This window comes from Camelus ferus, chromosome 12 (assembly GCF_009834535.1).
Source record: "Camelus ferus isolate YT-003-E chromosome 12, BCGSAC_Cfer_1.0, whole genome shotgun sequence".
NCBI classification, from domain to species: domain Eukaryota; kingdom Metazoa; phylum Chordata; class Mammalia; order Artiodactyla; family Camelidae; genus Camelus; species Camelus ferus.
The window spans coordinates 53,408,843-53,529,815 of record NC_045707.1 but is presented as its reverse complement, the minus strand read 5'-3'; the positions used below and the strand labels follow the sequence as shown (position 1 = coordinate 53,529,815).

General features: G+C 44.3%; 2 protein-coding genes, 1 long non-coding RNA gene and 3 pseudogenes across 8 annotated transcripts; 3 read left to right on the top strand and 3 right to left on the bottom strand.

The window, feature by feature from the left end:
• Window positions 1–1,853: 1,853 nt before the first annotated feature.
• LOC102517170 lies at window positions 1,854–12,493 on the top strand (annotated as a pseudogene).
• Window positions 12,494–21,384: 8,891 nt separating this feature from the next.
• LOC106728656 lies at window positions 21,385–34,835 on the top strand. The gene is made up of 4 exons (XR_004324780.1): window positions 21,385–21,527; window positions 23,227–23,395; window positions 29,304–29,448; window positions 33,957–34,835. It is a non-coding gene; the product is annotated as an uncharacterized LOC106728656 (long non-coding RNA).
• A 20,423-nt stretch (window positions 34,836–55,258) lies between these two features.
• On the bottom strand, window positions 55,259–59,652 carry SOWAHC (sosondowah ankyrin repeat domain family member C). Its single transcript, XM_032493690.1, has one exon. The coding sequence runs from the start codon at window positions 59,257–59,259 to the stop codon at window positions 58,075–58,077; it is 1,185 nt and encodes a 394-aa protein (XP_032349581.1). The 5' UTR covers window positions 59,260–59,652; the 3' UTR covers window positions 55,259–58,074.
• On the top strand, window positions 59,652–112,935 carry SEPTIN10 (septin 10). Of its 6 annotated transcripts, XM_032493684.1 has the most exons (12): window positions 59,652–60,061; window positions 78,239–78,307; window positions 82,310–82,430; window positions 82,793–82,988; window positions 88,997–89,183; window positions 91,807–91,968; window positions 93,525–93,621; window positions 94,680–94,848; window positions 98,229–98,361; window positions 105,358–105,545; window positions 105,970–106,124; window positions 107,383–107,520. In XM_032493684.1, the coding sequence occupies exons 1-11, from the start codon at window positions 60,035–60,037 to the stop codon at window positions 106,115–106,117; spliced, it is 1,497 nt and encodes a 498-aa protein (XP_032349575.1). In that variant the 5' UTR covers window positions 59,652–60,034; the 3' UTR covers window positions 106,118–106,124; window positions 107,383–107,520. The 6 variants fall into 6 exon arrangements, with proteins under 6 accessions (XP_032349575.1, XP_032349578.1, XP_032349576.1 ...); XM_032493687.1 differs by lacking the exons at window positions 105,970–106,124; window positions 107,383–107,520 and adding an exon at window positions 112,557–112,935; XM_032493685.1 differs by lacking the exons at window positions 105,970–106,124; window positions 107,383–107,520 and adding an exon at window positions 108,662–108,896.
• Window positions 80,687–81,930, bottom strand: LOC102516669 (annotated as a pseudogene).
• On the bottom strand, window positions 101,133–101,778 carry LOC116667817 (annotated as a pseudogene).
• Window positions 112,936–120,973: the final 8,038 nt, after the last annotated feature.

Here is a 120,973-nt window from a genome sequence, read left to right as displayed (position 1 = left end):
TTCAGTGAGGCATTGAAAGATACTTCTAGGCTGCTTGATATTTGCTCATTTTATTCTTTTAAAAGATTTAGAGGGCATTCTCACAGGAATGCAGAAACTTGCATGTGTAATTTTATTACAAGTTATTAGAAAGGCTGGAACAAAATCTATATGTTTATGGAGTTAGTAAACTCATTGAGGCATTTTCAGTGCCTTGCTTTAATTATTAAGCTACATCAGCAGGTTGAGTAGGATTTTCTACATATAAGATTTATGTATTTAACTGATATCTTGGTATTTGGTATAGTAGTCCACATTGTGTGAAAATTAGTATTAAAATATATAATATTGTTTTTGGAGGCTATTACAATGTACTGTATTTTTTATTTTGCTCAAAGTAAATAGCAGATCTAGGGGTATGCCTATCGATATAAGCCTTATATATCTAAACAGTTGACTGACAGAGTTAAAAGGCTACTTTGTAGTCATACTAACTGGATTGATGAAGTAAGGGCAGTATGTTTGTTAGATGAGTTAGTTGAATCTTACATAGTTATATCCTTTACCTTTTTTGGGGGTGTTGGCAAGGTAATAAGGACAAAGTATGAGATTAAGCAGTAGGTAGGGGGTTGATAAAGCAAGCTATTTACTGATTTTCATGTGGACATGTATGTATAATTTTTCAATGTCCTGTGACCACTGACTCAATTACACATTATGATGGTCAATGATGTTGGTAAATAGTATTCAATTTAAACAGCTACAGGTTACTTGACTGTGTTAAGGTCTCTGATGACCATAACTGAATCACAGCATTCCCCCAACAACTATCACTTGGTTCAGCAACTTCCCTCATATATATGCATATATGACAAAAAATTTAGAACAGGTGTTCAAATAAAAAAAAATGGTACACTACACTAATAGTAATGGCAGCATTATTTGAAATAGCCCAAAGGTAGAAACTATTCAAATGTCCATCAGTGGATGAATGGATATGCAAAATACTGTGGATCCATAAACTTTCATATAATTCTGCCAATGAAAGAAATACTGTAAAATGGTGCAGCCACTGTGGAAAACAGTATGGCGGTTCCTCAAAAACTTAAACATAGAGCTAACGTATCATCTGTTAATTCAACTTCAGGGTATAAACCCAAAAGGTTTGAAAGCAGGGACTGAAAAACATACTTCTACAGTCATGTTCATACCAGCACTACTCACACTGGCCAAAAGATGTAAGCAACCCAAGTGTCCACAGATGGATGATTCCATATACAAAATGTAGTATATACACAATTAAGTAGGATTCAGCCTTTAAAACAAAGGTAATTCTGACACATACTACAATGTGGATGAAACTTGATGTCATTCAAGGGAAACAAACCAAACCAAAAAAGGACAAACACTCTATGATTCTACTAAGATGAGGTTTCTGTATAAGTCTAATTCAATAACAAAAACTACAATGTACTTGCCAGGGAGTTAGGAGTTAGTGTCTAATGGATAAAGTTTCACTTGGGGAAACTGAAAAAGTAATGGAGATGAATGCTGAGAATATTTCTACAACAATGCAAATGTAGTTAATATCCCAAAACTATATGACATAAATGTTATGAGACTATATACTTAAAGCAGTTTAAATGGTAAATGTTATAGGAATAGATTTAATCACAATGAAAAATATTATGTACTGATATTTGTTACAACATGGATGAACAATGAAAACATCCTAAGAAAAAGAAGCCATACAGAAAAGGCCACCTATATCATACACATCTTGTGCCCTTTAATTTGATCAAAGTTGTGAAAATAAGGGAAAGTCTCAAGAACAGTTCCAGGGGAAAAAAAACAAAACAAAACACTGTATCGGAATGGGAAAACCCATTGCCATACAGCTGGAGCAGGTGCTGACAGTGGAACTGAGTCTGTGGTCTGCATTATGAAGTGAAAACCATAATGAATCCTCATTTGGATGTGACATGGTGACTCACTGAGATTGTCTCTACTTGAGGTAAAAACACACATGAGAAGTGGCATATGTGCTACATCAATGATGAGAGAGAAACCTGAGCACACTGCAATGCTACTGCACATTTTCTGTAAGTTTAAAATTATTGGAAAGTAAGTAATTTTAAATCAACCATGTCAAAATCATTACAGAAAAGCAGAGAAAACATCAAACTTCACTATAGAGCCCAAGCCTTCTCCAGTTCCAGTTGATCCAAAATGGTTAAGCTAATCACTCTTGCAGAAATCTACAAATTATTAAGAGGCACCATAAGATAACATCATAAGCCACTGTGTCTTGGGTGTTGTAAATGACTTGGATATGATAAAAAAAAAAAACAGTGGCAATTTTGAATTCTACTTTTCCACATCAAAATACCAACAAAAAAAACCTTTTAAAAAGTAATAAATAACTTCAGTAAAGCTGCATGATACAATATCAATACACAAAAGTCAACTTACTTTCTGTACACTAATAAAGACGTTTCAGAAAGAGAAATTAATAAAGCAATCCCATTTAACAATTGCTCCAAAATTTTTTAAAAAATACCTAGGAATAAAATCAACCAAAGATGTGAAAGGCCTGCACATGGAAAGTTATAAAACACTGAAAAGAAATTGAAGAGGACACACACAAAATAAAAGTTGTGCTCATGCACTAGAAGAACACTACTATAACATTCATGAAGCCTAAGCAGTGTACACATTAATTGCAAACTGTACAAAATTCAAATGGCTTTTTTTCCCACAGAAACAAAAAACAAGAAATACTACCATTTGTATGGAACAAAAAAGAACCTGGAATAGCCTAAGCAATCTTGAGAAGGGAGAACACAGTTGGAGGTGTCTCCCTCCCTGACTTCATACTACGTTAGGAAACTACAGTCTCCAGTAGAGATACAGCAAGATATTGGCACAAAAATAGGTATACGGACCAGAGGAACAGAATAGGGAGCACAGAAATAAACCCATCTTTATGTTGTCAGTTAATTCATGGCAAAAGAGCCAAGAACACAAAATGGGAAAAGGACAGTCTCCTCAATAAATGGTGCCAATAACATTGGGCACCATACCCCCAAAAATGACACTAGACACTCTCAATACTAAACACAAAATTAAGTAAATTCCAAATTTTTCCACATCAAGCCCCTCCTCTGCTGGGTCCTCTGAAAATGGAAACCCTTAGCTGTAATCCTCACACAGGAAGCCTCTGCCCACTTTCCTCACCTTTTATTCCCACAGTGATGCCTCCTGGTGATTCCTGAAGACATCTGCCTCCTGTCTGTGTGGACTTGGTTGGTCAAGTGTTGTCCTGAAGCTGAAACCACGGTGGGTCCTGAAGAGACCCAGCCTCCACCAGCCCAGCAAGGAGCCAAGTTCCCACAGGAGCCAAGTCCCTCAGCGAGACACATGCACCCTGAGGGTCACAGAACAGGTGTGGTGCCACCTGCTGGCCAGCTGGGAGCTGCAGGCCACAACAACTCAGTTTTTACCACTTACACCAAAATGTACTCTAAATTGTCCATAGATAATTATGAAATGCACATCTGTAAATATTCTAAAAGAAACATGTAAGAAAATCTACATAACCTTGTCTAGGTGATGAACTTTTACAAAAATCCCCAAGTCTATCCACAGAAGTAAAATATATATCATGGAATTTAAAAAATTAAAAATTTAACTCGTTTATGACCTTATTCAGAAAATCTAAAGACAAGACACATACTGAGAACAATAAATTTACAAAACACATAACTGATTGAGGGTTTAGACTCAAATTACACCAAGAACTTTACAACAAACAACCCCAATAAAAATAGGTAAAGATCTTAACAAACATCTCTCCAAAGAAAATACACAGATAGTAAATAAGCATATAAAAATATTCTAAAAATCATATACCATTCGGGAGTTGCAAATTAAAACAATGATGATATAACACTGCACGCTTATTAGAACCACTAAACTCAAAAAAAAAAAAAAAAGACATTACTTGTGATTGATGGAAGATGAAAAACAAAACAAAACAGGAACTCACCCTCACTGCAGGTGGAATGCATGTGTGGCTACTTTGAAAGAAAGTTTGGCAGTTTTTTCCAAAGCTAGCCAAAGTTCACCTGAGAACCCAACAGTGTGCCTCTAGTATTTAGACAACTGCTTTGAAAGTGTCCAAACAAAACCTAGCCTGCAATTATGCACAACAACTCTACTCATAATGCCTAAAATCTTTAAAATATGAGGATATCCTTCCATGCATGAATACATAAGAAAATTGGGGTATACCCATGTGAAGCAAGGCAAATGATACCCTGAAATACATCTTTGGCATGAAGATTACAATGGGCAGGTTTCTTAAAAAGTAAGACAAATGAGACTCTATGAAACCCAAGTCAAGATTGCCTTTTGTGAGGCAAACTTACATTTATAAGGAAAATCTTCCATTTGAAAAGTAATCTTCCCTTCTGTACCAGGAATAAAAGGAAGACTAAATAAACCTCAAAAAACTTATCAATAGAGAAGGCTAAGATTTAACTCTACATAATAAACATAACCTTCCTTTCTTCTGGTATTAGATAAAGATCGTATTGCAGGTGCTGTCTTGTCTTGGGCTTCAGGGAATTACTCAATTTCCTGGGCACCTCCCAGGCTTAAAGTAGGTACACAAGTTATTGAACTTGTTTGTACAATTATGTAAAAGCAGCTAATACAACAAAAATGTGTACTTGAAATGATTTCAATTAAAAGTGTCATATTACATATTTTTAATCACAATGAAAATAATGTTGGAATGTAGGACTGATACAATTTACAACATTAATAAGCACTGAAAAGATCCCTAGTGAAAAAAGCCATAAAGAAAAGTTCTCCCAGATCACATGGTCATCATGTATCCTTTAAATCCATCAAGGTTGTCAAAATCAGAGAATCTCAGTAACAAATCCAGAAAAAGAAAGCAAGCAGCTAGACAAAGTGGTGACAGTTGAAGTGGGCAAGTGGATTACGTAATAATGTGGAAGCCATACGACTTCTTCATCTGTGGGCTCCTCAGGAGACTATCCCTGTTTTGGGTAAAACACCCTACAGTATTTTGTATAAAGTGGCAACTATGAGTAGTTTCTATCATCATAGAAATTACTGGAAAGTTCATTACTTTTCAAAACAACATATCAGTACCGCAGCAGAGAAGTCGATAACTCAGACATTAAACCTTGTTATAGAGGCCAAAACTTACCCAGACCGAGGCCAACCAAAGTTGTGATGCTCATCGCCCTCGTAGGAGTCCACTTGTTATTAAGAGGCACCGTGGGATGAGTATACCAGTAGCCACCAAGTCTTGGATCCTCTGCATGACCTGGGATGCAGGAGAAATGGTGAGATTTTAAAATTACAATTTTCCACAACACTTAACAAACAGTTGTTAAAATAAATAAATTCAGTAAAGTTCAATATGAAATTAATGTACAAAAATCAATTGCATTTCTATACACTAATAATAACCCATTAGAAGGAAAATTTAAGGAAACAATCACATTTATAACTGTATCAAAAAGAACAAAATATCTAGGAACAATTTAACCAAGGATGTGAAAGACCTGTGCTCAAAAAACTATAAACCATTGAAAAAGAAGTTAAAGAAGACAAAAATAAACAGAAAAATATTCTGTACTCCTGAATTGGGAGAATTACTATTACTAAATTAATGATTCTACCCAAAGATATCAACAAATTCACTGCAACATCAATATAATACTCAATTCATTGAAATAGAAATAACAATCTTATTATTAATATAGAACAACTAAGGACCCTGAATAGCCAAAGAAGTGCTGAGAAAGAAGGACACAACTGGAGACATCTCCCTACCTAGCATCAAACTGTATCACGGAGCTGTAGTAACCACAACAGTGAGGAACTGGCACAAACACAGACACACGGACGAGGGTAACAGCATAAAGAGCCCAGAAATAAATCCACATGGCTGTGGTCAGTTAATTCATGAAAATGGGACCAAGAACATACAAAAAGGGAAGGACACTCCCCAAATAAACATTGCCAGGAAAATGGGACACCATGCACCAAAGAACATCAATAGTCGCCACCTGCATTGCACACAAAACTACCTAAAACCCACAGTTTTCCACATCAACTCTTTCTGAGGTTCCTCTGAAGACAGAACTCCCCTGAGCAGTCAGCTGCACACAGGAAGCTTCTCCCCACTTTGTCTTTTTTTCCTTACGGTGCCTTTTCACAGCAATGCCCAAGAAAACTCAGCTCATGACAGCATGGATACAGTCCCTCTGTCTAGAAGATGAAGCCCTGACAGTCCTGAAGAGTCCAAGCCCCTGCTGGCTGTACAAGGGGCCAAGTCCATGGGCAGAATGCACCTGTGCCCTGTGGGTCAGAGGTGGATTTGGCACCCCACTGTGGACCATCAGAAAAGTTCAGGGAACGCTGAGCTCACAAAGCCCAGAGACCTCATCCTGAATGCAGTTCTGCTCTACATAGTGCCTTTGGAAATTCAAACTGAAACACAGCCAAATAACTCACTATGTTGTCTCAAAAGCTGGTTAAGGAGCAATTAATTTAAAAAAAAAACATATAGAATGAAAAGAACATAGACACAAACTACAACTCATAGCAAAATTCACTCATGATTGCCCATAGACAAATTTAAATGGCAAAACTATAAAAGTCTTAAAAGGAAAAGGGAGAAAATCTGTAAGACCTTGAGTCTGGTGATGAGTTTTAACTCACAACAACAAATGCCTATCAACAAATCAACACAAAATTAATAACATGGACTTTATAGAACTATAAACTTCTACTCTTTGAAAGGTCTTACTCATAAAGGCAAAAGAGAAACCACAAACTAGGAGAAAGTATTTGCAAAATGCATATCTGATAAAGGATTTGTACTCAAATTATACCAATAAAATCTAGAACAAACAACTCCATTAAAAATGGGTAAAGATAGAAACAAACATCAAGCTAAAGAAGGTATACAGATAGTAAATAATCATACAAAAATATATTCAAGATCCTAGTGGAATACAAGTATAGCCAACTTTGAAAGACAGTTTGGCAGTTTCTTCCAAAGTTAACATTCTCAACTTCGAATCAAAAAAAAAAAAAAGCTCTTAAATTTAGACATCTGCTTTGAAGAACTGTTCAAACAAAAACTAACATCAAGTAATGCACAGGAGGTCTATTCATAATGGCTTAGACATTCATGTGATCAGTGTGTCCGCCTGTAGATGAACTCCTAAGTGAAGCAGTGTGCATTCATGTCATGGGGAGCGGAATGTGCCACCCCCCAAATAGGTCTCTAGCCTAATGACTACTACAATCTGAGTAATTTAAAAAAAAAAAAAAAGACTCTCAGAAAACTGAGTAGAGGTTGCCATTTTGAGGGACATTTTCATTTCTTACAGAAATATTACAGAAACAAGTCAATTAAGTGATCAAGTAAGCAGAAGTGTCACAGGATGGAATACAGGCTGTAACAAAGAATCTGTATTAGAAATAAATGAAAACACTCACTGATGCTGGTGGAGCAAAAGATGCTGGCCTCAGCAACTGCAGGAATGAACGGAATGTGTAGGCTAAAGGGAAAACATACTGCACATAAACAGTGGAATCTATGAGATCCATCCACCCCACAGAGGTAGGAGCTAAGACTGCTGAAACCGCTCCTCTGGAGTACAACGAGAAATGAACTGAATGAATGGAAGAGGGTGGGAACCAGGATTCTACTGTCTGACTGGGAGTTACAGATAAGCAGGAGGGGAGATGTACACTGTCCATATGATAATGGATCAAGTTGGAGGCATCACTATAAACCCGTCTTCTGCTTAATATGAATACAGACAGTTCCACATAGAAATCTTTATAATTAGGAGTGTATACTATTAGGAAGGGGGAAATTTCAATCTCTCTCCCTCTTGACTTCTTGTGGCTGGACTAATAATAAAACTAACACAAGACAGAGCCACAGGAGAAAAAGAAATTTTAATTCCTACACACAAAAGTCTCATAGAAATGCAAAGTAAGAGGTAGTGAAAACAGGCAGATTTTATACATCTAGAAAACTAAAAATTTGTTAGGACTTGACAGCCCAAAGAAATGTAGCTTTTGGGTACTCAATTAATGAGGAGTCTAAACAGAGTTAGGGCTTGGGGTGGTAAATTGCAGAAGTCACAAGTTGTGTTTATATGTGCTTCTAAACCTTTCATGTGACAGACTTATTTCCTGCTTTTAGGGAGATGGGGGGGGTCAGAGTGTCCCTCTTGCTTTGGCCATTTCTAAGTAACTTCAATTTAAAACACTATGTGGTTGTGGCAGATTGGGGGGGGGGGGGACAGTGTTCCCTGAGCAACAATACACTAAGGTGGGAACACATGCACACACTTCCTTGCATTGTCAGCTGAGAGCATTTTCCTCCCATATGTAAGTTCTTAATGCCATTCTCTAATAAAAGGAATCAGGACTCTGAAGAAATGGCTTATACTAGGACTGAGACAGTCAGTAAATGAGCCAGGATAATGTTGAATATTGTATCAGAAAGTAAGGAAGAACCAGGGGGGAAGAAAACCCAAAATATGGAATAATCTCAAAGGAAACAGGAGCCAATGAAAAGAGGTCACTCTCAATAGCCAAAGCAGGAATAAACTGAGCAACCAAAATCTGCAGTGCTGGATTATAACCAAAAGATTAAAATAACTGTCCAGATGTCCACAATGGTGAAGTTAAATGATGATATAGGGGTTTTTTTAATAAATGAGATTGAATAGAAAATTCCTATGCAGAAGAATTCCTAATAATCCATGACATCCATCAAGGAGGTGGAGTTAAGCCCCCTCTCCTGAAGTGTAGGTTCTATACAGTGACCTCCAGTTTAGATCAGAAGCAAGAAAAGTCTGAGATCCCACTGCTGGGCATGTATCCAGAGCAACGCTCTAAAGTGAAAAAACACATGTACTAACTGATTTTTTTTTTTTTTACAACAGTGAGCAACACTAAATTGGGGAAAAAATTGTTTTCAACAAATGCTGCCAGGCAATTGTCTATCCAGTGAAAATTTTTCATTTCCAAGAGAAATGAAATTGGATCCTTGCTTCATACCACAAGCAAAATTAACTCAAGATACATTAAAAACCTTTAATTTAAAGAGTGGTAAAGTGACAATCAGCCCTTTTCTGCTGATACCACATTTGCAGAATCAGCCAGCTTCAGATAAAAAATAATAATAATTTGAGAAAGTTCCATAAAGAAAAACTTGAATTTGTGGCATGCCAGAAGCTATTGAAATAACATTATATTTTCTTCACAATTATTTACATATCATTTACATTGTATTAGGTATTATAAGTGATCTAGAGATGATTTCAAGTATACAGGAAGATTTGCGTAGATTATTTGCCAATACTACACCATTTTATATGATGGATTTGATCACCGACAGATATTTAGTATCCACAGGGTGTCCTGGAACTAATACCTCACAAACAGGGAGGGAAGCTGTATAAACTCTCAAAGAAACAATGGGGATAAGTCTTCATGACCTTGGATTTAATCATTTTCTTAGATCTGATAGCAAACACAAGCAAGGAAAGAAAAAAGCTCACAGCAAAAAAAAAAAAAAAAAATGTGACAATGAATATACGTATGTTCATGTATAACTGAAAAACTGTGCTCTACACTGGAATTTGACACAACATTGTAAAATGACTATAACTCAATATAAAAATGTTTAAAAAAATAAATTGTCTTTCCTCAACATTAAAGGCCTTTGTACATCAAAGATGCATCCAGAAACTGAAAACACAGCACACAAAATCAAAGAAAATATTTGCACATTATATACTTGAAAAAAATTTTGTCAAGAACATATCAAGAACTTTCACAGCTCATAAATAGACAAAACAACTCAATTTTTAACATGGTAAAAGGTCTTAAATAGACCCTTCTCTATATGTAAACTAAAAAAATAAAAAATACTGTATATATGTATTTACATGCAATATTATGTATATGTGCAGTCAAACAGTAATATTTCTACCTAATAAAAATGAAAAAGGAAAAAACACCAATAAATAAAATTAGATAAAAAAAGTTTTTAAATAGGCCCTTCTCCAGACAACACAAATGGTCAACAAGCACATGAAAAGATGTTAAAAATCAGTCGTGATGGAAATGCAAATTAATATGAAATGCCGTATCCTTTCAAGTACACTAGAATCCCTACAATCAAGAAAACTAAAAGCAACAAATACTGACAAAAATGTAGAGAAATTGAAACCTTTAAACATTACTTGAAAAACTGGAAAATGGTACAGCCCATGTGTCCAGTTTGTCATTTCCTCAAAAAGAAAAAAATACAGTTACCTTATGGTTCAACAACTTCACTCCTAGATATAGACCCTGACGTATTAAAAACAGGTTTTTGAATGAAAGTAATTATATACAAATATTCATAGCAGCACTATTTACAATGGCCCAAAAGGTAGAACAATTGAAATGTCCATCAAAGACTCTGGGGAATGCCTGGAGCCACACACTGTGAGCACACGCAAGCAAACTCATGCAGGAAACCAGGAGGAACTGCCCTCCACCAGCAATAATGTACCAGGCAAAGAAGTAACACTCATCTTGGAGGCAGATCCTCCAGCACTAGATGATAATGATGATGACTTAGCTGCAACCTCATGAGAGGCTGTGAGTCAGAACCACCCTAGATAACCCCCTCCTGGACACCGAACCCATGGAAACTGTGGGAGAACATACGTATTTGCTAAGTTGATAAACCGATGGTAATTTGTTAAGCAACATTACATAATTCATACAAATTTTGGTACCTATAGCAGTGGGTTGTTATAACAAAAACCTAAAATGTGGGAGTGGCTTTGAAATCAGGCAGCGGGAGAAAGGAAAAAGGATTTCAGAAGTGTTAGTGAAAGCTTGACTTGGTGTGAACATACTGTTAATAGAAGCCCATATTTTGAAGAGGCTGTTGGTGAGGATAATATCAAAAAATCTGACTACAAACTAGAGGAAAGAGGATCTTTGTAACACCGTTCCTACAGTAACGTGGAAAGTTCAAAATGAGGCCAAGCATTGGGTGAACTAGCTAAGATTTCCAGAAAGTACCAAGTGTCTCCTAGCTGCTTCTTCCTTGCTGCTTAAACTGAATGGCAAAAAGGAGAGAGAGCTAAAGCAAGGACTATTGAACAAAAAGGGGCCAGGGGATGCTTTGGGGAATTCCCTGTCTCTCCAGATAACATAAAATGCTAAAACTTAGAAACAGACTATAAGCACTTCTCTCTGAGAACCACCTGTAAGGGAGCCCTCCTGGGAGCAAGATGAGTTCACAGATTGACACCTCATTGTAGAACTCAGGGGTCAGCACTGGCTAAGCCCTGGGTGGTTGTGGCTCCTTATTCACATCAAAGCTGTCTGTGAATGCCCTAAATTTTACCCTCCAATTTGTTCCTCTAATTATACAGAATCCTATGAGGATGGTTGTAAGGATTATCCCACTCTATACGAATATGTCCAGGAATTTTTGAATCATCTTACAAACCATTTCATAGGTTTGGAAAATGAAACTGAGTGGTTTGCAGAGACAGTGAATGGCTGTGTTACAATAGATGATGTTTTGCAAGAACACGGAGAAGTCATGTATCAACAGGCCATGTCTATCTCAAATCCTCTTATATGAGAGCTAGCAATTGGCAACTTCCAGAGAGTGGAAGTTTCCACCAATTGCTACTTTAAAGATACCAGAATTAATATGAAGTTAAGGAACAAGCTGCAAAAAGAATGAAGTGACTTGAAAATGATTCCATGCATTTGTACTCTTCCTGGAAGAACTTTATTTTAACCTGGAGATCAAGGAAACAAATGGGCAAGGTTATGAGAGCAGGTCTTCTTCAGGAGTTGTTGGATGTCCTTTTTTCTAACCCTCTGGCCAACAACTTAATGTGTGTAGTACTGATACTGAAGTTGACAGGGTCAGTTTGGAAGATGCTGGAAAGAAAAAGGAAAGACTGGTATCCAAGAAATTATTCAGAGAATTGAAAATGTCATCCTAGATGCAAATGGCCAGAGATATAAATCAGATGCTCATGAAACTTGTAGAACTCCGGTCAAGTAACTGGTTTAGAATCCATACAACCTCAACAGAGAAGCGGCACCTGAACGTGAGACTATTTTATGAATGAACCAATATTCTACATCTGATGGCACTCCTTTCCTGGCAGTTCATCCAGATTATCAAAAGAAATACTGAGAATTGCTTCAAAGAGATGGCTTTTTTCCAGATTATGAAGAAAATGGAACAGATTTATCAGAGGCTGGTGATCCACAATTGGATGATATTGATGATGAGATGGACTCAGAGATCAAAGAAACTTATGAAAAGTTGGCTTGGCATCAGAGCATAAGCAAAAATAGTAAAGCTAAATATCAGCGTATCAGTTTTATAAAGCTATTTAGCTTATGGTGATTTAACAGAACACAGGAAAGCAAGAAAATGTGTTACTCTTATACCAAGTTAAGGATGTTGAGTTATGTTGCTAATGTACACAACTTTAATTTTGTTTAACAGTATCTCCCCAAATAACCTTTATTACCTCCCCCTGAAAAAAGAATTCTGAACAAAGATTAAAATGCAGGGCATAGGAAAACACATTTGAATGGAAAATCCTTTGTTAAGACAGCAGAAATATCAAAGTGGTGCCTCTGAGGACATTACACAATGCAATCAGACAAAAACCTCATTAAAAAGACCCACTCATATCAAATAAGGAGTCCTAAGTAGCTAGTGAATATTTGTAAAGACTGTAGACTGTCAACTTTCATTTTAAAAACACAAGCAATTCTGATTCTTTCCACAATTATACACCTTCAGAATTTTTCATACAACAGAAAAGATGCAAGATACATCCTCTGTTGCCCCAGGTTCATACCCCTGCCCCTCCCTTGAGTGGAACCCAATTACTGTTTTCTAAGTTTCAGGAGGAAGCTGCATTGAGAAAAATACAAAAACTGATTAGAACCAACTAGGCCCAAGACTGCAGAGGATCTGACTTCCAGTCAACCTTGAGCCTTATTATACATTCATTGTAATATATCAGCATGCTAAATGACACACCCACCAGCACCATGACAGTTGACAATTGCCATGACAACAACCAAAAACTCCCACACAAGGATTGAAAAGGAGTTGCATCAGTGTCGGGTCCAACCACATCCCTGTTAAGTCATTAATATTCCTACCACTCTTTCCAATCTCCAGCCACACAACACTGACCTGACACTCAACCATGCCCCTTCACTTTGACCCTTCTATATATTTGGTGTCTGCAACTGAGTTGGGTTGAGAAGCTGATCTGTGAGCTAGGTTACCACTTTGCCAGTCTTTGGCCACTGAGTAAAGCTTGTGATGCTCCAGTCTCAGCATCTGTCTCATTATTGGCACCATGAATCTCATCAGAAGAAGAACCTCCCTGGCTGAGGCAAGGGGTCCTGTCCCCAGCTAAGACCCAGGCACAGGTCTAGTCTACCAATTCAGTGACAAACTGGAGAGAGAAGCAAGAAGGTGCCAGGCTGGACAGGCCTTCCCACCAGGTGGAATGGTTCTCAAGCCCTGGGGCTGGCAGGAGAAGTCACAGAGGTGCAAAGATTGGGCTGGGCAGAAACTTGGGGTTGAGGCACAGATGCCTCTGGAGCCAAGCTGACCATCACTGACATGAGAATCCAGATGCCAGGGAAAAGGACTCAGGGCCCCACAGGAGCACACAGAGATGTAGTCTAGCAGGCAACTGGGGGAGTCCCCCGGCCTCAGTCCACCCTGTGAAAACTGAGGACGGGCCCGTGGCTCCCAGTTTGCCCAGGTCACTGCAGGCCCACGCTCAAGGGTCCTGACTGCCCACCTTTGAGGGGGAAAATGAGAGCAGGAAAGGGTGGCACCAGAGTGGCCACCAACCAGGTAACAAACGGCAGGCTCGGGAAAGACGCCTCTGTCGCCAGTGAACCAGGTTGGATTCCTGTGGTTCCTGGCATTGCAGTCCAGGGCTGCCTGGAGGATTCTGGGTGCTGACGTCCCACTGTGGTGGCACGCTGAGGATTCTGGGTGCTGTAGTCCCAGGATGGGGTGGCGAGAGTGGGAACATACCAAAGGTTCTAGGTGCTGTAGTCCCAGAATGGGCCGAGGTGGGGAGTGGATAACATACCGAGACCAATGGGTACTGTAGCCCCAGGATGGGCGCACACCAAGGATTCTGGGTACTGCAATCCCAGGCCACACAGGGGATTCTGGGTGCTATGGTCTGGGCCCCTCCAGGCGCTTTGGTCGCTGTCCCCTGTCTTCCATCTGTCGTGCTGACAAGCAGGACTCCCCACTCCTCTCTCCTGCATGCTTTTCCCGCGGAGAACGAGGGCTGTGCAAGGCTGACCCTGTGGGAGGCCTGGTGGGGTGGAGCACTTGCAGGCCTCAGGCCCAGTAGTTCTGCTGCGGGGAGGGGAGGAGACTCCAAAAGCACAGGGAAAGGCGATGGGGTGTGGCGCTGCCAAGGACCCGAGGTCAGGGTGCTACCTGGTTTATTATCTCTCTTGGCAAGCTAAAAGCTTTCAAGGCTGAAGGCCCTTTTGTCAACCCTATGGTTGTAGAGAATTTAAACTTCCCAAAGTGCTCTCTACACTGCCCAGGGGGCTGTTGAATTGCCCAGCAGCATGGTCAGCTTAGTAACTGGCAACAGGGGCTTGACAGGCCCAAGCTGGCCTGAGCTGGAGGACCATGAATGCCTGTCCAGATGGTCAGAAGTCAAGGGCTGCCCTGCCTGACTTGACTATCCCTTGATGCCCGCTCAGGTGGGACAAAAGATCCAGCCAGTTTCAGGAGGGGCCCATCAGCACTCATGAAGGGAGCACCTGGGGGCTGGCAGGTCCCTCCACCCGGTCCTGTGTACATCCACACTTGTTTACTGAGTGTTCTGGGTGCCACTACTGTGCTAGAACCCGGGGCTGTGCAGGCAGAGTTGGGACAGCAATGCCTTGCCCAGGTGAGAGGGCAGAGGAAAACACTGTGTGACTTCTGAGGCCCCACAAGCCTTGACTGATGTTGAGTTGGATTTAAAACAGTCAGTGACAAGAACAAACATTTCACTCTTCTCTCAGAGCCCAGGACTAGGGGGCAGGAAAACAGTGGTAGAGTCAACTCCCTGACTCATGTGTGCCCCTGGGCTAATCCTGCCCATCCTGGAGACCTCAAAGAGATGGAGAGGAAAAAGGAGGAAGTGGGCCAGTGATGCTTAAATCTAACTTTTCTAACCCTAATGCTCTAAACCTAACACACTCATCTATACTCTAATCACCTAACCTATAACCCTATACCCTAACCCCAGGCCCCTAGACCCTTGGCCCTGACCCATAAACTCAAAACACTGACCCTTACCCTCAATCTGACCCTCCAACCCTGACTCTACAACCCCTACAATAACTCTAAATGCTGACACTGACCCTGACCCAGGACTACACACTAGCCTTAGTCTAGCCCTGCCTCTCACCCATGCCTTACCTTAAACCAATTACTTAACCCTAACTTTAACCCACAGCCCTTAACCATAACAAGTGGGAAAAAAAAAAAAAAGATTATGTACTACAAGCAAGTTTCTCTACACCAGAAATCCAGGTTTTCAACATATTAAAACCAAGCAATGTAATATACCACAGTCACTATGTGACACAAAAACACATGGTTATCTCAATTGATACAGAAAAAAAACTTTACACAAAATCCAGTGCTGTTTCATATTCATAAACACTCAAGAAAGTAAAAGGAAATTTGTTCAACATGATAAAATGTGTTATGCAAGACCCAAAGCAAACTTCATGCTCAATGCTGAAGAACAACAAGGTTTACTCCTGAAATCAAGATTAAGGCCATGATGCTGGCTTTCCCCACTGTTACTCAGTATTGTACTGGAATCTCTACACTGAGCAATGAGGAAAGAAGGAAAATGCACACATGAAAGGGAAAAGTAAAATTGCTTTTATTCAAAGACACAATTCACATCATCCTATATATAGACTCTCCTAAAGAATTAACTAAAGATTATTTGAGCTGCTAAACTAATTCAGCAAAAGAGTAGAACAAAACGTCGATCAACAAAAATCAACTTTATTTGTAGACACTAGCAATGAATGATCTGTAAAAGATTTTAAGAAAACAATTTCCTTTTTAAATAACTTCAACATTAATAAATACTTTGGAGCAGGTTTAATAAGGATGCAAAACTGGTACACTGAAAGTTATAAAGCATTGGAGAAAGAAATGCTAAGTAAATATGCAGACATCCCATGATGACGGAAATACTTAATTTTGTTAAGATGGCAAAAATGACAACAGTACATAATGCAATCTACAGATTCAATGTGATTCCTGTGAAAAATCCCAAGGCCTAAGGGAAGAAATACACAAGCCTACCCTACCTTACACATGGAATCACAAGGGACTCCAAAGTGCCAAAACAATCTAGAAAAAGAAAATCAAAGTTGGAGGCTCACATTTCCCAATTTCAAATCTTAGTACAAAGCAACAGTAAATAAAACAATGTGATACTGGCATAAATATATGTTTATAGATCTATAGAATTGAATGGTGAGCCCAGAAATAAATCCATCCATCTAGGATCAACTGATTTTTGACAACAATGGGCAACATTAAACTGGGAAAAAATCATATTTTCAACAAATGGTGCTGGGCAATTGGCTACCCAAGTGTAGAGGAATAAAATTGGGTCCTTACTTCACACCACACATAAAACTAACTCAAGATAGATTTAAAAGCTTAAATTTAAAAAGAAATAAAATTACAGTCAACCCTCCTTATCTGCAGGTTCCACATCCACAGAATCAACCAACTTCAGATGGGAAAAAAAAAACATATTTTTGAGAAAGTTCATACAGAAAAACTTGAATTTGCTGCATGTCAGCAGCTATTTCACATACTGTTTTTCAGAACTATTTCCACATCATTTACATTGTATTAGGTATTATAACTGATCTAGAAATGATTTACAACAAACAGGAAGTTGTGTTTAGATTATTTGCAAATACTACACCATTTTATATAACGGACTTGAGCACTGGAACCAATACCTCACAGACAGGGAAGGACAGCTATATAAACTGTCAAAAAAAATGGGGATAAATCATCTTACCTTGGATTTAGCAATCTTCTTAAATCTGACACCAAAATACAAGCAAAGAAAGAAAAAAGATAAATTGTATTTCCTCAAAATTAAAATGTGTGCATGAAAGATGCTATCCAGGAAGTGAAGAGACAGCCCAAAAAATCAAAGAAAATATCTGCACATTATATATCGGAAAAGAATCTTTATCAAGAATATACCAAGAACTTTTACAACTCATAAACAGAAAGGCAAACAAGCCAATTTTTAAAACAGTAAAAGAACTTGAACTGACCCTTCTCCAGACAAGACAGTCAACAAGCACATGACAATATCATCAGTCATAATGGAAATGCAAATTAGCATAATGCCATTCCCCTTCAAACACAGTAGAATGCTTACAATTAAAAAACTAAATAAAAATAACACATATTGGCAAACCTGTAGAGAAACTGAAACTCTTAATCATTACTTGTGGAGTTGGAAAATGGCACAGACTATGTGGACAACAGTTTGCCATTTCCTCAAAAAGATTAAAATACCGTTACCTTATGGTTCAACAACTTCACTTCTAGTTATACACATCAAAGCATTAAAAAGAGGTGTTCAAAAAAACTGTACATGAATGTTCATAGCAGCAATATTCACAATGGCCAAAAAGGTAGAACAATTGAAACATTCATCATAGGCTGAATAGATAAACAAATGAGTTCTGTCCATAAACTGCCCTCTGAGCCTGCCAGATAAAGGAATAAAGTAAAACGGTGCAATCACTCTGGAAAATGACATGGCAGTTCCTCAAAATCTTACACACGGGGTTAACATGTGATCCCATCAATTCCACTCCAGGGTATATGTTCAAAATACTTGAAAGCAGGGACTGGAACAGACATGGGTACACCCATGGTCATAGTAGCATTAATCACAATAGCAAAAGATGGAAGCAACTCGTGTCCATCAACAGATGAATGGATAAACTAAATGTGGTGTATACACAATGGAACACTACACAGCCTTAACAACTAAGGAATTATGACACATGCTACGACATGGATAAATCTTCAAGTCACTGTGCTACATGAAATAAGCGAGACACAGAAGGACAAATGCTACATGATTCCACTTATACAAGGTATCCAGAGAAGCTAAATTCAGAGAGAGAAAGCGGATCATTGCCAGGGGCTGAGGGGAGTCAGCATTTAATGGATACAGAGTGTCACTTGGGAAAAATGAGTGAATTCTGGAAATGGATGTTGAGAATATTTGTATAACCATGTAAATGTAGTTCATGTGATAGTACTGTGTATTTTATTTTATTTTTTTTAACATTTTTATTGATTTATAATCATTTTACAATGTTGTGTACTGTGTATTTTAAATGGTTTAAACAGTAAATGTTATGTTATGAATCTCTAATCACAATGGGGAAAAATGAATGATGCACTGATGACTCATGTTACAACTTGGATGAACACTGAGAACACTCTAAGTGTAAGAAGTCAGAGGCCCAGATTGTACTATCTCGTGTGCTTTAAATCCATTAAGATTTTGAAAATGAGGGAAATTGCCATAATGGTTTCAGAAAAAGAAAACTGGATCAGAATGGAAAAACACATTTCCATAACTTGGGGTAACAGTGAAGGCTTAAGTGGGCTTGTGGATGGGATTGCCAGGTGGAACCATAAAATTTCTTCATTTGGGGTTTATCTGCTGGTTCCTTGAGAGAGTATCCCAGTTTTAGTAAAACCCACTGGAATATTTTATGTCAGGTAGCAAATGTGAGTACTGTTAAATGCTATTTAAAGTATTTTTTACGTTTGAAATTACTAGAAACTAAATCACTTTTCAACACAATCATGTCAACACCACATGAAAAAAGCAGAGGAGACATCCGATTTCCTTATAGGAGGCCCACCCTTAACCAGATCCAGTTCACCCAAAGTGCTGATGCTAATCGCCCTTGTAGAAGTCCACAGGTAATTTAGAGGCACTGTGGGAAGATTAGGAGCCACTGTGTTTTAGGTGCTGTGGATGACCTGGATGGAGTCCAAACAGGGCGATTTCTGATTTCTAGTTTTCAAACCATCAAAAAACTGTCAGAACTAATGAATCATCTCAGTGAAGTGACAAGGTTCAAAAATCAATACACAAAAACCAGTTGTCTCTCTATACATTAATAATGAAATATCAGAAAAAGGAAAATTTTTTAAATCCCATTTACCATTGCATCCCAAAAAAATACCTAGGAATAAATTTAATCAAGGGTGTGAAAGACCTGCACACTGAAAATTCTAAGGCACTGAGGAAAGAAACAACAGACACAGATAAATAGGAAGATACCCTGTGCTCACAGATAGAAAGAATTAATATTATTAAAATGTCCATTCTACCCAAAGTAATGTTCAAATTACTGGGCAACCCTGGTCAAATCACTGTGCCCTACACCAGAAAGTAACGGAACATTGTAAAGTGACTATACTTCAATAAAATAAGATAAGCTTCAGTGGCATTTTTCACAGGAACAGAACAAAGAATCCTAACATTCATGTGGAAACACAAAGGACCCTGAACCGCCAAAGGGATTCTGTGAAAGGGACAGGCTGGAGGCATCTGCTTCTCTGACTTCACACTGCATTACAAAACTACAGTCACCAAAAAAGTGTGGAATTGGCACAAAAGCAGGGACACGGACCAGAGGAACAGATAGCCCAGAAATCACCTATGGGTATGTGGTCAGTTAATTCACATGAAAGGAGCCCGGAACCTACACCAGGGAAAGGACATTCCCCTCAATGAATGGCACTGGGAAAACTGGACACCACAAACCAAAGAAGGACATGGCACTGTCTGCACACACACAAAAACTGACTAAAACAGGCATTCAGCTGGCAATGACAGGTAGGCAACATAATGGGTCTACAGCTGGAGCAGCTTGGAAGGGTCTGGTTGCAGCTGTAAAACTGAGAGCCCAGGCACAGACACAATAGGATGGTCAAACTGTGTCACAAGGCAACAATGGCAGAGCTTTGTGGAGTCCCAGTCAGAAGCCCAATATTCTAAGTCCTAAACTAGCTAGATTTAGAATCTAATTTATCTTATTCTACATGTTGACTGTAATAGTGTTAGCAATGTCTACCTTAAGCTAATACTTTTCTCTCTCTTTTTTTAACCATTCAAGGACTTCTCACTTTATACTAAGCATTTGTGGCTTTAGGCATCAGAACTCAAACACAAGATGATGAAAAAATAGGGACTAGGGAGGAAAGACTGAAAATAGGTACACTGCAAAACAACGTATTCTTACAGAGGCACAAATATGTGCTTTTGGAGCATAAGACCAAACTCCACTTCTGCTATAGCTGTCAGGTTAAAAATGGGAATCCTTTCCACCTATCCAGGCTGACATTTTTCAGTTCGCTCAAATCACTATTTTAGTTCTCTCTGCAACCTTTATTTGAGAATACTCCTACCTAGTGACTTGGTAACCTAATTCCGTTTCTACTCAGTCCGGGCACCTTCCCACTGTATTCCGTTTTAAATCTATTCTCCAAGAGCAGGGATACTTAATCGAGCTCCCTTATGGGGTCTAAAGGAGGGCGCTGCCTCCGGTTCTCAAAGTGAGGCGGAAAGGGGCAAGATTACCTGGCAACTTGTAGGAAATGCAAGCTCTCTGGACCCACTCCGGACCCTCGGAGTCCGAAACTCAGTCACCGGCCATAGCAAGTCCCACGGGGATTCCGATGTCTCTGAACTTGAAAATTCTTGCTCTGGATACTGACCCTCAGCTCTCAGGAGATGGGGAAGTAACACCCCTGCCTCCGGTTATCCAGGCTGCAACCATTCCCTAAGTTCCGACTGTTAAATTCATAGCCCACTTCGGCTAACATTTATTTTTATTAAGGCTGGACCTGCTTGACAGACCCCACGCGGGGCGCTCGCCCAGCAGCTCCCCGACCAGGAGGCGACGGCGGCGCTGTTGCCCGTCCAGGGAGCACTCTGCCGACCTTGGGCCCGGTCACAGGCAGGCGGAGCAGCGCAGCACGACTCGCCCCACAGCTGGTGCCGGCGCCCGGCTCCCACCCCCGCACTGTGGGACAGTCCCAGATAGCGCGGAAAGCGGGAGAGCCACGCCCACCCCTGAGCGCCGGCCAATCGCAGCACGCGGCGCGGCGTCCTGGGGGGGCGGTGCGCCCGAAGAATCCCCGCCCCCCGCCCCAGCACCCGCCAATCGCGGCGCGCGGTGCTGCACGGCACGCCGAGTTGGTTCGGCAGCGCACAGCTTTCGGGCGCCCTGAGGAGGCGGCGCACCCGGAGATGCCTCGCGGGGGCCGCTGTGGCAGCGGGAAGGTAGGCTGTGGGCGCTGCCTCCTCGGTCTCTCCCTGTCGTTCCGGCCCGCGGGGCGCAGGGGGCGGGTGGCTGGCCCCGGGCAGGCAGCCGGGGCTCTGCGGCGTCTGTGGCGCGGACGCAGCTCGCGTCGGAGGCGGGGCGGGAGAAGCCGTCCCCTGGAGGGCGGGGGCGGCGGGGGGCGGCGGCCGCCGGTCAGTCAGGCCGTGGGGTCCGCGCCTCGCGGGTGTTCGGCGGTGTCTGCGCCGCGTCGGGCGCGGGGTCCGAGTGGGGCGGCCGGGTGACGCGAGGGGGTGAGGGCATTTGCGTTCTGAGTCGCTGCGTGTGCCCTGCGTGTGTCCTTTACCTTTCACAGGTTATTTTTGAGCTTCTTGCCTACAAATGTACTCGTCTCATCATGCTAAAAGCGTGAACTCGTCGTCCTTTTACCAAAAAACTTCCGCAGAAAATAAATGGTGTCTGCTAGGTTTCTCCGATGTAAAGTTACTGTTTTCCCTTTTGGAATTAATAAGTAATTTGTGGGGCGGTGCTTTGTGACCGTGTGTGTATCCTCTTCAAACGTTCATCCACTAGTTTTAGCATTCACTGATGATTTTCTGAATCCATCATTTACTTACTTGTTTGTATCAATTTAGGCTCATTTTTATTTCATTCAGTAGGTTTTAATCCTTCAGTGTCATTATTTATTTGATGCTGAAATGCCCACATTTGGCCACAGTGAGAGCTCCTTCTTGCAGGTTCATGGGTCCTTCTGACATGTTTTCATTATTCCTTGAGCAGTTTTTGACTCTCTGACTTAAGAGGTTTCAGGCTCCTCTTGTCCTTTCCTGTCCCATCGCCGGTGTCACCTACGTCTTTAAAGACCTGCGCTGATTTAATGTGTTAAAGAGGTATTCTGGAGTGTTTTCTCTCTCTCTCTCTCTCTCTCTCTCTCTCTCTCTCTCTCTCTCTCTCTCTCTCTCTCCTCTCTCTCTCTCTCTCTCTCTCTCTCTCTCTCTCTCTCTCTCTCTCTCTCTCTCTCCTTCTCATGATATTTCCACGTTCTTTACTGTTCAGATAACTAAGGGAGCGTCTTCAGAGCTGTCAGATAACTGCACCCTGGTGGAGACAGCGCCTTCCTGGGGGTAGATGCTCTTCCTCTTGCAATCCTGCCCAACTGTAGGAATTTCTACTTATGAAGGAACATGCTTAGACCTATTAAGTACCATCTGTGTTATGGCTGAATTTATGAATTTGTTCCCTTCCTCCTAATTAAGGAAGTTTTCATGGTATATTTTAATCATTATTTTTTTTTTCAAACTACAGTGGCATTGATGAAGGGTTTTATTTCTGATGAGGTGATTAGCTCGTAGTAGTTGACCTTAACTTGGTTCCTAATGTAAATCTAAAATTTTCCTTAAAATGCAAATTAAAAAACTTATGAAGTGAATACATGTCTGTTGTAGAGACTTTATACAAAACAAAAGATGTAATACTGTGCAGGACTTTGGAGGGTCCTTGTTTGTCCTCACACGTGTGCATTTTGGACTGTGTCTAGTTGTAAGTGTTGTCCAAACGTTTTTGGTTTTGCTGTCTAACGACTCTGTGGATTCAGACACATTTAAAAACTATGCCTTCACTGCTGCCATTCCTGGGTTTCCATGTTGTTAATTGTTAATGTGTATTTAATGAAGTTGATTTCATTTTTTTTTTCCTTTACAGACTATCTCTACAGAGAAAAAGAAATTGGGGTATAGACTACCCATCCTTTCCAGGAGAGACTCCACTACAGTGCAGAAGAGTGGGTCTCAGGACCGTAGGGGCAGCTGCTTCCCTCTCTGAAGCATGGCTCAGGTGTGGAGAAGGATTTCAGGAGACTGCTGGGACTCCGGTAAGATAGCTGTAATACTGTTTGCCCTGAATGCTGAAGGATAATCCTAGTTACTGAGTGTTCAGGCCACTGTAATGTATTTCTTTGGCATTCCCTTCTTTATTTCCTTTCAGAACACTGTAGTTGGTGGATTACTTTTTTTCACTCATCCTTGAATTCCTTAAAAATTGTGGCATATTAGTATCCACCCCTTTCTGTCATGCAGAGCCTCTATACTTCTTTATAAGTAGAGGATACATACTGAAAATGTTCTCAGAGATGAAGCGGTTGAGCATTTACTCTATAAAAAGTACATTTATGAAATGCTGATATATTCAGAATCTTTTGGCATTGAGATATTCAGGTTAATTTTTGTTTATGTGGTAACTTTGAAGTATTCACCATAAAGAGGAGTACTGACCACTGTTAGAAACTTTAAAGGTGGGGTTGCTCTCTCTCTATTTAGATTGAGGAAAAATGTAAAAATACATTTATTAGGTATATGAGGAGTATGTGCTTTGGGAATACTTTTTGGTAAATATAAATAAAGGAAAACAGAAATATGTAAAGGTGATATAATCTAAGTTCTTGAATATTTTACATAATATTGTTGGGTTTTGGCCCCTGTCCCCTAAATTACTACATCATTATTAGTTATTATTGTTGTTATCATTATCTGCCTGCTGTCATTAACAGCTGAAAAGAAGACTACTGCAGAAAAGCACTTTGAGTTATCCTCTAGACCCAAGAAAGGTAATATATTCATGGTTTAAAAAACACCCAAACAATGTAAAAAGATACTTTTTTTGAAAAATCTCTTCCTCACCTTTGTCATCATCTACCCCATTTTTCCTGCCTCCTCTAGGTAATCATTAACAAATTCTATGTGTCCTTTCTGGGATCACTGTTATCAGCAGAGCCCAGTAGGAAAGCTCAAGCTCATAGCTCCAGGGTTTTTAAAAAATCTGATTTGGGAAATACAGTTATGGCCTATGGTATAAGGACTATACTGCTTGTTAATGAAATTCTTATTTGGCGAATTAGTTGGGAAAAGCTTTCAGCTACAAATGATAGGAAGCCCTATTGAGGTGTTTGAAGAAATGGGGTTGAATTTATCTCCTGAAGCAAGAAGTCCAGGGACCCAGACTTGTTCTGAGTTCTGCAGCCCTAATGTGGGGTTTGTTTTTGTGGTTGTTAGGTAGAAGCTGGATTCTCCAGACCCAGTTCTCAGGAAGAGTGTAGGGTTGGAGGATTTTCTCCAAATGAACTTTTCTTCTGGGAATAAGTACTCGCCCCAGGACCTCTACCTTTGGTCAGAATCTGTTACATAGGGTCACCTCCACTAAACAGATGTCAGAAATCAAGGATTTTTAAACATATATGTTGCTGATCAAATAAAATTAGGATTTTGTTGATGAGGAAGACGAGAATCGGTGGGTATCAAGGAGGCTGCTGGTTCTGCTGCCACACTCAGTTACCCTGTGGGAGGGGCAGGAGAAGTCAGGGCCTGAGACTTCAGAGATCTCATCTGACCCCACGGTGTTCTGACTGTGTCCTCCTGCCTGTGGGGTCTTGAGAAAGCAAGCTAAGCACGCTGAGCCTCAGTTTCTGCACTGGAAAATAGGCATAAGAATTGTGTGTCTCATTGGGTTATTGTGAGCTTTAAAAAAATTAATAAAAGTGCTTAGTTCAAAGGTTTACACTTAGTAGGTGCTTAATGGTACCAGTTACTGTTATGTTTGATGGCAAAAAGAGCTGTATGAGAGCCTACTCAGAGTCCGGGAGAGTGAGAAAACTTTCTGTGGATAAGACACTAAACATTTCTTTATGCTATATTATTATTTCGCTAACATTTAAGGGGGTTCTTTTTATGCGAATGAAAAATAAAATTCCCCTATTTTTTTTTAAATTCATGAAACACTGTATTAAATAAACTGGCACATGGTGTTTGTAATATCATAGTCTTCTAATGGTACTGCAGAATTTATTTATTATTATTAGTGCCAAATGCTGTGATTTGCAAAGATAATTTAATTCTGGTTTCGTAATTCACTATATAATGTGTGGAGAAAATAGTACAGTTGACCTTTGAACAGTGTGGGGGGGCTAGAGATGCTGGCCCTCTGTGCAGTATAAAATCTGCCTATAATAAACTTTACAAGTCAGCCCTCTTGCACCCATGGATTCACCTACTGCAGACTGTGCAGTAGTAGTACCTAGTTTTGAAAAAAATCCACGTGTAGGTGAACCCACACAGCTCGGACTTGTGTTGTTCAAGGGTAAACTAACTGTGTTTTCTTTTACAGACATAGCTTATATCTTTTCCTGGAGATTTAAAGTTGGTATAGTCAAGTTCAACTTGGAGAGAGAAAGAAATATTAAATAAGCTGCTACCTTGTATTTATTATTTGATTGATTGATTGATTGTCCTGGGGTTTGAATCCAGGACCTTGTGGATGCCAAGCATGTGCTCTACTACTGAGCCATACCCGCATCCCCTGCTACCTTGTATTTAATTTCAAGAGGATTTGGGGGGATCATTTCCCCATCCCAATATATAGTCAACCCATTCTTCTGTACTTTCTGTTCTGTAGAATGATCAATACATGCTGATAGGCTGTAAGAGCTTATGTCTGTGTATAATTTATTTACAGCATAAGTAGCTTGTTAAGGCAAGAAAGAATGGTTAATAATTTAACAAAAGCTTACAAATAGACATTGAAAGAAAAGGGGCCCCAAGGCACGTCCTGTAACTGGCTCCTTTGTAAAATCGCAACGTCTAAAGTTTTAGTTCAGGACAGGCTATTAAATTTTTAGGACTTGGAAGTAATATTTTTTTGACAACCGGGAATCAGAAGTAGGGAAACATACTTCTGCAGAGTGTGTGAAAAGGGGGGAGACTCCATTTCCTTGTCTCTATGTCTCTGTTTCCTTACCTGTAAGGCACTGAAGAACAGAGGAGAAAGGGGAAGGAAATGGAGGAAGTGGGATGGGGTGAGAGAAGTGAGCAAATGCATGTTCCTCAGAAGGTGCGAGGGACAAGGAAGAAGGTAAAAACCTGAAAAGAGCCTGGAACCTTTGTAGATAGTGATTTTCTTTAAAAGGTGGAACTTTTAAAAAATGTATCAAAATGAAACTATGCAATGAAAAGGAAATAGTGTTTAATATTTTTCTTAAAATGCCCTGCAAAATATGTTCTCAAAATCTTTGTTATTGAGGTCTGAAATCTGCTTGAGAGGCATTAGTAAACTTCTAAATTATTATTTGTTGGCATGTTTTTCTCCCCATTCGAACGTAGGCTTCTTAAGGGCAGACTCTCTTCTGTTGCTCTTCTTTGTATCCTGGGTGGCTAAGGCCAGGCTGTGGCTAGGGCTGCCATGATGCCGTGCTACAGACTGGGTGGTTGGACCAACAGAAACTTAACAGCCTCACAGTTCTGGACGCTGGAAGTCCAAAGTGAAGGTATTGGCAGAGTTGGCTCCTAGGATGTGCTTCAGGCTTCTTTCCTTGACTTGCAGGTTGCTGTCTTCTCTGCATGTGTCTTTCTATTGTCTTCCCTCTGCATGTCTGGTTCTGTGTCCAGATTTCTTCTCTTATAAGAATATCTGTCATGTTGGATTAGGGCCCACCCTAATTATCTCAGTTTAATTCAGTTACTTCTGTAAAAACCCTAGCTCCAAATAAGGTTACATTCTGAGATGCTAGTGGTTAGAACTTTAACATATGAATGAATTCTGGGGGGCACACAATTCAAACTGTAACAACAGATGCCAGCACAATGCCTGGCACACATTGGGCACCCAGAAATGTTTGTAAATGCAAACTGTTCTCCCAGTCTGGCTGATGTCCTTCCTGGAATTTCATTGGAATGGGCCTTGATTTCAAGGGTACCTCTTTTCAGCAAATAAAATGGGTTACTAAGTGATAAATTCCTGGTAAAGGTTTTATCTGTATAAACTATATAGTTAAGTGCCTGTAATTTATGGGTTTATGAATCCATTATACAACCTGAAAATAGTGATAATTGTATTTCCTGTCCTAGTCTGTTCAGGCTGCTGTAACAAAAATACCATAGACTGGGTGGCTTGTAAACAGAAATTTATTTCTCACAGTTCTGGAGGTTGGAAGTCCATACACTTATTTGGTGTCTGGCGAGGACTTCTGGTTCATAGAACCTTCCTGCTGCATCCTCACATGATGGAAGGGGCCAGGGATCTCTCTGGGGCATCTTCTACAGGGCACTGGTTCCATTCATGAGAACTCCACCCGCATAGCCTAATCGCCTCCTAAAGACCCACCTCTTAGCACCATCACATTGAGGATTAGGCTTCAATATGTGAGTTTTAGAGGAACACAGATACTCTGTAGCATTCCATTTCTTTCATTCTGATTTACTTTTCTAGATGCATAATAATGAAAAAAGATCAGTAATGGTTTTTGCAAGTAAGTACACACCTTAGTTTTATTAGCTTTTTAAATGAATATGGGTTCTTAGGTTATTCTGAATGGCTTATATTTAATTTTATATTTTGAAGGATAGACAACTTTAGCAACACTAGATGTTCAGGGCACGAAGTGTTTAGTAAATGTTTACTGTTATTTCGTGTTTTTGTGCATGTTGATTCTCCAGACATTTTGTCAGTGAGTCTTTCTTTCCTGATCAATTCAAAGCGGAGCATCTGTGTGTGTCTGTGTGTGTCTGTGTGTGTGTGTGTGTGTGTGTGTGTGTGTGCGCCATCAGTATACCATGACATACTTCTAATCTAGTGTTTAATTTTTCTTTTCATTATTAATTAATGTTGCCTTTCAGAGCACGCATTCCTTGAAAGCAGGAGTTTTCTTTTTGTTGTTGTTTGTTTCCTCAGGGTTTACTATATCAGAGGTGTTATATTAATATGTATTTAATGAAGCCATATAACTTCTTTTTTTAAATTTTATTTATTTTTAAATTTTGGGAGGTAATTAGGTTATTTATTTATTTATTTGTTTTTTAATGGAGGTACTGCTGATTTAACCCAGGACCTTGTGCATGCTAGGCATGAACTCTACCACTGAGCTATACCCATTCCCCACCATTTAACTTCTGAGCCTGTTTCCTCTTCTGGAAAACTTGAGTTGTAATGTCTAATCTCTTAATCTGTTAGTATATTGAAATGTAGCTGAGAGAGCTTTTTTTGGTTTTAGCATTATAAGTCAATTATCTACTCAATATGAGGAGAAAAATTGATTTTTATTAGCTATCTATTACTTTTCTGATCAGTGTCAGTAAAGTTTCCTGTTGGGACTTCTGGTTCCACCAAGGTGGAGTCACTCCATTCCTTCTAAGTTTCCTGTGTATCAGAATGGCTAAAATAAAAAATAGTGACCACACCAAATCATGTAGAGAAACTGGACCACTCACACATTGCTGGTGGGACTGTAAAATGGCACAGCTACCCTGGAAAACAGTTTGGCAGTTTCTTATAAGACTAAACATGCAGTTACCATACAGCTTAGCAGTTGCACCCTTAGACATTTATCCTAGAGAATGAAAATTACATTCACGTAAGATCATGTGCACAGCGTTCATAGCGGCTTCTTTCTTAGTAGCCCCAGACTGAGAACAATGCAGATGTCCTTCAAGGGGTGACTGGTTAAACAAGCTGTGGTCTGTCCACAAAAATAAAAAGAACGTAACTGTTGATACACACCTGGTAAATGTCCAGGGAATTTAGCTGAGCACAAAAAGCCAGTCCTAAAAGGTGACATAGGTGATTACGTGTATATATTATTCTTTAATTGACAAGGTTGTAGAAGTGCAAAACTGATTAGTGGTTGCCAGGGATCAGGAAATGAGGCGGGGCAGCGGCTGTGTTTTGCTTTAAAAAGGCAACATGGGATATACTCTCTGTGATGGAGTTCTTTCTCTCTCTCTCTTTCTCTCTGACAGTACCGGTATCAACATTCTGGCTGTGATGCTGTACTGTAGTTCTGCAGAATGTTACCATTGGAGGAACTGGGTGAGGCATACAGGGCTGCTTCTGTTTCTGACAAATGTATACGAGGCAACTGTTACATCAAAATAACAAGCTTAAGTAAGTAAAAAGTTTTCTTAAGTGTTTTAAACAAATTGCTGCTAGCAGGGCTCCTAATGTGGCAGAGGAAGCACACAGTAGCATTCCTATCATAGATAAGTAGTGGCTTTGCAGTTTGTTTTATGCTTTTTTTTCCTATGGCTTGGTCAAATAGTCTACAAGTTAGAGCTTTATAATTATTTCAGGGTCATTTTTTGAGTTTTCATTTGTGCTCCAGTCATTTTCCTTGTCTTTTTTAACTTAATCAGTTCTAATTACTTCTTTTGCTTCTTGTCATTTGGCTTTAATTCAGAGAATCTTAGCAAGGTTGTGCATAGGCCTTTAGTCAGGAAGATTTGAAATAACGACATTTCTTTTATTATCTGAATTTTGTGTTATTTGTGACTTTGGAAAAGTAACATGCATAAAACCTCATTTTGATAAATAACCACATAAAGTGACCATTTTTATATGTTTTTCTTTAACTGAACCTACTACATCTAAGAGTACCAATGGGATTACAGCTGTAACACGGAGTTCCAGTGGAAGTGATCTGTCAGATGAAGATAAAAATTTTAAACCACAGAGAGATAGCAGACATGGTTCTAGAATAGACAGATTTTATAACAGGAATATTTCATGTCCACAGGATGGGACCAGTAAAGGTAAATTGATAATTTTGTAAGAAATTTAGTTTCTGTTATAGATTGGATTTCAATATTGGGAAAAGCTTATACTCCTTTTCTAATACTTAGCATTGATTATGATCGTACTAGGTCCCAGCATCCCAGCCCTTTAGAAGTATTTTCTTATAATAATTCTCACAGTAACTCTAAGAGAGAGGTATTACCAGTATTATTTTTACAGTTAGTAGTTTAAGCTTGAACATGTTAGAACTGGTTGGATTCCACTTTGGGTCTCTTAGGTGACAAAGCCAGTTCTCTAAAGTACAGGCACACCTCTGAGATATTGTGGGTTTTGTTCAGACCACTGTAGTAAAGTGAATGTTGCAGTAAAAGAAGTTACATGAATTTCTTGGTGTTCCAGTGCACATTAATGTTGTTTATACACAACTGTAGTCTATTAAGTGTGCAATAGCATTATGTCTACAAAAGTCAAAGTACCATATCTTAATTAAAAAATGGCTTATTGCTGAAAAATGCTAACCATCATCTGAGCCTTCAGTGAGTTGTAGCTTTTTGTTGGTGGAGGGTCTTCCCTCAATGTTGATGGATGCTCACTGATCAAGGGGGTGGTTGCTGAAGTTTGGGGTTGGTGTGGCAGTTTCTTAAAATAAGGCAGCAGTGAAGTTTGCTGCATTGATTGACTCTTTGACAAATGGTTTCTCTGGACCGTGCAATGCTGTGTGATAGCATTTTACCAACAGTAGAACTTCTTTCAAAGTTGGAGTCAATCCTCTCAAACCCTGCTGCTGCTTTACCAACTAACTCTATGTAATATTCTAAATCCTTTATTATCATTTCAACAGTCCTCAGAGCGTCTTCACCAGGAGTAGATTCCATGTTAAGAAACCACTTTCTGGGAGAAGGGGCATTATAGCTCAGTGTGGAGTGTGTGCTTAGAATGCACAAGGCCCTGGGTTCAACCCCCAGTACCTCATTTAAAGGGAAAAAAAAAAGCAAAATTAAAAAAAAAAAAAAAAGAAAACACTTCCCTAACCCTACCCCAACCTAGCCCTCACCCTAGCCCTAAACTTAACCCTAACCCTCACCATAGCTTTATCCTAGCCTTCACCCTAACCTTAACCCTAACCCTAAACCTAGCCCTAGCCCTAACCCTAACCCTCACTATAGCCTCATCCTAGCCTTCACCCTAACACTAACCATAGCCCTAAGCCTTGCCCTAACGCAGGCCCTAACCCTGGCCCTATACTAGCCCTACCCTAGATCCAACCCAAGCCCTCACGTTATCCCTCAGCCTAGCCCTCATCATAGCTCTAACCCTAACCCTAGCCCTAAACTTAGCCCTAGCAATAACCCTAACCCTCAACTTAGCCCTCAACCTAGCCCTCAAACAAGCCCTCATCATAGCTCTAACGCTAACCCAAATGCTAACCCTAACCCTAGCCCAAACCTTGGCCCTAAAATTAGCCCTAACAATAATCCTAACCTTAGCCCTCAACCTAGCCCTCATCATAGCTCTAACTCTGACCCTAACCATAGTCTTAACCTTACCCCTAACCCTAGCCCAAACCTAGCTTTAACCCTAAACCTAACCCAGGCTATCACATTATCCCTCAGCCAAGCCCTCAGCCAAGCCCTCATCATAGCTCCAACTCAAACGCTAACCCTAAACCAAGCCCTAACCCAACCCTAACCCTACCCATAACACTAGCCCTCACCTTAGCCCTCAACCTAACCTCAACCAAACCCTAAACTTAGCCCTAACAATAACCCTAGCCCTAAATTTAGCCCTCAACTTAGCCATCATCGTAGCTCTAACCCTAAACTTAGCCCTAACCCTAACAATAACCCTAGCCCTAAATTTAGCCTTCAACTTAGCCATCATCGTAGCTCTAGCCCTAACCCTAACCCTAGACCTAACCCAAGCCCTCGCCTTATCCCTCAACCTAGCCCTCAGACGAGCCCTCGTCATAGCACTAACCCTAACCCAATTGCTAACCCTAACCCGAGCCCTTAAGCTAGCCCTAACTAGCCCTACCCATATCCCTCACCCTAGCCGTAACCATAGCCCTCAGTGTAGGCCTCTACCTAGCTCTCATCCAAGCCCTCATTGTAGCTCTAACCCTAACCCAGTCAACTAACCCTAACCCTAACCCTAGCCCTCACCGTAGCCCAAACCCTAGTTCCTGCACACAGAGGTCTCACAGAAATGGGACCAAGAAGTAGCCCAGGCAGGCAGCTTTCATAATTTTTTTTAATGGAGATATTGGGGATCGAACCCAGGACCTTGTGCTTGGTAAGCACATAGTGTACCACTAGGGGTGTACCCCACCCCTAGTTTTTATTCTTTTAAACAAACTATAAATTTATGAGGAATTGACAGACCAAAGAAATGTAGGTTTCGGTGCTCAATTAGTGAAAAATCAAAATAGAGTTTGAGCTTGGGGTAGTAAATTAAAGAAGTAACAAGGTTTGTTTATATAGGCTTCTGCACCTTTCATATAGTTTTATTTCCTGCTTTCAGGGAGATAGAGAGGAGGGTGAGAGTGTTCCTCTTGCATCAACCATTCATTAAGTAATTTTAATTCACAACAAACACCATGTCATTGTGGCATATTTTGGCGGGGCCCACGCTGAGTGACAATAATACAAGTGGGAAGGTTAGACCCCAAAATTGGGAGGTACACTAAAGTGTACCTTGCCACCAGCTGTGAAAGAATTCACGCAACAGAGGCAGAAGGACGAAGTGAACAGCCACTTTATCACTCAGAAGGGGAGATGGAAGGAAAGTACTCGAGCAGAGAGAAGGAAAGAAAAGCACTCAAGTGAGGAAGGGTTGCTCAAGTGAGGCAGGAAGGAAGGGGCAGAGCACAGCCATTCAAGGGATGACAGCAATTAACACCAAAATGGTGGATGATTCAACTCCCAGCAGGTCTTAAGGCTCAAGATGGCGAGAGAGTTGACTTCTGGTAGATCTTGAGCTTCATTGTATGCTCATTGCAATATGTTAACATGGTGAATGACACTCCCACAGGTGCCAGGACAGTTCTGAGGCTGACCATAAAAGGTCAGAGAGTGGGCAGTGGCTCAGTTCCTGAGAATCCCAGCCCCTTCCCCAGGGTAGTTGGAATGGCCCTCCCACTTGTTGGCATGTGAAGCTGTTGAGCCCATAAAAACTGGCAACACCGTGCCTCGTGGCCTCTCTTGTTCCCTCATCTTTGGAGATGGCCCACACTCTGTCTATGGAGTGTGTATCTACTTTTACTTTAACCTGAGCACTCAACCCCCACACCTCGTGGTCTGTCTCTCACCTTCTGAAACAGCCTACACTCAATGTAGTATGTACTCTCTCTAAATAAATCTATCTTTACTCAACTGTGGCTCGCTCTTAAATTATTTCCTGCACAAAGCCAAGGACCCGCCCTTGGTGGGGCACATCTCAGGGACTCAACTGAGACCTGGGACGTGGCCCTCTTGCCCCATATTCGTTTTTCCTGTGTCAGGGCCATAAGTTGGACAGAGGCCGATGGATGCAGACCTGGACCAGCAATGGCCCCTGGCCAGCATGTGGGTGGGGCTGGTGTTTGCTCTCACCTCCACTTTTCCATCTTTGGCTTTAGTACCCTTAAACTCTTGAGTCTTCACGGCCTCCACGCTTGTCCCCTCTAGAGAACACTTCTCGTCCCAACGGTCACTCCTTTTTTCCTCCTACCCAGCGGATATTTCTCTGCCACCTGGTCAGAGGCACTTGTCAGGGGGAAAGCAAGCAGACATTACGTCTAATAGAGTGTGACCGCTGGGCCCTCTGGGAAGTCACCTTTCAGGCAGGTGATCCCTCAGGACCCTCAGATCAAACCCTTTCTGTGACTGTTTCCTTTGCTCCAGGAAGCCACTCAGGTGCATCATGAAGCAGCACAGAGCACAGCCTTTCGTGAAATGGAAGAATCAGAAGACACTCAGGGAACGACTGGCCTCGTGACTTGCACGCGTCTTGGTCAACTTGAGTAGAGGCGTAGAGTTAAAGCCCTTTTTCTACACTAAAGGCAAACTCCCTGTGAGAGAGTCATTTTCTTTACTAATTTACTTTAAACAGGAAGGTCCCCTGGGGTCGGGCTCATTTTGCTGTATCTCAGTTGCAGAAGGGACTGACTTCCCAGCCTAGCTGCCTCTGGTGATGTGAGCAGCCATGCACGCTGGGCCCCAGCTCCTGCAGGCTCGCATCCTGCGCTGAGCTCCACTGCTGCCCCTCCACCACAAAGGCTGGAGGCCAGTCCCACCTCCCTGATGGGCTTTGAAGTTTCTGAAGGAGGTTCACAAAATCTCTTCTGCCCTTGCCTTTCCCTAGACTCCCAGCTTTCCTCCCACGTCACCTTCTGATCGGATCTGTGCTCTGCCACTTCCTTAAAGGAACGTCCTCAAGCACCTGCCCTCCGCGCCCACTCCCCTGTAGCTCTGATGGGCCTTTCCTTATCTTTCCTACTTACCATGTCCTTATTAGTCACAGCAACATTTCAATACGGGAGTGTTTTGTTTTCACAGGCTGTACAAACAACGCTTAATCTTTCCAACATTCCCTGTAGATTTCCAAGTACAACCCCTACAGGTTGCAAGTATGATAATTACTGTTTTCATTTTGACCTTGAATTTATTACAAAATATTCTGGACAACAAATGCTGTTAAACTTTACAGGTACTTGGTATTTCATTTTGGTGAAGGCTTTTTAAAACAATATAATAGCAACAATAAAATAAAATTATCCAGACCATCTGCCTCCACCCATGAAAGAAATTCCTACTCTGGAAATTATCTTCCTGCCATAAAACCTAGATAACAAAGAAAATAAATGAAAGGCTATTTTTAGAGACTGAACAACAGGCAGTGTGTGAAAGGAATCCCTGAGAGAAGAGAGACAAGATAAGTTCTACGATTGCTCAGCTTACCTCCTGGAGGTGCATCCAGGCTGCAGCACAGGGAAGGGAGCCTGCGCGAACAAGAGGCCTGGCTGAGCAGGAAGAGATTACAGTCTAGGGAGGCCGAGGCAGCTGGGCTCTGGGCAGAGAACCTAGATGACAGGGCCTGCAGAGAAGGAGTGATTCTGAGATCTGCAGGAGCCCCGCTGTGTCTGGCAGACCTAAGTGCTGTGTGTATAGAATGAAATTCCATATGGCATATGAGGAACCACCAGAAGGTAGTAGATGGGCACAACTGCCAGAATTCACTCAGGCAGATGGAGGGACCTCATAGGACCCAGGACACGGGACCAAGTCCTAACACCTTAGTAATGGGGTTAAAGTAATCCTACAATAAAGGCTGCATTATACCCACCTAAATAAACCTTTAAAACCAATCCAAAAAACAAACAACCCAGTCCAAAAATGGGCAGATCTAAACAAGCAATTCTCCAGTGCAGCAGGTAGATTTGAGTTTGATAGGCAGAAGCTGAAAACTGATCACAGACTATCCAGGATGCTTAAAGTTGGGGGTGGATCTCTAACTGAGCAAGGACTCGTGTGCCTTCGGTGCAGAAAGCCAAACACACAGCAGATGTTGGCAGCAAAATAAGGGTATATTTGCAGGCGCCAAGGAGGGAGTGGGACACGAGCCTCAGAGTCATTCCAGCCTGGTCTTTGATTTGGGGGTGTTTTAAAGAGGAGAACAAAGAGGCTGGAATTAATCATTGTCCTGTGACATTTCTACATTTCTTAATCATGGTTTTGGGACGACTCTGGTGGCTCATGGCCCAGGGCCTGTTAGCTCATCATGCTCTACAGAAACCTGACCTTGTCTGTTAAGGACGGATCGACTGCTGAGTTGTCAGATTCTGGTTGGTTTGTGTTCAATTAGCACAAGATTGAGGTCAGAGGGGACAAGTAAGGAAACAAAAGTATAGGTAGAGAGGTTAATCATAAATGCAGTAAGGAAACTAGGTTTTAGGGGGACTCAGTTTCAAAAATAAAGCTGTTACCTAGGACCCCGCAAATCCTGAATTTCACTGGACAGACTTCCTCTCTGGCTGTTGTGGCCCCATCTCCACCCTGCCCCAGAGGGCAAGGAGGCTGCAGAGGAGCCAGAACTGGGCCCCAGGGAAGCTCTTCTGGAGTCCCACCTCTGGGGCTGGCAGAACCCGCCAAGTGCTCTGAGAGGCCTGTTCCTGACGAGACTGGGCCTGGCTCAGCAGCCCTGCCAGGCGTTAGGTCACATGGAGCCTCCCCGCTTGGGTCAGGCTCAGAGCAGAGCTGGGACTGGCCCCTCCAGGCCCGGGTCTCACAGGAGCAGCTCTGCTGTCGGCTGTGGCTGATGAACCAGAGGACTCCGTCTCCGGCTGGGTCTCCATCAGGTCCCCATGTTTACACTGAAACCACCATCATTATGTGTCGTTCAAGGGACATTTTTCTTCCAATCAAGCGCTGAGTCTGGCTGGGTCGGTTGCTGGAAAGTCGGTCTGTTTTTCTTTAAACACATCTGCTGGGCTTCTGGCAGAGCTGTTGTAAACACTTCCCGTCACTCCTGCCTAGTTTTAGCCCCGAGTTTTGCTGGGAAGGACCCCAGGCCTTTGCTTTGCCCTCTCAGCAGGGCATGAACATTGTAAAACCTCCAAAACCAGGTGCTGCCTGCCCTGGATGTGACGCCTCTGGTATGAGAGGAGACTGAAGCCAAGGCTGGCCTGGGATGGGGACGAGAAGGCACTGCTCAGGGCTGCTCAGGGCTGTTGTGTGTGCAAGAAGGAAGGAGGTGGCTGAGGGAGGAGCAGGGCAGGAGCCTGGCAAAGCTCCCACACAGCGACCGACCGTGCGGCCTTGCTGATGGTGAGCAGCAGAGGGCGGGAGGCGGGCCTGGCTTCACAGGGGCTTAGCCTCTCGCTCGCTGTGGGACCCTGAGCAGGTCGCTCGGCCTCCAGTGACCCTGAGGCTCCTCTGTCACGGAGCTGGGATCATACTCAGACTCAGTGAGTGTCACCGGCAGCATGTTTCCTTTCCGTTTATTAGACTAGTAACTCCTGCAGGATGGGAACCAGATGGCCTTTATCTTTGAACCCTGACATGAACCCAGTACATATTAGGAAATGTTATAAATGCTGGCTAAATTGAATGAAAGTCTGGGTAAGGGACAGAAAGTACAGATACTAATTTTGGGAGTTCAGCTATCACTTTTTCTTGGAAAAACATTCTATTGTTGTTCAGAGACACTTGGCTGTGGAAAAGCTCTTACAAAGAGCAGTTTTTGTGAGTTAAGTGTAGATGATCCAACCCACATGGATCAGATTTCCCTGTAAGTCCTTGAATGTACTTTAGAAACAGAGCAGAGATGGGGGAGGGGGGAAGACAGCACTTTTGGAAGGAAGGAATTTGAATTTACTGAGCCAGAGTGTAGGAGAGGAAAAAGGCAATTTCGCCTGGTCCAAGGTGTAGCTGGATTTTGCGACTACTAATGAGAAGCAGGTACTGAAAATACACTACAGCTCGTTAAAAATCTCTCCAAGAATGACCTCCTGCAGACCTTTTCCCCTTCCGTGCCTACTGACCCCAGATGCTAGCACTGCAAGATAAAGATGTACAAGTTCAATTTAAGTTCTAACCTGTTGTTTTGTCCTAAATGGATTTGAAAAGAAACGTTAGAGACATCTGGACAAAGGCACCTGGGCAGGGACACCTGGACAGATGTCTGTGGAAGGCGGAGCTGCACCACGTGGCAGGCCTGCCCTCCCTCGGGCTCCATGGCGTCTCTCACTATCAATGCTGTTCCCAACTTCCCACCAGATTGTGGGTGGGGTGGTAGCAGATTCCTACAAAATGTTGGTCAGGAAAGGAAGCTGTGGACACAGCGTGGAGTAAGAGGAAGCCATTTCATGTTCACTGTAAAGGAGGAATGGGGACCCACCAAGATGTCTTCAGCTCAGAGGAGCCTGGCCCAGGGAACTGTAGGTTGTGCTGCTGACGGGTACAGGGTTCCCAGGGCCCACGGGAGCCCATCCTCCAGAGTCTGCTCAGAGCAGGATGGGAGGCCACCTGAGGGCCAGGGCGGCCTACAAGGAACTGGGCAGACTCCACGTGGCAGCTGGGCCCCGAACTGGCTACCCCTGTTCACCCGACCCCAGGGCTCCACGGGGTTTCAGGAGAAACTTTCCTGCAACTCCACCTCTGCACTGCAGTCCCAGCAGGGGTGGCCTGGCTGCCAGTTCGGAGCAGCTTCCCCGGCACCATCTCCTTCTGCGCACCATTACCTCCCACCGAGGCTCCAGACAGTGTGTTCTGGTCACCTGTCATCTGTAAAAACAAACATCCCCTGACCTAAGTGACTTGGGCAGACAGTGTTGTGATGGATGCTGTGAGGTACAGACTTTGTGATGTAGGCGGTCAGTCCGGAGTTGAACAATCAAAGAATGCGTCACAGACAGTGGGAGCCAGGTTTCTCGTTGTTGGGAAAAGAAGTGACAGATGAGGCTGGAAGGAACCATGCGCCGACCCCAGAGGCATTAGCGTGACCTCGTGATGTTTGAAAAACATGTATAAGGTGGACAGTTGCAGAAGTAAGCACAGACATGTGTTCACGGGCGCTTCCCAGTCCTGCTGACTGAGAAGGTCGCCATCCTCCCGACACCGACTGCCCTACCCCCAGACACCGTTCTCCAAGGAAAGGAGCCAAGGCTCTTGGGGAAGGGAGTGACTCCTGGGATGGGGGGAGGAAAATACAGGATAAGCCTAAATATCTTGTGCCGCTGGCATGTGTGGCTGCTGCTCTTGGGGCGGTCCTGCCAGCCCGTGACCCCAGGACAGCCCCCCAGGGTCAGCCAGTCCCTCAGCTGCCCCCCTGCCCGCCCCCCATTGCAGCCTGAGCAGAGCGCGCTGCACCCACGAGGGCTCTGTGAGACTCAAACGCACGCTCTTTTCTGAGGGCGTGGGAAACACACATTGTGGATCGCTTGTGGGCAGGTAGCCGGTGTGTGTGTGTGGCCCTCAGAGGCAATTTGGCAACAACCGCGGACATTTGAAATACACACATCCTAAGACCCAGGTACTCTGTTCAGTAATGAGTCTAGTTTTACTGGTACCAGGACAAAATTGTGTTTTAAAGCCCATCCGTGGTAACACTGTCTGTCCCACAAGCTCACCAGTGGTTACCTGGTTAAGTGAGTGGTGTGTCCCCTGCACAAAGGGATACCACGCAGCTGTTAAACAGACACGGCAGGACTACTGTCCTGACACAGAAATGCCGCAGGGCGTCACAGGTGACAGAGCAACATGCAGAGTCGTGAGAACAGCGCAGGGCCATTTGTGGAAGAATCTCTGTTCAGCAAAGCTCATAAACATCGTCTGTTTCTCGAGGGCTCCCAAGAAGCCCAGTAGTGCTTGCCTTGAGCTGATTAGATGGAAGGACAAGCCGAGGAGACAGGAAAACGTGCTTTTCCCTTTTGTAACTTTACAGTTCTGTTCAGGTGCATATTTACCTATTATGGAAGATACAATATTAAAATTATGTATAATTTTGCCTCTAATAAACTTGGGGAAGTCAAAGTGTTATTGAATTTTAACCCACTGTGGGCTTGTCACTTCTCAAGAGACACAAGAGAAGAACATGAAGTGGTCTCTACTCAGAGTGAAAATGGAAAATGTGACCCCCAGCAATGGTCCCCCAGGGGTCAGGCATGCGGAAAGGAGCCAGAGGGCCCTGGGGGTGCCTGGCCGTATCAGCAGGACGCCGGCCAGCTGGGAGTTCTGCCCGGGAAGCCATGCGTCTATTGCTCAATACGCCAGCATTTTGGGAGGATGGTCACTGACCAAAGGGCTGGAGGCCAGCAGCTTAACAGGAATACAGAAGTGACCAGGTCCACTGTCTGGAAGCAATGTTTATTCTGTCAGGTCACGCTGGGCCACTCCCAGCTCACTGCACAGCAGCTGGGACACAGCAGAGGGAGGGGCGGCCTTGACTCAGGGTGCGTGAGTCAGCGTCTGCCCCCTGCTTCCAGGCCTTGAGGTCTCCCTCATCCCGGCCACGCCCCCGTGCCCACCTCACTGCCCGTGGCCCTTCAGGCTGTCTGCCCGCTGTCCTCTCCTCAACTCCAGCTCACCCTCCCCACACCCCCGCCCCTGCCCCCGCCCCTGCCAAATCCCTGCACCTGCCGGCCTGCCTTGTTTAGGAAGGTGGTTCCCTCTCCAGCTCCCCCAGCTCAGGGGGTTTTGTTATGAGGTCACACAGTTTGACCTTTAATCACGTCTCATTTCCTTCCCATTTTAGTCTTCTTTCCCTAATAAGCTCTCTGAGGGCTGGGACTACTCTGTCCCACGCTGGTCTCTTCTCCAGCACCTACCAGATGCCCACTCAGTACTTTCTGAACAACTTTCTTAACCTCCACTCCCTGATCATCACCTTTCAAAAGTCAGAGTCGGCTGTCCTCACTGAGGCCATGCACTGAGGATTTTCAGGCATGTGAGTGCTGGGTAACCCTTAAAGGGAGGTTTAAAGGGAAAGCATTGTTTTCTTCTTATTTAACTAGGAGAATAAATGAAAGGGTGCTTTGTCGGCAGTCACATCCTTGGAGGGAACTCAGCCGAGGAAAATGAGATGGTGCAGACTCTCCCATGAGCACCGGGGCCCCGACCTCACAGGTCGGCCTCCGCCTGACAGTGGTGGCTGTTGTCTAGACTGACAGTGGGACCCCACTTGCACCACTCAGGCCGGGGTCCTCTGCCAAGAGCTGTGCTTCCGGGACTTTGATTTTCCTGTCCCTGAGGTCCCTTTGCGTGTCTCCATCCTCCTGCCAGCCTCCAGGAGTCTCAGGGTCAGCAGCAGAGCCCACCTCACTCCCAAGTTGGGAGACCACAGTGCACACACTACATACGTGCAACCCACACCCGCCATGCTGGGGTTCCCCTCAGGGCAGGCTCACCCCACAGTCAGGCCTTCAGTCCCCGCTCGATTTTCTTCCTGGAAAGCCTGTGCTTCCCCAGACCCAAATAAAATGCAAGCTCCATTGCCCCACCACCAGCACACACACACGCACACAGGCGTGCGTGCAGCACACACACCGGCTCTTCTGCTGCAGGAGGAAACGAGGCCCCATCTACCAAGGGCCCTGGGTCCATGCCTGTCCCAGGTAGCTCTCTGGCAGTGCCCTGTAGACTGCCCACCACAGGGCAAGAGCTGGCTGTGCTCGGCCCTGACGGGAGCCCAGAACAAGAGGCACGTGTCCAGCTCCTGCTTTGCCTCACCCTTGCTCAGCTTTCAGCTTGAGCTCTGAGGCAGCTTCTGTAGCCAGGCCACAGGAGTCTCCTAACGTTGGTGCCAGGGGTCTCAGCCTTGTCCCAGTGCCTTTACTTACTGAAGACGAAATAAATCAGGACCTCTGCATGTGGAACCCAGAAATCAGTGAGATTTCGTCCCGTTTTTTCGCACTACCAGGCAGGTGTCATCTTCAGCTGCTGTAATTGAGAACCGCTGCCTGGCAGGAATTCGCTGTGTCAGTTTTGTCCTGTCATCAGTTTAAACAGAAGAAATTTCCTGTGTTCTCTCGCAGCAAGTGCAGAGGTGGAGCAGGCCCTGGCGGCTGGTTTAGCTCCCTGACGTGCTGGCAGCACCATCTCTAGTCTCCCCTCGCCAGCCTCGTCCCTGGCAGGTCCACGGCAGAAATCCGGGCTCCGGAGCAATCTGGCTGGGTGGGGCTCCCTCACCTCCCTTCCGGGCCTTCTTGCCTGACTTGTCACTGGCCCAAGCTCTTTTCAGTGATAGCATTAGTTTATCTGAAACTCATTTATATTTTGATCACTCTGGCCTCAGGGAATTCAATCTGGTTACTCTGATTAAGAGCAAGCTTCACAGAGCTCCTCAAAGACAGAATTCCAAACTGGGAGGAGATGAAAAATGGGCTTAAAGTCGTCGTGAGGGGGTAGGTCATGGCTGTGGCCCCTCGACTCGGAGGCCACACCAAGCAGCGCCACCCAGGCTCTGACGGCTCCCTCGTGCTGGTGGCGAGGTGAGGTCGGCCACCGGCCTCTGGAGTCCCTTTCCTGCACCTCGTCACCCTGTCCACCTGCAGTCCTCAGCCTCAGATGAAAAACATTCATGTCGACCCTCAAAGATTCTGACTGAATTGCCCTAAAGTGGAGCTTGGACAGTGTTTGGGGCTGAATTGTGTCCCCTCAAAATTAATATGTCACAGTCCTAACTGCCGGAACCTTGGGACGGAGCCTTTGAAGAGGTGACTGAGTTAGATGAGGTCATTAGGGTGGACTGTGCGCCACTGAAACTGGCGTCCTTACAGGAGGAGATAGGCCACGGGCACACAGAGGAAAGACGACTTGAAGACGCAGGGAGAGGGTGGCCATCTCCAAGCCAAGGAGACAGGCCTCAGAAGGAACCCCCTAACCCAAAATACACCCTGACCTTCGACTTCCAGCCTCCAGAATTACGAGAAAATGGATTTCTGTTTTTAAGCCACCCAGTCTGTGGTATTTTGTTACAGTTATCGGAGCAGACTGACACAGACGTTAATATTCACTCCCTCAGTAATTCTAACTTGCAGTCGGTTGAGAACCACTGTAGAGAGTCAAGAGTTCAAAACAGTGACAACTGGGCCCCGCCCCCATGGCCTGGATTTACCTGATCAGGTGTGGCAACAGGTCATCAGTATTTCTGAAGGTCCCCAGGTAACCCCACCCTGCAGCCGGTGAGAACGTTTGGAGGCTCAGTGGGCACAGCCAGGTGACACCTGCACCCCAGGGCGGGGAGGGACACCCACATTCCTGAATTCCACCCCTTGTGATTCAGCACAGTTTAAGAGGGGGCTGGGGGCTATTAAAACTTTGCCTTTTATCTTGGATTCCTTGGATTCCTTTCGTTAGAATTGCTTTCCTCTTCATACTTGGATGACATCAAACACCCTGAAAATTAGGAATTCAGGCTGAGGGAGGAAGGAGAGTGCTGACGTGTAACATAAGACAAATCACACGTCCCTTCCACCCACCAGCTCCCGCAGAGACAACAATAGTTACCACTATTAATAACCCTCGTGTCCTTCCAGAACACACTTTATGCATATAAATCATCTTATGAACAGTCTCCAAACTTCCACACAAATGAGGTTATACTGTGCACACTGTATCATGCTACATCGATATGCGTGTTGACACACACTTGTGGCTATAGTTTTGAACTTAATAGCGCATTGCATCTGAATTCTTCCCTTTGGCTTTTACATATTCAAGTTTCCCCCTTTCACAAATGGACCTCCTGGTCCCCTCACCCAGCTCCATCTGCCACCTCACTTCTGTTTTCCCGCAGTTCCCACCACAGGGCCACGACGCGGGGACCTCTCCTGACCTCCCCTGTTCTGCGGGCTCCCACTGCCCCATCTGCACCGAGGCTCTGGCGCTGGACTGCTTCTTCCCCAGCACCGTGACCAGCACGTTGTAATCATGGTGACTGAATTATTCAATGATAGATGAAGAGAAGAAGAAAGGTATCTTGGGTATCTTTCTAGCTCACTCTTTTCAATAGTTACGTGGAATTCAATCTTGCAGAGAAACTACAGACTATTTAATCATTTCTCCATTGAAGGACATTGAGGCTCATTGTTCCTGGGCTTTTTCACTGCTACGTCTAGTGCTGCAGTAAACATCCTTCTGCAAGTATTTGGGGGTACGCTGCATGGTGAATTCCTCCAGGGGACCTGGGTCAAAGGGTGTGTGCACTTTTAATTTTCATAGTTATTACCAAAGTGCACTCCAAAAAGAAATGTGTCCCAATATACTCTCTCCCAAAGGTGTATGAGAACACCTGTCTCCCCACCCCCGCACCAACACTGAGATGCAACTCAGCACCCTCTGGTCGTCCATCTGACACGTGAAAAACAGTCTCACAGTTTTGATTTACGTTTCCTTCATGATGATCCTGGTAATAGTGCTGTTTTAGGTGCTGTCATAAAAAGAACAGCAGCCTTCAATTGCTGTGGTGGGTAGGGGTGGGGGGCAGAGCGGGGGAGAGCAAAGAAAGACCAGTTTCTGTAAAGGCAGAGGGACAGCAGGTGGCCCACCAGCTCTGACACTCAGCCGTCCTTTGGATGGAAATGGGAAGACCACTGCCACTGGAAGGATGTCTTGGGTTACCAAAAAAGGTGGGAAATCTACCCAGGGATGGGCAGTCTCCTGGCTGGGCACCAAGTCCTCCCAGACACACCCGGTTCCCCCTCAGGTTCTATCTTGGACTGATGCCTACTCTGAGGTCTTCAGTGGATTCCAGGGACCCTCCTCAGTCCTCAGACTATGCGGGGGCAGCTGGCCGATGCCTCTTACTTCCTGGACAAAGTGCTGCTTTGAGTCCTCAGGTCAGTGGCAAGAGCACAAGCGGCTGGAATGCAAATCGATAAGACACAGTGGGAGCCACGGTGGGAGCGGCCAGCCCTGGGCAAGGCAGCTACAGGTTTGAGAAGAGAGAGGCGCCAGACCAGTGGGTCCTCACCTTCCCCGGAGGAGGGGACTTAAGGGCTCATCGGAACCTCTGACGGGAGTTCTGGAAACAATCCCGCTCCTCCTGCCACTGTGAGCTCCACACTGCAGGGCCTGGGCTGTTCTGTTCACATCCCACAAGCCCTGGTTCATATTTGCTGAACACATTACTGAGTGGGGCTAGGGGCAGGGACCACGCATAGTGGGTAAGAGCCCTGTTTCCAAGAACCCTGACCTATGCTGGTGGTGGCCAGGCTGAGAGGTGGTCCAGGGACAGGGATCACACTGCCTGGGAGGAACCTGATCCTCCAGGTCCTCACTGCTGCGATTTTGGGCAAGTTACAGCTCTCTGCCCCATTTCCAATCTGTGAAGGGGGAATAAGGGTGTTGCCCACCTCACTGTGTGAGGTGCTTACAGCAGTACCTGGCCTTCCTAATAGTCAACCAGTGTTCCCACCATCATGCAACTGCCCCTATGACCGCCCAACCTGCCCGTTCCCATCTGCAGTCAGCCCCAGCCAGCGCCTGTGTCCTCACCCCTCCTGGACGGTGGTCAGATTCAGCTAATGACAATACAGAGCGCCCAGCTAAATGTGAGTCTTAGATAAACAGTCTAAGGACATCTCACGCAAAATATTTTTTGTTGTTTATCTGAACTTTAGTTTTACCTGAGCATCCTGTATTTTTATGTAGCAACTTTACTGCTGGATGCATTGTAAAATTTTTTGAAGATTTTGGACTATTTTCAAATCATCTCACTTTTACAGTAATGCATTTATTCTTTTCCAAAGACTGTCCTGTGCATTAGAGCACTGCTTCATAAACTTGTCTGACTGGAAGAAGAGTCTGGGGTCCCAGATCCCACCCCAGCCCAACCAAATCAGAATCCCCAGGAAACTGCCCTGGAGAATGTGTTTCTGGCAAGCACTTGGGGTGATTCTGACAGACAGGCAGGTCTGGGAAAGACTGGGAGAGAAGCTCTTTCTGCTCAGAGAACGGAATAGACCCTTCCCTCTGCCTGGGGATGTTACTGTCTCCACTGGGCTTGGGGTGGATGGAAAACATGCGGAAGAGGAAGAGCTGGAGAGCCTCTGACAAAACAGACGGGGAGACTGGACACCTCCCTCGTGAAGCGGAACACGGCCCCGTGAGCACAAGGCAGGGACGGGTCCCTGCGAAGTGCCCCGCCCGGGCCCAGCTCTGCAGCCGGCCTCTGCGAATTCCAGGGTTTCCACTCTCAGTCTTTCTTTAATGCCACCCAGTTGTTCTCCATCTTTAACATCAGGCCTCACCTCTGTCGACTGAAATAAACGCACAGCCTAAAAGTTGAGAGTTATGTTTCACTGGGGGGAGGACTCGAGCCCGGGTGACAGCCTCTCAAATCCCTCTGAGGGACTGCTCCCAAGAGGCAGGAGAGGGGCTGGGTTATACAGGAGCTTCACGGCAAAGACCAGGTAGTTGGAACAATAAAAGATTACGTGTTATCTAAAGAAAATCCGGCATCTCCAGTTAAAGAATTTAGCGCTTTTCTCTGTATGGGAGGAAGCAAGCATTTGGGCTCATTAAATTCATTCCTTTGACGAGCACCTAGCTATCTAGGGCCAGTATCCTGTCCTTTCTTATTCTGAGTCCCTTCAGGGTGCACCATTGTGAGTGGCTGCAGAGGCTGGGCTGCAGGCTTGTCCTCACTGGGGGGCGGCAGGCAGCCGCTGATGACTTGGTGCTTCAGCATTCTTTGTTTACTGATACGATTTGCAATATTTTTCGTTCACACCTCCAACCACAGAATACTCAACCCTGCCTTTGATTTTTGAGTTAACTTTCACTAAAATGTAAGAAATTCAGTAAGGTGCCTAAGTAGGCACACAACCAAGGCAAGTCCTTACGGGTCCAGACACACGCCCAGCTGCACGAACACGACAGAATCCTGGACACCCTGCGGCCTCTCCGTTCGCGTCTCCTGTGCCCACGATCCAACACCATGCGTGTCTGCACCGGGCACAGGTGGATGCGCAGTGTGTCATCTCCCCGCCCCTGGGGGAGGTCGCAGTCCTCCAGCGAGGGGCCGAGTCTCCCCGCTGTGCAAGTACCTGGTTCCTGCGCCCAGGCTGCTGCTGGACAGAAGGCAGGTCACCCCGGCTGGGTCATTACTGACATTTCCTCGCACATGTGATGTCTTTTGGTGAATGAGCTGCAGGGTGAGGCGCAGGACTGGCGGCTTCTGCATAATGACTTTTTGGCCCTGAGGACCTTGAGAAACAGCAGATGCAGGAAAGTCTCTGACCTCCCCCTTTCCAGCTAGAAACGTAAAACTTTCCCATGAAAAAGACGCCTTCCCTGAACCAGGAAGAGAAACACATTCTTATCATCAGAAACCGGGAATCTATTCCCTACAGCACCCTCCTAAACCATCCTCTTTCTGCCTGCCCCTGTGTATTTCCAGTCACTGTCCTGCAATTTACCACCAGGAAGCCTACACTTTTTCTTCTGTCTTGTCACTGCTCCACAAATTTATTTTTTGTTAAAAATGGTATATAAGTCTCAGGCCTACCCGCTTTTTGGGTCTTATTTTTCCTATGAAGGCTTCCACAGGCACATAAAAATACGATATAAAATTTGCAAACTTTTCTCCTGTTAATATGTCTATGACAGTTTAATTCTCAGGTCCAGTGACAGGACCTAAGAGGGTGGAGGAAAGGCTTTTCCTTCCCTCAGTCCCTGTGCTTTTAGAAGTGGGACTGTTGGGCGCCTTTGTGTCTCGGTGCTAACTCTGAAGGATGGTGTCAAAGAGGGGGTACCAGTTTACACTCCCAACAGCAAGGTTTGGAAAGCTCACTTTCTCCGTACTTTTACCAGAACTGGGTGTTGTCTTTTTCATTTTGGCTCAGATGGATGTGAATGTCTACTTCTCTTTGAAATACAGTTTTAAAAAAGTAACCATCTAAAACAGAAACACCCAATCAACTATACTTCAGTTACAGAAAATTACCAACTAAATGAGAACAAACAAAGAAACAAACATACAGTCTGGAATCGGGAAGGTTTGGGATTCAGTGGCTGAAAAGTGAACTGAGGAGTGGGGTGGGATCTGGCTGTGGTCCAGGCGACGAGTTAATAACAATAAGAGTAATAACAGGTGGTGGTTGGGTAGTTCCACCTGTTCTCTGCGCGTTAAAACCTATAGTTCTATGGCAGCCATCAGCGAGAACTGCTGTTGTCACCCTCACCTCCCAGATAAGATGGAGAAAGTGATAACCTCCCCAGGTCACCCAGCTTCAGACGGATCTGCCGCTGTGTCCCTGTCTTCCGACCTTCTCTCCTGGAGTCAGGTTCAGTCTGGCTTCATCTGCTCCCAGGTTAGGGGGTAGCGGAAAGGGCTGTGGTTTGCCTCTTGCCCTGGTCAAAATCTCAAGGCTGTGTCTCTAACCGTCTGGAAACCTCTTCATGGTGATTCTCAAACTTGAGCTGTGAGTTTTGTAAACTGTGTAAAACACGCCTTTACAGTCCCACCCTGGGCTCCAGCCCTCTGTCCCCGATTCTGCTGCCTTGAGTCAGGAGTGGGTGTGGTCCCTGGAACTTTACAAGCTGGGTTAGTCTGACTGGGATGGTGCCGGGTGGTTAGAGTCAGAAATTTCTACTCTGAAGAGTTGTAAACCAAGTAACCAGAAGATTGCTCCAGGAAACTGAGGGAGGTGAGCTTTAGGGTCACGGAGTGGCGGGTGTGATGAGTGTAAGTTTTACTTTTCAAGCATGGGAAACGTATGCGTGTGGGTGTCACATGTACGCACATGTGTGTGGGTGTCCCACTTTGACAGGTAACACCCCCCCACACACAGGGACACAGAGTAGATCCTCGGTAGTCAGGATTTGTGATCCACCCACTCTCTGAAACATAAAATTTATAACCCAGAGTCAATGCTTAGCCTGCTTCCACAGTCATGTGTGGAGATACTCAGAGCGAAGGGACATCTGCTGCCCATCCGTGCGGTCCCAGCTGAGGTCAAGCGAGCAAGGCCCCGCTTGCTATCTCATCTCACACTGTAAAACAAGTGTCCTTCCTGGTCTGTTTAGTTCTCACATTTCATGCTTTCTGTGGGTGACTATGCTGTTAAAATCAGCCCCAATGCTAAGAGTTCAATGCTAACGAATCAACGATTTATATTAAATAAAGTGTCTTTGTACAGAAGCACACAAACACAAGGCTCTGTGCTGATTTGCCGATGACAGTGCTGTGCTCACGACCCACTCTTGTGTTTCCCTCGGGGCATGGATCCAGTGCTCACCCAACTCTAGAAACCTCTGGGAGGCCATGGGGCCAGGCAGTCGAGACTCTGGGTGTGGCCGCATGTCTGTCTAGCTCTGGGGTGAGTGTGCAGTGGGCCAAGAGCTGAGTGACAGGTTTGTCCGCTGATGGATTTGTCTTAATAAGGCCTGGTTTCCCTCACTAATGGCTTTACACAGAGAACAAAATCTCTGGTCAAAAGGTGAATTGCAGGCATCACCCACCAGGGATCTGGCCAGAAGGGGCTGGGTGCTCACTCTGCAAATTCACAGACGACCTGCTGCTCCAAAAGGAACTGAAACTGCTGTCTGAACTGGTGAGGATTTGCAGTGCAAGCCCCACCTCCTTCCTCCAATCCTTCTCTATGTCCTTTTCCTTGGAAGGTTGACCCTACATTCTCGGCAGTCAAGGGCCTGAGACAGCGGTCAAGGCCAAGCAGCCGCAACTGGAGCTCTGAGGGAAGACTGAAGAGGAACCTGCTGCTGGCATTTGCTCTGACATTTAGGCCCCACTGGCTGGTAAATGCGGCTTTGTCCTTGGGCCACACAGTTGGACTCAAACAAAAGCTGCTTAGTTAGCACTGCCTCGCTCTGCAGGGGTGGGACCGGCAGGAACAAACAACTAGGGAAAAGTTCCCAAAGTTGACAGTTCGATCAGGGTGGTTTCTGCTGACTTCCACTTCTGTCTCAAGTGATGGGCTTGGGGTTTGGCAACGCAGGGGGTCCTGTGATCTGGGAATCAAATACTGACAAGCAGCCGAGAAGCAGGCAGGAGACAAGGCCGAGTTTGAATGACAGCTTCGCTTCTTTGGAAGGTGGAGTGCTGGCTGCAGGCCTACATTCCAGTCCAAGGCTGCGTCTTCCCAGCAACAGTTCCCAATGCCCTTGGGGATAAAGAGACAAACGGACAATTCACAGCTCCTGTGGCTTGAACGCTGTTACCACAAAAACCTAATTTCTTTTTTTGCCTCAGATTTCTTAGTGCTCATCTTAGATTTGGGAAAATTCTAGCTCTAATACAAACTACTTCTCTTCAACTACTCTCTCTCCTAGTGAACCAATTTGATCCCCTAGTTTTAATGCCATCCACTGGCTGGCGACTCCTAAATGTGTACCTTCCCTGAGCTCCAGGCTGCACATCCACCTGGGGCCTGAGACTGCTTGTCCTGTCTCAGACTCAGTGTGGCCCCGACTGAGGTCCTGCCCTCTGGCTGCTTCCTCCATCTCCCAGTGTTCTTCTCAGCAAGTTCATGGCCATCACTCACAGCTCTACATCTGGGATGGTAATTGATTCTCCCTGTCAACTGAAGAAAATGCACAATCTAACAGTTGAGAGTTATGTTCTGTTTGGCGGACTTCTGAGGACTCAATCCTGGGAGGCAGGCTCTCAGACTCTAAGGTGTGGCTCCAAAGAGGTGAGGGAGGAGCCAGAACATACGAGTTTCCGCAACAAAAAACGAGGTAGTCAGACCATCAAAAGATTACTGTTAATTAAAGAAAACCAGACACCTCATGTTAATGAATTTAGCACTTTTCTATGTGTGGGAAGGTGCAAGAGTCTAGGCTCACTGAGATCATTTCTTTGGTGTGCACCTTACTATCCATGGCCGTAAGCGAGCAGGACCCTGTGGGGCCTTCCAGGGTCAGACCCCTCCCCCACACCCGCTGCTGCAGCTCCTCTCAGAAGGACCCAGGTAATAGTATCTTGCATATATTTCCTGAGTTTTTAGATGCTAAAAACCACCACCAAAGGGAAGAAATTAACTACTTGTTAAGAGACTTAAGAGACATAATAACCTATTGAAATGCATGAACTTAATTTTTTTTAACAAATTATTTAGAAATATGAGAAAATTGGGCAAATTTGAGAACTCTGAGTATTTGATGACACTAAGGAGTTACTGCCAGTATTTTAGGTGTGATAACAATTTGTGATTGCGTGTGTGTGTGCACGTGCACACTTACCTTTCAGAGACAAAAACACATCTTTTTAATCTTGGTTTTAGTAGGAATTTAAAAATCCAAACATTTCATAGAGGACTGGGAACTTCCAAATTACACATATCAGCACATGCTGGTGACATGCAACTTGGTAGCACAGTGAGCTCTTTTAGTCTTACTATTTGTAGAAAACTGGCATTTAGATTTCAAACTTTATATTACAAAATCACCAGGAGCAATTTTAGACATTTCAACAATGCTTGAACTCCACTTTTTTTGATGTCTAGGTCTGCTTCACAATAACATGAGCCGGAGAAGATGGACAGTGAAACAGGGGATCAGACAACACAGCAACCGAGGACAAACTGGTTAGAACCAAGACTGCGGAAGATCCAGTAGACGTTGAGCCTCATGACATACCCACAGGCGCCGTGACAGTTCCTAGGCTGACCATAAGAGGACAAAAAGTGCGCAGGGGGTGTGCGTTTCCTGGAAATCCTTGCCTCTTCCCCAAAGTAGTTGGAATAACCCTCCTACCCATTAACATATGAAATTACCAAGCCCATAAAACCTAGCAGCTCCCCACCTCGTGGTCGCTCTCTCTCTTACCTTCAGAGATGGCCTGTGTTCTGTCTATGGAGTGTGTATCTGCTTTTACTTTAAACTAAACACCCCGCACCTCTCAGCTTCTCTCCCTCTCACCTTTCTGAGACGGCCCACATTCTGCCTAAGGAGTGTATAACCCCATCACAGGCTCTCCCAAGTCCTCACTTTCTCCCTTCTCCTTTCCTACCCCAACCCCGCACTTACCAAACTTGTTATGGAGTGTTTTTAGGAGATTGATTTGGCTTTGAAGGTGGTATTAAGCTTTTTGATAATGGAATCCATGGTTTTCTAGTGGTGATTAAGGTTGAAAGCATTACTTCTCCTGGAAGGAACTTTCCCAGAACATGCAAACTGGATAAATGATTTTAAATCCAGGAGAGAATCCAGCCTGAATGAAAGAAACGTCAAATACCCAAAAGCATAGGAGGAACCACTAGCTGAAATTATGCTGGGGATGCAAATAGGAGGAGAAACTAGTAAGTTTTACTTTTCACCCTGTCTACTTCCAACTATCCATGAGCATACTTTTTTTTTTACTTTTTAAAGTATAGTCAGTTTACAATGTTGTGTGTGTTTTTTCTTACTTTTTTAAGTTGAAGTATCATGAGCATACATTTTTATATAAAAATGGTTAATAAATTAAAGCAAGGCGCTTTTATTCATTTGAAGTTCATGCGTAGTTAACTGAGTATCAAAGTTGTAGCAAGTGAGCAGTTTGCAAACAATGAGCAAATATTCTTAAAGATTCTGTTCTTAAAAGCCTTCAAATATCACCTTTTGTGTTAGAGCAAAGGTGAGCTTCTGCCTATTCCAAAATGAGTTTCCAAAATTCAGAATCAGTGAGTCACAAATTTATAATTTTAGGGTAAGTAAAATGGAGGCTGTGTGGCCGGTTTTCATCCGGGGCCAACTATAATCCAGGATTATGCGGGAGGGGCCCTTTCATTTATGCTCAAATGCTCAGATAGGTGGGTAGAGACCGGGGAGAGGGAAGAAGAGCCTAAAAAGAGAAACATAACTGCACCCACCTGGTAGCACCTCCACCATTCTAAGCTAAGGAGATGCTCTTCCCCAACCCAGATGAATTTTATCCCAGGTGAGACAGAAAAAGCCAAACACCAAAAAATCCAGTTCTCTTACTCATGTGCAGAAGCAACACCAGCGTGTACAAGTCATATCTGTCTCACCCATTACTGCCTGTCTGTGGTTTGTCTGGTCTCTTACAGGGACAGCACACTCTCTGCAGCATGTACGTGTCGCTGGTGGTAGCCCTTCTCTGTGTTCCCGGAGAAGTGGCTTGGTTAGTGGTTCCCACGGGACCTGGGGACCAGCTGCCAGAGTTCAAGGCCAGGCTCTGCTGCCAACTGGCTTTGTGAACTGAGGCAAGCAGCCAGTTTCTGCCATAGACTTCTCATCCACACCATGGGCTGAGTAGGGAGGGAGGGGGGAGAATTAAACTGCTTGCTTTTTATAAAGTGCTTAAGATCTTGCCTGGCGCATGCAGGAAGCTTCCTGGGAGTATTAAGAGTTTTCACGCAGCTGAAGGACACCCTCAGGCGAGTGTAAAGCCCCTCAGTGTAGACCCAGTGAGCAGCAGTGGCACTGAGGTGCTGACTGCACCCAAGGAACTGCTTCTGGAATGCAAACTTGCTATGGACAAAGTGTTTGTGTCCCCAGAATTACGTTGAAAGCCAAACCCCAAGATGATGGTCTGAGGAGCTGGGGCCTTTTGGAGGGCTCCACCCTCATAATGGGATTAGTGCCCTCATCAGGGACTCCACAGAGACCCTCTGCCCCGACACCTTGTGCGGACTGACAGACGTCTGTGAACCAGGAAGCAAGACCTTGTTGGACACCAAATGTGCCAGCATCCTGATCTTGCACCACCCCCCCCCAGCCTCCATCACTGTGAGAAATACATTTCTGTTGTTTGCAAGCCACCCAGTCCATGGTATTGTTACAGTAGCCAGAGAGGACTAAGACAAAACTCACATTCATCAATGTTGGAAGCTTCTGGACAAATCTCAAGGATGTAGAATTATATTTCTAGAGTGTTTAACTCAAAGTCTCTTAGAGACCCAAAGGAATATTCTAAAAGGCACTTCAAGGTTCTTTGATCAGAACAGAATAAAGTTTGGTTTGGGGAAAAAAAAAAACTTACATGATCCTACTTCACTTACTTGATTCTAAGTCAGCTAAATTTGGGCTGAAATTTTGTCAGAATGGATGGCCGACAGCAACGTTTCTCAAAACAGAATCAGTCACAAGAGTACTTGAAGAATACCTGTTTTACTTTCTCAGGTGCTCATATAACCCCTGAGAAACTATTTCCAAAGGATGAGTGTTCTACCTTACGTGACAGATGCAGCACGCTTAAAGTGATTATTAGAAAGTTCTCAAAGCTGAACTAAACTTCTCCCTATTCTTTTGCTCTGTGGGGTTTCACAGAATAAGTAGTCATTTGTATGCATAATACTTAGAATATTTAAAACCAGTTCAAATAGATTCTCCTAGGGATTATGTACTTGAATAAACTTGTAATACGTTCTTATAATCAAATTTCCTGTTGAAAATCTCTTAAATTGCTCACAAAGGAAAATCCTAATAAAGCCGATTTTACCTCCAGAATTGAAAGGTCGTTCTTTGGGCTGGGCGGCAGATGAAGTGGTTGGCTGGCAGGGCAGCCACGATGTAGGAAAAATTCTTACCTTCATTCAGTTGGAATGAATGCATGTTGTTGAAATTACTCATATAACACAACATTATGGAATATTTCTTCAGTGTTTTCCATTAAAGCAACACTCACTGCATACCTTCAACACGCTGGGCAACACACAAGTGGGGCCACTTGTCACACGTTCCCCAATAAATATGGAAAAATACACAATTTATTGACTGAATGGGGAAAATACCTTCTGAGACATAACTGACATTTAAAGAGATTAAGAAGAAAAACGTTTGGTAACATGAAAGCAATATTCTTTGGAGGAAAAAAACCGGGTAGTGAGGCAAACAACTCTACTGCCCTATCTTGAAAAACAAGTTCAGTGTCCTCTCCCAGCCTTCTAATAGTATTTCAGGAAAATTTGACTGGTTGAGAAACAATGGTTTGCAGCAAATTCGGAGAACTTACTTTTAGGATTAACTTACAAGAAACTCTAAATAATGCCAGTTATTTGGCAAAATAAAAAATACTCTTCCAGTAGGGAAAATTAATTATCTTTAAGTGAACTCCTCAATGAATCCTTTTAAGTTACATGCCTCTAAGGAAATAAGTCATTCTAGACTTAGCTCTCTAAGTTGTCATAAATCAACAGCAACAAGAAACCCCAGCAGCCATCACAGCAGGATCTTCCCAAGAGGGAGGAATGACGAACAGCTACAAGGGTTCCCATGTCCTTTGCTGTCTGCTGAGTTTTATTCAAAGGTCAAAGGCAGCTTTGATGGGGAAACTAATTCATTAATGCCCAATGTTTGATAGATATTGGAAAAGGCATTCCCACATCTTTCTGAAGCTCCAGTCTGGGTAGGGAGAGTTTATGGCAGCTGGTGTGTACAAGGGCCATAAGGTTGTTTTTTTTCAAAAGGTAGTGGTAGAGGTACCCTCTCCCCAAGTTGTTCCTCCACTGCTGGTGCCCAACTATAGCAGCTTGCCCCAAATCTGGCGATTCAAGTGCAGAAGCGTTAATGTTGTAGAAAAGCACTGAGTCGTGAGTCCTTACTGCCATTTGCTTCATGACCCTGAACAGCACCAACCTTCATTTCTTCATCTGTAAATTTGGGATAGATGGCCAGTGATGTTAAGGGTTAGATAAGGGATCAAATAGATGGAACCTTCAAAAAGCATCGTCTGAAATGCAAAATACCACCCAGATGAAAATATACAGGACTGTAGAGACTTACACAATTCAGAGGAAAAGTCTAGTATCACCCTTTTATTTTGACAAAATAAACTACAAATTTTACATTCTAAACTCCCAAAGCTTTGCTTATTTGGAAAATAAGAGACTAGGCACTCTGGACTCTTAAGATTTCAGGCATGAATAAAATAGTACCAGATTTTCAAGTTTTATAAGCTAGCTGCACTTTATACGCCATGAAAGTGAAGAGAAGTGTGACACATTCACTAGTTTTCCAGTGCAACCGTAAGAAGCACAGACACACTTGGATTTTCTAACTGCAGTTTCAAGTCAACAGACAGCTGAGTAACTGATGTATATACTTCCACTAATGGTAGGCAGAACTCCACAAATATCAAATTACACAAATCACTTGCTTTTTGTAATCTCAATTTGGAAATGGAAAAATAAGAGGAATGGAGAATTAAGTAGCTGAAAATGCTACACTTGCTGCACACAATCACATAATGACAAGGAATGCTGGTATCTTCCCTCAGGAACGATTTTTGAAATTTTAAAGTATATTTCATCAAAAAAGTTAAAAATCTTTAGTGTGAAAAGCCAAGTTAAATGGAGTACTGACTCAATCTCTAAAGATCTAGCAAATTATTGATTTTGTGCAATTTATTACTGATACACATCGAAGAGATTAACACTGACCCTTCAGGAGAACATGGAGGTGGTTCTGAAGTGTTTTTATGGTTCGCTTCAGCTTCACCAGTCCATGAAACATGGGATTCCTCCGTGAGAAGCTACAGCTTATTCTGCACTAGATACAGGTAATACGTAACTGATTCAGAACAAACGACTGCTTTTCACCTTCAAGGAACCTATTCTAAATTTATAGAAAACTAGATTGTTTTTCACCCACATGTATGGATAAAAGTGCTTCTCAAATGTACAGAGCCCACTTCCATAACAGAGCCCACTTCCGTAATCCTAAAACAAAAGTAAAGGCACACAAATGGACAAGAGTTTATGTATTTTATGTGAATACTTTTCATTAATTGTTAAACAAATTCAATTGCTATCTAGACAGGTGTGACAAACTAGTTACAAACTGCTACCATTTGAGTAATTAAAGACCTAAGAACTTTCTAAACACTTCAGTCCTGTGCAGTTCACGTATTGGTTCATTCACTCCATAAGCTGTTAAATCAATCCCTATAGGGCTGCAGGGCTTCTGTTTCAGCAACTAGAAAGCCAAAAAGACCAAGGGAGAAAGGATTTTTTGGAATTTGTCTCCTACAAGTTGTTTTGAATCTTGTTACAAGTAAATCTAATACGGTTGTGAGTTAAATTTGGCAATGAAGACATTCACCCTAACATATATGAATGTATAGAATTAAGAACCACACTTTAACAAGTCTTTAATTTTAATGACTGACACTTTTTCATTTACATAAAAGGGATTCAACAGCCAGCAGCTTTTAAATATAGAAATAGTCCCACTTTTCTTTTCTCTGTTATAAAGTGCTATTTTTAAGTGGACAGATTTCTATTCAGCTTTTCAATATTTTCACTCTATGTCTTTAATAGATCCAAGGAACTTGGAAAATTGAAAGGATTTAGTATTTTCAACATTCACAAAACATTGCTACAAAGTATAGAGACTATGAATGTATTTTATTCATAAAATAAAAAGCGTACCTTATGTGAGAATCATTAAGTTGATTTAATAATTACTTCACAGAAGCATAGGCTAATACTAATGCCGATTTTTGCTAATCATCTCAAACAGAAACAGTTTCTGTAGGCAATTCCACTCTAAGCACCATCAAATAGGGTCATGTCAAGTGGAACCAGTGGTTATATGGTCCCTAGAATAAAAACTCTGACAAATTTAGACGTTCAGAATAGCAAAACAAGTTAGTGAGAATCTGAGCTACAGGCATTATTTGCTTAAAGGGACCCTAGGCTGTTAAAAGGGTTTTCTTTATTTTTTGTTTTGTGGGGAGGTAATTAGGTTTATTTACTTATTTATTTTAATGGAAGTACTGGGGATTGAACCCAGGACCTTGTGCATGCTAAGCACGTGCTCTACCACTGAGCTATACCCTCCCCCTAATAGAGTTTTCTTTAGATAAAAAATTGTGCAGTTATTTATAATGTACCTTAATACCGAGTGCAGTGGTATTAGAGATAGTTAAGAAGGAAACTTCCCAACAGATTAACTCAGAAGTGAATGTTGCCCATTTCTTTAGTTCAATGATTAAAGCTGAAATTGCTTTTGAAAAAGAGTTGAACACTATTTACAAAACAAGTGGAGTACCAACAGGAGTCCCAACTGTATTCACATTATTCTCTAATTAGTGTTTGTGCATTTCAACTCTGACCTGACCTTCAGTAGTATCTTAAAAAGCAAATGCAGTTAGTAAAAAACAAAAACAAAAACAGGGCAGTATGTACTTTCATTCACACAAAAACTACCAGTTTCATAACATTTTGCATTTCTTGTTGCTCTTGAAAGAGTAACCACTTTTTAAAAACAGATACATAAAAGTGCAACACCCTTTACTTTGCATGGCATCCAGCAATGTTTAAATCAAAGGAGCCATCATTTCTGTAACCTCGATTTAGATACATTTCTAGTTCTTAGAAACAGGGAATCCAGGGCAGAGAGCTGGCATGGGGAAAAAAGGTCTAGGTCAAGGTTTAAGGAATCACTTGGAAATCCATTGCAGGCAAACTGCGAGTATTTCTCGCCACCAGATCTAACCCCGCAAGTAAGAATGCAGCATTTACCTAAGACTTTTCTAGTCTCACTTCCTTGTCTACACCTAGTATCCTATTCCTGACGACAAACAAGCCTTAGGATTTTCTAAAAGAAATTATTTTTACCCAAATACATTGGACTTGGGTCTCAGTTTGAATGAGGATGAGTGGCCTTTAAGAGATCGATCCTCCTCTTCGTCCTCCCCTTCCTCCAGGGGCTGCTCTGGGTCTCTGAAAGACGGTGTGGTGTGGATGATCTGGGTTCGGAATCGGATTTTGTTGAGTCTGGGTTTCATCCGCCCACTAGAGCTGCCCGAGGCTTTGCGACCTGGCTCCTTTGCTTTCCCCGCAGCCGATCCCTCGGCCAGGTGATGATGGTGGTGATGGTGGTGATGGTGGTGGTGGTCCCCGCCGTCCTCCAGGGCGTGGGAGAGCCTGCCAGAGATGAGGTGCGCAGGCAGCACCCTAGAGAGCCTCCAGCGCCCGCCCCCGCTGCCCGCGGCGCTCTCGCCGTCGTCCTCGTCCAGGGCACCCACCAGGGTCCGGATCTCCTCGGCGGTGCTCGGGCTCAGGTACTGCGAGGCCTTCCTGCCGCTATAGTCGCGCACGTCCACGTCCGCGTCGTAGGCCCCGACCAGCAGCTTCACCACCTCCACGTGCCCATGCATGGCCGCCAGGTGCAGCGCGGTGTAGCCGCCGCTAGTGCGCGCGTTGATGTTCACCGGCAGCCGGTGCTGGCCCGCGAAGCGCACCAGCAGGGCCAGCAGCTCCTGCCGGCCGTGCTTGGCCGCCCAGTGCAGGCAGGTGAAGCCGGTGATGAAGTCGCGCTTGGCCAGCAGGCCGGGCTCGCAGGCCAGCAGCCCCTCCAGGCTGTCCCAGCGGCCGTCGGCGGCCGACAGCATCCACGCGTGCTCCAGTGGGTCCAGCGTGAGAGCTCCCGCGCCCTCCTCCTCGGCCGCCGCGCCGTCCGCGCCCGCCGGGCCGCGCCGCAGCTGGGGGGAGCCGCCCGCCGCCGGGTCCCGGGGCGCTGGGCGGCCAGACCGCGGCGCGGGGGGCGCATCTCTCGGCGCTTCGGGCCGCGCGCCTTCCTCCGCGGCGCCGCCGAGGGGCCGCCTCCCGAGGGGCGCGCTCGGGGCGCTGTCCGCAGGGTCTGAGGGGTCTGCGGAGTCGGCGGCCGCGTCCCCAGGCTCCCTGAGGGGGCCATGATCGCCTGCACGCTGGCCCGGCGACCCGCCCAGGGTGCCCCCGACGGGCCACTCCAGCTCAGCCTGCCGGGCCTGAACCTCGCGCTCCGCCAGACCCTCCATCCGCGCCCGCGCACCGTAGCGGATCCCAAACAACTCTGCCCGCCACCTCAGCCCCTCCGCGCGCGGCAGTCGCAGGACTAGCCGCCACCGCCCCCTAGCCGCACCCGCGGACACGCCCCCGCCGACAGGCCCCGCCCACTTCCGTCCTTCGCGCAGCCAGCTACCCTGCTCTCGCTGGCCCCGCCCCACCCCGCCCCCTTTCCGTCCGCAATCACTGCTTTCCTCGGAGGACACGCCCTGGCCCACCCACTTCCGGTCCCCGCCTGAGCCGCAATGGCCGCTCCCGCCAGAGGACACGCCCCGCCCCGCCCACTTCCGGCCCCCGCGCGGGCCGCAGTCTGTGCTCCTGCCCCGCCTCCGTAGTCTGAGGAGTCGTGGCCGCGTTTCCGCGCTTTTTCCTCAAATCCCGACTGCATTCCGTCCCCTCCCCTGCATTGACTGCCGTCCTCTGAAACGTCCGGCGCGTCTGTGACAGGCCCGCTTCACGCGCGCGGCTTCCGGGCTCAGAGGAGACGCGAGGCCCACCCTAGCCCCCAGTTCACTGAGGCCGCCGGACCGCTCCCCTCAGCTCGCCTCCCGGACCCCGCCCCGCGTTCCCCGCGCCGTCCCGCCGGGTCCTTACGTCACTGAGGCCTCTGGACCCCTCCCCTCCGCTCCTCCCTCCCTCCCTCCCGGACCCCCGCCGACCCGCCCCCTGCGCCCCTCCGCCGCCAGACGCGCCGCTCCGCCGGCTGTTGCCTCGCGGGCTCTCCGCCCGCCCAGCCCCGCCCGGACCATGGCCTCCGAGGTGGCGCGGCACCTGGTGAGTCCGCCGACCCCCTACCCACCCTAGACCCCCGCCCTCCCGCTCTGGCTCGCGGTCCCGGCCCCCTCGGCGCGCAGACCGCCCCTTCCGGGCGCCCCTCCCGGCTCCCGGAGGCCGGAGCTTCGCGGGGCCTCACGTCTTCCCCGAAGTTGAGTCTGAAACCAGGACGGGTCTGTAACGGTCCCGAGCGCACGAGCCGGGCGGTTCCCGGGTGGCCTCCCAGTTACCCAGCGTTGACCTCCTCGGGGTTGCAGCCTTTCTTCCCGCCTTGGCGTTCGTGCGGCCCCGTGCCTTTATACAGGGATACAGTCACCTCGGGGGAGGCCGGGGGCTGATCGGTTTCGCGCGTGGCGGTGCCGCGCGCGTTCTCCCGTGTGCGCGGAGCTTCCAGGCGCCCCGCCACGGGGAAGGACTCTCCGCGGTGCCGCAGGTGTTTTAACTTGTGAGACTGTGTCGGTGGTTGTAGCCGCGGGAGCCAAAGCTCTCGGAGGGCCTGAGACCAAAAGTTTGAGAGCGGCTGGCCTTAGCAGCCTCCTGGAGTGGAAGTGTAGCGGTGGGGGCCGGAGAGGGCGGGCGCCGCGTCCAGTGTCTCTGCCGGAGCCCGGACCAGCATTTTCCGCCGCGCTGAGCCGGTCTTTTTCCTCTCTGTCCGGCATTTAGAGAAGCCTCAGCTTCTCTGTCTGCACTGCCTCCTCCCCTGGCTGAGTTTGTGTGCACGTGTTGGCAAGGAGAATGTGTTTTATAAACTCTGGTTCAGAATGAAGTTTAATCTTCAGAATTAAATTTGGGCTGAAGAGAGTTTAATCATTTAATTGATGTTGGATTTCTTGTCAGTTGCTGTGCTTATCTGGCAGTGAGGTTACCTTTAATTAAACTTTTTATTTTGAGATAATTGTAGATTCACGTGTAATTATGAGAAATAATAGAATTCCCCTGTATCCTTTACCCAGTTTTCGTCAATGTAACATACTGCAAAACTGCAGTAAAGACCGCAGCCAGGACATTGACACTAATTCCAGAACTTTCCTTCACCATAGGAAGCCCTCCCTTGTCCTTTCGTAGCCACACCCACTTCATTTCCCCTCCACCTCTTCCTTGACCCCTGACAACCACCAATCTGTTTTTATTCCTATGATTTTGTCATTTCAAGACTGTTATAGAATGAAATCACCCTGTATGTAACCTTTTGAGATTGGGTATCTTTCATTCAGCAGCATTCTCTGGAGATTGATCCAGGTTGTTGCAAATGTCATTAGTTGGTTCCTTTTAATTGCTGAGTAGTATTACATGGTGTGGATATACCACACTTTGTTTGAAGGACATCCAAGCTGTTTCCACTGTTGGCCTATTATGAATAAAGCTTCTATAAACATTCTTGTATGGTAACACGGAAGAACGAAGAAAATGTTAAGTCTTTAGTGCTGGGATTCACATGGCAGTGCCATGTTTAGTTTCATAAGAAACTGCTATATTTTCCCAGAGTTTCTGCACCATTTTCCATTCTCACGGCAATGTATGAGAGGTCGGTTTTCTCTACATCCTCACCAGTACTTGGCGATCCTGTTTTTTTATTTAGGCATTTTTTATTTTAGGCATTCTGATGTGTATGTGATATATTGCTGTTTTAATTAGCACTTTTCTAATGGCCAACGATGTTAAACATCTTTTTATTGCTTACTTGCTGTCTGCATATTCCCCTCAGTAAAATGTCTCTTCATTTCTTTTGCCCATTTTCTAATTGGATTTTTTTTTTTTTACTGTTGATTTCAGAGTTTTGTGTGTGTGGATTTATGTGTGTGTACATTTGAGGGGAGAGGTAATTATGTCCATTTATTTATTTTTTTTTTAATGGAGGTACAAGGGATTGAACCCAGGACCTTGTGCATGCTAAGCATGCACTGTACCACTGAGCTGCACCCTCATCTACCCCAGAGTTTTAAAAATACATTTCTAAATACTAGTCCTTGATCATGTGGTTTACAAATGTTTTCTCTCAGTCTTTTTTTTTAAATCCTCTTGAAGAGTCTTTTGCAGAGCAAACATTTTTAGTTTTGATAAAATCCATTTTATCGATTTTTCCTTCTATGAATTGTACTTTGGATGTCAAGAATACTTTGCCTAACCCAGAATACCAAAGATTTTCTCATTTTTTTCCTAAAAGTTTTATAGTTTGTTTTACATCTAAGCCGATGACCCATTCTGAGTTAATTTTGTATGAGGTGTGAGACTTAGGTCAAGGGTCATTTTTAGTCTGTGGATGCTCCAGCATTTGTTGGAAAGTCTATCTGTACTCTATTGAATTGCTTTTGTACTTCGGTCAAAAATCAGCCGAGCATATTTGTGTGGATCGCTATCTGGGTTCTCTGTTAGCTTCCAGTAGCTATATAATAAGTTTTGAAATAGAGTGGACTGATTCTTCTCACTTTATTCTTATATTTCAAGAATATTTTGGCTATTCTGGTTTCTTTGCTTTTCATTAGAAATTTGAGTAGTCTTGTCTATATCTACAAGAAATTTTGCTGGAATTTTGATAGGTATTACATTAAGTCTGTTTATTAAGTTAGGAAGAATTGATCTCTCTACTGTGTAGAGTCTTCCAACTAATGGACACAGTATTTCTCACTATGTCTTTATATTTTCTTAAATTTCTTTTACCAGCATACTATGGTTTTCAGCACGTAAGTCCTGCATATATTTTGTTAGATTTACACCTGTTTTCTTTTTCTTAGCAATTGTAAATGGTATTCTATTTTAATTTTATTGTCCACATGTTCTTTGTTAACATACAGAAATACAGTTGAGTTTTGTTATATTTATCCTGTGTACTTTGACCTTGCTGAATTCATTTATTCTAGGATTTGGGATTCCTAGTATATTCCTTAGGTTTTTCTACATAGAAAATTATGGGACAGTTTTGTTTCTTCCTTTCCAATCTGTATGCCTTTTCTTTCCTGACATATTGTGCTGGCTAGGACTTCTAGCATTGTTTGAGTAAGAGTGGTGGGAGCAGACATCCTTGCCTTGTTTGTGTTGTTGAGGGGAAAGAATTCAGTCTGTCATCGAAGTAGTAGGTTATGCTTTTTGTTTTTGTTTTTGTTTTTGTTTTTGTTTGGTAGATGCTCTTTATCAGGTTCAAGAGGGATATTGGTCCGTGGGTTTTTTGTACTATCTTTATCTGGTTTGGTATCAGGGTAGTATTAGCTTCATAAAACAAATTTGTAAGTGTCCCCTCCTCTTCTGTTTTCTGGAAAAGATTGTGTAAAATTGGCATTAATTCTTCTTCAGATGTTTGATAGGATTCTTCTGTGAAACCGTCTGGGGCTGGAGATTTCTCTTTTGGGATTTTAAACTTACACATTTAAATTCCTTAATAGTTACCCAGCTGCTCATGTTATTTCATGTTGGGTGAGTTGTGATGGTGTGTAGTTTTGTGATCCATTCCTTCCAGATTGTCAAATTTACGTGCACAGTGTTGTTCATAGTATTCTCTTATTATCATTTTGACATCTTCAGGGTCGGTAGTGATATTCCCTGTTTCATTCCTGATGTTGGTAATTTGCATCCTCTGCCTTTCTTTGTCAGTCTTGCTGAAGTCTGGCAATTTCATTGATCTTTTCAAAGAACCATTTCTCTGTTTCATTGGTTTTTCACTATTATTTTTTTTACTTTCAGTATAACTGATTACTGACCTTATCTTTATTTCATTTGTTTTGCTTGCTTTTGGTTTATTTTGCTCTTCTTTTTCTAAGTTCTTGAGGGGAGACCTTAGATCGTTGATTTGAGACTTTCCTTCCTTTCTGATGTGTGCACATTGTGGTATGGATTTTCCTCTCAGCATGACTTTATAGCTGTGTCCCACAAATTTTGGTATGTTGTATTTTCATTTTCATTCTACCTTTATTTTTTAAAGAGTTCTATGTTAAATCTCACTTAACAGATTTTCAAACTTTTCCACAGAAGAAGATGTTAAGACTCAGGGAGGGTCAGTGTATTGCTCAAGGAATCATAGCTAGTTATGGTGAGATCTGCTTTTGGTGATACTGTGTCTGCCATTATCTCCTGCATGTCACCTATTAACAATTGCAATAAGTTTTATGATTCAGGAGATCTTGACTGTATAGTTATTTATTGCTCACTGTGATAGTGGATCCTGAGATAACGTTCACTACCTTTTCTTGTCTCCTGAGAAACAGACTCATGATGTTCCGCTTCTTCAGACTATCCTGACCAAAACTCTAATGGTGTCCAAATCTTTCCAATTCCTAACTCCTTTTGTCATTTCTTGTTTCAGCAGCAATACTTCTGAATTCTTCTGTTTCTTTTTGAGTTTTTGTTCAGTGAGGATAATTTTTGTATCTTAGAAGCTTCCTTCATTTGTTTTACTTTCTACCTTGAGTTGTGACTTTTAATTCTTCTTTTTCATGTCCTGAAGTTAATTACCACCTCAGTGCCTTGTTGCTTCTCATCTGGAGAGACATCCCTTCACACTGGTCCAGGTCCTATAATCATAAGATGATGAAAGACCAGGTTCCTGTCCTACCTCCTCTGAAACTTTCCCAGAGCACTTTAACCCTTGGCCGTCAGTCATACTGCTCGTTTGCCACTTAGTCATGTGTGACCATGCACTACCTCCTAATTTATGTTTTGTATTGTTTCTTAACTTTTTGTATCATTTGAATTTTAGTGAACCTTTCATTCTTACCCCTCTCCCCATTAAATGACCTGTCTTCAGGAAAAGCAGCCTGTAATATTCTTTGTATCCTCCATAGTCATGATTATAAATCTTTGCGGACAGGTGTTGATTATTTTTTATATGGAAACCATTTTCACCTTGAATTATTTTATTCTTATGGAACGTTACACACATAAGTGGTAGATTCTTACAGGCAGCCAGGGGCTGTTAGTCAGCATTTATGTTCTGATGAAGCTCCGCCTTTCACCAACCAAGCCTTTTAGGTTTTCTGAGGCTGATTTTGATCCTAACAGTTCCAGGCTGTAACTGCTTATATTGATTTTTATTTATTTATCTGACTTGGTGTGTGGGAAAGGAGGAAGAGGGTGTTCGAAATGTTTATATTTTCCTACAGAATAAGTTTTCTCTTTTCAAGAATGTTGGCCCTTCATTTTTAACCATACTAAATCTATTTTTTTCTGCTTAAGATATTAAGTATTTCTCATACAAAATACCAGACTCTCAAAGCTTTTTCACTGAAAACTTTAATTTTCACACTTTCTTTTGATCATATCTGGGAGGAAGTTTGATTTAGATGATGCTTTATTTTAAAAATGTATTTAACACCTTTTACAATTTGTATCTGCTACTGATTTGAAGATCATAGAAATAAGAAGCTCACAGTCTCAATGACATAACCAGAAGATTAAAAACTCTCATCTTAAATACCTTTAAAGCAAATATCATGATTTAGTACACTTACATTTTGTTAGTATCAGTTTTAGTAGATATGCATATTTTGCTAGAGTATTCTGTCTTTGAAATTTTTTATTTGGCAGTTACACTTGAAATTAAGTACTTTTTTTGTATTTCTCAAAAAGTCTGGAAATTTCTTCATTGAGGATTTAGTTGAAGCAGCTTAGATACAATAGAACTCAAAGTTCGTTACGTTATGATTCTTTCTGGAACCTTTTATTGTAAAGGTGAACTTTTGTTTGCCTATCTTAAAGTTGTCCAGGACCTTTTCCCTTGTTTGTTTGATTAATTTAAATAATGTCACACAAATGTACAGGTCCCCTTTTGGCTACCTACAGACTTTCCTGTCATAGACGAATGGAAGTATGTGATCAGAGTTTTACCTGGTAGACAAGCTCCTAGCCCTGGATTTTCTGGAGGAGTGCCAGGTGACTCTCCACCTGTTTGGAGCATCTGTTTGAGAAGCATGGTGACTATATTCTCACAAGAACCGTGATTGACTGTATTGGGAATTCTAGAATTTTCAGATTTCTTTCAGTCTGTTTTTTCTGACACTAGAAAAATTTTAATTATGGAATAAATGAATTGTTGGGGTAAATTTTTTAAAAAATGAACTAATTGGGTATTGAGACTACAAAAGGAAGACAGAGTCAACAGCATGTGAAAGATTTTTGAAATGCAGCCTTGGTCAGAAATGAAGCTGATGAAATGAACCCAGGTGTGAGAATTTCTCTCTCACTTCGTTGTGTTACAGGGAAGGTGCTTGGAGACTCACTGAGAGGAAGTGGCAACCGTGTGCACGAACATGGGAGCTGAGGCTGTAGCACCTCTGTGGGGAAAGGGATAGAGATACACCCTCTCAACCACGTCTTGAATCTTTCTCCATTTAATGAACCCTAAATACTCTGACCTCTTGGCCTGAGACACCTGACAGATGTAAACTTACGCAGATGGCAGTTTACCAGAGGTTGCATAGTAATCGTCTGGTTCTTAAGGGATGTGTTTCAGAAATGCTTATTACCAGAAGTAGGAATTATGTAGGAGGCATAGGGTTGTTTTCTGGGATGTCTGACCTGAGTAATACAATTGCAGTAGGAATTAAAATAATGCCATATGTTGGAAAAGTAAAATATGCACCGTGAGGAGTAAGAAGGGGTTAAGATTGGGGGAAAGGAGGAGAGGCAATTTCTGTTTGCCATGTGGGTGTAGGGAGGGAAGGGCTGGCCCTGCAGGCCCTTGCCAAGTATGATGAGTTCCTGGCCCCTCCAAGCTAGTTTCCGGCAGCCTAGTGTCACACAACCAAGACTGTGGGACGTCTTCTCTGTCTCCTTTTCCTCTCCTCTTAAGAACCAGATTGGGTTTATCCTACTGTGTTTGGGCTATGTTTATGGAGACAGCGAGGAGTCCTTTTGTTCTCGCTAGTGTGACATGTGTAGACAGAAGTCATAACTAGTGAAATACCAGGGAGCATATTGATGGATACCATAACTATTTTGTGAGTGATCTGTCCTCCAGTTTATTCAGGGACAAGTATAGTTGTGCAGTGTTATTTTCACTTAGTTGAGTGTGTACTCTTGAGCCGGGACATTATTCTGAGTTATTAATTAAGCCAGAATTTCTTGAATGATTTTCAAAAATTAAAAGATGTCTTTGTTCCAAAGGAGCTTTGTTTTAAGATAAGTAGTTAACTAGGGCTGTACTGTACGTGTGGGTGGGAAATTGGTAGGTAGTACGCCCAGTCTGTAGAGCAGTGATTCAGGGCATTAGAAATAAGGGCATTGAGTTGTCCCCACCACGTCTCCTCTTGTGAAAGTAGAGCTGGCTCAGGGAGAGTGGTCAGAGGTCACTTTCCTAGCAGCTGGAGAGATCTCGGAGTGGAGAGACGAGGAGTTTGATTAGGAGTGAAACAGGTGGGCAGCTGATTTAGGACCAACCTGGGTTAAGAGACTGGAGTGCAGGACAGAGTGGAGAGGCGGGTGGGAAAGTGCCACATGCAGACATGGCCTATTTCAGGGTTTATCCAGAGCAGTGTCTCCACCTTTTGTTCATGATTGCCCTTTATGGAGAAAAATTTAAATCAAATTTAGTTAATAGTAGATTTAATTCGCCTTATTAAATTAGTTGATCCAAATAATTAAGTTCTTCATAATGAGAGAAATTTAATACTAAAGAATACATTTTTTTCACTTAGGGTTGATTGAGCTTTGGAGGGCCACAAACCATTGATGTTTTTTGTCCTCCAAGAACCAATTTCTACCCCCTTTGTGGTGGGGGCGGGTCATAATCCCCATTGAGAATATGTGATCTAGACTTAGTCTTTCTAGGGTTAGGGCAACAGATGTCTTTTTTCTTAGTCTGCTGCTGGGTTTGGAAACTTAGTCTAAGACTCAGTAGTTGGTACATTATGGGTTAACTAAGGCATTTGTGAACCTACTTGGACCTTAACTGTAGTATTGTTTCTATGGAAACTGTATTCTAAATCCAAGAAACTTACTTAAATGAACTTCTGGAAAATACAACCTATATGTGAATTTGTGATTTGTACTACCTATAAAGTATATGAAGAGTGAATACTTTTTGCGAAAGCTCAATATTGGGCTGAGTATTAAAGGAAGAGGTGGCCATAGGTTAGCAGAGAAGAAATATTTCAGGCAGGAAGAAGACTCACCTCAGGCTCAGTCTGCATACTCAATCTTAAAATATTGTGAGATGCTTTCAATTGTATTTCCCAGTCATGAAGAAAAATAGCCTTAAAATTTAATGTATATTTTTTGAAAACTAAAGGGAACTTTGTATTTTCAACTTCTGTAGATGTATCTGTATTTTTTTAGTGCTCTAGTAATCTCTGAAGATCTTTGCAAACATTAACGTATTCAAGGTACCCTTTTGTATGGGGCACCACTGGGATAACTGAATGTTTCCATTGCTGACGATCATTCATACACTGTGGCACGTGCTTGACTTGCATTAGCACATTTACCTTCCCGACCCCGTGAGCCAAGTACTGTTATCTCTGCTTTTTTGGAGGAGGGTTAACTTTCTCAAAATTTGTTGAACAGACTCTATTTTTGCTCATGTCATGATGGTACCTCCTTGCCCTGGGCCCCCAATGTGGCTTGGGCAGTTCCATAGTGCTCCAGATGTTTCTGTCTCTTGCCACCGTAAGCAGTTAATTCCAGCACCCCTCTTAAGCCATACATTTATGCTGATGTCATGTTAACTCTTCTCTCTTGTAACATGGGTCATTGAGACAATTTCTGGGGACTCTCTGTTTTGGGGAAAGATAAGGCTGCTTGTCATAGAGTAACAGAGATTCTGTTGTGTGGGAAAGGATTATAGTTTACAGTTTCCCCATAGCTCTGAGAGCAAAAAAGAACCTAATACTGAATAGTAACTTGAACAGTAGGAGAAAATATTTTAATTGCATTTTTTATTTGCACATTTGCTTTATATTTTCTTTTTTATTGCTGCTGACAAATAATCATACATTTATTGTCTCAATCATTTAGTTTGTCTTCAGATAGTGTAAGTTTTTGTTAGCTACTGCTTTTTATATGTACAGTGAAATTTACTCCTTTTTAGTGTAAAATTCCATGAGTTTTGCATACAATTGTGTAACCACAACCACGGGGAAACATTTAGAACGGTTCCATCGCCCTCTACCGCACTTTCCCTGGTACTTCTTTGCAGTCCTGCTTCTGGTCTTTGACAGTCACTGATCAGTTTTCTGTCCCATCTCTGCCTTTACCAGAGATCGTATATACAGAGTTAGCGTAGCCTTTGAGCTGGCTTCTTTAGCTGAGAGCAGTGCCTATGAGATTCATCCAAGTTGTTGCATTTTCCTCTTTATTGCCAAGTAGTATTGCATTGTGTGGATGTGCCACAATTTAGTTTGTTCGTCATTTTCCCAGCTGAACATTTGGGTGGTTTCCAGTTTTTAACAGTTTTAAATAAAGTTATTATATGTATACATGCACATACAGGCTTTTATTTGAATATTAATTTTCATTTCACTTGGGTAGATAGCTGGAGTAGGTTTGCTAAGTGGTGTAGTAAGTGGGTTTTAACTTAAGAAACTGCTGAACTGTTTTCCAAAATGTTTGTACTGATGTGCATTCCCACTAACAGTTACTCTGTATCCTTGCCAGTATAGTCTTTTTTTTTAAGTCATTTTGATAGGTATGTATGATATCTTATGTTTTAATTTGCACTTATGTAATGGCTAATGATGTTGAGCATTTTGTCATGTGCTTATTTGCTATCTCTGTATCCTTGGTGAAGTATCTGTTCTAGTCTTTTCCCATTTTTTAAATTGAGCCATTGTCTTTTGAGTTGTACAAGTTTTAAAAAATACAGATATTTCTTACATAAGTCCCTTATAAGATAAATGATTTACAAATCTTTTATCCAAGTTATGTCTTGTTTTTTCATTCTCTTAACCATATGTTTTGAAGGGCAGAAGTTTTTTAGTTTATTAGGTCAATTTATCATTTTTTCTCCATGGATCATCTTCTGGTGTTGTAGCTAAGAAATCTTTGCCTAAGGCCACAAAGATTTTATACCTTTTCTTCTACGATCCATTTTGAATTAATTTTTGTATGTGGTACAAAGTTCATTTTTTTGCATGTGGGAGTCCAGTTCTTCTGGAAAAGACTGTCCTCTCTCCGTTGAGGGGCATTTGCACCTTGTTGAAAATCTGTTCCGCCTCCCCTCACCTGACTGCTCTGGACCACGTCCCTCTCCTGCCCTCAGAGCATTTCCCACACTTTGCTCCTTGACTTGGAGGAGGAGCCTCATGTGGGACTGAGGGTGAAGGGGCCAGTGGGGCTGTTCGCGAGCCTCCTGTCACTCATGGATGCCTGCAGCGCAGTCCCGGGTGGCAGTTACTCTGGCTACTCCTCTCTGCCACTCCCCATCCTTCACCTCCTCTTACCTGACCATCTCACTCAGCTGTCCCCTGCATGCTCACTACCTCTCTCTGTTGAGTCGTTGCTTAAATGCCTCTTGCTGTGGGGCTCCGTGGATCTCTAACGTCAGATCTGTGCAACTGCGGGCATCTCAGTGTCTTGTTCTCTGCCCCACTTTAGCCTCTCCTCTGGTAGTGAATCCCTGGACCTTGTCCTGGTAAGTAACGGCACCCCTCGTAATCGCATCTGCAGATTTCTGCTCTGACCACCCCTCCTCCCTTGCCTGTTCACTCCCTCAGCTTCTCCCGCTCCTGCAGTCCTCTGATCCCGCCGCCTTTTCCCTTCCCTCCCACCCTCTGCGCCCTCTTGTCCCTTTGCGCCCGGCTCTAAGCCCATCCTGGTTGCGTGCAGTCTCAGCCGCCTGGCTTGCTGGCTTCATCACTCTCCCTGGCAAACACCAGCCACCTAAGTCAAGCTGTGCCTGGACTCCGCTCTTGCGCCCTCACAGCTGAGTGTGGTGGAGGGACATCCCTTCATGTCACAACCACGAAGCTCAGGAGGCCTTGATGCTGTCAAAAAAATTGTACCACCTGTTCCTCATTCATTCAGCCTCTCATCCTTCTGGGGCAAGGGTTGGCGAGCATTTTCTTTGAAGGGTCAAGTAGTAAACGTGTTTGGCTTTGTGAGCCATGTGGCCTCTGTCACAACTGTGCAGCTGTACACTATTGCCTGAAAGCAGCCACACACTGTAGGTCAAGGATGAGGAGTGACACCCCCTCTCTCCCGAATGCTTTCTTCACCTGCCTTCCAGGATGCCACACTCTTCTGGATTTCCTTTACTCTCTTTGGCTGTGCCTTCTCAGTCACTTGGACTGGTTGCTCATCAGTGCCCCAGACTTTAAATGCTGGTGTCCCCCCAGGGCTCAGATCTGGGTTCCCTTCTCTATTCTAAGTGCCATCTCCCCCTTGGTAATTCGTCTGGTCCCTGAGTACTTGCTGTATGTGAATGACTTCAGAGTTGTTACCTCCAGTCTGGGTACCTCTGCACTCTCGGCTTGTTTATCCAGTACCTACTCGGGACCTTCACTTGAGTATCCAATAGGCGTCTTCAATTTAACGTGTTCCAAAGAGAACTTCTATCTTCCCTAATCCCCCTCCTCCTACCGTCTTCCCACTTCCAGTAAATGGAAGCTCCTCCTCTCTGTTGCTCAAGCCGAAAACGTTAGAGCAAATCATTGTCTGTATTGCCCCACACTCCACACTGAGCCTTCAGCAAGTTCTCTTGGCCCTGCCTTTGAGGTGGGTCCAGAGTGTGACCACACCCGACCTCTCCCGCCTGCTCAGTACTGCTGGGATCTCTCTCCTGGATTAACGTCTTAGCCTCGTAGCTCGTCTCCTTGCTCTACCTAGCCTTTCTACAGTCTGCTCTCGACACAGTAGCTGGAGCGAACCTTTGAGTACAAAGATAACTTGTGCCCCTTTATGCTGAAAACCTTCAGAGCCAAGACTTAGACAAGCATCCTGCTTGGCCTGGCCCTGCTCTGCGCCCCCCACCCCCACCCTCCGCTCCTTAGCCTGCTCGCTGTTCCTCCAATACGAGAGCACATCCCTGGCTCAGGATCCTGCAGTTGTCATCCCTGCACCCGGAGTGCTCTTCCCCCAGCTGCCGCTTCACCGGCTCTGCTCCCTGTGCTCCTTCTGGTCTTGGCTGCACTGCACCTTCCCTGACCACCCTGTTCACAACAGTTCCCTGACCACCCTGTTCACAAAGGTCCCCTCACCATGCTTCCTCCTCATTTCTGACCCCACCCTCCTTTCCTATTGCATTTATTATTCTCTACTACACATCCCAGCATTTGCTCTACTGGATTTCTGCCTGCCTCCGCCAACTGGAATGGAAGCCCCATGGTGGCTGTTTTTTAATTTTGTTGTTATTCAGCCCCAGTGCTTTGGACAGTCCCTGGAATATAGTAGGCACTTAGTACATATCTGTAGATTATGTGCATTTTTATAGAACTTAAGGAAGACGTTCTTTTTTCTACTTTAGTCTTTGTTAAATTCACATAGGTGATAATAATGGATATCAAGAAGAAAAGGAAATATTTATTTTCTTCCTTCCAGAATCAGACTGTATATGCTTGTTCATATGCATAATTTTTACTTGTAACCAGGGTTCAATAAAGTCTTCAATTTTTTTTTGCCATCATATAATTTCCCATTTTATTAATTAATATCCCATCATATAATTTCTCTCATTGTTCATAATTATTGATTCTAATCTTTGTAAAAATATTCCCCATGGCCAGTATTTCAGTATAGACTCTTAGTATATGAAACTTTTATCATTCCTTTTGAATATTTATCTTTTTCTGACTTTCAAAAATGGGACAATAACTTCTACACTGCAGCCTGTGACTAGGAGTATGGTATTAACTGTGTTCAGTTTGAAAAGTAAGCAGACTTGCTCAGTGAGTTGGGCTGCACTTTCATGGCTCCCAGTGTGAAAGGAGACAAGTCTTACGGAGTCAGTGGACACCTGAGAAGAAATGGGAATTAACACTGCATTTGTTTTTAATAACCGTGTAAAGATTACCCTAGATTAACTGTACACTTGACTAAGATTTGAGCAGCTAGGTGGAAGCCTCTTGAGGGATCCGGGGGCGCCTAGGAGCCTTAAACTCAAATTTTCTTTCCTGTTAGGCAGTGATATCTGTTGAGTTACTTTAAGTCTGGGATGCTTGACAGGGCTCCTGGCCTCATGCCGAGGCACAGGGGGTGCCCTGCCCCGTTGCCTTCTGCAGCCTCACCTCTCTCCTCTGCCATCCTCCTTGCTCATAAACCTCGGCCTCCTCGGCGTAAATGATACTGAAATGGCTGCAGCTTCCAACCACGCCAAGAGTGCTCACATGCTTTTGCACACACTGAATCCTCTACCTACTTTTCTTGTTTGCTAGGAGAATCCCTACGTCTCCTCCAAGTCTCACCTCAAGCCTCATCTTGGCAGTGCCTCTGCCCGGGCAGGGTCATTACGCTACGAGCCGCTGCTGTGTCCTGTCCATAGCCGTGTGCATGTCTCCCACCCGTGCGCAAATCAGCTTGCGAAGACAGGACTTACTCACCTTCGAGCTTCAATGCCTGAGTTCCCGAAAATGCAGGCTGTTAGTAAATTTGTGGAATAAATGAAGAGCAATGTGTATTGATAGGCTTTACACTTATCCCTCAGTATTCTTTTCTCCCCTAAATGTTCCTTGTCAATTTTAAGTCTTTTTAACAAGTTCTTCTGTTTTCCCCTCACCTGGCCTGCATGTAACATGCTCCCTCTCACAGGAATTCATCCACTTTTCATTTATAGAACCTTTCCATGTCCGCGAGGTGCGGCTGTGTGTCTCCTTCCTCAGCCCGCCTTGTCTGCACTTGCAGTTTCCATGACTCACTCTTCATTGTCTGTCACGTCACAGACTTGGCCGCACTGCTTGCTCAGGGCATTCAGTCATGTTGTCTGGGCTGGAGGTGCTCTTAGAAGAACGTTGTTTTTGCTTCCTGCTTAGTGCGGAAATTGCTTCCACAGTTTGCCCTGTTGACAGTTACTGTGTGACTGCTTCACCTCCAGGACCAACAGCTGAGCCCCAGTCTTGAGACCCCAGTCAGCGCATCCCACTCTTGTTAGACAGCTCTAGACCGTCAGGAATCTCTCTTTCCTGTGTCAGGTCTGCCTCCACAGTAGGATCATGGGTCCTGGTTTTTCCCGTGGGAGATTCATCTCCATAAGACAGACTACAGATGTTTGAATATACTTTGCTATCCCTTGATGGTGCCGTAGGCCAACAACATTGAGGAAAAGCAAGCTTTCTGTAACTCACACAGTACTAGAAAGTAAATTTTAGAAGGCTTAAAACTTCTGTGTAACACATGAAGGAAGAAGCCATAACAGGAAATATCAATAGATTGGACTCTGAAAATCGAAAAGATCAGTGACAAATCAGGAAAAGACATTTGTTCTTCATATGACAAGCATGGAGTTATTTCCAACAGGTCTTGTTAATAAGACAGACAAAAAAGAAATACCCTGATAGGTAAATGTGGGGGAAACATGAACTGGTGATGTATGAAAATATACTATATACTTTTTAGGCCAGTAACCTGAAAAAAAATGTTCAAAATACCAGAAGTCAAATTAAGATTTCAGTGTTTGCCTAACAAATTGATGCTTAAAAATTGTTAACACCCTGTGTTGATGACTATGTAGTGAAATGGACACTGTTTTTATGATTTTGGAAACGTAAGCAGTTTGGCAGTATGTTTGCACCTCTGATGGGTGATTACATTCTAGGGATCTATCGTGAGGGAACTATCAGATGCACACAATGATTGATGTATGCTTGTACAGGTGTGTGTGGGGGTCCTCCCCGAAGCAGATGCTGAAGAGATTGAGTTGGGGTGGGAGGAGGGCAGGGGAGGTCATGCCCTGAAGGAGAAGGGAGGATTAGGACTGGAGAGTAGAGGCTGCAGCCCAGATGCAGATCCTGGCAGCCCTGGACGTAGAGAGGTTAGGAAGCAGAGTCCTCAGGGAGGGCCTGAGGCCCAGGCCCTAACACCCCGCCGCCATGCCCCGCCCTTGGCTGGGACTGCCTGGGGAGGGAGTGGTCTGGGCTCCCGTCTCTGCAGGGAGGCTGCTGCTGACTGCAGTCTGTGTGACCAGAGGGGCCTTCTTGCTGAAGGGACATCCCAGGGCATACCTCTGGCTGCTGCAGAGGGATGTTCACTGCAGTGTTACTAAAGTGACACAGTTAGAAATGGTATTTTGTCCGATAATAAAATATGCCTTTTCTAATTAAGGAGGGGAAAGTAATTTCAAAACACGATTGCATTTGTACTTCAAGCAGCTACATATACATTACTGTAAGGTCTTTGTGGTTTTTGGTATTTTGTGGGTTTTTTTGAGCTTAAAACCCCTCTTGAACCCTGACCTCTTAAAACCCATAAAATAGGCCCAGATCACTATTTTGACCACTCTTTGCTTTTTCAATCTCTCTTTTTTTTTGTCTTAAAGAGCTCTAAGAAACTCTAGAGGACAGTTTGAAAACTTTGGTTCTATTTCTTGGATTAGTTTTACAAAGATAAAAACTGGTAAAGTGAAGTTAAAATGAAAACCAAGTATTCAGGATTGTTTCCAAGAGGGTCAGGAAAGTTGTCAGGAAATCTAGGGTCCTGTTGTGGAAGAATCACTGAATGTTTTCCCGTAATTGACCAATAGGAGAAAGGTCACGTACCACCTGTCTCCTGGGGACCCCAGCACAGACTGTTGCCCATACTACCCACATTGAAGTTTTGAAGGAGGTGGAGAACCTGACCTTTCCCAAAATGTCCTGGCACTTTTCTGTGATTCGTCATGTATGACAACTTTAAAAAAATGTGTTAGACTTCCCAGAAGTTAAAAGGTATTCTATCAGTCTTTTCTTTCCAGGATGTAGGTGTGTAGATTTAAATACGTGTGTGTTTACAGATGATGTATGCATGTGTTTACAGATGATGTATGCATGTATTTACAATAAGAGCTGCTGACTGTTGTCAAGTGTAGGCAGTGATTTTCTTAGTCTCCCTTGTGCCCTGGAGTGAGATCTGATTGCCTGTTTTGACCTTGTGTTTCTCTAAGTTCTTAAGATCAAGGACTGTGTCTTTTCCGCCTGAGACCCATTCCCCAGCACAGTATTCGCACTAGGTAGTCAGTGGTAGAGCAGACTGGAATTCCACTGTCAGATTTTTTTTAATTTAGGGTTTGCCGCTAGAAGGACTGGGTCAACTCCTGTCCCCTTGTTATTTTACGTTTGATAATGTCATGTTAATTTATTAAAAACTGTTTTCATTCTAGAACCCGTTTTAGAAATTTGCCTAGTCAGGTAATACCAGTGGACAATATTAAAAACAACTATAATACTTTTATGTGACTCATTTGTACTTCCTGATCAAAACGCTTATCCATGGATATTTTAAGTAGGCTTTTTGGCAGGTGTTCAGAAACACAGGAAATGAATAAACAAAAGTAGATATTTGCTGTGAAGGTACATAAATGACAGAAGTGTAACCTTGGTTTTATTAGTCAAAGTTTAATGATAGAGTCCAAATCTATCATTTTTTTTTCTAAACAAATTTTACTTATCAATGAAACTGCTTCCTAAGCAGCATTTTACAAAAATCTAGCAATGTTACCCATTATATAAAAACCTGAAAACTACTTTGCTACTGTACTTTTTTAAAGATTAATTTTCATTAAAGCTCTGTGGTAGGTGAAGTTCAGTTAGACGAGTGGCACCTGATGTCCATCCCTGCCTTGGCAGACCCCGCGTGGAGGTCCTGCTCTCACTCAGTTGGTTCCGTCTGGGCGGCCTGTGCGGGGCCTCAGCTGTGGCCCTGATGCAGGGGCCTCTTCTAACTGGCCGGAGCCGTTTCATGCCGGAACGGTGTGCTCGGTTGGCTGCTCAGGGTTTGGACTCACTGTGCGTCCTGTTCAGTCCCAGGGCCCACCTTCCAAAGCTTGTGTTACCCAGAGATACCAGAGGAAGGTGGTGTAGAAAGCAGCCCTGAGGTGTCCCTGTGTCTGTGGGGTTGTGCTTGCAGCCCCAGGGGGTGTGCTGGGGCGGTTTGAGGTGTTGCTGCAGCACAGGGTTTCCCCTCACCCTCTGCATGGGCAGAGCTGCTCACTGCAGCGCGTTCGCTGTGGTTAAAGGCCAGGGGCTGCCTCGGCGCAGACAGTGCAACCACGTATCGCGTCGTGACAGGACAGGAGAGCGCCCTGCGGGTGGACTGAGGCAGCTTCCACGGTGGGACAGCCTTCACCATGAGGTAAGTGGGAAGGAAACCCACCGCAGAGGTGGGCGTGTGCCGTGTGCATAAACCAGAGGGAGTGCACGCTCACCAGTGCTGACACTGGCATCGTTCCCTCCAGGAGGTGCCTGCGCGTCTGGTGGCCTCTGAGGGCGAGAGCTGTGGGGGTTCTCAGGGCTCAAGGGAGGAAGGGAACTTACTCTGCTCTGTGTTCTCATTGGCGCTCTTTGCATTTTTCCTGACTACATCCATATTGATACCACTTTTTGGAAATGCTGCGTGTCCTCAGTGCCTTGTGCTGTGCTCTGAAGCAGGGTGGCAGTGCCTTTGAGGCAGCTCTGAAATCCCCACAACTCTGCCTTCCCTGCTCCTTGCGAACTCACTGACTGTGCGCTCTGTCTGCGCTCGGTTCCGTAGAGGGAACCCAGCTTTGCAGTCAGGTTAGACCTGTGTCTACAACTCTTTGGCTGGTAGGATTTAGGGTGAGTTACTTAACCTTCAGAATCCTAATTATATTTTAATTAGATAACTGAGAGACTTGTTCAGACTGAAATCCCTGCTGTCCCAGCTATACTGAAATTGGAACATTAATATTTCTGTTTCCCCTGGCACGCTGTAGTGAATATACCTAATTTTGAGGGCCTTCTTGGCTTCTAGAGTATTTTAAGTGAAATAGCTTATTCTCCCTTTTTAATCCCATAAAATCTAAGTAAAAGTAATGTTCTTTGTCTTCCTGGATGTGAATGGGAGTTTACTATTTTTTTACTTTTTTTTTTGGTGTGTGTGTGTGGGTAAGTGCAATAATGTGTATCACGTGTGGGATATTCTGTGTTACTGACCGGCGCCAGTCTCCTTCCACAGGAAAACCAGCTTTAAACGTGTCATTTGTGTAGATTACAAGTCAAAACTTGGTGATAATGACAATATTGGAATTCCTTTTTGATGTAAAAATATTACTTAGATATTGGTGTTTTTTGAGTAAAAATCTATGTCTTCTATTTTTTTTTTCTTTTTCAGCTCTTTCAGTCTCATATGGCAGCAAAAACAGCTGGTATGCCCTCCCAACTGCCTGACAGTGAACAGAATGTGAGTATATCTTCTCAGTGGGTCTGCCTTGTACTCTGGATGCCTCTTTGGTTTCTGGGTAACTACGGAGAGACCCGACGGGCTCTTGTTGGTACTTACCTTGAATATGAATTAACTTTTATATTGATTCAAGTTAAAAAATCAATGATGAATTGAATAATCGTTGAGTGTCTGCAGTGTCTCTGCCCCTCAACCCCCACCCCCCACATTAAGCAGATTCGAACCCCAGCTGCTGCCACAGCGTCCGTGGGGACTGGCGCGACTCTTGTCGGGGTGCTGGCAGCCCCTGGTAGTGACAGCGCAGGAGGCCACTGTCCGGCCTGTCAGACGCCTTCCTGAGTGCAAGGTCAGATCCTAGTGCTTCCAAGGGCTCCCAAGTGTGTCTGTACAGGAGGGGTGTGTTTTGGTAATTCATATTAAAAGTTACATTTAAAAAGGGGGATAAATTTAAATTGGTGAACGAGGTGAGTTGTCAGTTTTTAAAAATCAAATTGAAGATACACGTGTGGATAATCAGTCAGATTAAATGGTTCCCTTCAGTCCTGGGTTCCAGTTTCTCCCTGTGTTTTCCTCCTCCACACGTGCTCAGGTCCCCACAGTTTTGATAAATGGTAATCTGGCCACCAAACTGCTATCCTTTTTATCTTTTTTCTCTCATTCCATCTTTGTTTGACCTCACAGACTTTGAAATCTTTTTGGATCTCTTTTTGAATCACAGACTTAATCTGCCTTCTGACATGTTGCTTTGCTGACACTACTGTAACCTCTCAGTGACTAGCGCGGAGTGCTCACTGCTTAGTCCTCATTTTCTCCAGCCCCTCTTCTTCATTAAATTATAGTGGCTACTCCCACATTTTTGAAAAGCCTCTTCTTTTTAAATCACAAAGATGGCACGCTTACCTCACTGAAAGGGGCTTGAGGGGCACAACTTGCTTGTGCACTGGTTTTCTGTTGCTCTGTGACAGACGGCAGCGAGAGCTGCTTAAAGCCCCTTGTTTTATTAACTCAGAGCCTGTGGTCGGAAAGCTGGGCACGCTCCACTGGCTCTTCCTCCGCTCAGGTCTCCCGCCAGGTGTTCGCTGCTAGTTCCCATCCGGAGGCTCCCCTCCCAGAAGGTTGTTGGCAGAATTCAGTTCTTCGCTGGCTGGTTGCTGTCGGCTCCTGGAGGTCATTCTTAGGTCCTTGCCACCCATCAGCAGGGGAACTGGAAAGGCGAGTCCCTTACATTACATCTGCAAAACGCTTCACAGCAGCACCCGGATTTGTGTTTGATTGAACGGGTTGAAGGTGTGGGTACACTGGGGGCCATCGTCTTAGACTCTCCTGCCATATACAGTCAAAAGCACATCTTTCTCACCTCCATCTCCAAGTCCACTCCCCAGAGGTCACCGGTCTCCATAGTCTGTCACTGCCCTTTGAGACATTTTTATTCATATTCATATATGAGAATATATGAAAAAAATGTACCTTTTGAAACTCAAATCATAGTAACTAAGTCACTGTTTATACACTTAGCTTAGGAAATTTACCCATGTGTGGAATGTGTCTGTGGTTCAGGATTCCACTGTGTGGCTACACTAATTTGTGCGCTCACCAGTTGTCGGACATTTGGTTGTTTCTAGTCTTTGCCTGTTTGCAGTAAAGCTGCTGTGAACATTGGTGTGTGAGTCCTTGTGTGGATGGATGTTAGTTACCTCTGGTGCCTGGTTGCACAGTCTTTACCTTCGTAGGAAACCACCACCTGTCTTTCAGAGTGGCTGGGCTGGCTCATGTTTGCACCAGTAAATGCACTGGAGTTCCCATGTGCTTCGTCATCTCCACCACGTGACATTATCAGCCTTCTTACTTTTAGCCAGTCTAGTGGCTGTTCAGTGGTATCTGAGTGTAGTTTTAGTCCACATTTCCCTGATAACTAATAATGTTGAGCACTCTTTCATTTGCTTACTGCCTATTTATTTTGTTATCTTCTTTGTGAAGTGTCTATTCTAGGGTTTCACCCATTTTTTTTTAATAAAGTAGGTTGTCTTGTTACTGAATCTTACACATTCTTTATGTATTCTGAATACGAGTGCTTTGTCAGAAATGTTATGTTTTCTCCCAGTCTGACTTGCATATTCCTTGATGATTATAAGGTTTTAATTTTGATGAAGTAGGCAAATAGACAAATAACAGATTATCACAATACCACACTTAGTAATTATAGCTTTATTTTTATTTTAAAAAATTTTATTTTTTATAGTTGCTTTTTGGTTATTTTTTTTTTAAGTGATGGCTGAATTTGCAAGGAAAGTGGGGCCAGTAAGTCATTGGAGAGACAAATTCCATAACTCTTTATTTTAGCAACAGTGACAGCCACATGAGAGGGTTCAAGGATCCGCCTCAGGCACCAGCAACCTCTTTATCAGCGTTTCTCTCCACCAGCGTCCTCTGCTTCTGTTTGCCAGGCACTTCCTGGCAGAGTGATGGGGCCCCAGGTTGTGACAGTGGTCCTGGTAGGCCTTGGCCACCTGGCTAAACTGCTCCAGCTCCTTGGCACAGTTCTGCCTGTAGCTCTCACCTTCCAGCCTTCAGCCTTTCCTGGATAATGCTGACAATTTCTTGGTCAGCTTTGCAGCCTCCATTGCATTTCTGCTTCAGACATGCACAAGACGTCCTTTTCCTTGCACTCTGTGATGTCCGGCACCGACGCAACTCACGGTGGTAGTAGCAATACCTGCTCTTGGCGTGCTGCGCTCTGTAAACCTCCCCGGGGTCACAGGCTGGTGCATGAGGAGGTCGAACGCCTTCGTAAAGTGGGTGATGGGCTTGGGCGGTGAGGACACTGGTGCAGGGGCTCGGGGTGCTCGTCCTTGTCCCAGCTGTCCAGTGTGGTCGCTGTGCCGGGGGCTCCCCTCCTGGACTTGGTGCCCAGCCTCTGCCTCAGCCCCCAGCCTCGTGCACCCGCATAGAGGACACCTGAGGGTGGCCGCGCCTGCTGGTTGTAGCTTTACGGCAGTGAGTGTAAGTCCTTCAGCTTGTTCTTCTGTACAGTTATTTTAGCTATTCTAAACCTTCTGCCTTTCCACATGGATTTTATAATCAGCTTGTCAGTTGCTGCATTGACAGCATATAGTTGAGTTTTGCTCTTTTGTCCAGTTCTGACAGTTTCCTTCTTTTAACTGAAAAGTTTAGACCTGCCCTGTCCAGTATGGTGGCCACTAGTCACATGTGGTTATTTAAATTTAAATTAGTTAAAATTAAATAAAATTTGGAAGTTCCTTCCTCAGGTGCATGTGTCACGTCCAGGTGCTCAGTGTCTGCAGGTGGCTAGTAGCACCTGCTGCTGGCTCAGCTCTGGACACCCCGTCATCTCAGGAGGTTCTGCTGGAAAGCACTGGCTCAGGCCCCTTCTGTTTAGTTATGGACACGGCTGGTCTGAATCCACCAACTGGCTGTTAGTTTTCTGTTTGTCTCATTTGTTCTTTCATTTTTAGTCTTTTCCTGCCTTCTCTTGATTTAATATTTTTATCATGCATTTTATCTCTACCATTGGCTTACTAGCTAAAACTCTTTGGTGTTTTATTTTGTAAAATAGTAATTAATGTGGGCTTTAACTTACCCTCACTGCCTTCAAACAGTATCATAGCACTTGGTGTGTAATGTGGAACCCTTACAGCGGGGTGACTCCACCCCTCCCGTCTTCTGTGCTCTCACTGTCATACGTTCTACTTCTCCGTGTATTATAATCCTGTAATACATGGTGGTTATTGCTTTAAACAGTCAATTTATATTTTCAAGAAATTGAAACAAGCAAAAAATTCTCTTATGTTTGCCAATACTTTTACTTTTCTGATAGTCTTCATCCCTTCTCATAAACTTAATCAGTTGTATCTTGAGGGAGGTATAATGATCAAAGTCTTGAGTTTCTTTGGTAAATTATGTTTATCCTTTCTCATATGCCGACACCCTGTTTCAGTAAACCTTTTTTTTTTTCGTTGTTGCTGTTGTTTTGTTTTCTTTCAGCAAAAAAAAGATAATACTCGTTCTTTAACCATGTCTGGCCATGTGGGTTTTGAGAGTTTGCCTGATCAGCTGGTCAACAGGTCGATTCAGCAAGGCTTCTGCTTTAATATCCTCTGCGTGGGTAAGTGCCAGCCTCCCTCCAGACTATCCCTTCCTGCCCCTTGTGCTCCCCACCTTGTCATGAGCAGTGAGCTGCCGTGCTAGCAGCTTGAGATCATGGTCCCAGATTGTTTTCAGTAAAGCCTATCAGGTTTTCTCCTTAGCTGTCCTGCTTCAAGCTTCGTTTGTTCTTTAAACATTTCAGCTCTTTCTTCACAGTTCTGAGTGACTTAGCACACATGACTCATTTTTATGCTCTGCTGGTGACTCAGTGGACCAGCCTTTGAAATATTTGGGATCCTGGAAACCACTGTAAGAGTTTACTGTGCTGTTTTTCCTCATCCATCTTGTGCACCTGTGAAGATGTGCCTGCACTTCTTTCAGGGGAGACTGGAATTGGAAAATCAACGTTGATTGACACATTGTTTAATACTAACTTTGAAGACCATGAGTCCTCACATTTTTACCCACATGTTAGACTTAAAGCTCAGACATATGAACTCCAGGAAAGTAATGTTCGCCTGAAATTGACCATCGTGAATACAGTGGGCTTTGGTGACCAGATAAACAAAGAAGAGAGGTACGTGTTTTCCTCTTGTAATAAAACCGAGTTTTCTTATTTCAAGACCTCTGCCTTCTTGCCCCACGTGCTATGAATTGCTTTTCTGCTGATTTTCTGCTCATGCCTTTCCTCCCAGACTTTTAATTTTTCAGTACTTTAGCAGTATTTTGTTCTTGTTATCAAATTGACATTTTTCTATTCAGTTACCTAATTCCTTTATAATAATTTGAATCACATTATTAAAAGTGTGTATTTCAGCAAAAGTAGTTTTAATTATTTCCTGATATGAGAATTCAGTGAATATTAAATGATTTGTACTAATTTTCAGGTAGGATTTGTCTTGGTGAGGAGAAAATTTTTAAAAAAACAAGGCATTCATGGCAAATATATAATGGCCAAATCCATGGTGCATGGATTTTTTGGTGTAATTCTAACCAAATTAGCCAGGTACATTATTAAGCATTGCAGGAAAGGTTTGACAGTGAAATTTTAATTTATATTTTATCTTATGTTTATATTTTCTATTTCTTCATTTCTACCATGGTATTATAAAGATTGATTATAGATTCTATTTGAAATTTAAACTATGAGAAGAGAAAATAGACTGGGGTAAAGCAATGACTTTTTGTTCTTTTTCCTTTCTGAAATACATGTTTTCATTATAGGAGGTAGTTTCCTGGTTGCCTAAGGTTTGTTTTAGAGGGAAACACTGCACTCTCTTCATGTGCCAGCCTCTCTCTGTGTGTCAGCCTTTTCAGCACATGTGTGTGTCCTGCTTTAGATTTCAGAACACGATTTCTGTGGGCTTTCTGGAAGAAGCAGCTTGGTACAGGAGGCAAAGGCCTGTGACATGTTGCTTTTTAAATAGTCTTCTATAGAGAAGTTGGATATAGCTTTACTTAAATTTATTCTTAGATCTTTGGCATTTTTGATGGTCTCGTAAATGATATCTTAAAAATATTTCATTTGTTATTTGGTGTATGGAAATATAATTGATCTTGCATATAGCAACTTCTGTGAATTCTCTGATTAATTCCAATAATTCATCTCAAAATTTGTTTAGGTTTTCTATGTATGTAATAGTATAATTTGCAAATAAGGGCATATTCTTCCTTTCTAGTTTTTTGTTTCTTTTTAAATACATTTTATTGATGTGTAATTTACATAGAATAAATAAAATGCATTGGTTTTCTCAGTGTTCAGTTCATTTTGACAGTTGTGTAGTTTCTAACCACCGCCATGACTGTCATGTAGGAAACATCCACCTCTGGGCCTGTCCCCTTGTGCCCCGCAGGTGGGTGCTTCCTCCCGGCACGGCTGCAGCTCCAGCTCCCCAGCTCTCTCCCATGGGGTGCAGCGCCCTGGCCCCTGAGCCCCCGTCTCTGTGCTGCGCCTGGAGACTCGTCTATGGGCAGGAGGCTTCCCTGTTCGTTTCACTCCCCGTGATGACAGTTTTTATGTCGGTTGTCCTGTGTCTGAAACCCATTTCACGTGTTTTGTCCAGGTGTGTGTAGGGTAGATCCAGTCCCCTGCCTCTGTCATGGCTGAAGGCAGTGGTCTGTTTTTCCTTACTTCAGTTTAATACCTGACTGCACTGGTGGGACTGACAGGATTCCCTTGGGGTCAGTGGAGATTGTGGGCATTTTTTTCTTTCATTCTGTGGAGAAAATGTCATTTCTTTTCTTTAATCTTTAATAAAATGAATTACAGTAACTAATTTTTTGTTGGTAAATTAACCTTGCAATCTTTGATACCATTTTATATCTTTTTATATTGTGCTGTATTAATTTTTTTCCTTTTAGTATTTTTGCATCTTATGTCTATAAGTGAGGTTTTCAACCGATATTTTCTCTTACACTCTTTTTTTTTTTTTTTTAATCAAGATATGTCAGCCTTCTAAAATGAGTTTGGGGAGTTTTTCACTCTTTTCTGGAAAATTTTGTGTAAGATTGCAGTTATTTTTCCCTAGCATAATTGGTGGAACTTGCCAATAAAACCTGTCTGGGCCTGGAGTTTCCTGAAAGATTCTGAGTTACTAATTAATTTTCTTTAATGATTATAGGAAAATTTAGAGGGTTTTTTTTTTGAGATAGTTGTGATAATTCACATTTTTCCAGGAATCTGTGTATTTGATCCAAATTCCCAAATATTGTTACTAAAGATGTGACTGTTACAGTGTCTTTTTATTGTCTTCATTGTCTGTACGGTGTCTGCTACTCTTCCCTGGGGCTGGTTATCTGTGCTTATTTCTCTTCTCCTTGGTCAGTCTCGACAAAGTGTGGTCAGTTTACTTGGTCTTTTCAAATTTTGGCTTTATTGATCCTCAATTTTATACTTCTTGTTTTTCCTGTTTTATTAATTTCTGCTTTTATAATTTACCTTTCTTTCAGTTCTGACCTAATTTGCTTGAATTTCTCATTGATTCTCAGCCTAATGCATTTAAGGTTATAAATGACCTTCTAAGCATGGCTTTAGCTGCATCTCACAAATTTTGATATATAGTATGTCCACCCTCAATTAATTTTTAATTTCTACCTTTATTTCATCCTGAAAAAGAGACACTTTTATCATATGCAGTGACCTTTTCCTGTTGAGAGACTTCTCACCTTGTCTGACCTCCCTTGTGGAGGTGTGTTCTGCTCCGCCCCGGCTTTGGGCACACGTGTGCCTTAGATGTGCTTCTGATCAGTCACATGGTTTTCTCTTTAAAATCCCCCCGACAGTGCTTGTCTTTTAATTGTGCACTGAGTCTATCCAAAGGTAATGAGGTTCCTGATGGATTTAGGCTTTAAATTTACCGTTTTATTTTGTGTTTTCTATTTGTATTGCTAGTTCCATGTTTCTTTTTCCTTTCTTGCTTGATATCTATTCTTAAAGTTGTTACTCTAGAAATTATAAAACATAATCTCTAACCTAATCAAAGTTTAAGATTATTATTTGTACTTGTCCTTGATGATACAAATAGACAATAAAATGGAATTTTGAACAGTTAAACTCCATTAACCTCCCCTGCCCCCAACTTATGTTTTCTCTCCTTTTCTTAATTGCACAAGACGTTATCATTTCATGTGGCCACTATTTACTACTCTTTTAATCAAAATTTCCTGTTTGACTCTCATACTTGTAGTTGGGTATACAGTTCTGGGTGGACGGTTATTTTCTTTACCTCCGTTGAAGAGACCATTTCACTATCTCCTGGCTTCTGCTTTTACTACTGAGAAGGCAGCTGTCAGTCTGTTTCCCCCTTAAGAAAATACCCTCCTGTTTTTCCTTCAGTGCTTTTTAAGATCTTTGTTTTTGTTGTTCTCGGTTTTACCATGATACATCTGGGTTTTTATTTATTTATAATTTATCCTGCTTGAGTCTGAGTCATCGTTCTTTTGAAAAATCTGAGACTTCATGTCTTCAGATACGATTCCTGCCCCTTTGCTCTGAAGTTGGTGACGTGTTAGCCCCTCTCGTTATATCTTCCGTGTCTCTTACTCTTAATCTCTCTTCCGTAGTTTTATCTGTTTTTTCTTTCTTTCATTTGCTTTCTAGATAATTAGTTTTGATTTATCCTCCAGTATACTAATTCTCTTTTTAGCTGTGTCTAACATACTGTTAAACTAATCCATGAATTTTTCATTCTGGTTATTGTAGTTTTCAAATCTGTGCATCCTGTGTGGTTCGTATTCATATCTGTAGGATCGCTTTTTATTACTTTACTATTCCCAGCACATACATTCAAGTTTGCCTTTTATTTTTATTTCTTTTGTCTCTTTTTGTAACTATTTTTTATAATTCAGGTACATTGAAATTTTGCAGTTATTGTACTAATACTTGTTTTTTCCTTTGGTTCTCATTCTGTATGCTTTTTTTCCTATGTGCTTGGTTATTTTTTAATTGTAGTTCTCACAGTCTTTGAAAAATTATTTGCAAGGATACAAATTTGCAGATTTGGATTTGCTTACGTTGGGTCCCTCTGGGCATTAATACTTAGGATCCTGTTTCATGGCTTGAGGTTCCCAGAATCAGAGGCCACGTGAACCTGGGCCGCAGATGTGTGTGAGGGTTGACCCTGTGTCCACAAGTTCTCGAGGCTGGTTTTCCCTTTCCGTGTATTTTGCCGACTTCCTTTAGTGCCAGGGCAACCTTGCTCAGATCCTTGGGGAGAGGGGAGGAACCACAGGTTACCCAGTGGCTCATCCCACACTGAGGGTGTGGACTCTTAGCCCCTCAGTGCAGCGTGGGGAGGCAGTCTCTCGACAGAGGCCCACCCGTGCGGGCCTGGACTTTGCTTTCCTCCCTCTGTCCCATGAATCCTTTGGAAGCAAAGCCCAAGATGCACACTGACAAATTGGCCTCAGGATGAAACCAGCACAGGTGCTTGTAGAGCAGGGGCTGGTACAGTCTTTCTGTAAAGGCCAGAGTGAGACTGTCTCAAGCTTTGCAGCACATGGCCTCTGTCCAAACTGCTCTGCTTGTAACACAAAAGCAGCCACCGACAACGAATAAGAAAGGAGCACGGCTGTGCTTCACAGAGTTCAGCTCTTTACCCACCAGAACAGCGCGCGGCTGCCTTTGGCCTGTTTGCCGAGCCGGCTCTGGTCCTCTGCTCACCTCCCTGCTTCTGCTCTCCTCACTGTCAACCTGGTTACCTCCTTTCCCTTCACGAGTACTTTGAAAAAGGAGGTGATTTTTATGTTTTAAGCCAGTGTCTTTCACTTCATTGAAGAGAGTCTGCAGTGTACCGGACACGGCAGCTGGGGTTTCTGGTGCAGAGTGCCTAGTGGTGCAGCGCTTACTTAACAAACAAGGGTTTTCATTTATGACAAGCGTTAAGCAAAGCATTTAGACAGAGGAACATTTATGGCTGTTTATTAATGATCTATTTTAAGTCAATAATAAAATCTTCTTTGGAAATTTTACGACAAATATGTACTTACTTACAGATTAGTTTTTACTGTTTCATTGTTCTGTGGAGGGAGCCGTGTTGGGTCACATTTAGGCCAGTTTCCCTAGGACGGTGTTCCTGATCGTGCATCTGGTGTGCTGGCGGTACGCTGGTTGCTGTGGAGGGCATGGAAGTGTGAGACAGTGTGTCCTCACATGCGTGCCGTCTGTGTGGGGACAGCAGGGACTGTGAATGTGGAGGAAGGAGGTGACAGCCCTTGAGGACCAGGAGGCTGGCGTGCCCCCAGCACCACTTTGTTAGCACCCCAGCTGCACAGGTGCTTCTTCTTTTGGGGCTTGCACGTACGAAAGTGTACACGGTCCAGGGATTTGACAGAGGATCTCTGCTGCTTTTCTCGCTTGGAAACCCAGATGTGCCTGATGAGGATGGTTAAGCGTAGCAAGTTGAGGTGAAGTGCACGGCTCACAGACTCTATGCGGCCCTGTGTGCACTGTGAGGTGAGTGCATCTTAGAGGATGAGTGTGGAGCAGCCGTGGGGCAGGCGAGCCAGGCAGGATGGAGCCGGGCAAGGGCTCTGCGTGCCAGGCGTGGTGTGCCATGTGCTTCCTGCGCTTGTCAGTGAGCGAGGAGAGTCGCCTGCCTCACCAGCTGTGTGTGCCTTCTCTCCTCACGACCTTAGGGCTGTCCGTGCCCCACACACCTGATTGAAGAAGCAGGCTGTCATGGAATTTGACCTTAATGTCTTGTGAGTTGTTGATTCTCATGCCTTTTCTCTCTCCAGTTTGGCTGCAGCTGGACACCTGCCTATCCTCCTTCAGAGTGTGAGGGAGGTGGGGACCCCTGCCGGCAGGGACCCAGTGTGAGGATGAGTGTGAGGGGCAGTCAGTGTACGTTCAGTGTTGTTTCTGTAACGTGATTTAAAGCTCGTTTGTCTTGATGGTTTCAGAGTAACTGCCTTTGTACCTGTGCATTCTGCACAGTATGTTTTGTTACTGAAGTTACCTGTTTAGCGTAGATATCAATGGTTTGTTCATTGCTGAAAATAGAGATCTCAGACTTAGATTTGAGCAAATACTTTATTAAGGAGTCATGAATACATTGTATCAAATATTTAATAATTTTTTTCCAGCTACCAACCGATAGTTGACTACATAGATGCTCAGTTTGAGGCCTATCTCCAAGAAGAACTGAAGATTAAGCGCTCTCTGTTTAACTACCATGACTCCCGCATCCACGTGTGCCTGTACTTCATCTCGCCGACGGGCCACTCCCTCAAGACCCTGGATCTACTGACCATGAAGAGCCTTGACAGCAAGGTAGGCTTGGGAAGGGGCGGCTCCTCATGCTCAGCGTTTACTCTCAACTATTAAGTGCCTTTCTGGTCTATACGTGTATCATAGCTGGTTTATTCTGTGCACTTTTGAAACATTTGGTTATGTTCCAGAGAAACTGAGTTTGAGAGATGAGATGCAAAGAAAAATCATTAACATAAAATTTCAGTCCTTTTTTAGTGATTAAATTGCATGCCAGAGTATGGGTATTCATGTTCATTTTCTTAGATACAGAATTTATTTGATAAAAATTTTACTTTATGATACTATTGAGAAGAAGTTCACTGATGAAGATCAAGGTCTAATGTGTCATCATATATTATAGTAAATTATGTTTTAATTTGAACCTTATCCAGAAAACCTGTTTTTGAATTTCTGAGCCAACAAGCTATATATAAATTCGGGGAGCTATTTAAAAAAATAGTATCCACAAATTAACTCACTTTAGATTTTTTTATTTGTATGAAAGATAAAGACTACTGTCTTATACTAAAAAAATCTTGAGGGTTGCCCTGTGACCGCCAGAATCCTGGCTGAGCGTCCTGTGAGACAGGATTCTGTGCAGAAGTCATGTGGAGGCAGACGGCCAGCTGGGGTGGCCTTGGCGCAGAGGCTGATTCCCTGAAACCTTGATGAAGCTTGTGTGAGAGTCTATTCACCTGATGGTCTGGCCATTTAGCCAGTTACTGTCATAGTTGAGTCTAATTACACGGAAATCCGAACTCACTAGGGGAACGTAAACACAGGAGTGTGCAGCTTTGTCTCAGGGAGACAGAGGCAACACGGTGCAGTCTATCTGGTGTTGCTGGAGGCCATCTCTGTTCCTTAAGCGCCCTGTGTTCTTGGCAAGTTTCCTTACCCTTCCAAGCCTCTTTCCTCACCTCTAAAATAAAAACCAGGAGAGTACCTACCCAAGGGCAGGTGTGAGGATATATTAAAATGATAGTTTGTCTTCTTCTTGAACACTCCTACTGCTCCATGTGGAGGTCACCCATCAGCGGGGACACCAGAAACGTCCCCGCCCCCATGCTTAAATGACCCTCACACTCAGCATTCAGTCTGTGATATCCTCCCGCCCACTGATGGTAACATGCTTGGCTGGGGACGCGAGGTGGTCCGTGCCTGTGTTTACTCACCACAAGCCCCACACGCCCTCCCCGACCACCAGGGCCACGGTCGCAGCTGAGCCAGCCTCCCTGGTCCTTAAGATCCCGGGACGCATCCAGCAACAAGCATCAGGGGGCTTTGAGAAGCAAAGATTGTTCCTCACGGGTCCTGGAGGGTACACAGCATACTTGGGGCCACACAGCGGGTGGAGGGGAGAAAGGAGGGAGGAGGGGTGTTCGAAACTGAGCTCTGCCTGGATCAGGGTTGGAGGGGGCCCTCTGGGGTTTCAGTCTTTGTTGGCAAATGTAAAGCACCAACCAGAGTGGGAACTGGGGCATGGGAAGGGAGAAGCGTACACTGCCGGCTCGGTCATGTACGCTCTCTGCAAGGGGGGCCCCCGGGGTGGGGGTGGGGCCTGGTTCCCTGCCTGACTGAGCTGGCAGCCGTGTACTCCAGCTGCGGTGCGCTCGTGCAGGAGGGATGTCATGGAAGCAGATGCCTCTGCAGGTGAAACTCAGTCTCCAGTGCTTACACCGCCTGCTGCTGCTGCTGACTTGGAATCAGTTATGAGCTGTTACTGAACTTTCTGAACGTCTGCGTGTAGGATACAGAAATCAAGAACTTGGCAGCAAGTTTTTATGTACTTTGACTAATTTAATGTGAAAGCTGTTTACCCACAGTTGCTGAAAAGTGCTTTTCATGGATAGTTGGAAAAACCTTTATCTCCTTTGGAACATACTTAAGACTAATAAATCCAAATAAACACAGCAAATCAGTGTGAATTTGGAGAAAAAAAGATATTTAAGAATAGAGTTGGAATTCTGATTTCTAGTTTTCACTTTCATTCTGGAAATTACATTGATAGCTCACTTTCTTGACATGACTACTTAGCCTGAAGCTTTTTACTAAAAATAAGCTAATAAATAACCAAAAAACAAAAACCCTACAGATGAGTTTGTGGAGACACCAATCTTTGGTTGGGACATTAATCTCATAGAACTAGCTTTGCAGGTTAGTTGTTCTTCATGACCCAGATCCCTTCTTCTCTGGCCAGTGATAGAACTTTCAAATAATGCTAAGAAAGTTACTCTTTTGAGCCATGAACACTCTCCCTTGGTATCTGTAAAATTTCCTCCTTTTGACGCCATGTTGGTAAGAATGAAGCCAAGTGATTCTACCTCAGGAGTCGGCAAGCTCTTCCTGTGAAGGGCCAGGTAGTGAATGCTGCAGGCCTCACAGGCCATGGGCCTCTGATGTAACCGCTGATTCTGCTGTTATGGAGTGAAAGTGGCCATGGGCAGTATGTGACATGTGTGAGTGAGCCTGTGTTCCAGTAAATCTTGGTTTATATAAATACGCAGTGAGCGGACCATGGTTTGCCCGTCCCCTGATCCAGGTCAGGGAGATCTGTCAGAGACTGAGTGGCTTTGAATGAAAAAACTACAGGATTAAAAAATAAGTCCTCAATCGTGAGATTTTTGTTTTTCTTTATTCTTAATAGGTGAACATTATACCAGTGATTGCCAAAGCAGATGCAATTTCTAAAACTGAATTACAGAAGTTTAAGATCAAGCTCATGAGTGAACTGGTCAGCAACGGTGTTCAGATATACCAGTTCCCAACAGATGATGAAACTATTGCCAAAATCAATGCTTCAATGAATGTAAGCTCCTAAGTGAATGTTCATTGTTTTACATTTGAAAAAAGTAACGTGTAAGTAACATCGCTACTAATATGTTTTCACTTGTGTCTTCCAAAACAAGGTGAACTCTGCAAAAGCGCAGTATAGGAAAATGTTTTATTTTCTAGAGTTGGAAAAGTATAATGAGAATACGTTTTTGAGCATTTTTTCTTTCCTCCTACTTTCACCTAAATAAAGTGGTGTACTTGTGAGACTGCGGTTCACCTTTTATGGAACTGTACTCAGCTGCCTTAGAGCGGTGCCTTTCTGTCCTGTCTGTGAGAACACGAGAAGACTTACAGCCTCCCTTGGGGTGCTTCAGGGTCTTAAAATCTTTGAGAGCTTTCTAATCGAGTATTTAAGCCTTACAGAGTCACACATAAATATGAATCATTCACATAACATTTTAATGTGACATATGCTTTAGTGTAGTTTATAATTACACAAAAGTTAATATGATCGAAGATGACTGAGTCCTTTGGGTCACTTTCTCCAGACTACTAGATTTCTTAAATACTAGGTTATTTTGAAGGATCATGGGTTTTGGAGTCAGATAGACTTAACCATACATTCTTGTGGGAGTTATTAGCCTCCCTAGACTGTTAACTTATCTATAAAATTGGGTTAATAACACCTGTCTTCAGGGTTGTTGTCAGGATACAACTTTGTTCACTGCCTGACATGGTGACAATCAGCACCTGCTCGTTCCAATTCTCCTCTTTTGCTTCTCTGATTTTTTTCATACTTTGTTTACATTAGAAACTTAAACTAAATACATAAAAAGTTGACTAATGTAAGTGTAGTGATATTAATTCCCGTGTGTTAAATTGACTTTAGAACTAATTTTATTTTTTATGCTGACCTGGAATAAGCTTTCAGAAGGACACAATGAAGAGACTAAATATTGTGAATTATTATATATTAAACATAATACTTAAGACTTTTTCAAAAATGACATTAGACTTTTCCCTGACGTTAATCCTCAGCTTCAGGCAGGACGGTCTTCTCACTGCCGGCCAGTCGAGCTGCTGTGTCTCTTCAGAGTCGTCTCCTTACTGTTGCTGCTTCCTCCTCTGCTTGACGCATGCAGTTTGGGTTGTGTCTTCCCGCCCACAGGGATTGCTCACTCCTCTTAATTTCTGCATTTACTTTGCTTAGCATATATGTGTGCATACACAGAATACAGACACGTACTTGAGTCATAGAGTGTGTGTGCGATTGCCTCAACATTTTCTCTGTCTTTCAGGGCAGAGGTGACACGGAGGGAAATGACACCTGTGCTGGAATTCTTTCTGTTCTGTACTCTTGTGGCTAATAAGGGATCATGCAGGGCAGGCTCAGTAAAGATTTTCTCTGTAGGAGAGATGACTGAAAATGACTCTGTAGAACAGCTGGCATATATTCACAGGGCGAGTGTTAAAACCTGAGGCACAGCAGATCATTTGACTTTAGTAAATTTGTTATTTAATAAATTTTCTCTTCTCCGTTTTCATAAAACGTTGGGATGAGGTGTGATTGACATCCTGGCTCCTTTCCAGGGACATCTGCCATTTGCTGTGGTAGGAAGCATGGATGAGGTGAAAGTTGGAAATAAGATGGTCAAAGCCCGCCAGTACCCTTGGGGCATCGTACAAGGTAAAGGAGGCGAGCAGCAGCCCGCAGGTCATAGCTGCACTTCATGCCTTCCTGGAGGTGATGCTCATCTTGGGATCTGATTGGCTGTCAGAAGAGTTGGCTGTGTTCTGTTTTAGCCACGTGTATAAAGGCTAGGCAGAGCCTCCCCACTTCCTGTGTGACACCATGTTACCTGCCCAGGCGCGCCAAGACTTTCAGAAGATGGGAAGGGCTGGTTGGGTACTTTGAACAAAATCTGAGTGTAAATAGTATTGTTTAAACATAGTACATAAACTAATTACCAGATAATTCTGGGGCACAATAAACCACCCTGTAAATTTATATATTTTTACTCATCAAAGTATTGCCAACTATTTCCCAAACGAGTCCACCAGCTAAAAATGTTAGAATTTATCTAGCTTTATAATGAGTAGATAACCAGCACTGCCTGGCTCATCCACTCACACTGCCAGCTAACGGGGAGTGGGCCACCCTGCTGGGGCTGGTCTCACAGTGCTGCTGCTTTTAAAATTGACAAATTTTGTAATTTAAAAATTGACAAAACTTAAGATTTTTAATGTAAAGTAATGATTGTGCTTAAAACTGCTGGTCACAGTACCGTATCTGACGCAGGCTCACGAATGTGGCATTGTGTGGCCAGAACTGGATAGGTACGGCACACACAGATGGTGTTCTTGGCTGTGCAGAATTTACCACCTAGAAGTTTTGGTGGAATATCATTACACACTCTCAGGTGCTGTGTGAAGTGTCCTGAGGATGGTTTGTAAACTGCTAACAAAACATTAGTGAAATCATTGGAGCAGATTGTACAGAGTGAATGTATTTCTCTCCTATTTCCTGTTTATCCTTGGCTACTGAATTTGAGCAAACCTGGTCTGTTAATCAGCAGTCCCTGTAACTTGGTGTGTGTGACATGAGTTGCTTCCTTGGTTACTTGCATGAAACAACGGTAGCTGTTAATCACACTGATCATTTTGCTGTCACTTCAGATGTGTTTTTGTTTGCTCACTGTGTGTCAGGATTATGAACTGGTGTTGTGTTTCTGTTCTCCTGGCTAGTGGAGAATGAGAACCACTGTGACTTTGTCAAGCTCCGGGAGATGCTGCTTTGCACAAACATGGAGGATCTGCGGGATCAGACCCACACCAGGCACTACGAGCTGTACAGGCGCTGCAAGCTGGAGGAGCTGGGCTTCACGGACGTGGGCCCAGAGCATGAGCCGCTCAGGTGAGGCCTCCAAGGAGCCCGCTGGGGAGGCAGGCGACAGGGCTGTGCCTCTGTGCACCCTGGGCGGGGGGATGTGTTCTCGACCCCTCCCACGCCGAGAAGCGGAGCCGTTTGACATGATTAGTTATTGTGCTGCTCGGATCACTTGAAGCCTTCTGCATCCACTGGGCCCAGCTTAGGGCGTGTGCGCACGTCCTGGCTGTGGGTGGGCTCGGGCCTGATGAGTTGTCCCACCAGACTGCGTCCAGGGCAGAGGGAGCGCTCCACAGGTAACCAGGACAGTAGCGGAGAGGGAGAGAGATGGTGGGCAGTCAGAATCAAAGATTGCTTGGAATGTGCTTTTTTTTTTTTTTTAAGCATTTCTTCAGTTTGGGAAGTGCCCGCCCACTGAACAGGTGAGGAAGGGAAAGTTAGGATGAGGTTCTTCACCTGCGCCGGGTTGTAGAGTGGACAGGGGCAGCGGCTGTGCTCGCAGAGGACAAGCAAGAAAGTGGGGGAGCTCGAGCGCAGTGTGAGGGAGGCCTCTGCCCTTCCCGGGCTGCTCTCCTGGTGAGAGCAGCCCTTTCTCACGGGGCTCCTGGGTCAGGTGCGGCAGACTCTCCCCCTCTTGGCGCTCCCTCACTTGTGTATGAGTTGTCTGGTGCGGCTTTTATGCTTCCTTATAGCCTGAGGTCTTGGGAAGGTTTTACTAGCGTGGCTACATTGTGTTTTCTGGGGGGTCCTCCCATTTCATTTGGGGTGTACACAATAGTAGTTGCTGTCGTTTGGCTGGCAAATGGACTCTGGCGCTCAGTGTTGCCTGTCTGTCATCACACACACAGTCACGTGAGCCTCCCTCTGCCTGTCTTCCCCCAGCCTCTCCATCTCCACCTCACTGGACGGTCGTCCCGAATCAGGCCGAGGGTTAGGGTTAGGGATCCACAAGCACCGACCGCATGCTTGTCCTGAGGTCCGGAGAGCGGCACTGCATGTAGTCCTGTAGTCTCACCTAACTGGCCTGTGGATTATTTAAACTACACAGAACGTGCTTTTATAAACCGTAAATCCCCGAATTATTTTAGGTTAACGTAACCAGTCTAATCTACCAGCAACGAAGTGCTCTGGGCCCTATATTTTGGAAGGAGGATTTTTGTGGTATTTTAGAATTGCTTACGTGTTTGGCATAATTTTTTGTATCATAAATTCTGTGTCTTTGGAACGCTCAAAAATAGTTAATTTCTGCATTTGGTCGCAGCAGAAACAGGCAGGTTTCCCAGGGTTATTAGAGCTGAACCTGAAGCACAGAGAGGCCCCGGGGAAGGGCGTGCAGCCGCTTTCCTGGTGAGCAGGAGCCGCTGGGAATGTGTTTTTCATTCTCTTTGGTTTTCAGCTTTGCTTTAAATCAGTGATATTTGCAACTATCATACTACGCTGCATTAACTGCGACAGCAGCAGGCTACTTTTATACTACAAACGAGAGTAGTATAGCAGGAATGCTATTGTTCATTCTTGTCTATAAATAGACCCACGACAGTCACCACCTTTTGAAAGACAGTGCAGGTTTCCTTCCTTGGCACTGGCCCTGTAAGTTTACCTGTCGCAGTGGGCGAACATGAGGGCTGGAGGACACGCAGGAGCAGTGTTTCACTCTTCACCTTTGGCTGAGGCATCACGTTAGGGCAGGATTTATGGGGCTTAGGAATATGGGCTTTGGTGCAAGTCTGATCAGGTTCCAGCCCCAGCCCTTTACCTACTAGCGCTGTCGCTTTGGGCAGACTGCCTTACCTCCCTGAGCATTAGTCATCTCGCCTGTGAGACAGCGCCAGTGCTTGCTCTTCCTGCTGCCGCGGGAACTCGGGTCCAGACCAGTCCCTGCCTGCAGCAGCTGTCTAGCTGCTGGTAGGTCTTCTCTCCTTGCCAGGCGGATTGATCTTCCTCCTGAACAATGAAGTGCTTGCATAAAGAAATTAATGAGAACTTTTTAAAACTTAGATTTTAATACAGCGTTGTAAATTAACTATACTTCAATCAAAATAAATAAAATATTTTTTAAAAACCACTTAGACTTGCTATGATCTAAATACATTAAACCAAATTTGTTATTAAAGACTATCAGTCCAGTGAAGGACCTGTGAAATGTAGGGAGGTTTCTGAAAATGGTGACGGCAGCCTAATAGATTTAAAGTCTTCTTTAAAATAAAAGCAAAACAAACCCAGAAAAACAAAAAATATAAAAAGTAGAATGCCTTGAGATTAGAGGCATTTATATGGTTACCTAGGGCACTTTGTACATTTTTAAACTTTGCTCTTAAAATGTGTAGAATTGTTCCTCCTTGGAACACATGCTCTGAGTTACTACATACTCACGGCCAGCTGTTAATGCTGTAAAGTATTTTTATAAGCAGTAGAATTTGTAATTGTGACATAGCTGGAAAGTGCATTTTTGACCCCGGGTAACCGCTGGGCTGTTCCCCGCGTGAGCTGAAGGGGAGGGCCGCTGCTCCTGAGATGCTGCAGGTGAGGGCAGCTGCGTGGGGCACCAGGACAGTCCTGCTCAGCTTGCTTAGACTTGCCTCTGCTTTCCTACAGTTTCTGTCACTAAATGAACACCTATGGGAAACGGCAGAATCTAGAGAGCTCTGCTGGAGTGCTGGGTCACGAAGACGAGGAGCTATTAGGAGAGAGAGGGTGGAAGGGGTGTAGACAGACGGGGAGTGCTTGGAAGGAGTGGCTAGTCCAACTGGGGAGAGCAAAGAAGGCTTTCTGAAAGAAGCTGCTTTTGAACTTGGCCTGGAGGGACAGAGGCTTAGTGGGTAGAGTGGAGGTGGGGACATGGGCAGTGACACTGGAGTGTGAAATGTGTGGCATGTTTTAGGAATGATGGAATAGGTTGGTGTGGCTGGAACCTTACAGGGATTGGGTCTGTTTGGCCAGATTGTGAAGTTTCTTCGAGGCCGTTTAAAGGAGGTAGGACCTTACCCTGTAGATAATATAACTAATGCAGAGGAAGAAGATAAGGAAATCTCTGTTTTTGGTGGAAAAAAATCTTAGAAATGGCAAGAAAAACAGAGTGAGAGAAAGAGGAATTAAAAGCCTAGTGACCAGTTAGGAGGTTGCTGCAGTAGTGAAGGCAGAAAAGCACAAAGTCAGGTTGGGCTCAACAGTGTGTCTGTAGAAATTGAAACAGGACTGGACTGAAACGATGTCGGGACCCCAGGCTGAACTCACAGGCCAGGGTGGTCAGATGTGGAGGTGAGGGTGGGGAAGAGGCAGCAGAGGTGGAAGGAGCCCTCTGGAAAGGGGACGGCGCGCAGGCTGTGACCCTCGCAGTTCAGTGAGGTGCGTGGGGCCCGCAAGTTCACAGCGTCTCTAACATGAGAGTACCACAAATAACTTTTCAGCCTCCAGGAGACCTATGAAGCCAAAAGACACGAATTTTATGGTGAACGCCAGAGGAAGGAGGAGGAAATGAAGCAGACGTTTGTGCAGCGTGTGAAGGAGAAGGAGGCCATGCTGAAAGAGGCGGAAAGAGAGGCAAGTGTGCTGCTTTGAAGGGATTTGCATTTGGGCGCCCTGCTAGCCTGGAGATTCATCTCAAGACCAGCTGAGATGCTTTTCAAGACTAGCTGTTCTCTAATTTTAGATGCGTAGTCTTCAGATGCAGACTTTATAAAAAATCACTGTCTGAAATCAAATAAAAATTTTTACGTTTTTGAACAAAATGTCTTCCTTTAGAAGTGCTTATCATGGGCTTGTAAGGGACTGGGTTCCTAAGAAGTGTTTTAAATACCTTAATTGGGAGCCAGAAATGTTTCAGCTGTGGCTTGATAAAGCCTTTTCTGAGAGCTTTTGAGCCTTGTTGGGATTGTTGTTTGCCGTGAAGCAGGTGACTCTGAAAACTGTTAAGTAGCCTTTTGAGTTTGAAGCTAGGCTTCCTGGAGGTGGGTGGTCCGGTGGCCTTGGCACAAAGCCATCAGAAGTGAGCTTCCGCAGTTCTGTTCGCTTCTGGTTCTTCAAGCATCAGTTTTAGTTTTACTTGAGTTAAGCTATTTTCTGTAGACTTAACTGCAATGGCTGCTTTTAAGTAAACGGCCACATTTAAGATGAGGGTCACAAAGGATGAGCTGCAGAAAGGAATTTCTAAGAGAAGACAGAAATGTTAATACAAATCAACTTGATAATATAAGAGTTCCTGAAGAGTTACTTGTTAGGTAATTTCATTTTACAAATTTGTTATTTTAAGTACTCTCGGAGTACTTGCTATTTAAATGAACCCTATAGTAAGTGGTTTTGTAAAATTAATAATCTACTATATATCTTATTTATAATTTGAATGTTGATCTTTACTTTGAGAAAGTTGAAACAACAGGAAAGTGAAAGTACAGGGTAGCTGTATCCCTCCCCGCACGCAGATGCAGGGTGGACACTTGGCCGTGTCGAGTGTGTGCGCGATGTTTCCCTGGATGCAGGCGTCACTGCACTTTATCATAGGCACTTTGTGCATCTCAGAAACTTAGGTGTATTTTCCTTCATAACCATGGTACCAGTGTCACGCCGAGGATGACTAATAGGAATGCCATAATCTCTCCTAATCCCCAGTCCACAACCAGATTTCCCAACCAGTTGTCCCAAGATTGTTTTTTATTGTTCCTTTTTTTTTGAACCAGAATTCAGTCTTAGGCTTCATATTGCCTTTGGGTGTTCTGTTTTGTTTAGTCTCTTATTTGAGACTAGCCCCTGGTTTGGAGTTGTTTTTAAATACAAATTTTGAGGAAGGAGCTGTGATAAGTAGGAAATAAGATGCTGGCTTTTCTTTTGAATAACAGACACTTCTCTTGTATGAGTTTCTTTCTCCCACATCACAGTTCTCAGTTTCTCCAGCGAGGAGAGAAGATGAAGTGGTTTACAGCTGAATTTTGATTTTTAATGCCACATAAGAATATTGTGCTTAATGTATATTATTTAAAAGGAAACTGAAAATTGAGGGTGACCAAATGGTTGAAAGAAAAAGAGAAATACTATTTGTCAGTAGGTGCTTTATAGATTTTTACTTTTAGGTTCAAGCACTGTTTTGTGTTAAGAATATTATATTAAATGATGAAGTTAGTTTAATCCAAAGTTGTCACAAGAGTTCTAAACTTTTAATTGTATAGGTTTAGAAGCAGTAGATAGTAGGCCTGTTTTATTACCATTACAAGTTCCCTCATGGCCAGTTCTGTCCTGAACAGCTGGTGCCGTCGGTTCGCTTGAGTCAGGGTCAGTCTGGAGGTCATTATCACTCATGGGACAAAGAATCGTCTGCTGAAGGACCACGGAAGACTGACTGATATATCGTCTTTATTAGTGCAGTTTTAGAGGGACAGGAGGTTTATCAGTAATTACACTGGACTGCAGAGACTGTGAGCCAGGTCTTCAACTGGGTGGGCTGAGGCATTTAAAGCTAGTTGTATCAATAAGGTACTGGCAGGTAACCCAAAACATTATCTAAGTCTGTGTTAGAAAAAAAAAAGTCTGTGTTAGAGAAGTTTGTTATTAAAATATCCTTGCCAATACCGTTGTAAACAAGTACCTCTTAATTCACCTTCTGTATCAATGTGGGTGATTTTCACGTACAGTACAGGGTAAGCTGAGATGCTGTGGACGTCGGATACCTAGAGTAGGGAGGTGCACAGGACAAGTGTCATCTAAAACACCGTTCAGATGTTGTCTTGTCTGCGTCTTTGTTAACATCATTCTAGACGTAGAGCCTTCCTGCCACCACAAGAGAGAATGCACAGTTTATATGTACTCCTCATGTGAAGTACGTAACCTTCGTTAAAATATTACTACAACCCAATTTTATATGTAAGTCTATTTCTCGGTTAATTTTTTACTTAATATTTATGCCTCTTTTATTTCCAAAAGTATTGCAGATAATATTCAATAAACAAGTGCAGCTACATTAGAGCCCTGAAGTGGAGAGCCCCAGGCAGGAAGCAGGGTGTGCACGCAGACACAGGTGCAGCGGGAGCCCCGGTGCTGGGTGACTTCTTGGTGAACGGGCCCCAGTGAGGTACAGAGCACAGGTTAGAGACATTTACTAGCTCAACAAGAGAGGAACGCTGTCTCCAGTATTCACTTTTTTAAATGGATACTTTGAAAAGGATCACTGAACGACAGAAACGTATGAGACCTTTAGACACGGCGTTTACAAAAGATACAGCAGCTGATCACGTTGGCCATAGAGTCTTAAGAGCATTGGACAGTGGTTTCAACAGCACAGAAGAAGATCTTCTCTTTTTCACTTTGTTTTTACTTAAAAACTTTTAACTATTTGAAAATGTGTTTGATTTAAACACCTTGTAGTGAATAGTGGAGCCCTGAACGAGTGCTTCTTTTTTTCCCCCTGCCTCAGGTTTATTTGTACGAACAGCACAGGAGGACATGAGCCCCATGCAGACAGCAGCCCAGGGGTCACACCAGTCCTTCTGTCCTCGCATCAGTAGATGAAGGCCGCTTCTCTGGAGCCTCTGTGGGGCCTGGGCACCTTTGGGAGCCTGAGCCGGGGCTGGAGCTGCAGCCTTGGTCTGAGCCTTGGCCTTGGCCTTTGGCCAGCAGAGCCTGAGACCCTTAGCCCTGCTGCGGGCACGAGCATGTTTCCTGAGCTTGGGGTGAGCAGTGTAGGCAAGTTGACTGAGCTTGCGGCTGTTGCCCTTTGGGACCTTAGGCTTGACCTCCTTGGCCTTTAAGAGCCTTGATGGCTTCAGTACGTGCACTCGTGGCCTTGGCGTTGTTGGCCTGCATCTTCTTCAGGCCCTTCTTGTTGTGCTTCTTGGCAAAGCGCATGTTCCTTACGAAACTTGGAGTCCACCCCCTTAAGAGATCATATCGTTGTGATCAGGGTTTTTTGATGCCGTTTCTGTGCCATTTTTGAGATTGGTTGCGCGTGGTGTGGTCCTTCGACTTGGCCATGTCTGCACCGGAGCCGGGAGAGAGCGAGTGCTTCTTACGTGTGGAATAGATTGTTGATGTCAGAGCTGAGAACTCACAGTGTGAGTGACAGTCACACCCTCCCCCTTTCTAAGACACTTTTCATTGTTTTTCTGGAGTCGATCTCATGAGTGACATACCAAGTGTTCTATAACCTTTCAGGGTATTTACAATGCATGTCAAGTATGCAGCTTCATTTAAATAACCAGAGGTACCTCTGCTCCACAGTGTAAATCTGTCCTATAGCCTCATTTTCTAAGGGTTAGCCCCGTTCTCCTCTCCCTGGTCATGGGGTGCACATGGGCTAAGAGAGCTGCTGCTCTGTACCTGCACCCTGATCTGAGGGACAGCTGGTGAGGCCCACCCTTTAAACACACACACAGACACTCTTACTATACATCTGTTTAGAAAAGCAGGGACCATTTGTTATTAATACAGCCTTTTGATAGGCCAGATTCTTTTCTTTTCTTTTTTTTAATTTAAGTACAGTCAGTTATAATGTGTCAATTTCTGGTGTACAGCACAGTGTCCTAATCATGTGTAGATACATACATATATTAATTTTCATTAAAGGTTATTACAAGATATTGAATGTAGTTCCCTGTGCCATAAAGAAGAAATTTTTTTTCTTTTTATATATAGTGGCTAACATTGCAAATCTCAGACTCCCAAATTTATCCTTTCCCACCTTCTTTCCCCTGTTAACGATAAGCTCGTTTACTATGTCTGCAAGTCTGTTTCTGTTTTGTTGATGAGTTTGTTAGTGTCCTTTTTTTCTTTCTTTAATATTCCACATATGAGTGCTATCATATGGTATTTTTCTTTCTCTTTCTGGCTTATTTCCTTAGAATGACGATCTCCAGGTCCATCCATGTTGCTGCAAATGGCATTATTTAATTTTTTATGGCCAAGTAGTATTCCATTGTATACATATACCACAGCTTCTTTATCCAGTCATCTGTTGATGGACATTTAGGTTGTTTCCATGTCTTGGCTATTATAAATAGTGCTGCTGTGTCTGGGGTGCATGTGTCTTTTTGAATTATATTTTCCTCCAGATATATGCCCAGGAGTGGGATTGCTGGATCATATGGTAAATCTAATTTTAATTTTTTAAGGAATCTCCACACTGTTTTCCATAATGGTACACCCAACTAACTACATTCCCACCAACAGTGTAGGAGGGTTCCCTGTTCTCTACACTCTCTCCACTATTATTCTTTGTGGACTTTTGAATGATGGTCATTCTGACTGGTGTGAGGTGATATCTCATAGTTTTGATTTGCATTTCTTTGATCTTTAGTGATATTGAGCATTTTTTCATATGTCTATTGGCCATCCATATGTCTTCATTAGAGAAATGCTTGTTTAGTTAGGTCTTCTGGCCATTTTTTGACTGGGATTTTTGTCGTCGTCGTCATTAAGTTGTATGAGCTGTTTATATATTCTGGAAGTTAAACCTTTGTCAATCATTTGCAGACATTTTCTGCCAATCCATGGTTGTCGTTTTGTTTTGCTTATGGTTTCCTTTGCTGTGCACAAGTTTATTATAAGTTTGATTAGCTCACATTTGTTAATTTTTGCTTTTATTTCTATAGCCTTTGTAGACTGACCCAGGAAAACATTTCTACTATTTATGTCAGAGAATATTTTGCCTGTGTTTTCTTCTAGGAGTTTTATGGTGTCCTGTCTTATGTTTAAGTCTTTAAGCCATTTTGAGTTTTTGTGTGTGGTGTGAGGGAATGTTCTAACTTTATTGACTTACATGCTGCTGTCCAGCTTTCCCAACACCACTGTCCCGCTGATGAGACTGTCTTTTCTTCATTGTATATTCTTGCCTCTTTTGTTGAAGATTAATTGACCACAGGTGTGTGGGGTTTGTTTCTGGGCTCTCTGTTCTGTTCCATTGATCCGTGTGTCTGTTTTTGTGCCAATACCACACGGAGTGTTTTGATTACTGTAGCTCTGCAGTACTGTCTGAGGTCTGAAAGGGTCATTCCTCCAGCTTTGCTCTTTTTCTTCAATATTGCTTTGGCAATTCTGGGTCTTTTGTGATTCCATATAAATTTTAGGATTATTTGTTCTAGTTCTGTGAAAATGTGATAGATAATTTAATAGGGATCACATTAAATCTGTAGATTGCCTTGGGCCGTATGGCCATTTTAGCAATATTGATTCTTCCAACCCAAGAACTAAATAAGTAAATACTAAGGAACTGCTACTTCTCGAGATGACATTCTTAGGAGCAAGAGAATCTTAGGGCCTTACTTAACCTGTTTCAGCCCTCTTCTGTGTCTGTTTAAGTACTTCTGTCAGGGGTTTCCTGGCTGACCGGACAGTCTGTTCCACTCCCGGACCCTGAATCAACAGGGTGCAGCTGCGTCTCTGCTGCTGCGGCTCTCACCCCTAGGCTATAGCACGGTGACAGCCTCTCGCCACCTTGTCTGGAAACCAAATCCTGACTTTCTGTATGAATGTTAGGGTGCTGCCTAGAACTGAAAATACTAATTGAAAGTTTATCTAACCAGACCAGAAATTTTTTCTTAAGTTGTCTTTTTTGACCTAGCATCTAGATGCTGTGCTTGTGTTCTTGGCACATGACTGATCTGTAAGGAACCCGGTACAGTCCCTAGATTTTTTTTTCCCCCAGATAATTAAACCAGGGAAATCTCATGTTAAAAATTTTGGCAAAACTCATTTTAACAACTATACTGAATGTACTGAGCATAAATGAATTTTAAAATGTTATCTCTATTAGAGACAGGCAGTGTTTTCCCATTATGGTGTAAGTTCTACTTCAGTGGTGCAGCTGAGCCTTCAACAACATGGGTTTGAGCTGGGTGGGGCCACTTTATATGTGGGTTTTTCCACTAACCACGACCACAGGGCCTGCAGACGTGGAGCCGACTGTAACGTGCACTCGGATTTTCAGCTGGTGGGGCCGATGCCCTAACCCCTGTGTAGTTCAAGGGTCAACTGTACGTTTATGATACAACTTTCTCTGAATTTAAGATTTCTTGAATTTAGATTTTGAGAAGGTGAATGACTGGAAAAACTAATCAATTTTAAGGTTCTTGATTTAAATTGACAGTTGACACTTGCTTTGCTAGCAGGCTCACCAGTGTGATCCACAGCTGTTTCACTGCTACCTAGGTCGTTTATTTGGGAAATAAGGTCTTTATTTTCCTTTTCGATAACTTACTTCTCTAATTTGTGTCTCTCACTTTTATTAAGAATGGATTTTAGAAACTATCTGAAAAGGCTCCGTGGGGAAAATGTAGAGCAAGAAAATACAAACTCTAAGAAAAGGTCAGATGTTTCAAAAACTGAAGTTTGTTCTTGAGGCTGTTTCTAATGTTTTCCTCATGCATTTTGGGGGAGCACATTTAAAATTAGAGAGCAATCTAACATGTAAATTTTTACTGGAAGCATGAGCTTTCTAGTTGGCAGCAGGGTGGGGACGGGAATGGGGGGAGCGATTTGCTGTGCTGCCGTGTCGCAGGGTCCCCGAGCCGCACGGTTTCTGTGCACTGCCACAAGGGAATCCATTTTGTTTCACAGCTGCAGGCCAAATTTGAGCACCTTAAGAGGGTCCACCAAGAAGAGAGGATGAAGCTTGAAGAAAAGAGAAGACTTTTGGAAGAAGAAATAATTGCGTTCTCGAAGAAGAAAGCTACCTCTGAGATACACCAGAACCAGTCCTTCATGGTCCCGGGCAGCAGCCTGAGGAAGGACAAGGACCGGAAGAAGTAAGCCGCCCTCCCAGGCCCCCCGTCTGTCTCACTGCCCTGTGTCTTCACAGCTTCCCCGGCTCCTTATTCCCGTCCGCCTCCCGGAGCGCGAGACCCTGTCCCTCTTGCTCTGCTGTTTCCCCCGCAGCTAGGAGGGCACCTGGCACGTGTTCTGTGCCCTGTAAACACCTGCTGAGTGAGTGATGACCTGACACAGAAACACGCCCCGACATGGGGGTCCGTGGCCGGGAGGCTGGCTGCTCCAGCACAGGCTGCACGCCGCCCCGTGAGCCACGGGGACCTTCATGTCAGCTGCACCACTTGAGGGACGTGCTGACATGAAATACTTGGTAAAAAAAAAAAAAATGAACTCTTAGGGTTACTTTTTTTTTAAAGCAAATTCTATTGATAATGATTTTGTGAGAATTTTTATTTTAATAAGGGAACCAGGCTATCGATTCGAACTCCTGTGCTTTGATGTCAGAGCTTGTGAAACGAGTGATGGACGTACAGATACAGAGGAAGGTAGAGGGGCCCCCAGGCCTCGGGGCGGCCTTGGTAGCGTGTGGCGGAGATCCCAAGGCTTGTAGGTCTGGGGTACGTGTTAAAGTCAAAGTAACCAAGTTTTAGAAAATAAGGGTTTTTTCCCACCTGCATTTTTTCACTTTATTTCTCCCACTTTAATGTCCTCGCCGCTTGCCTACTTGACCGCTTGTTCTGTTAGATCGCTGCCCATCCATGAGTCCACCAGCCACCGCCACGTGGCCCTCACCGGGGAGTCCTCAGGTTCCTTTATCACCACATCCTGTTCCACCCCAGTATTTCCAGAATTCTTAAGTCTCCTTCAAAAAGTTAAGACAACATAACATTGCCTGTGATCGTCTTCCAATTTTGAACTATGGAGATGTGAATCCACAGGGGTGCTCATGGATTTAATTGGCCTGTGGATTTTATGGTTTGGCGGGAAGAAAGAAGGAATTCTCACGTATGCTCTCTTAACATAAGCTCTACCAGAGAGTGAATCTTTGTTTTAATAGCCACCCCCGGGGCCTAGGACAGTGCCTGGTATCTAGTGGGCATGCAGTTATCTGTGGAAAAAATAAAAACATTGAATTTCAAAAGATAAACCACCCTCAGTATCCATGGGGGACTGGTATCAGGTTGCCCAAGGAGACCAAAACCCACACAGATGCTCAAGTCCCTGCTAAAATGGCACAGCCTCCGCATGTAACCTACACACACTTCCCTGTACACATTAAACCATCCCTAGATGACTTCTACTCCCTAATGCAGTGTGAATGCCATGTAAGTAGAATATAAATGCCAGAAAGCAGCAAATTCAAGTCTTGTTTTTTGGAACTTTCTGGAATTGTTTTCCAAATATTTTTCAATCTGTAGTTGGTTGACTCCTCAGATGTGGAACCCTCGGACCCAGAGGACCAAATGTATACAAATAATTTATGACTCCTTTTCATTGTGCCTTGAATTATAAAGCTAAGGGGCCTTTTACCTTACCATCTCAACCTAGTCCAATGTTCCTAGATTTGGACGCCCCGATTTTATTATTCATGATGCAAAAGACAGTTTATAGTCACCTTGTGAAAGTAAGGTATGGACTGTTGTTTACAAAATCTGGCCCAGCCCGTAGTTTTTTGAGAGCTCAGAAGTCACCCTCAGGAAAGTTTGGTGTTTGTTTTTGTCTTCCAGGGTCCCATGGCTAGACATCCTATAATAGACTAGCTATACATTCACTCTTTATGTAAAAGCTTTGTAAAACAAATGATTCTAGTGATTTTTATTTCCTATATGGTTTTTTATTGTACCAATCAAAAGGTTTTTTTTTTTCTCTTTTCAGCTCCAATTTTATGTAGAACAAAGGTTCCAGATCACAGGAGGTCATCACAAGCAAACGTTATTAAAATGTTAGCAGTGTGCTTTGATTTTCTTGCTGTTTTTATTTGCTGTATCACTTGTTCTGTATCTGGTAAATGGCTAGTCACTGCCATTCATGGAAAATACTTTCAAGTATGAGGTCAACACATAAGCCAGACTGGATGGTGTTCTTTAGATTTCACTGTTAGGAGTTTTTAAGTTGTTGGTTTGGGATGAATCGAGATCATTTCTCCTGCTGCCCAGTTACTGTCACTTTGCTGTGCTTTGTACCCAAGCAGCAGAGTGTGACTCATATGACAGCACAGGGCTCATTTGCAGTGCGGCTGTCTGACTGCATGCCTGTTCCAACATGAACCATGTGTGTACATACTAAAGGCAGACTTTGGGGAATATGTTTTGAAATTACTATGTACCTGAAACTCTGTCCTCTCAGTAGTTTTATAGAACTTTTAAAATTTTGATACAATTATCCTAAGCTTTTTATCAAATTATATAATAAGGATGGCCGTCCAGGCTTCAGTATTGTGGTTGATGTGATGAAACAAAATATGTTTAAAGCAAAAACATTCAGGTACATAAACTCTTTTTTCTAGTGGTAAGTACCTTTGAAACTAGGTGTTCTCACACTGTATTACATACTTGTCGTTTAAAACTGTCTTCCAGGGGAAAAGTAATAAAGTTAAATCTTATTAAAAACATTTAAGAAAATAACTATGAGCATCTGAATATTAAAGATAAAATTTAGATAATTAAGGATTTCTGAATTCAGTGCCTTAGTATTTGCAGAACACTTTAATTGTTTCTAACTTTTTCTTAACAGTCATAAGTATATAATTTTTCATTTTTTTGTACTTGAGTATTCTAAATAAAACTGACATTTAATAAAATATATCTACATATTTACTAAGCAGTGTTTAAATTAACTTATCTTTTTGCAAACTGTTGTCTTAATTGAGCTAATGCTGATAAAATGTTTATGTGTTTGAATTATTTTAAGCCAAGATATATAACCAGTATTTTTCAGATTGTTTTACTTACCATGTCAGATTCTACATAATGTATTTTTTCATGAAGTTGTGTAAGTTGCAAATAAAACCTTTATTTCGTAGCACAGTTTGTGTGGACCAACACTTTAAAATTCCATTATTGCATTTAAATTTCATAAATGCCTCTTAACCCTTTAAAACTTTAGTAAAGTAAGTTGTAAGTATCACAGAAAAAGCTCTGAACTTTCTTCTCAGGCTCAGTAACGCCCAGGTTCTGGAAGGTGGGAGCGGAGTCGGAGAGGCCCTGCGGGCAGGCAGCCTGTCCTCCAGAGCCCGGCCAGTGCTTCAGCGCTGAGCACTAGCCGAGGAGGACAGCCCAGAAGCTCGTGACCGTGTCGCCTGCTAAATCAAACTGTGTGCAAACAGCTATCCTGAACTTTAATAAAGTTACTTTTAAAGGCCAGACCAATTGTTGGCATGTTAAAACAAAGTTCTTCAAGTTCCTAGTTGAAAGCACGATGGAAACCTGCCTCAGACTCTGACCTTGAGAGAAGGGCCGTCACTTGTGCTGCGAGTGACTCTGTTCTGAGGAAGGCTCCCTGCAAATGCACCACCGCAGTGTGACCCTTTGTCTCACGTCTCTGGGATTCCATGTAAGATTTTATTTAAAAGAGTTGCACTGCAAAGGAAAAAAATTTAAACAACTGTACTACAGGCAGACCTCAGGGCCAGGCCACCCAGTAAAGCAAATACCACAATAAACTGAGTCACACGGACTTTCTGGTTTCCCAGTGAATATAAAAATTATGTTTACACGATACTGTCGTCTGTCAAGTGTGCACCGCGTTATGTCTAAAAAAATACAAACACCTTAGTTAAAAGGTACTTAATTGCTAGAAAATGCTATTCAGTGAGCCTTCAGTGAATCGGGGTGGTAACAAGATCACTGATCACAGACACCATAACAAATATAATAATGGAAAAGTCTGAAATACTGCAAGAATTACCAAAACGTGATCAGAGACAAGGTGAACAGACACTGCTGAAGTGGCGCCGACAGCCTTCCGTCTGTACACAGCACAGTGTCCACAGAAAAGTGAGTCCTGCCTGTCAAGTGCCACGTTCCTGACAGCTATTCATGCTCCACTATTCAGACACAGGCTACAGAGTGAGGTATTATCCACTGATGCTTAAATTAATTTCCTGGGAACAAAATAAAGCTCGACATGTTTTATCTTTTTTTCCATGAAGCATGTGAAACAGAATTGCCTTTCGCTGCCAACCATTAATCTCGGTGCCACCTCCTCTGAATTGCAAACCTATTTTACCACAGACTGATTTCACCTTCAAGCACTACAGGGAGGTTATTATTCCTTTTTAAAGAGAAACTCGTTTTGGCCCCATTCTCCCATCTGGCTAGGACATGAGGACACAAGCTGACAGGCCCCTGTGGAATGACCAGAGCTGTCACAAGACAAGCATGTGCAGAGCTCTCGCAGAAGGGTTCTTGCCGCCCACAGAGCAGAGGAAGGCATTGGAGGGGGGAGCTGGGACTCCAAGGCCTGAAGCGGCTTCAGATGCAGGAGGGGAGAAGGGTGATTCTGATGAAGGCCATGCCTTCTGGGAAGCAGCTCAGGGCAAACGAATATGGGTAAGGCTATAGAAGGGGAGGGAACAGACCAAGGAGGAGTCTATGCGCCTCGTCCAGCAGGAGCAGGAGCTACGGAATGGCGTGACCTCACGTGGTCAAGGGAAAGGTGTACAGGGGAGGCGGTGCTAGGCCAGGGAGGCCTACTCAACACAGACGACAGTTCCTAACGCTGAGTGCACAGCCCAACCACTGGGTCGTGTCTTAAGAACACTGGTGCAGGCGGAGACCAAGACGGCAGAACTGAAGGACACGGAGCGCCCTCCTCCCAGGCACATCAAAAGCACATCTACGTGCGGAACAGTTCTCAGAATGTCAACTGAACGCTCACAGATCTCACACAACCAAAGCTGCAAGGAAGATCGCCACGTAACTGGGTGGGATGAAAGAAGACAAGGAAACAGGATGGGACCTGTGTCCCTGGCAGGAGCTGTGTAAGAGGAAAGGTTCCCTCACCCTGGGGACTCCTCACCAGCAGGGAGATGAGCCAGGACAGAAAGGAGCTTCTGCTCAGCAAGTGTGGCAGCCAGACTGGGACAGAACGGAGAGAGCAGCACAGACGGTCCTGCCCAACCCCCTGCATTCCCTACTCAGACGTGCGTCTGCTGGTGCGCATGGGGGCTGGGCGCTGGAACTTGGGCTTTAGTGGACAGACTGGGGGACAGGACTGGGGTTGGCTATGCAGAGACGGCCTGAAGGGGCTGGAGTGTGGTCCAGGCCACTGGGGGTGCACACAGGATGGGCCTGGTCTGCTGTAGAAGCCTCAGGTAACATGCTCATGAAGGGAGGGCGGGACCCGCCATAGCAGCCACACCTCAGTGAGCTCACAGTGGGCACAACCCCATCTCTGAGCTCCGGGAGTGGCCAAGCACCAGTGGGTTGCCCACCTCTGGAGGTGGGGCTGAAATCCAAGCAGTGTCCCCCGGGCTCTGTGATGTCTGGATTCACACGCTGCCAGTGACTTTGTAAGCTCAGTGCCTGCCTGCAGGACATCCAAGTGGATGACTGGTGCTCCCGTGGCTGGGGCAGGTCCGCCATTAGTGGTGTGACTTGACTCCACAGCTCCCACAGCGGATCCAGGTGTGCGACCATGGCAGTCCCGAAGCCTGACTTAAGCAGCTCTGCACTGGTGCCTTTGAGAGCACAGTACCTGAGGGACACCTGGGCCAACTGCCTGCATCCCCATGGCTTGAGGGGGAGCACAGACAGTGCCAGCACCAGTGCGCTCTGTGAGCCCCAACATGGGTGACAGGTGACACCACAGCAGGAACACTCCAGTCCTGCCTGCCTCACACCACAGTACAGAAACGGAGGAGGGGGCTTCTACTCCAACAACAGGGGAGCAGACGGGGCCCCGACAGGGCTGTGACAACCACAGAGCAAAGCGGAGGCCCCGCTCGACAGCCAGTGTGGGCTCTGGGCCCCCCAACACCAGTCACACCCCCCGATCAAGGGGATAACAGCCAGCACACGTGGAGGAAAGACGTGGCAGCCATCCACACTAGAAACAGTCCCTGTGACAAAAATATTAGATGCACGCCGACTACACAGGGACTCCCATATAAAAGCATCCCCTTCAGGACCAGAGTAGTTAACTGTTACTCCCAAACTCATATAGAGAAATAAGTAAAATGAAGAAGAAGAGGAACTACTCCCAATTAATGGAAGAGAAATCCCTTGGAAGAACGAACAATGGAACAGAACTCTCCATCTACTAGAGACCAAATTCAAACAGGAGGCAATAAAAATACTTCAGGAATGAAGAAAGTCTATCAGCAGAAATGCAGGTGGCCGTAAAAAGGAACCAGAAGCTATGAAGGGGGGCCAGACAAAATCAGAAAACTCATTTGCTGTGATAAAAGCTAAGCTACAGACAGCAGCAAACTAAATAGTGCAAAAGAACAAAAAAGTGATGTGAAAGATAAAATACTGGAAATCACCCAATCAGAACAGGAGACAGAAAGACAAATGAAAAAAAAAAAATGAAAGCAAGACACAGGACCTACCAGATAACAGAAAGTGTGACAATCCAAGCATAATAGGGACCCCAGGAGAAAGAGAAAAGGGGACTGAAAATGTATTTAAAGAAATTGTGGCTGAGAACTTCCCAAACCTAAAGAAGGAAACAGACCCAGGTATGAGAAGCACAGAGGGTCCCTAAAGGAAGATGCACCCAAACAGACCCACAACAAGACATATTATAATTAAAACAGGGAAAGTTAATGAGAAGCTTCCAAAGGCAGCAGGAGAAAAACAGTCACATACAAGGGAACAGCCTTAACGCTTTGAGCTGATTTCTCAATAAACATTGCTGGCCAGAAGGGAGTGGTAAGATACAGTCAAAGTCTTGAAAAGGAAAACACTTGCAACATAGCATATTCTACCCAGAAAGATTATCATTTGAAACAGAAGGAGAGAGAAAGTTCTCAGACAAGCAAAAACTAAAAGAATACAGCAATACTGAACCTATCCTAAAAGGTTTTTTTTTTTTTTTAAATTTAGATCTTATTGAAAAGTCTTCTCTAAACAGAAAAGAAGTAAGAATCTACAGGAAAGAGAAAATCGACACACCGCGAAGTGTGGGAAGGCCCGTCCTACCGCGCGCAGGGCAGGTGCGGGTGCGCGGCAGCCAGCACAGCGCTGCCTCTTACGCAGCAGGTGCACGAGGTCTGAGCAGGCCCGGCAGGCTCCCCTACAGTTCGACTTACTTATCCTCAGAAGAACTGACCTGGGCCTTGGCCTCCCTCCTCTGAGCCAGGGTCTGCCTCTGACTCGGAGCTGGAGGGCCGCAAGTCCCTACAGGAGGCACTGAACGTCCCTGGGGCCACAGGACAGACGTCACTCTGCAAGACCCCCATGCTTCACACAGCCCTCTCTCCCACCCCTGTGAAGGAGGGTCAGCCTTTTCTCCATTTAAATTTTTTTCCCAAAGAAAATTGGGATGTTATTGTAGACTGTGCAGCTGCTCAGCTGGACCTCGGTTCTTTGATTCTTTTCTCAAAAACCCTCCACATCGAGGTGCTTCTGACTGCAGGGCATCACGGCCCCCAGGAAGCTGGTTCTGGCCCTGACCCCATGGCCATGGAGCCCGAATCTTTCTTTCGTGTTTGGTGAGGAGGCAGCTGGATTCACAAACTTCTGGGCAAACACAGACTTGTAGGTGATACTACTCTCCAGTAAGTTCCTAACTGTCTACATGGCAGTCAAATAGTTCTTATCTCCATTTTCATCTCCATAAGCAGTTTGTTTCTGCAAAGAATCAGGCTCTGACTTCCTTTATAAGCCAGTAGGACCTCTGGAGCTCCCCTACACCTTCCCTTTTTGCTTTGGCTGCTAGGAAGCTCAGAGTTCAATTTAGTGTCCACTAAGGATAACTGGCTCATCCTTAATTCCTAGTACACATCTCTCCCTGCTCCCCCATAAGCCTTCTTATGGCTTGAGAAATTACCTGCCACAGCTTCTGTGAATGTGTTTTTACCAAAAAGCTTACAATGCTTGTTGTTTTTTAATTTGGCAGAGCACATATTTAAACAAGCACACATAGGAAACAGGTCCTATAATCATTTTTTCTTCTCCATGTCTGTGTGCAGACATCATTGTGGCTCTGCCCCACGTCCAGGGTTCAGAGGTGGAGAAGCCCAGGGCACAGTGAAGTTCACAAATGGTTCACCCTGGACCTGACAGGGTCGGGGCACAGTCTCTCCAGAGGAACTGACACTGTATCAAGACCTTAAGGATGCTCGATCAGCCGGGAGAGAGGACGGATGTGCTGCCCAGACTGCTTCCTGACCTGCACAGGGTAGGGCCCGAGCCAGGGCTGGGGGAGATCCCACCGAGGGCAGTGGGAGGAGTCTGAGTGAGGGTGTGACTCCACCAGACCTGAGAGTTAGGAAGAAGTCCCTCTGCCTGAGTGAGAGGGGTGGACTGGACTGTAGGTGGAGTGGAGGGTGCAGCTTCAGGTGGTGGAGATGACAGGGGTGGGTGGGGTAGAGGGAAGAGAGCTGGGGGGAGGGTGAGGAGGGCGGTGGGGAGGTTCCAGGAGGCAGGAGTAGGGGTCGCCTGGCAGGACAAGAAATTGCTTCTGGCTCGGACCTGGACACTTGGTGGTGCTGTGACCAGGGACAGGGAAGCCAGGAGCAGATGCAGATCTGGGGAAGGAAATGGAGATGCCTGGAGGGCCAAGATAGGCCCAGAAGGCCGCAGGCTTCTGGGAGGGAGGTGGGGGAGAGGAGGGTCTGCAGATGGGGCTGGCGGTCTTGGGGTTGAGATCATGTGGGGACACATGTGGACAGAGATGAAAGGTGCCCCCAGATCCCAGAGCAGCACTAGGGCCAGGCCAGGACGGCAGCCAGAGAGAAGAGAGGCGCTTTCAAGTAAGGAGCGAAGCGCCCAGAGGGAAGCACGGATGGGGAACCTGGGTTTCTCAGCAGTGAGGTCGCTGGGTGCCCCAGATGACAGCAAGATATGGTCATAGGCAGACGGGAGGCGCACAGAAAACTTTTCTAGGTAGATCAACAGGCAGAGGGGCAGCAGTGCTGTTCCTGAGTAATAACTCCCCCCCAAATATGGCTTCAAGTAATTATTCCCCATGAGACTCCAGGTGGGCGAGACAGCTCTGTGGACCCAGGACAGGCGACAAAGCTCGGTTGCTCCCCGTGCCCTGCCCCCGTCCTGGAGACCACGAGCCCGCTCTCGTGCAGTGGCAGGGGTCCCAGGAGCAGGTGGCAGGGAGCCAGGCTTCCGCAGGCCCAGGGCAGGTCAGGCTGCGGGGCCACCTCTCTGGGAGGAGCCACATCAGAGGACACAGGTACAGGGGAGCCGGGCTCAGTGGCCACTGTGTCCTCAGCCGGCCCTAGGCAGTGCACACCCCCTGGCTCCCCTCTGCCCTCGCTGACCCGTCCCCCTACAGAGGCCAGAGCGGCCTTTGGAGCACAGCCCCCAACTGTGGCGTCCCCAGCCCCACACCTCCCTGCCTTGGTCCCTCCCGCCCCGGGCTCATGAGGCTGCTCCTGCCCCGTCTCCCAGGAAACATCAGCTTCCTTCCTGCGGCCGCTCTGGTTGGAGCATCTGATGCCCTTCTGGAAGCAGCCGTGCAGGGCAGGGAGCTTGCTGGCCAGAGTCACCGCTGTATCCCAGGGCCAGACACCGGGCTGGCCAGATACTGGAGCACACAGGAGCCCCGAGCATGGGCGAGGTCAGGGTTAGGCCTTTCGGGCCCTCGGCTGTGTGGAGTCAGGGGTGAGGCGGCCAGAGGAGCGGAGTCTTCACTGTGTCACTGCTAACGGCATCAGCAGTGGGGCTGCGAGGTCCTGAGGCGGACTCCACAGTCTGAGGGAGTGGTTTTGTTTTTTTCAGTCCGGAACTGGATCTGGATTTTGTCAAATGCTCTCTCTGCATCTATCGAAATGATCATATGGTTTTTCATTTTTAGTCTATTCTTTGAATTTACTTTTACTGAGATATGACATATTAAGCACATGTTTAATGGACACATGACACCACGTAAGTGTAAGGTACTCAGTGTGCTGATCTGATGGGCTGATGTATGACAGTTGCTGTCACTCCTATTACCTCCCATGACTGTCACCTCCTCTCTGTGGCAGGAACACCTGACGTCTCATCTCAGGGACTCTGAAGTCCATAACACAGTGCTGTCCTCTAACCACCACGCTGCACGCTGCTTCCAGGACTGATTCGTGTATTCATCTCAAGTTTGTGCCCTAAAACAGCGTCTCCCCAGTCCTCACAGCGCTGCAGCCCCTGGTGACCACCACTCTAATGTCTCCTGTTACAAGTTCAGCTTTTTATATAAGTGAGATCATACAGTATTTGTCTTTCTACGTCTGACTTACCTCCCTCAAGGTCAATCCATGTTGTTGCAAATGACAGGATTTCCTTCCTTCTCAAGGCTGCGTAATAGTCCACCGTGCATACACACACGTCTTTGTCCGTTTACACATGATGGACATGCAGGCTGTTCCCGTATCCTGGCTGTTGTCGGCAGTGCTGCGGTGAATATGTGGGTGCAGATGTCTCTTCAGTACCCTCTTTTCATCTCCTTTGTATTTATGCCCAGGCGTGGAATTGCTGGATCACTGAGAGTTCCATTTTCGCTGGATCATGTGACAGTTCTGTTTAAAATTTTTTGAGGAACCTCCAACACTGTTCTCCACAGGGACTGCACCATTCACATTCCCACCAAAAGTGCAGGAAGCGCCCTGCTCTCCACGTCCTTGCCAGCACTTGTCATTTCTTATCTTTTTGACGACAGCCCTTCTGGCAGGTGTGAGGTAACAGCTCACAGAGGGCATCTGTGGGTCTTCTTTGGAAAAATGTGTTTAGTTCTGCTCCCCATTTTTAAAGCCAAATTTTTTTTGTTACTAAGTTATAGGAATTATTTATATGTTTTTGGATATTAACACCTTATCAGATATACGGTTGTCAAATATTTTCTTCCATTCTGTAGGTTGTCTTTTCATTTTGTTGATTGGTTCCTTTGCTACACAGAAACTTTTTAGTTTGCTGTCGTCACACTAGCTAATTTTTTCTTTTGTTTCTGGTATTTTTGGTGTCATATCCAAGAATCACTGCAAGACCCACGTCAGGCAGCTTCTTCCCTACATTTCCTACTAGAAGCTTTATGGTATCAGGTCTCATGTTAAGTCTTTAATCCATCTCAAGTTAATTTTTGTGAGTCGGGTAGGACAGGGGTCCAGTTTCACTTTCCTGCATGAGGTCATCCAGTTTTCCCGACGGCGTGTGTCGGCGGACTGTCCTCTCCCTGCTGGGCTGAATGTCAGCCGAGTGTAAATGCAGCCGTTTGTTTCTGGGCTGTTTTGTTCCCCTGATCTATGTGTGTAATTGGCACACAGCACCGTGTACAGCATAATGATTTGACTTTCAAAGGAAATAATCACCACAGTGAGTTCAGTTAACATCCATAATCTCACAGAAATATAACAGAAAAAAAAAAAAAGAAAGAAAAAGGGGGAAAACACTTTTTTCCCTTGTGACGAGAACTCTCAGGGTTTAATCTCCTAACAGCGCCCGTGTCTGACACTGCAGTGGGAACTATGTTAATCACAGCCAACGTCCCGGGTGTCTGTTTAACTCATAACTTGAAACTTGTACCTTTTGACCCCTTCTTCCAGCCCACCCCCCTTCACCTTCTTGGTCAGACTTGTTCCTGAGTGTCTCATTGTTTTGATGCTGCTGTGGGTGGGAGACTTTTTAAATTCCTTTTTCAAATGTTTCATTGTTAACATAGAGAAGTGCCACTGATTCCTGCAGGATTCCTGCAACTTCCCTGAGCTCACTGGTGAGTCCTAACAGTCCACACTGTGAAGAGCTGGCCGGCTGGGAGCGGACGCCATGCTCTCATGCGCACAAGGCAGGAAGCCACCTCCCAAAATGAGAGGCCTCAGTGACAAGACCGATTTAGCTCCGGGATGAAACTGTTTGGACAAAACTCAGAAACAGTCTCAAGGTAAGGCTGATTCCAAGGGATTTAACTGAGTCGAGAACAAAGCCAGAACCACCTGAAGGAAGACAAGCACCCAGCTCCCCATGTCCAGCTTCCCAGAACATCTGATACAGGGTTAGCAAGCACCCGGAGACGCCGGAGGTACGATCACAAGATTTAAAGTCAATCACCAGAGACAGACCCGAGAAAACACAGTGCATAGAGTTAGGACACAGAAACATTAAAACTACTGTTACAAACACTGTCCACACATGTGCAGGGAGAGAAAAGCAAGAACGTGATGGAAACAGAAACGGAGGGTTTGAAAAAGACACAAACTCACAGATGAGAACAACACACCCCACGCTCCCAGCAGCGGATCCGAGGGTCCATTAAAAAGAGCACGAACTTGACGACGGAGCAGTAGAAACTATGAAATGAAACACACAGGGAAAAAGGACTGGGAACAGATGTCAGGGAGCATCGGTGCGCTGTGGGACACCGACTGGCCACAGAAGCCCTAGAAAACAACGAGGGACAGGAAAAGACTGAAGAAATAATGACCCAAATTTTCCAGATTTGATGAAAACCACAAATACACCAAAACAAGAGGCTCAGCAGTCCCAAAGAGAAGGTGAAAAGCATGCATACAACACACATCAAACTCCCGAAAACCAGCGCAGAGGCAAGAGAGTAAAGAAGGCACACTGCACAGAGAGGAACTGAGTTAGGATCAAGCAAAGACACGTCGTCAAGAACAGCGCAGACCATGAGACGACAACACCGCTTAAACCGCTGCACGAATAAAGTCACCCAGCACTCCACGCCAGGGCAAGTATCTTTCAAAACCACAGGCAAGATGAAGACACCGGGGCAGGCGAAATGCCACTGCGGAGGAACCCCCCACCCGCCAACACACCTGGACTGCAAGAAGCGTTGAAGGAAGTTCTCAGGCACAAGGAAGATGACACCAAAAGGAAATTCAAATCTAAATAAAGTAACTGGAAATGGTAAATATGTGAGTGATGAAAAGACTGTTTTTCTCTAGTTTAAAAATTGCTTTAAAGTAATCAATTGTTTAAAGCAAAAATAGTTTGTGGGCTTCATGACATGTGAAGAAGGAAAACGAATGACGACAGCAGCACAAAGGGTGCAGACGGTAACACTGCATACTTCATAACGAAACACTTACAAAATACATGAGGTGGCATAACGTGCACTTTTAACACCACGGTAACTTAATTACCAACGATAATTAAAGACACGTATTGCAGACTCTAAGGCAATCACAAAATCTGAAAACAAGGAAGTATGTCTTTTGAGCCAAAAAAGGCAATAAAACGGAAACATAAAAATACTACATTAATCCAAAGGAGTCTGGAAAAGAGGGAGAAAAGAGAAAGGATGGATGAAGAAAAAATTACCAAGACTGTAGATTTAAACCCAATTCCATTACTGTAAATGTTCAAAACACTCCAATATTAACAGGTGGAGACTGTCAGACTAGACTTTAAAGGCATAAATATAAACTGTCTACTAAAACATCACTTTAAATATGAAGACAGAGAGAGATTAAAAGGATGGAAAAAAGACATCACGAAAAACAAATGCTACAGTTGCTGCATTAATGTGAGACACAGTTCAGAACAAGGAGCTCTGTCAGGGGCAAACGGGGTCATTTCTAAATGACAAAGGGGCCAGTTCCCCACGAGAACTTACCAATCTTACACGTATCTGCACCTAATAACTGAGCCAAAAATCACGAGGCAAAAAACCAACAGAACTGAAAAGAGAAGAGCAGATACCACAGCCGTGAGAAGGACAAACCCACTACGGCAGCCAGAACCTCAACAGCGTTCTCAGTGACTGACAGAACAAGCAAACAGAAAACTGACACAGACACGGAAGACTGGGGCAGCACCATCGATCGATTTGATCTGACATTCAGAGAACATGCCAACCAACAGCAGCAGAACATCCACCAACACAGACCTATTCTGGCCCTAAAACCAGCCCCAGTAGATTTCAGAGGGCTGAAACTGTACTCAGCGTGTTCTCTGGCCACAATGAAATCAAACCAGCAATTGAAATTTCTAAATATTCAGAAATTAAACAACATAATTCTAAAAAACTGACAGCTCAAAAAACCCACCAAATTTACAAACTGTTTTGAACTTAAACACAAAAACACAAAAAATTCTGCACCATACAGCTGAGGTGTGTGAGTGCTGGGTGTGGGGCCTTTAAAGGGGTAGGGAAGGTTATACGAGGTCGAGTGGGTGGGTTCTAGTCCAACGGGACCAGGGTCCTGAAGAGAAGAGATCGGGACACAGATGCAGAGTGAGGCCTCGGGAGGACCAGCCCTGCTGACACCCTGACCTCAGACTGCCAGCCTCCAGGCCATGGGCAGTCAAACCGGGAGTTTAAGCCCTGCCGTGGTCCTGGTGGTGGTGGCCCTCGCTGACTCACACACCTCACTTGGCTCCTGTCGCCCAGGAATTGCTGTGCTCTGCCGCACAGGCCTCTACGAGAGCCTGTGGTTGTGGGGGGGCCCGGGGAAATGGGTTTCTGGGCCCCCACCCGTTTCAAGAACTGTCCTGCTCTCATCTGGTTTATAAGCTGGGCTTCCAGAGAAGATTTCACTTGATCAAAGGGCTTTCAGGTTTTGAAAACATACAGTTTAAAACAGTTTTTACAGTTTTACTTGGTTGATGCAACATGACCGTCTGCAAGAACAGACACTCCCAAAGCCTGGAGAGTGACCTCATTTACAACTGAGGAGAAGCCCCTCCTCTGCCAGGCCTGCCCACTTGTCCTGGGAGTCCCTTCTGAGTCCTGATCCCCGAGGGCAGCTGTGTGGCCACTAACACCTTCGCAGGCCAACAGCCTCCTGGCCGGACGCCTTTTGGGCAGGAACCTCCCCTCCAACCCCCTGCCTCGCAGTTTTGCACTTACTCACGTGACATTCCCCTTTTGAAGACCACGCTACGCTAGTCAAGTACAATAAACTGCTGGCCCTCACACGTAAGTTATTTGGGTTGTGCGTGACTCTCTTCCCTCGAGGGAGCTACGCCCTTGATTCAGCGACTGTTGTATCCAGCTGTCCCCCCGGATTCTGCGTAATTGATAGATGTGATATTCATGCCTGGATGCCTTCACTTAAACTACAGAATGCTCTGTGGGGCTGAGCCCTGGGGTATGCCCCTAGAGACCTTCCTTTGGACTGACAGTGATTTGACTTGGCCCCACAGAAGATTCTGAAGCCTTTGATTAAACTCCAGATCCTTTGATGAGTTCATTGAAAAAATATAAATCAGGGACGCACCAGGTGGCAGCTCAGACGGCATCCCAGGATGACTCGCCCTGATTAGGGCTCTGATGCATATTTATGAGGCACATTAAAGGGCTGTGTTCAGGGGAAGGTACTGAACGTGCCATGATTTTAATAACTCCGCGG

Excerpts from the sequence above, each read along its gene's own strand:
- SOWAHC (XM_032493690.1), bottom strand. The coding sequence starts at position 59,259 with ATGGAGGGTCTGGCGGAGCGCGAGGTTCAGGCCCGGCAGGCTGAGCTG.
- SEPTIN10 (XM_032493684.1), top strand. The coding sequence starts at position 60,035 with ATGGCCTCCGAGGTGGCGCGGCACCTG. Across the intron at positions 78,308-82,309 it reads TGCCTGACAGTGAACAGAAT|CAAAAAAAAGATAATACTCG; the intron begins GTGAGTATATCT and ends GTTTTCTTTCAG. Across the intron at positions 98,362-105,357 it reads TGAAAGAGGCGGAAAGAGAG|CTGCAGGCCAAATTTGAGCA; the intron begins GCAAGTGTGCTG and ends TTTGTTTCACAG.